The sequence below is a fragment of the Saccostrea echinata genome, unplaced genomic scaffold (assembly GCF_033153115.1).
Source record: "Saccostrea echinata isolate AGI-Se365-2 ecotype Australia unplaced genomic scaffold, CSIRO_AGI_Sech_v1 ptg000001l, whole genome shotgun sequence".
Lineage (NCBI taxonomy): Eukaryota > Metazoa > Mollusca > Bivalvia > Ostreida > Ostreidae > Saccostrea > Saccostrea echinata.
The window spans coordinates 11,802,356-11,927,500 of record NW_026889750.1 but is presented as its reverse complement, the minus strand read 5'-3'; the positions used below and the strand labels follow the sequence as shown (position 1 = coordinate 11,927,500).

At 34.0% G+C, this 125,145-nt stretch overlaps 1 protein-coding gene across 1 annotated transcript; it reads left to right on the top strand.

The window, feature by feature from the left end:
* Positions 1 to 4,340: 4,340 nt before the first annotated feature.
* LOC133185446 (methenyltetrahydrofolate synthase domain-containing protein-like) lies at positions 4,341 to 123,711 on the top strand. Its single transcript, XM_061320650.1, has 9 exons — positions 4,341 to 4,494; positions 6,464 to 6,567; positions 23,958 to 24,071; positions 24,192 to 24,305; positions 29,256 to 29,346; positions 61,602 to 61,855; positions 73,768 to 73,913; positions 94,426 to 94,572; positions 120,386 to 123,711. Exons 1-9 carry the CDS (start codon positions 4,431 to 4,433, stop codon positions 120,945 to 120,947), a joined length of 1,596 nt encoding a protein of 531 aa, XP_061176634.1. The 5' UTR covers positions 4,341 to 4,430; the 3' UTR covers positions 120,948 to 123,711.
* The last annotated feature ends 1,434 nt before the right edge of the window (positions 123,712 to 125,145 follow it).

Below are 125,145 nucleotides of genomic sequence, written 5' to 3'. Positions count from 1 at the left end.
GCTTCATTCTTGTTTAAATATATGTTTAATTATAATTATTAAATATGATATTTTTTTACTGCCTTATATAAATGCAAAGATACTATTGATTTCAAACAAAAAGTTGGATAATCTCATTTGTCATTTAGGAAGTATCTCCAAATTTTCAAATTCAGTTGCTGTTTCATATTATATTTTGAAATTTCCTTTTTAAATTTATTTCAAGTCAAATTCTTATCATTTAAGCAGCACCCTTAGACTTCTATCTCTCTGCTGGGCCCTTGCTCACTGGTTAGTTTTTAGCTCACCTGAGCTGAAAGCTCAAGTGAGCTTTTCTGATCACATTTTGTCTGTAGTCCGTCTGTCCGTCTGTCTGTAAACTTTTCACATTTTCGACTTCTTCTCCAGAACCACTGGGCCAATTTCAACCAAACTTGCCACAAAGCATCCTTGGGTGAAGGGGATTCAAGTTTGTTCAAATGAAGGGCCACACCCTCTTTCAAGGGGAGATAATTAAGAATTAGTGAAAAATGAATAGCATCTTTAAAAAATCTTCTTCTCAAGAACCACAGGGCCAGGAAAGATGAAACTCATATGGAAGCATCCCCAGGTAGTGTAGATTCAAATTTGTTCAAATCATGACCCCCGGGGGTAGGGCGGGGCCACAATGGAGGATCAAAGTTTTACATAGAAATATATAGGAAAAATCTTTAAAAATCTTCTTCTCAAGAACAGTAAAGCCATGAAGAGTCATATTTATATGGAAGCATCCCCAGGTAGTGTAGATTCAAATTTGTTCAAATCATGACCCCCGGGGGTAGGGCGGGGCCACAATGGAGGATCAAATTTTTACATAGAAATATATAGGAAAAATCTTTAAAAATCTTCTTCTCAAGAACAGTAAAGCCATGAAGAGTCATATTTATATGGAAGCATCCTCAGGAAGTGTAGATTCAAGTTTGTTCAAATCATGACCCCCGGGGGTAGGGCGGGGCCACAATGGAGGATCAAAGTTTTACATAGAAATATATAGGAAAAATCTTTAAAAATCTTCTTCTCAAGAGCAGTAAAGCCATGAAGAGTCATATTTATATGGAAGCATCCTCAGGAAGTGTAGATTCAATTTTGTTCAAATCATGGCTCCCGGGGGTAGGGCGGGGCCACAATGGAGGATCCAAATTTTACATAGAAATATATAGGAAAAATCTTTAAAAATCTTCTTCTCAAGAACAGTAAAGCCATGAAGAGTCATATTTATACAGAAGCATCCTCAGGTAGTGTAGATTCAATTTTGTTCAAATCATGGCTCCCGGGGGTAGGGCGGGGCCACAATAGAGGATCAAAGTTTTACTTAGAAATATATAGGAAAAATCTTCTTCTCAAGAACAGTAAAGCCATGAAGAGTCATATTTATATGGAAGCATCCCCAGGTAGTGTAGATTCAAGTTTGTTCAAATCATGACCCCCGGGGGTAGGGCGGGGCCACAATGGAGGATCAAAGTTTTACAAAGAAATATATAGGAAAAATCTTTAAAAATCTTCTTCTCAAGAGCAGTAAAGCCATGAAGAGCCATATTTATATGGAAGCATCCTCAGGAAGTGAAGATTCAAGTTTGTTCAAATCATGACCCCCGGGGGTAGGGCGGGGCCACAATGGAGGATCCAAATTTTACATAGAAATATATAGGAAAAATCTTTAAAAATCTTCTTTTCAAGAACAGTAAAGTCATGAAGAGTCATATTTATATGGAAGCATCCTCAGGAAGTGTAGATTCAATTTTGTTCAAATCATTGCTCCCGGGGGTAGGGCGGGGCCACAATGGAGGATCCAAATTTTACTTAGAAATATATATAGGAAAAATCTTTAAAAATCTTCTTTTCAAGAACAGTAAAGTCATGAAGAGTCATATTTATATGGAAGCATCCTCAGGAAGTGTAGATTCAATTTTGTTCAAATCATGGCTCCCGGGGGTAGGGCGGGGCCACAATAGAGGATCAAAGTTTTACATAGAAATATATAGGAAAAATCTTCTTCTCAAGAACAGGAAAGCCATGATGAGTCAAATTTATATGGAAGCATCCTCAGGTAGTGTAGATTCAATTTTGTTCAAATGATGACCCCCGGGGGTAGGGTGGGGCCCAATGGGGGATCGAAAGTTTTACATAAGAACATATAGAAAAAAAATTTCTTCTCAAGAACAGAAAAGCTATGTTAGTCTTATTGATTTTGAAGCATCCTCGGGTAATGTAGATTCAAGTTTGTTCAAATAATGACCTCTGAGATAGGGAGGAGCTACAATGGGGGATCAAATTTTTACTAAGGAATAAATGGGAAAATTCTTTTAAAATCTTCTCAAGTACAACAAATTCATTTGTTATATTGACATGAAAGCATCATCAGGTAGTTTAAAATTCAACCCCCCCCCCCCCCCCCTGTTCATTACTGAACTGATTTGTGCCTTAGTCTAGCCAGTGTGCTCAGGTGAGCGATGTGGCCCATGGGCCTCTTGTTTTATTTATTTATGTCATGTCTCAACTTAAATAACTGTAAATGAAATGGGGGATGTGCAAGTACCTTATTCATTTGGAACAAAATGATATTTCTTTTTCTACTTTTTCTATACATGTATATCCCAAACAGCAGTTTAACTAACCAATTATCACACTGTTCAGTGATAAACCAGTCAACGGGGTAGTACCGGTACATGTTGGCAACACTGAAAATAAGGATATCTTGACCTATTGACTATACTTATAAACAGTGATATATCGATCCTGAACTAAGTTTCATTTTTATACTCATTTTCTTCTTTCTTTATCTTATTTTTTTGTCTTCAGGTGTTCTGCAGGGAAGCTATTAATCTCATTGAGATGAAAATGTTTTAGAGTTAAATTAATATGCCTGAGACAGTGTAGATGTGCACACCTGATTTCATTTTGGACATACATGCACATTTGTGCAAATTAAGTGACAGATATATAAATATATATTTTTATAATACCTTGAGAATGACTATTTTATGGTAAAATATGACATTCAAGGTCACATTTTAAATTCTCTTATTGTCAAGGTCATAGAAGAAGTTTAAAATGTTTTTATTTTTTCTCAGTTTGTACATCAGCGGCCCATTTCATAAAAAAAAAAATCTTAATATGACTAAGATGAAAATTTTACAACTCCGTAATTCTTTGTTCAATAAAGATATTTATTTTTTTTCTAAATATCATTTACAATGTCATATAACGTAAAAGAAATGTAAGATTTTTTTGTGACACAGCTTAGATGCTTGTTGGTGAATTGGAAAAATTTTGTCTTAGTCGAAAGATCTTTTGTGAAAAAGGCCACTGCCCATATTCAACTATGTCTTATAATAGGATTTTATTAATTTAAAACTAAAGCCCCCCCCCCCCCCCTTCCACACCACCACCACCACCACACAGAAAAATACATAAGAGTAGGTCTATGAAGAAGTTCCAAATATATTGGTAATAAAGGATAAATTCTTAAAAAATCATCCTTTAACGTTTAACGAAGTTTGAATATCTCGAATTAATTTCTGAACCATCCCTATAGTGTAGATTCAGATTTGTGCATGTCATAGTCTCTGTGATCAGAATTGTGCCACACAGATATGTATAGGCTATCTCAAAACAAGAAGAAATTAATAGGTAAACAAGATATCAAGGGTCATTCTGTGCTAAAAATTTGAAGTGTGAAAACCATGTTTAATGTTTATATGTTTAATATCACAGTTAGAGGTCTCATCATTATGTATCTAGATTTATATTTGTCAAAAAGGAAGGGAATATTATTCAGGTGAGCATTTTACCCATGAACCTGTTGTTTGTTGTAAAACTGCCTATTGTTATACCTTTAAAAATTGACTCTTGTATTTCCATTTCCAATGTTTTACTGAGTGGTCGTAAAAAAAAAAATCAATGTTTGACCGCAGAATGTGATATTGGACCTGTCAATGAGATATGGACTGCTTATGTCACATTGTGGGTGGGATCAGCTAAATCTTATTTGCATTTGTTGGTGTTCGACAGTGACAGAATTGAATGTTTCACCAAAGTGCAAGTAAAGGCTTACAAAATGGAAGCCAGCACAAGATGCATGTATGTCAAAAAAAAATAAGTAAAAGGTATAACAAAACATTTATTGACTGTGTTCTCAGGCAACATGCATTCTGTTGACCCTCGAACCAGCCTGTTTGCCTTCAGCCTAACAGCCTCAGGCAAACATTTTGGTTCTTGGGTCTGACAAAATGCATATTGCCCTCAAACCCAGTTAATAAACGTATAACATGTACATGTACATTGCTTGAACAGTTGATATTTATTGTTGGTTTTTATTTTTTTCCAGTGTGATATGATCATTTAAAACTGACCTAAAAGATTCTTAAGGAGTGTAATAGAACAAGCCACAGATTCAGAAGTCTGCTTTGACAATGAGCACAATGCCCCCAAAGCAAACCAAAACCCCAAACGAATCTGTCCAAGAGATGGGGAAAGGTACACGTTTTTAAAAAATTATTTATAGGCTAATTTTACATTATAAGGTCATTGGTGTTGTAGTTTCACTTTATATTATTTAATGAAGGCACTACATAGCCGTTTCACGAATGCTTTTATTTACACTATGTACGTACAGTAAGACAAGCAAGCTCAGACTGAATTCTGATGGCTAAGGCATGGCATTATCAAATTACAAGTATGAATGAAATATCAGAACTTTCCCAGGATAAAACTGCAAGGTTAGCAAACACATGTGATCTATTATGGAAACATTTGTCAGATCCAATAAACAGTATATATCATTACTATTGGAATCACTAGGTAACCTTTTGGTATCCTTTCGTTACTGGCTTTATTAGGTCACCTAGCTGAGTTACTCAGGTGACCTGTTGCTATCTGCTTTTGTCCGTCTTTGTTCGTTGGTCGTAAACTTTTGAACATTTCCAGCTTCTCCTCTGGAACCACTGAACCAATTTTAACCAATGAAGGGGAACAAAAATTTTGATGTTACCCCCCCCCCCCCACACACACACACACGCACAGAGGAAACATTAGACCTAGAGATCTAGGAGTTAATTTGTAGTTGCAGGAAACTTTGAGGAAAGTCTAGCTACTTTCAACAATGCTTTCTTACACTAAGTAATGGGATGTTTCGCACCGGTGCATGGTTCGCCCTGAGATAGTTCGCGCCGAAGAAAAAAATGAGCAAAATTACAGAGAAAAATAGGCAAAAATACAAAGTAGTACCGGTTTAGAATGAAATATGAAGATAATGAACAGTATTCAATCTTGAAAGTCCAATGAGACGTCATACAAATCTTGAGCAGAGCAAACAAGGACCTCAAAATTTAGAGGTGGGATCAGGTGCCATGGAGGAGTGAGTCACACCGCTGTGTTCTCCTTGTCATGATCAGGGGGGAAAAATTTTCAAAAATGTTACAATATTCTACATGTGTATATAACAGTGTTTATATAAAATGTTTTGTTGTTGCTATAAATGTAGGTACAGCTTAATCAGAGAAGCATGGAGGATGCTTTTAGTATGTTTCATTGCACCAGTCAAGGTTTCAGATGCTGCAATTTCAGCTAAAGAAGTTTGACCAAGTTTTTGGAGCAGGTCTCATTTCCAAGTAGCTATAAGCCCTATACTGACCAACTTGCTTGGATGTTACATCTAAGGATGCACACTACCAGGCTTGCTTCGGATGCTGGATCTGACCTACATTTTCCGGATGCATGACCAGGTTAAAGTTTTTGGTGCAGATCTCATTTCCAAGTAACTATAAGCCCTATTTTGACCAAACTTGCATGGATGATACATCTAAGGATGCACACTACTGTACTTGCTTCGGATGCTGGATCTGACCTACCTTTTCCAGGTGAGTGATCAGGTTAAATTTTTTGGAGCAGGTCCATTATCAAGAAACTATAAGGGCTATCTGAACTAAACTTACATGGTTGATGCATCACAGGACGAACACTCGAATTTGCTTCAGATGCTGGATTTGACTTATATTTTCTGGATGAGTGACTAGTTTTAAATTTTTAGGTAAGTCCATTTCCAAGTAACCGCAAGCCCTATAAGACCAAAATTGCATAAATATTACATCTAGGAATGCACACTACTAGATTATTAGTTAGAATGGGGCTTTGCCTTACTTTAATAAAGACATCACTCATTGAGGTGAACTCTGTAATCTGTGATTACTGGGTACCTATGTTTGAAATTCTTGGGCAACGTAACTTCATCTTTCAGTTAATTTTGCTTTATGCTTCTATGGATCCTTTACAGTGTTGTATTATATGCAGGTGACCGTTAAGGCCCTTGGGCCTCTTGTTAATTAATAGATAGCTAAATATGATATGAATTTGGATATATCTGTCATTCTGTATGTCTATCACTTATGAATATTTTGCAAAGTAGAATATTAAAATGAATAATTGCATGTGATGATATCTTTAACAGAAGTGACAAAAGAAGCCATTCGTAAGTCGGTGTGGAATTATTTGGAGGACAATGATTTGGTTCAGTTTCCCCGCCCAGTACATCATAGGATCCCAAACTTTGTGGTTTGTTCTATTCTCTTTGTAAAATTTACAGATCGGATATTAAATCAGGGTTCTCCTCTAGGGCCAACAGCTGGTGATTTTTTTACCTTCAGTAGTCAGAGGTTAAGATTGCCACACTGTGAACATTCTAAGTCATATATGATGTATGAATTTCCAAAAGTTACAAAAAACTAGCTTTTGCAATGAGAAAAATTGTTTATTTAGGCCAAAAAAAATTAATCAATAGTTTCTCAGGCACCACCGCGTCAGGGCAAACACTGCAGCATTGATTAATTTTATTGACATATTGAAAAGGGAAATAACTCAATTTTCTATTTTTCCAAGTTGGAAAAGAAAATTGAGTTATTCCCTCTTTCAAGACGTTTTTATTAGCTCACCTGAGCTGAAGGCTCAATTGAGCTTTTCTGATCAAAGAGTGTCCAGCGTCCATCTGGCGTCTGTAAACTTTTCACATTTTCAACTTCTTCTCAAGAACCACAGGGCCAATTTCAACCAAATTCTTTGCCACAAAGCATCCTTGAGTGAAGGGGATTCAAGTTTGTTCAAAGGAAGTGCCATGCCCTCTTGTAAGGGGAGATAATTAAGAATTCGTGAAAATTTGGTGGCATCTTTTAAAAATCTTCTTCTCAAGAACCACTGGGCAAGAAAATATGAAACTTATGTGAAAGCTTCATTAAATACTCTAGATTCAAATTTGTTCATATCATAACCCCTGGGTGTAGGGCAGGGCCACAACAGGGGGGTCAAACTTTACAATAGGAATATATAAGATCTTCTCAAGAACAGCAAAGCCATGATTAGTCATATTATTACAGAAGTATCCTCAAATAATGTAGAATCAAGGTTGTTCCAACCATGACCCCCGGGAGTGGGGAAGGGCCACAACAGGGGAGTCAAATTTTACCATAGGAATATATAAGAAATTTCTTTAAAAATCTTCTCAAGAACAGCAAAGCCAGGATTAGTTATATTATTAGAGAAGTATTATCAGGTAGTGTAGATTCAAGTTTGTTCCCACCATGGCCCCTGGGGGTGGGACAGGGCTACAACAGGGGGTAAAAATTAACCATAGGAATATATAGGAAAAATCTTTTAAAATCTTCTTTTCAAGAACAGCTAAGCCAGTATTAGACATATTAATACAGAAATATCCTCAGGTAGTGTAGATTAAAGTTTGTTCCATTTATGACCCCTGGGGGTAGAGCAGGGCCACAACAGGGGGGGTCAAAGTTTACTATAGGAATATATAGGAAATGTCTTTAAAAATCTTCTTCTCAAGAACATCTAAGCCATTATTAGACATATGAATACAGAAGTATCCTCAGGTAGTGTAGATAAAAGTTCTAATCATGACCCCTGGGGGTAGGGCAGGGCCACAATAATGGGGGGTGTCAAAGTTTACTATTGGAATATATAGGAAATATCTTTAAAAATCTTCTCAAGAATAGCTATTATAAAGCCATTATTAGTCATATTAATACAGAAGTGTCCTCATGTAGTGTAGATTCAAGTTTGTTCAAATCACGACCCCTGGGGGTAGGGCGGAGCCACAACAGTGGGTCAAGGTTTATATATGAATATATAGGGGCATTGGAGTAAAACACATTGAAGACTTCAAATAGTGGAATGACCTGACAACCCTTGGAATGGACTAGCCTAAGAGTATATAAGGCAAAGCTTTGGGAAAGTCAGGCATTCAGAAGGTAGTTGAAGAAGATGGATAATGAATCAGCAATAAAGAAGTTAAGGTATTCCATCCTTATAACAAAAGATTCAATGAAATTGAATACATAACAGATGTGTAGGTGTTGAATACTCAGTATATTTAGACAGAATTCCCATTTATTCCTATCAGCATGTAAGGGTGGGATGTGTTCTAATTTATGACCTTGAATTTTGGTAAGAGTTTTCTCCCTCTGTTTTTAATTAATAAAAAAAAAAAACAATTTTAAGAATCTTACCGGTAAAAAAAAATCATTTTCAATTGTCATTCTATTTCTAATGTGTTTTAGAGCATTTTTTCACTACAGTATATATTGATATTCTTATTATTTGAATTTTTATTTTTAAAAAATTGCTCCATAGACCTCAATGCAATCTTTGTTAAGTAATCAAGTTCTGGGTGATCTGAAGAAGATTGAGACAACTGGTTCTTATCTATCAATGGGAACCTAGGGGAGAAACATGCTGTAAGTAGTACCTTACCCAGTCCCCATTTCTAGATAAGAGAAAATTTAAGTACTATGTGATATACCCTCAGACATAGCTGTCCAATGATTAACTCAGAGTAAAAGGAAAACCTACTGTATATATCCCTGGTAAGAACCTGATCATACACGTTACATAGGAAATATCTTTGAAATCTTCTCCTCAAGAACAACTAAGCCATTATTAGTCGTATATATACAGAAGCAACCTTAGGTACTGTAGAATCAAGTTTGTTCAAATCATGACCCCCCAGGGGCTGGGGCACAACAGAGGGTCATAAAAAAAAGGTATAATACCTGCTTCCAAAAAAAAAGAACCTGGTTGCCGCATTAAAATTTTTGGCCTGAGAAACTATTGATTGATTTTTTATGGCCTTTTCGTGATATTATTCTGTTTTTTCAAAGAGCTAGAGCCACAAACCATCGAAAAGAAAATGAATAAGGATTTCAATAAAGATAGTATAGATTTTTATCTTTTAATTTCTGGGTTTTTTTTTTTTTTTATGATATCAGATTTTTCAAAAAGAGATTTTACAGTATGGAATTGTCTTGTTTGAAATTTGCATAAGGAACATCATTATTTGTAATGTAACGTCGTAAACAAAAATCCATTGCAATTATATGAACACATTTAAAAACTTAAAATTGGAATAAAGAAGTATCTAATCAACATCATAATCATTTTACCAATATATTTAAAAAATAAAAAAGAGGTGTTGATTTCATATTGCAGTTTATGCAATAACTGTGCATGAGTGTAAACTGATTGCATTATATCCTATAGTACATGTAAGAATAGTCAGTGTCCCCAAGACTGGGTATCATTTAACAAAGGAGCGTTCTACAGTATATGCTATCTTTGTACACATGAGCGCTGCAATAGTCCTAGTTAAGTATTAAAGTATCTAATACTATAGACATATAACTTATAAATGCTATATTTAGGGCCCTGCAAGAATTTGCCGGTGCCCTATAGTAATCACTCTTCTGTCTGTCTGTCTGTCTGTCTGTCATTCTTCTCTCCACAAATTATCTGTTTTTTTTCTAATAACTTTTTTAGCTCACTTGAGCTGAAAGCTCAAGTGAGCTTTTCTGATCACTGTCCGTCTAAACTTTCCACATTTTCACCCTCTTCTCAAGAATCACTGGGCCAATTTTAACCAAATTTGGTACAAAGCATCCTCGGGTGAAGGGGAGTTTAAATTGTTAAAATGAAGGGCCAAACCCCCTTACAAGGGGAGATAATCAAGAAAAGACAAAAATAGGGGCCATTAAAAATCTTCTTCTCAAGAACCACTTGGCCAGAAAAGCTGAAACTTATGAGAAGCATCTTTGGGTAGTGTAGATTCTAAATTGATAAAATCATGACTCCCGGGGGTTGGGCGGGACCACAATAGGGAATCAAAGTTTTACATTGAAATATATAGATAAAATCTTTAAAAATCTTCTTCTCAAGAACCACTGGGCCAGAAAAGCTGAAACTAATGTGGAAGCATCTTGGGGTAGTGTAGATTCTAAATTGTCAAATTCATGACCCCCGGGGGTAGGGCGGGTCCACAATAGGGAATCCAAGTTTTACATTGAAATATATAGAAAAAAATCTTTAAAAATCCTCAAGAACCACTGGGCCAGGAAAGGTGAAATATGTGGAAGCATCCTTAGGTAGTGTAAATTTAAAATTGTTAAAATTATGACCCCCGGGGGTAGGGTGGAGCCACAATAGGGAATCCAAGTTTTACATTGAAATATATAGAAAAAATCTTTAAAAATCTTTTTCTCAAGAACCACTTGGCCAGAAAAGATGAAACTTATGTGAAATCATCCTTGGGTAATGTAGATTCTAAATTGTTAAAATCTTGACCCCGGGGGTGGGGCGGGGCCACAATAGGGAATCCAAGTTTTTCATTGAAATACATTAGGAAAAATCTTTTAAAATCTCCTCAAGAACCAATGGGCTAGAAATGCTGAAACTTATGTATCCTTGGGTAGTGTAGTTTCTAAATTGTTAAAATCATGACCCTGGGGTTAGGGTGGGGCCACAAAAGGTATTACAAGGGGGGCAAAGTCTGGTGAAAACTGCAGGGCCAAAGATACAGTACAGCTCACGAGTATCTTCCGGAAAACACCGGCCACGGTGGACCCTTGGTCCACGCTTTTGCGTGGACTTTGAAAAATGTTGGTGTCTTTGATGTTTCGTTTTCAGCGCTAAGCTGGCACACGGTGCGACACGGTGTGTACACGGTGGGACACGGTGCGTTTGCTCCGTGGAACTCCGTGCTGGTTAATCAACGTTAAGTGGTTTGAAATTACTTTAAAATAATTCATTGAAGATTTTAGAATAAAAATCATTGAAATGCATATCATCCGCAGCGTGCATATTCCTACTTTGGATATTGTACTGACGTGTCAATGAATTTAACAAAGACGGAATTTTACCATGCAGTCAGCAATCTTGTGTTATTTGGAAGATATCTTCTTAAAGATTATTTTGTTTGTAAAACAAAAGCTAAATCTAAATTTAAGGACATTGGCAAGTCAGGGCTTTCCGGAGAAAAAAGGTTTAATACATGGGTTTTTTCACTTGTAAAATAGTGATTGAGAGTGATCTCCCGTGTAGAATTCTCTAAGCGGTGAAAACCAGTAAAGCGTATGTTATAGAGGTAAACAAAAGCACGTGTACTTCCTTCAACGGGTAGAATCTTCTATACAGCAAGAAAGAAAAGTAGTAATGGCTTTGTTGTACATTGTATTCAGGGACAAAGAGAAAACAGGTCGTCATTTACCATAGTTATGCTCAGTATGCTGGGAAGGGCAAAGATGTGACATATGCTGAAAGGTAGGTCGACCATGCCGACTGAGAACAGTTCTTAGCTCGTGTGAAGGAATCAGCATTTAGTAATTACGAATAAAAGTTAAAAATAAATCCATGCCAATATTTTTACGACAATGTATTTCAATCAATTCAGTCAATTACATGATAAAAACAATCAACCAGTCACTTGACCAATTTTAGCTGTTAAGGGACGCAACTCAAAAATGATGATCGGTGCCGGTATGTCCATGTCTTTTTTCTATATATACATTTTCAACCAAAATATCTAGAAGTCATAGGAAATGAAGTTACAATAATGTATACAATACAAAAACTGTATGAAATAAATGGGTTTTGAAGAAATATTATGGTGAAAATTTATGTAGGTCCCTTTTATCAACATTTTACATAGGAAATGCATTAAGAATTGTAAAAACACTAATTTGACAAAATCTAAAAAAGAATGCTGGATTAGTAGGTAAAACGATCCAGAATATAGCCTTTTTAGTACATTTAAACCTACCCAAAAGTTCTTGAAAAATTCTATACAATAACCAGGAACCTTGCCAATGTCCTTAAAATAAAAAAGAAAGGAATATTCTGAATTTGTACTATGCTCAGGAAATCTATGTGGAATTGTCAATTGATTATCTTATCCGACGTACTGTTTTTTTAAATTATAAATTACTGTAGAAACTGGTGTATATGTAGTTACTACATCAAAATACGACACAGAAAATATAATGTTTAATTTAATTTGAATCGGATAAAAAAAAAAGCGATGAAAAGATTGACTTAAATTTCCGTCCCGAAATGGAACCCATATTGAGATGAGACCCAATGTTGTCTCTGCGTAATGAGTAAATCTCAGCCCAGCCCATCAGAAAATATGAAATGTTGATATTCAGGTATTGAAGATGCCCCACTTTTTCATCTGTGTGTGTTTGTAATTGTTCAGAATTATGTGTAAAATATAAACCTTAATATTTAACTTACATTTTGTGTACAGATCGAAGCGTTATGGGCACAACATTTTGCACAAAACTTGTCGCCAAGAATAATCACAATATGTAAACGATAAGATGTAAAACGTTATAATTATGCTCAACAATTGTTAATGACGTCGATAATGGAAAAAATTTCCAATGATACTATTCAATGAAAATGATATTTCTGCAATATGTTCTATGTTAAACAATGATGTAAAAAGCCAAACAGTTTTCTTCATGTATGAAAAAAAGTCTGCTATAATTGTTAATAGGTTCACTGCCTAACTAAGCATATGCATAGGAGATATGAAAAACTAGATTGAAGATTTTATATTTAACTAGTACCTAGCGGAGATTTTTCAAACCATTAAATAAAAGCAAGCATACTTTATATGTGCTCTACCTACATGTAATAACAGCCCCCCCCCTTTTCCATAATGAGTTTTATGGATAATTTCTACACGGACATGTTAAAAAAAGAACAATATTTACATATGCCTATTTATTGTATTACCTGTCCTTTTTAAGGATTTATTCTAATCCTTTCAAAAATAGCATTTTAATGATAAATAAAATCAATGAAAGAGAGACAATTTTACGACATGGAGAGTTATGATTTCTTTTTTCTTCATTTCACCAGTAAGTTATGTTACAGTATATAACGACTTTATATAATCTAGATACAGATGAATAATATTCGAATAATATTCGTTTGTAACTGTAACTTGTTTTTTAAAAATATGTTGCTGTACTAAAAATTCTATAAACAATTAAATAAATAGTTGTTTATTTTTCAAGTTCCAATTAACTTCCCGACACGTGTAAGTTTCGAAGCCAGTTGAGGTGTATAGTATATACTCGTCTAGAGTTTCAACATGTGATTAATGTCCCAAGGGCCACAGCAACTGAATGTCCCAATATATTTTTCTTCTGAACAGGTGTGAAATATATTAGCCACGGAGCAACTCCATACATACACGAGAAGTTTCTGCAATTCATCGATATCCGGTATTTGATTGACAGAGCACGTGGATTCCGTGTGTGATGCATTGAACTTGTACCTAAATTGCACCGATTCTATTTCGTTTTGATTAATAAAAACTGGAGGTGAACTATGATTTTTTAAAAAAAATTATGAGAGATACGTAATATACATGTATATGAGAAGAAAAAAAAAAAAAAAAAAAAAAAAAAAGACAGAAGGATGAACCTGAAAGTAAAATTTCTCTCTCTCTCTCTCTCTTGTATCTTAATATTCTAAAATATGGAATTCAAAATAATTTTTAATTATTATGAAAAAAGTGAATAGTATATAATTTGTAAAAGAATGTTTAGAATGCTGCATTGGCAGTTCAAGCGATTTTTTTACTTTTCGTACTGATCGTAGAAGATTAAGTAGTAATAAAAAAAAATACATGTACCCAGGTAGGAATTCAAAATAATTTTTAATTATTATGAAAAAAGTGAATAGTATATAATTTGTAAAAGAATGTTTAGAATGGTGCATTGGCAGTTCAAGCGATTTTTAGCTCACCTGAGCCGAAGGCTCAAGTGAGCTTTTCTGATCACATTTTGTCTGTAGTCCGTCTGTCCATCCGTCTGTCTGTAAACTTTTCACATTTTCGACTTCTTCTCAAGAACCACTTGGCCAATCTCAACCAAACTTGCCACAAAGTATCCTTGGGTGAAGGGGATTCAAGTTTGTTCAAATGAAGGGCCACGCCCTCTTTCAAGGGGAGATAATAAAGAATTAGTGAAAAATTAATAGCATCTTTTAAAAATCTTCTTCTCAAGAACCACAAAGCCAGGGAAGATGAAACTCATGTGGAAGCATCCTCAGGTAGTGTAGATTCAAGTTTGTTCAAATCATGACCCCCGGGGGTAGGGCGGGGCCACAATGGAGGATCAAAGTTTTACATAGAAATATATGGGAAAAACCTTTAAAAATCTTCTCCTCAAGAACAGCAAAGCCATGATGAGTCATATTTATATGGAAGCATCCTCAGGTAGTGTAAATTCAAGTTTGTTCAAATCATGACCCCCGGGGGTAGGGCGGGGCCACAATGGAGGATCAAAGTTTTACATAGAAATATATGGGAAAAACCTTTAAAAATCTTCTCCTCAAGAACAGCAAAGCCATGATGAGTCATATTTATATGGAAGCATCCTCAGGTAGTGTAAATTCAAGTTTGTTCAAATCATGACCCCCGGGGGTAGGGCGGGGCCACAATGGAGGATCAAAGTTTTACATAGAAATATATGGGAAAAACCTTTAAAAATCTTCTCCTCAAGAACAGCAAAGCCATGATGAGTCATATTTATATGGAAGCATCCTCAGGTAGTGTAAATTCAAGTTTGTTCAAATCATGACCCCCGGGGGTAGGGCGGGGCCACAATGGAGGATCAAAGTTTTACATAGAGATATATGGGAAAAATCTTTAAAAATCTTCTCAAGAACAGCAAAGCTATGATGAGTCATATTTATATGGAAGCATCCTCAGGTAGTGTAGATTCAAGTTTGTTCAAATCATGACCCCTGGGGGTAGGGCGGGGCCCCAAAGGAGGATCAAAGTTTTACATAAAAATATATGGGAAAAATCTTTAAAAATCTTCTTCTCAATAACAGCAAAGCCCTAATTGATCATATTGATATGGAAGCATCCTAAGGTAGTGTAGATTTAAGTATGTCCAAATGATGACCCCTGGGGGTAGGGTGGGGCCCCAAAGGAGGATAAAAGTTTTACATAGAGATATATAGGAAAAATCTTTAAAAATCTCCTTCTCAAGAACAGCAAAGCCCTGATTGATCATATTTATGTGGAAGTATACTCAGGTATTGTAGATTCAAGTTTGTTCAAATGTTGCCCCCTCCTGGGGTTGGGTGGGGCCACAATGGAGGATCAAAGTCCGAAATAGAAATATATAGGAAGATTTCTTCTGATGAAGAACTGCAAAGCCATGATTATGACGTCGAGCTCTTGGAGCTCGAACGTCATCTAGCAAGTGCCCAGTATGAAATCGCGACCGGATATGTACGCGACCGAATGTGTCAGTCGATGCATCCGCAATAGAAAATAGCAATAGCTATAAACCAATTTCTTTGAAAACGCTCACAATGAATAATAGCTTGAAAATAAAATTGCATCAATTATATCTGCAATTAATTCTATTGCAAAACAACAATATTATGTTTTATTCTCACTCAAGAAAAACGTGATGGTTGTTGCGGATGAATTTCTACAGAAAGGGTTCGTTAAATGACATGAATAACATTTCGGAACGATAACCGTGTAACATAAACAACACAACAGGAGGTAAAATAATTACAAAATTACATAAACACGAATACTACAAGACTAAAAAGATTGAATTTCTAAATCTTAGCTTTACTTATACAATCTTCTAACCAACTCTATCCTAAAAACCGATGATATTGACCAGTATTACTGTATTTCTCTATTTCCTCCATTTCCCAGTATACCGTATACCACGCCCGATCGTAACTCGATCGTAATTGAAACAGAACAGTCTTGGTTGTAGTTTAGATGCAATTACTAATACAACGCTTTGACATTGGCAATTAGAAAAAATATTATATAAATTCATGAAATCCTTCATAGTTCTTCAGCTGACTGAAAAGAATTTAGCATGAACATGTTCGACGGTGTCTGGTCAATTCGAACCCTGCTTCATTCGGACCATGACATAAGGCCCCAGACTGTAATTGTGATATTTTGTTTAAAACTATTTTTTTATTATTTCTCCTGAGTCACTCACTTGACTTATTGCTATCTTCAAATTCAAAATGATCTTTTGAAATTGTTTTTCTTCTTCGACGTCATTGAAGCCTTTCAGGCTTTTGATTAGTCATTTTGATATGGAAGCATCATCAGTAAATTCAATTTTGTTCAAATGATGACCCCCGAGGGTAGGGTGGGGCCCAATAGGGGGATAGAAAGTTTTACATAAGAACACATAGAAAAAATATTTCTTCTCAAGAACAGAAAAGCTATGTTTAGTCATATTGATATGGAAGCATCTTCAGGTAGTGTAGATTCAAGTTTGTTCAAATGATGACCCCCGAGAGTAGGACGGGGCCACAATGGAGGATCGAATGTTACATAAGAACATATAGAAAAAATATTTCTTCTCAAGAACAGAAAAGCTATGTTTAGTCATATTGATATGGAAGCATCTTCAGGTAGTGTAGATTCAAGTTTGTTCAAATGATGACCCCCGAGAGTAGGACGGGGCCACAATGGAGGATCGAATGTTACATAAGAACATATAGAAAAAATATTTCTTCTCAAGAACAGAAAAGCTATGTTTAGTCATATTGATATGGAAGCATCCTCAGGTAGTGTAGATTCCAGTTTGTTCAAATGATGACCCCTGGGATAGGGAGGAGCCACAAGGGGGGATCAAATTTTTACAAAGGAATATATCAGAAAATTTTTTAAAAATCTTCTCAAGTACAACAAAGCCATTTGTTATTTTGACATGGAAGCATCATCAGGTAGTTTAAAATTCAAGCCCCCCCCCCCCCCCCCCCCCCCCGAATCTTTTCAATACTGAACTGATTTGTGCTTTTGCCTATCCACTGTGCTCAGGTGAGCGATGTGGCCCATGGGCCTCTTGTTTTACTTTTCGTACTGATCGTAGAAGATTAAGTAGTAATAAAAAAAAATACATGTACCCAGGTAGAAATACTGACACTTACATATTCGACAGAAATAAACGTTCAAACATTGAATTTTCTACATCTGTGTCTCTTAATGTCAAGTTAAATCAATGGATGCATACAACTGCTTGATTTTCATGTGAATTTGCCGATTGTACGACTACCAAACTGCGTATAAGATTTTTTTTAGTGAATACTACGTGTTTTGCTTTTTTTCTTCTTGCATGTACATGTACTTTTTTTTCCTCACATGTAGCAACTTAGTATCTTCATTGATAAGTGGTCTACACTTTTTATTTTATTTCTGCAAAATAGGACTTTATTCATATACCATATGAATATCATAATATACTGACTCGACATTTTTTTTCAATATTATTATTTACGATGTAGTGATCAGATGATGCTAAACTAGTTATCTGATATCATAGGTATTATTTGTAAATGCCTTTACTGTCAATACCTTTAATGCCATATTATTTCACAGAAAATAACAACTAAAATTATCGATCCGTATCTATGTTTGGCATTGAATAATTATTAAGTTTAAAGACAATGTACTTGTACTTGGATTTGTACCTGTGCACTTATAGCATACGTCAGAAATATATTAATTTGCACAATCGACATATAGTTGTTTTTGTTTTCAAATGAATATGAAATATGAATTCAACAGAAATCAAAATAAATTTATTCAATTGATATATATATGTATACCGTCAACGGTGAACCAAAGTCTACACTGAACGCTGCTGTTATGTTACGACCTTACATGTATGATAGTGAGCTGTTTGAATTAAATAATTTTTCATTTACTATTTCTTTCTAGCAATTAAACCAACGTACCTATGATTTCAATTCTAAAATTATTTTTATAAACAAAACCATTTTCTTCCTTAATTTTCTTGCACGGTGGAACACGGAGGGTCACCCGATGAAACGGTAATGTCCATGGTGTCACACGGTGCGTCTTTGGTGTAATCGCAATATACGCACATGGTGGAACTCCGTGTACACGGTGTAACACGGGGTATTTTCCACCGTGTGTTTTCCACGGTGGGGTGGAAAAAACTCGTGAGCTGTACTGTACTCAGGTGAGTGTTGTGGCCCTTGGGCCTCTTGTTTATAGTTGACCAATTAATTTCCAATTTGGTATGTTGGTTGAATAGGCAGTAAGACATTTTTTTATGCTAAGTTTGGTTTTCTATGTCATACAGTTTGGAGCTGGGGTGGGTATATTTTGACCTTGACCCCATTCTTTCTTCAAGGTTCCTAAAGAATGTAAGGGCAAAGAGAGATAACTGCTGAGAATGTTCCTATTGTAAACTATGAAAGCTACAACTAGTCCCGTGGGATTAATTAACTTTTCTTTTGAAGGAAATCCAAAGCATTTATCTTTATTGATTGACACCTCTCTCTGCAAATGAAGTTTGTTTTGAAGTTAAGGTCAATTTTGAATGATGTTTACATTCTCTGAAATGTGGATTTAAATAATGTTCATACTTTATTTTGGTAAAATACACAATGAGTTATGATTTTATTGAATTCTAAAAACACGATATAAATAAAGATACAGTTAAACTTCGTTATCTTGAAGTTGACGGGACCGTTGATGAACTTCGAGATATCCAGGGGTTCGACATATCGAGGGTTATAATTCAAATAAACTTCAAATTGACTTAGTGCAGTGAACATGTACTTAACAGTAAAAACGTCAAATTCCTTCTTGTTTGAAATTCAGCATACGATTTCTTTAATATACATGTACATGTATTTAGCAATAAAAAGATTTTTACATCCTCTTTATAATTCACAAAATAAAAACTTTGTATAATATGCACAGAAGCATAATCTTTCTACCAATGCGGCAAGTCAACAGGTCAACCGCTAGCATCATTTCCCATGTATACATAACCGGATATCGTCTATGCATTGTAAATTTAAAACCGGTCATTGTCAGAATAACATAAACGAAATATACATTTTCTTTTATAAGAAAAACATGTTCATACATGTATAATCAGTTAAAAGAAAATTATTTTGCCATAATAAAATCAAATGCAAAAGAAGAATCACGCACTTTTGTCTAACAACAGAACAACACTGAATCACAGGGCACTACAGCACAAGTTTTCACTGCGACACACACTCACATGATGGTGTGTACGGACGACTGTAAATTCTGCACGCTCATATGAGAAAAATAAATTCTAATTGCATTAAATTACAGAATTTTGTTTTACTTCGATGTTTATAATTTTGACTTTCATATGCATAAACTATGTATGCGCGCATATTTCACATAGCATTAAATAGCGATTATCAAGATAAACGTACCCAAACCACAAAACAACGTGTCATCCACACGTATGCATTGGACTAATACACACTACCTTTGGCTTGCATAATTAAAATCAAGGTAAGCCATACATACACTTCGTATAATTATCGCGCTTTATTTGTTGATCACAGGAACACAGTTAACCCGAGCGTGACAGACAGGTGGGTGTTATCAATAGAGCATTCAGTCATATTGACATTGAGGCTGTTTCTGCTTTATCATATTTCTTTTAATTTTGACCCTGACTCGAAATAAAATTAAATTAGTGTTCCGTCTTTTAATCGACTACTTCTTTTCACTGACACTGCATCTCTAAATTATTGTAAGACAGCCGATGATAATTATTTTAATAGCAAATAGGCAAAATATGATAAATTATAAATCAAGATGAAGTTCTTCATTTCTTTGCATCATACGACACATCAGATTACATATATTAATAACTAAACATATATACAATCAATTATCACTTTGCATCATAAGTGTCACCTGAATAAACAGATAAACATCCTCGAGGCCCGCATCTTCTTCTTGGGGCCAATTAAATGTCCAGGTAAAGGTGCTAATTATATAACCTTGTATACAAATATCCACTTCGAGGTATCGTGGATAAATTCTAATAGAATATGCATAGCGGGACTGCATTTTGACTTCGAGGGATCAAGGGTTTCGAGAGATCAAGAGTTCGAGAAATCAAGAGTAAATTTGCTTAGTTATATAGGGGGAAATTTCAGGACTGGAGACTCACTTCGAGCCATCAAGAACTTCGAGAAATCAAAGTTTGAGCCATCAAGAGTTACCTTTAAAAAGATCAATTTTAAGAAACTTATTTGGTTAAAAAAATTGTTTTAAATTGTCATTCTATTTCTAATGTGTTTTAGTGCATTTTTCCACTACAGTATTTATTGATATTTTCATTATTGAATTTTTATTTTTAAAAAATTGCTCCATAGACTTCAATGCAATCATTGTTAAGTACTTACTGCTTAGTTAATTACATTTTTGAAACTTTCTCTTGGTAAATCCTTTTCTACTGTAAAATGCTTTAAATTAATATCAGAGTATTATGCGTGTGATGGACATTTAAGGATAGAGGATGGAAAACCTTAAGGGTAAGAGCGAAATAAACGAGGGTCAAAGTCAAAGAGGCACAACAGAGGGTCATAGTTTTGCATAAGAATATATAGGAATTATCTTGAAAAAATCTTTTGCTCAAGAACAGCAAAGCCATGATTAGTCATATTATTATAGAAGCATTCTCAGGTAGTGTAGATTTAAATTTGTTCAAATTTATGGTGGGTAGAGTGGGGCCACAATGAGCAATCAGAGTTTTACATAGGAATACATAGGGAAAAAATCTTTAAAATTCTTCTGTTTAAGAGCAGCAAAGCCATGATTAGTAATATTAACTGATAAAGAAGCATCCTGAGGTAGTGTAAATTTAAGTCCCCCCCCCCCCCCCCCCCTTTAAAACTTTTCAAGACTGAACCAATTTCTGCTTCTTCCTAACCAGTGTGCTCAGGTGAGCGATGTGGCCCATGGGCCTCTTGTTAAATTAGTGTTTAGCACAGTTTTAAATAAACCATTCTAGACATTTTTATCAAACTTCATATGCTGATAGGTATTAGCAACAGCTATTTAACTGCATCAAAAGTTTTTGATTTGCACTTTCCTGTGACCTTGACCTCACTTTTCTTTAAGTTGCATTTTAATTTTGCAAATTTACAGTTATTTACAATTTCAGAGATAATTTGTGGGCTTCGATCACAACCTTCTTTTACTCAGCAATATTTCTCTCTGCAAACTGTCTATTGTTAATGTATGTAGAATTTTTCTTAGCACTGTAGCAAAAATCAATAGTTGCACATGGATTTCAGACTACGAATAAACATTGTCAGTAATAATAGTTGATTTACAATATCTAAGATGAAAAAAAAATGCCTGCATGGCTTTAAAGTATTTCTGGAGAAGCATGCATCCAGACCATCTATTGGCAGTGTGCGAAACTAATCTGGAGAATGAAATGGCCCATTGGACTATCTCATTTTAAATTGGGATAGACCATAGACAAATGGGACTGTCCAAAGAAAGTAAACTTGAAAAAAATCTGCACTTGTTATTGTTAATATATATTTTTTTAATTTATTCATTTATATTCTTATTGAAGTATCTGCTAAATATTTTCATTATTATCTAGTGAAAATTAAATATAATCATGCAGTGTTCATGCATTTCACACCCAAAAATCTGTACAATTATTCAGACTCATCGTATATGAACTTCACTCTGCAGACTAGCTAATATTTGTGGAAGACACAAACTCTAATTTCATCTTTATAGCTTTCCCTTTTTTCGGATTCATTATTTTATTTTCAATTTTTTTTGGTTGTATTTTTGTTTATTCAGTTTGTGTTTTAATGCCATGCTTCCCACAGTCGGGATTTATAGCATGCCTGATATACACAAACAGCAAGCAATGGGTAAAACTAGTACACCGCTAATTCATCGAAAGATGCATAATGTTATAAATTAATAAGTAAAGAGATTTAACAACAGTTCTTTTACCATGTGTAAAATATAAAAGTACAGACCCTGAAACGTGCTACTACCCCACACGCACGTTGCATGAACAGTACACGATCGCTACACGGTTTACACGAAACGCTGCATGGTTTACACGAAACGCTACATGGTCTGCAGGAAACGCTACACGGTTTACACGAAACGCTTTGCACGAAAGGCTGCACGGTTTACACGAAAGCCTGCACGAAACGCTTTGTACACGTTTCTCACACGCTTTGTACACGATCTTTATTGTCGGGTGTTATCTTAGCCATGATTGACAAAAGATAATACATGTAGCAGAACAAGTTTTCAGTTCTCGGCACGCGGAGCCCGTGATCGCTGTTGGAAATGACCTTGATCACAGTCGTTAGAAGAGTGTCGGAAGTGTAAAGAAGATTCCAATATATTTTTAAGGGCTGCATTGGGCGCACCCCGAAAAAAAGCAATAATTTTTTTTTGTAAAAGACAATTATCTATAAAAATTTATTAACAACAAAAACTCAAAGTTTATGTTTTCATTTGAACCCCCCCCCCCCCCCCCCCCCCCGGAATATTTAACCCTGTATTTGCCGACGCATGTGAATTGTGTTTCATTTATAAGAAATTATCAATCAACCAATTTTATGCATAAAAAGACTATAAATGACTCATTGTTTCAAAATTATTTGTATCACAATCTTGTTATATAAGAAAATTATGTTCATGTATAAAGAAAAAAAATATTGTGCTCCTAGGCCTAGAATTCCCATATATATTTATAGCAGTGCACTAAACTTTGTATTTTATTTTTCACACCTGTCTTATCAATCTATTATTTTGCATTAATCACCCACATGTTCTTGTAATCTCTGTATACCTTGATTGTAAAATGGTGAAGAGATTCAAATGAATGAAAAGGACAAGACCGGATTCCTGATGAATTTTCTTTTTAAAAAATGTTCAATATTGCTCCCTTTAAAAGATTGTATTGAATCAAATACCTTAGAATTGATGTGCGTATAATTTATTACTTTGAACACATTTTCTTTCCATCTTTATATAAATAAAAGAAAGAAAGAAAATCAAACAAACATGTAATACATTACCGAGTAATTTTATTTTGTTGTTTCTGTATTTTTTTCTCTTAAAATACCAACGGTATGATATATCCGAATAATATTGGTTACAAACAATACAATGACATGTTGATCCATCAATAGCCATTAAAATAAAATGACTTCCGAATGACTCCTACACATTTCTCACACAATTCTTGCACGAAAGTCGCACGTTTCTCACACGGTTCTTACACGAAAGTTGCACGTTTCTCACACGCTTCTCACACGCTCACTACACAGTTTGCAGGAAACGCTTTGGAGCTTACACGAAACGCTGCACGGTTTACACGAAACGCTACACGGTTTGCACGAAACGAAAAGCGCACGAAAGTCACACGCTTTTTTGGGGTAGTAGCACGTTTCAGGGTCTGTATTAAATTATTTTTTCACAATTATTTTGTTTATAATTACATGTTAAAAATACGAAATGGTCATTCTTTTTCAATCTCATTTTACCCATGGCCAAAATTGGGATAGACAATTCGGTCTGTTTCAATTCGGATCGGGGTAGCCCAATTTAATTTGAGATAGATTCGGACCATCGGACAGGCGTTTATTTCGCACACTGTATTGTTCATTTTGCCTTTGGCATGTCACTCTGATGGTGGGAGAACTTTATTAAATTTATTGTAAGAGGCAAAGATTGCTATTAAGAACCCAAAAAATGAATGCAGTATAATTTTATTACCTGTTTGTAGGGAGCTGCCACAGCTGCTGAGAAGCTAACAGAACTTGATGCATTTAAGAGAGCACAGACTGTTAAGATTAACCCAGATAAACCACAGGAAAATGCTCGATTTCTTACAATGGAGGTATATGTATTGCTGCTATTCTGAAAGACAAAACTAACTAGATCCTCACATTTATAATGAATCTTTACAAATTTTCATTGTCTCTAAAAGTAGTTAGGTCACTTGATTTCTTATACAAAGGCTGAAAAGACCCTTTTGGTACCAACTCCTCGATTGCGCCATGGACTGTTCAACAAATTGTTGCCTCCGCAAGGATGTGGAAAAGAGATTCTACGTTACTGCTCCACTTCACAGGTAAAAAATTAGAGCTTACCACTACTCCCTATCAAACTTTGTATATAGTGTTAAATCTAAAGCAAACTAGCATGGAGCAGTGCCATGCCCCTTTTTAGAGGCGCCATGTCCTTTTTTCCTCACCAAAAATTATATATATATGCCCAGAAGTAGCAAGATTCACTAGCCGCTCTTTTTATTCGGTACATGCTGATTACCCCTTTTTTAAAGGTGTGAATTCAGGGTAGGAAATCACTTCTCGTTTGAACGTGCACAGCTGGCCAGGTAACATGCCTCGGTCACAGGTTGGTACCGCATGAAAAAAATAAATAGCTAGGTTTTGGCAATTCCCTGCAATTCAATATCATTCCCAAGTTTTCTCAAAAATAAAAGTAAAAATTATTATACCCCCGCAAACAAGGTTTAGGGGGGTATATTGGACCATGTCTGTCTGTCCCTCTGTCTGTAGACGAGATTTTGTCTGGACCTGCATTTTACGGGTGTTTTTTCATTTTTAGCTCACCTCAATGAAATTGGGGGAGCTTATGTAATACCCTCGGCGTTGGCGTCCCAGGTTAAGGTATTTGGAGCAGTTTTCTTTTCAAGTACTTCTATGGATATATTAGTCAGAGATGCATGAAGGATGCTTCTAGTGTATTTCATTGTACCAGTCAAGATTTCAGATGCTGCAATTTCAGCTAAAGAATGACCAGGTTAATGTTTTTGGAGCAGGTTAAAGTTTTTGGAGCAGGTCTCATTTCCAAGTAACTAAAAGCCCTATATTGACCAAACTTGCATGGATGATACATTTAAGGATGCACACTACTGGACTTGCTTAGGATGCTGAATTTGACCTATATTTTCCGGATGAGTGACCAGGTTAAAGTTTTTGGAGCAGATGTCATTTCCAAGTATTTATAAACCCTATATTGACCAAACTTGCATGGATGATACATCTAAGGATGTACACTACTGGACTTGCTTCGGATGCTGGATCTGACCTATATTTTCTGGATGAGTAACCAAGTTAAAGTTTTTGGAGCAGATGTCATTTCCAAGTAACTATAAACCCTATATTGACCAAACTTGCATGGATGATACATCTATAAGGATTCACACTACTGGACTTCCTTCAGATGCTGGATCTGACCTACATTTTCCGGATGAGTAACCAGATTAAAGTTTTTGGAGCAGGTCTCATTTCCAAGTAAACTATAAGGCCTATCTGAACCAAACTTGCATGGATGATGCATCAAGGGATGAACAATCTCAAAACTTGCTTCGGATGCTGGATTTGACTTACATTTTATGGATGAGTGACTAGTTTTAAGTTTTCAGATAAGTCTATTCCCAAGTAACTGCAAGCCCTATCAGACCAAAATTGCATAAATGTTGCATCTAGGCATGCACACTCCTAGATTATTAGTTTAGTGTGGGACTTTGCCTTACTTAAAGACAACATTCGTTGAGGTGAGCTCTGTAATCTCTGATTACCTATGTTTATTTGTTTATTACATGATTTTGTCCGGACCTTTTCTCAGAGACTATTGCATAGATTTGTCCGAAAATTTGTACACTCATTATTCCCATATGAAAGCGTGCATCTGCTATTTTCATTATTATTGGATAATTTTTCCGCATTTTACAGGTATGTTTTTTTATACCCCATGCAAACGAAGTTTAGGGGGGTATATTGGAATCGGCATGTCCATCTGTCTGTCCGTCTGTCCATCTGTCTGTAGACGAGATTTTGTCCGGACCATTTCTTGGAAACTGTTGCAAGGATTTGTCTGAAAATTTGTACACTTATTATTTGCCATATGAAGGTGTGCACCTGGTATTTTCATCATGATTGGATAATTGTTTTGCATTTTACAGGTGATTTTTTCATATTTATGTGGTTTTGTCCAGATCTGTTCCCAGAGACTATTGCATAGATTTGTATGAAAATTTGTACATTTATTATTTACCATATGAAGATGTGCACCTGGTATTTTCAACATTATTTGGTAATTTTTCTGCATTTTACAGGTGTTCTTTTTTTCATTTTTATTGACTAAGTCATTTCAGGTTCATGTCTAAGGTTTGAGACATAGAATCTAGAGAACATCTGTACAAAAATGTGAACTACAGCTTAAAACTATCATTAGAACTAAAAAAAAAAAAATCACAAAGTATTAAAAACAGTTTTTACATTACACAGCAGATAATGTAAATCCATTTGTCCCTTGGGAGTAATGAGTGGACATGCATCCAGTTAAAGAATTAATGAGTTCAGTGTGGGAAGCTGTTAGGGCATCTCTGATAAAGCAGGTCTTATCTATATCTCCTTGGAATTGGGCAGAAAGAAATAAAGATCTCTGTTGTCTAAGTCTCTTAATTGTAATTTATGTCTGTCAAAATACATAGTTACAGTTACTGGAACCAGCCTTTTATTTTTAAAGTGAGTTTCATATAAAGGTATTAAGATCAATTTGATTTTGTGTAATTAATTATGATATTTTTTTTTTCAACAATCAATTTGCAGAGTGTCATGTCTCACAAAGATGACAGATAGTTGCAAACTATTTTTTCAATGTAATAAAAAACACTGTAATTATTAGCATTGATGTTTTATTAGGCTGCACCTTAGTTTCATTCATTAAAAAAATATAATGAGTAAAATGTTTAAGCAAATTGTAAACATGCACCTTTCACATCAAGAAAACATTAGTGATTTGGTACCTTCTCGGAAAAACCCAGCGGGGGGTATTTGTCCCTTTTGGACAGTTCTGGTTTTTTTTTTCATTTTTGTTGACTTAGTCATTTTGGGTTTATGTAGGTTTGAGACATAGAATCTAGAACTGCCGGTTGGTATATCTGTACAAAAAAGTGAACTGCAGCTTTAAACTACTCATTAAAGCTGAAAATAAAATCACGAAGTTTTTTGATAGATAGTCCCTACAAATCCAAGAGTCATGCAGTAACCTTATTAAAAAATGTTGTATCAAGATTACACATTTCTTTTTTTTTTTTTTTCTTATATAAGGCTTTGAAACAAATTAAAAGAAAAAATTCTTCTTTTTCAACAGAATGACTTAGATATGACTTTTCTATTGTACACAGTGAATTACAAAACAGTTAGCATAAATCCATTTGTCCCTTGGAAGTAAATTGAGTGGACATGCATCTAGTTAAAGATTAATTAATGAGTTCAGTGTGGGAAGCTGTTAGGACGTCTCTGATCAAACAGGTGTTATCTGGGGAATTGGGCACACAGAAATAAAGATCTCTGTTTTTGTACATATATAGGTGTTTGTTCCTTGTTTTACTAGTGTTCTTAACAAAATCTTTTCATCATGGTGAGTGAAATATTTGTTGATGGCAACTGGAAATATTGAAATGGCGACCAGAAACATTTTTAGGAAGACTAGTGTGACTTGGAGCACTGTCTAAAGTAAAATTACAGCCTGAAAGTGAGATTAAGTAACAGAATTCTTTTTATGATGTAACACCCCCATTCACTGTTCACTGTTTCCAACAGCAGGGTTTTGAATTGAAAATCCTACATTATTCAAATATGTTTTGTCAAAACTTTATGAAACTTTGAAATAAAAGCCTCCGAACACTCAAAATGAGAAAATATGTCATACTATTTCATTCTTCTACATTGTCTGTCATACATTGAATGCCTTATAAGTGCTTAGACACAGATTTGAACTTAATATTTTCTCAAATTTTCTGTATAATATCATGACTTATTTATTGCAATAGCATTTCACACAAAAATATAATTAAAAACTTATTTTATTTGGAAATTATTGGAACTACAAATTCCAGGACGCGCTTGAATAACACATCTTTGCACTTACACAAATTTTAACTTAATCCTTAATATTTAAGAAAAGAAGCGATTTTGTTATGTATTAATGAAAAATTTTACATCTTTAATCCAGAAAATTCAGAGTAGAAATGTTTGAAAGCAAAACCAACTCACCAATATTTTCAGTCCTTGCTCTGTGATGTGTACAGAGTTTAACAAATTGAACACACCCATGAAACGTAAACTGTTTTTGTAAACAGGGCACGAGCTCTGTTATTGTTAATGTTTACGATTCTGTGGGTGTGTTCAATTGTTAAACTCTGCACACACCACTGAGCACGGACTTACAATACTGTGAGTGGGTTTTGCTTTAGAACATTTCTACTCTGAATTTTCTGGGTTATAGTTTTAATATTTTTCATTAATACACAACAAAATTGCCACTTAAGTATTAAGAATAAAATTAAAATATGTGAAAGCGCAAGGATGTGTCAATCCAACGCGTCCAGAAATTCGAAGTTTTAATAACTTCGAGTTGAAGTAAGATTTTTATTATATTTTAGTATGAAATGCTATAGCAACATACATGTATAAGTCATGAAATTATACAGAAAATTTGAGAAAATATTAACTTCAAATCGGTGTCCAAGCACCTTTAAAGTACAGCAGAAGTAAGTTGACTTATGTGAGCATGCTGGCCCTTGGGCCTTTTGTCCTTTTAATTTGTAATAAAATGAGGCCAAAGAGTTTTCTATGATACTCTTTAAATTTACAGGACTGAGCTTATAGTTATTATACATTTTCAAGAAAATGAATGCATTATTTCATGCTTGATTTTGCACATCACACGATATTCTGTACATTTTGCAATACTTCAAAAATATCCACTTCTTTAGCTCAAAATAATTGTACAAACCAAGATGCAAGTTTTAGCAAAGATATTTTGGTTCCAACAAATTGCAAATTATGTACCTTCATTTACCAAGTTATATAGAATTATTAGAAAGGGAAATGACTGTCAGTATAGTACTGTTAATGGTACATTGCCATAGAATTCTGTGTACAATACCATGCTGAAACCTATCTCCATCATTGTTACTATTGATATATACTAAAAGTTAGTTTGAACAAATTGTTTCAGAAACTGAAAAACAGTATCAACATTTCAGGGTTTGAAGGAATACAGCGTTCCTATTGGATTAGAGGCCAAGGTCAAGGTGGATTTGGTTGTTATTGGATCTGTAGCTGTGTCCAAAGAAGGTTAGAAAGGGGGATGTAAACAGTAAATAATCATGCACAAGTGATACCAGTTATTATACCCTATGCAACAAGTTGTGGAGGGTATAATGTTTTTGACCCTTTAGTCAATCTGTCAGTCCTCTTCTTGTTCTAAAACCGCTCCACAGAATTTTGTGAAATTTCATAGTTAATCATGTTAATAAGGACATAATGTTCAGTGTACATATTTGCAGTAAATTCTTATTCATTTCTGTCCCCCATTTTCACTTAAAGTGTGGGATATTAATTTGGGTCTGTCCATCCATCAGTCCATACGTCCTTACATCCATCCATCGGTCTGTCTAGCTGTCTGTATTTCTGTCTGTCTGTAAAACTTTGTTTCGGGATGATATCTTGAGAAGCCTTTGAGCTTTTGCAATGAAATTTTACATCACCACTACTCCTTATCACCTAAAGCTTACCACTACTCCCTATCACCTAAAGCTTTTGAGGTCAAAAAACAAAGGTTAAGGTCATAAAGTCATAATTCTGTCTGTTTTCAAAACTTTAATTTCTTTGTGATATCTTGAGAAGCCTTTGAGCTTTTGCAATGAAATTTTATACCACAACTCAATGTAGCCTAAAGAAGACCCATATCGAATTTGATTTCAAAAGTTCAAAGGTCAAGGTCATAAATTCATACATTCTCTCTGTTTGTAACACTTTCGTTGCCAGGCAATATCTAAATCTTTTGAGCTTTTGCAATGAAATTTTATACCATAATTCCCTATGTTCCTGCCTGCCCCTCTCAAAGTGTCCCACCCCATTGTTATATGCCCATCTTAAGATGGGACATATTATGTTGTGGCATTCATGTCCGTTCGTCTGTTAGCTTTTCTCGTGTCTGGCTCATAACTTGAATAATATTAGGCCTAGAATTATCAAACTTCGTCAGCTGATACTTCTTGGGTAGAAGGTGTGTCGCACATTAAAAGTAGGCCGCTCTGACCTTTAATTAAGATACTATGGCCAAATATGGAAAAATCCTGTCCAGCTCATAACTAGAAAACTGTTAGAAAACCAGAATCATTAAATTTGGCCAATTAATGCATCTTAGGTAGAAGGTGTGTCACACCCTACTTCAGGGTCTCTGTGACCTTTAATTAAAGTAAATTTTTTTTAAAAAAAACTGCATCTTTTAACTTTTAAATTTCATAATCCCAAAACATGTAAGAGTATTGCAGTATCCTTTTTAAAACAACCTTAAATCAAGAAAATACTTTTTTTTATGTACCCGTAATCGAAGATTCGGGGACATATAGTTTTTGCCCTGTCCGTCCGTCTGTCTGTCTGTCTGTTTGTCCGCAAAAACTTTAACCTTGCCCATAACTTTTGATTGGTTGGAGCTATGGCTTTCATATATCACATGTGCATTCCTTATGACAAGACCTTTCTTTGGAAACCATCATATTTGACCTTGACCTTGGAGTTTGACCCACTTTTGCAAAATTTTATGAGACTTTAACCTTGGCCATAACTTTTGAACACTTAAAGCTTGGGTTTTTAAACTTCACAAGTGTATTCCTCGTGAGAAGGCCTTTCTTTGGATACCAACATCTTTGACCCTTTGACCTTGACCTTGGAGTTTGACCTACTGTTGAAAAAACTTTAACCTTGGCTATAACTTTTGAACAGTTTGAGCTAGGTCTTTCATACTTTGCATGTGTTTTCCTTGTGACAAGACCTTTCTTTGTATACCAACATCTTTGACCTTTTGACCTTGACCTTGGAGTTTGACCTACTTCAATTTTGAGAAATTTTAAACTTGGCCATAACTTTTGAACAGTTAGTGTTAGGGTTTTCATACTTCACATATGCATTACTTGCGAGAAGACCTTCCTTTAGATACCAACAACTTTGACCCTTTGACCTTGACCTTTGAGTTTGATCTACATTTGAAAAACTTTAACCTAGGCCATAAATTTTTAGGTCACCTGAGTCACTCAGGTGACCTATTGCTATCCGTTTTTGTTGAGTGTCTTGCGATGTGCGTCAACATTTGAACATTTTTAGCTTCTTCTCTGAAACCGCTCAACCAATTTCAACCAAATTTGGCATATAGCATCTATGGGTGAAGGGGAACAAAAATTGTGAATTTCATGGTCCCTGCCCCCCCCCCCCCCCCTGGGGCCTGAGAGGTGGGGCTAAAACCACCAAAATTAATGCAATCTTTAAAAATCTTCTTCTTTACTCCTGGACATCAAGCAGTCAAACTGTTGGCATGATTGTAATAAGCATTGAGCCCTCTACCGAAATTGTGAAATTTATGGCCCCAGGGTCAGGGGTTCTGGTGCTAGGATGGGGCTATATAGATCATATAGTGAAAGTGCATTATATCTTTGAAAATCTTCTTCTCTGCTCCTGGGTATTAAATAAAGTAACTAAGTACATAGTTATAATGAGCAAGAGTGCCTCTTTCAAAATTGTGAAATTCATGGCCCCTGGGTCAGGAGTTCTGGTAAAAAAGGGGGGGGGGCTGTATTGATTATGTAGTGAAAATGCATTTATTCTTTGAAAATCTTTTTCTCTGCTCCTGAGTATTAAACTATGTAAGTACATAGTTATGATGAGCAAGAGTCTCTCTTCCAGAATTGTGAATTTCATGGCCCAAGGGTCAGGGGCTCTGGTGTTAGGGCGGGGCTCTGTTGATTATATAGTGAAAATACATAAATTCATTGAAAATCTTCTCTGCTCCTGGGTATTAAATAAACTACTTTAAAATAGGGATGGGTATCGGCAAAAATTTCGTATCGTGATATATCATGATTTTTTTCCCAAAAATATCACAATAAATCGTGATATTTTTACACACAATTTTTACTACAATTTAAAATGAATTTCCATCATATTTCTTAAAAATATGCTATAAAAACATAACTTTACTTTTTAAATTTTCATTTATTTAATATATAGCATATTTTGATGCCGTTGTTTAACTGTTTTCAACCTTTTTTTACACTTCCTATAATTGTCATTCAATAGTTTGAACAAATAAATGAATAATTTCCGGAATTTATAGTTATGTACCAAATACCGGTATTTTAGTCTCCGTATCACGATACGTATCACGCAATGAACAATCGCGATTTACCGGTAAACCGATAAAATTGTGCATCCCTACTTTAAAAGAACATAGTTATGGTGAACATGGCTCCCTTTTCAGAAATTATGAATTTCATGGCCCCTGGGTCAGGGGTTCTGGTAAAAAGGGGGGGGGGGGCTCTATTGATTATGTAGTGAAAATGCATTAATTCTTTGAAAATCTTTTTCTCTGGTCTTGGGTTTTAAATAAACTAACTTAGTGCATAGTTATGATGAGCATGGTTGCCTCTTCCAAAATTGTGAATTTCATGGCCCCTGGGTCAGGGGTTCTGGTGTTAGGGCGGGGCTCTATTGATTATATAGGGAAAATTCATAAAAGGAAGTCCATGGTTATGATAAGGAAGAATGCCTCTTCCAAATTTGTGAGATTCATGGCCCCAGGATCAGGAGTTCTGGTGAAGGGGGGGGGGGGGGGGCTGGGAGGGGTTCTCTATTGATTATATAGTGAAAATTTGTTAACAGAAAATTGCATGTCAAATTTTAGAGAAATTTAATGAGTTTAGTTTGAGAAAATAACTGGTAGAGTATCTCTGATCAAGTAGATGTTATCTTTATCTCTAGGGAATTGGGCAAAGGATTGCTTGTGTTGGATTAAACAGTTTTTGTTGGCTAGCTTAACTTTCGAAATAAATTTGATGTTAAGTAATTAAAACTAATTTGATATTGTATAATAAATGTATAATTAAAACTAATAAAACTAAATTGATATTGTGTCATATAATTAAAACTAATTACACATGGGGGGGGGGGGGGATTCGGAATCAGTGTGTCCATCTGTCTGTATGAAATGCAGCTCAAAACCAGTCATTAAATCTAAAAAAAAATCTCCAAGTATTAAAAAATGCCATATGGTAGATAGTCCCTACAGAGTCATGCAGTAACCTTATTAAAAATGTTGCATCAAGATTACACAATTTTTTTCTTATTTTATAAATCTTTGTAACAAATAAAAAAAAATCTTTGTTGTCAACAGAATAACATAAATACGAGGGGCATTTCAAAAGTTCTGGCAACTGGTATATAAAATTTTAACTACGTAACGGATTAAAATGACTCTGATACCACTGTAAAGCTTAGGCAAATATGCATTAGTAGTGACGTCATTTTACATTCAAAATGATGTATAGGTCTGCTAAAATGATGTCATAATTAGGTATACTCTGTATACTGGGCGTAAAAATGACTGATAAGGAGAACAATTTTTTTGTTGAGCAAAGAGCGTATTGGCAAAATTCGCTCATTGCTTGGCTTTACGGCAACAGAAATAAAAGCCGATTTAGATGTAGTATATAGAGAGCATGCTCTTTCATATCGAGCAATAGCAAGATGGGTAGTTCAAATCTAAAGAGGGTAAAAAATTAATTGAAGATGACCCCCGTTCGGGGTGTCCAGTTTGTGCATATGGAGAAAAAGAAATCGTCGCTGTTCAAAATATGGTAGCTGATGATGCTAGATATACAGTTGAGGAAATAGCAGACTTAACTAACATTAATTCGTCAGCAGTTTTTCGTATTTTAAAGGAAAACTTAAAGCTTAGGAAAGTCTGTGCTAGATGGGTGCCGCATCTTCCCTCGGAAGAGCAAAAGCGCATCCGGGTAGAAATGGCTTCACTGTTACTAACAATTTATGAAGATTGTGACCAAAGGCGAATAAATGAGATTGTAACTGGTGATGAAACATGGATATATTTTTTTGAACAGGAAACTAAGCTCAATAATAAAGTTTGGATCGGTGAAAATGATACAAGGCCTCAAATTGCAGGCAGAAACCGGTGAGTAATGTACGCCTTGTTTTTTGATTCTAAAGGCCCTGTTGCTCAAGTTCCAGTTCCAGAACACAGCAGTGTTACTGGTCAATTTTATGCAGAGAATGTCTTGTCTCAGGTCGTAGAGCACTATAAAACGACCCGACCAACAACCAGTAATAGAGGAATAAAGCTCCTCCATGACAACACACCTGCCCATAGATCAGCGGTAGTAACCAAATATTTAAAGAAAAATGGTATTGCCGTTTTACCACATCCACCCTACAGTCCTGACCTAGCTCCATGCGATTTTTGGTTGAATGCCGTTATCAAAGAACCCTCCGAGGACGGCGATTTAAAAGTCGTCATGCAGTCGGAAGTCCATGAAGCGTATACTGAAAGAGGACTATAGGGCAGCATTTTCCACGTGGATTTCAAGAGTGAAAAAGTGTGTCCAGGTCAATGGAGACTATTTTGAGGGATTGATATAATTTAATTTATGATAATGATGCTCAATAATTTACCCCACACCAGTTGCCAGAACTTTTGAAATGCCCCTCGTATGCATTTTTGAGTGGCTCGTGGAGCAAGCTACTCCTTGTTAACACAGCTGTAAAAATTGCCACAACTGTAAAAATTATCACTCATTCATCAAGGTGATTCATACGCCAAATATGATATTTCTAGCAAAAAATTCTTTTGTTTGAGTGATTGCATAAACTTAAGAGGTATAAATAGTGTAAAATTTCATATTGTTACATTATTTATGTCTTTTGTATTTTTTCTAGAAAAATTCAATTAAATGTCTGTACAATTTACAATTACTGCGTATGAATATATGTGCAATTAGTTAGGCGGATCTGATCTTCCCATCTGAAGTTTATTTATCATTGACCCATTTACTGCAGCTAGTGTGCTTGAAAAATCTATTTTTAGAATCCAGGTTTGCAGTGTGAACCATTGACCTAATTACTCCATAACACTGACCACTGCAGCTAGTGTGCTTAAATTTATTTTTAGAATCCAGGCATGCAGTGCTGCTTTACACAATAATGTCGATAAATAGGCCAACAATGTAAAATTTTCTAACATAATCATGGTGATGTTATATACAGGTACTTTGGTCTTGGTTTTTAAATATATGCATCTTTTTCAAATATAAGATTATTAGTTACTTAACATAAACATAATCATAATGCTTATTATAGTTTGTTTATTTGTTTGTATATTGTTTAACGTCCCTCTCAAGAATTTTTCACTCATATGGAGACGCCACCACTTGCCGGTGGAGAGCTGCAAATTTTGTCCTATACTCGGCACTTACGGCCATTGAGCAGTGAGGGATCTTTTTCATGCCAGCACCTACTGCGACACAGGACCTCGGTTTATACGGTCTCACACGAAGGACTGGTCTCCACATCCCACAGTGCTTATTATAGTAAAACTGTGTGAATACATGGATAAAGTCAGGCGGATCTTAAAAAAAAAAAAATTACCCCTAGATGTCTAATGTTTTTTTTTTCCATTACTGTTGGTTGTTTCTTAGAGATTGTAGCTTATATTTATTAGCTAAAAATTTTTTCACCGTTATTTTTTCTCCTTTTTTTGTTTAACATGATTTTCCCTCCCCCTTTTTTCACTTTATTGTATTTTTTTGTTTCTTAATGGAACACTGAGATCTATTTAGAGTCGGATAATTAGGGCCCCGCAAGGATTTGCGGGTGCCCTATAGTAATCTGTCTGTCTGTCCGTCTATCTGTCCGTCTGTCATTCTTCCGTCCACAAATTTTCTGTTTTTTTCTAATAACTTTTTTTGAAGTTGACCAATTAAGTTCAAATTTGGTATGTTGGTTGAAGAAGCAGTAATACATATTTTGATGCTAAGTTTGGTTCTCTATGTTATCTAGTTTGGAGCTGGGGTGGTGGGGTAGATTCCTTAACTTTACATTAGAATGAATGCCAGGGCAAAGAGAGATAACTGCTGAGAATGTTCCTATTGTAAAGTATGAAAGCTGCAACTAGTCCCATAGATTAATTAGCTTTCCTCTAGAAGAAAATCCAAAGTATTATCTGTTTCTGTCAAATTGAGATTAATTAACACCCCTGTCTGCAAATGAAGTTTGTTTTGAAGTTAAGGTCAATTCTGAATGATGTTTACATTCTCTGAAATGTGGATTTAAAAAATGTTCATACTTTATTTTGGTAAAATACACAATGAGTTATGATTTTATTGAATTCTAAAGACAAGATATACATCAAGATATGTTTTTTTTTTATTATTTATTGATTCATTTTTGTTTTTTTGCTGCCTTATGTAAATTCAAGAATACATGTACTATTAATTTTAACAGGTAGTCCGATAATAAACTCATTCTATCTTTACTGAAAAAGTTCTTATTGTAAACTTGGAAGAAAAGGATGAGAGAGCAGTACAATTAATCCCCTAGGATTAATTATCTTGTCTGGGGCAGAAAATTATCCAAGCTTATCTTTATTTGTCACTTTAAGATAAATTAACCTTTGTCTGCAACTGATGTTTATTTTGAAGTTAAGGTCAAGCCTGGGTGATATTTGCATTCACTGAAGGCTGGCATTTTATAAAACACATGCTTTATTCTTGTTTAAATATACATTTAATTGAGTTATTATAGATATGATGTTTTTTACTGCCTTATGTAAATACAGGTATACTCTTTACAGGTTGTTGGATATTTAGGAATTATCTTGAAATTTTATAAATACAGTTGTTATTGCATATTCTTCTTCATATATTTTTAATTTTTGTAATCAATTAAAATTCTCATTCTGTAAGCTGCACCCTTATATTTCTACCCCTCGGCGGGGCCCTTGCTGACTGGTCAGTTTTCTAGTTATAATTAAAAAATTCTGAAGTGAAGTGTTTTTAATAATTTAGTCGACTTAGAAAGGTGGGAGATAAACCCTTAACCTTTATTTACTTTTGGAGGTGTGGGATATATTGAGACCCTTTCAAATTTAAGCAGATGTATTCAGATCCCTATTCAAAATTTTTGTCACATTATGTAGTCTTATTTATGTATTTACAAACCAAGACTTTAAATAAATTACAAAAATCCCATGTGAGGTGGCATTGAAGCCCTTAATTTTTTAATTGAACATACATATTCAATCTCTTTAGGTGCAATATAAACTGAATATAAGGTAAGATGTCCAGTTATATGAAAAAGCTCATTAAACTCGAGCGAGTCGACTCTCAGGCCCTTCAGGCCTTTGATTTATTGTACTGCAGAGTACAAAGCAGATCATCCCTTTGGAGTAATGAGTGGACATACATCCAGTTAAAGATTAATTAATGAGGTCAATTTAGGAAGGTTAGCTGTCTCAATCATTTCTGTAGAGCATCTCTGATCAAGCAGGTCTTATCTATATCTCTTGAGAATTGGGTAAAGGAATCAGCCTCCTAATTGTGTTCTTGCATGTTGGCCAGCCTAACTTTCAAAATAAATCAAAATAAATTGGTGTGTTCCCATTTCGCCTTAACTTTGAAATATGGGTAAGAAAAAGTAAAAAAGTACTAAGGCGAACTGGTAATTAAAACTAATTTGTTATTGTATAATATAATTAAAACTAATTTGATATTGTATAATATATATATTTTTCAATTTTAATATCTTTACAATAAATTGCAGAGTGTCATGTCTCACTAAGATGACAGTTTTATAGTCTAAAGAATAAACATGTGTTTTGATGTTTTATTAGGCCGTAGCATTGTTAATCAGTCATAAAATATTCAATTATTTGTTATAATTAATGCCTACACCACAGGAGACGTATTTACATCAAACATTATAAGGAATAGAAAAATCATTGAAATCTTTGTACCAAGGCTGACTTGATTTTCTTGCACTCTAAACTGTTTGTGATAATTAACTCTTTCAACACTGAGTGACTTTTATCAACCAAGCCCTGGTACACTGAGTAACTTGGGCCATCACTGAACACTTCACCTTCCCTCACAAAAAATACAATAACTTCTTTATTTCTTTGAATATTTTAATAAATGACACATGATTAGAAAGGTGAGACATTTCTCTTTTAAATGATATCAAATTTATATATTTACATTTGCTGTATTTTTCTACTAAACCAACTGTGAAATTGATTTGAAAGTCATTTTTGTGTATACTCACGGGTAGAAATATACACGATGAAACTCGCACTAAAGTGACGTCACAATGAGGCTACAGAGACGTATAGGGCAGCAAGAAATTTAAATATTGAGTATATCACTGGTTCTTTTTAACTTGTAAAATGTAAATATAAGGAATGTTTTTAAGTTTTGTGTGATTTATTGGTGTGTAAATCACACAGACTTGCACGTAGGCATATTTTTCATGAAGCGCTATATATAGCGCGCTTCATGAAATATGTCTACGTGACAAGTCTGTGTGATTTACACACCAATAAATCACAAAAAACTTAAAAACATTCCTTAAATATATTCAAAGTTATTTAGCAAGTCAAAAGCACTAATAAAAATAAAAATTATGTTTTATAACTGATCTTATGTAATATTTTGATAAATTTGCTGCTATGAAGTTTCAAAATCGCTTATGTTCTTTCCAACGTTCAAAAGAGAAATTATTTCCGAGTAAAATGATATGCAATATGTCAGAATTTATTGAAAAATAAGTCCATAATAATAAATAGATAAAAAGTGGTGTTTCGGGACATCGGGAGAAGTCTGGGGCATTGAAAACATCCTCTGTTTCAGAGCCTTTAAAGTCTGATTCCGAGTCAAGTTTCTCCGACAAGATTTCTCAACATTGTTAAAAACTCATATTTTTGTTGTCTAGAAACATCTATAATGTCTAATTCCCCGATTTTATTAAAGTTTTCATCGCCAGAAAGATCGGACATTTTGTTGTTAACCGATATTTTGCTTTCTTCTTCGTTTTCTTTAAGGACAGACGATACATTCCTCAATAACATATAATTTTTTCTAAGATTTTGTCATTGAAGTATTGCTACTTTAACATGTTTACTCGCAAAATATTGAGGTACCTTACCAGGCATTTGTGCAAGATACCAGAGGATGTTTTTCCTATAAAATCCTTTTGGAAAAAACTTAATTAGCCAATAACACATTTTTTAGTGTTTCAATTTTCTTAAGACAATTAGAAACCAGTTTAGAAATCATCAGGTGATAAAAATTTTGAATATTTTCCACACAATACAAAGATATACAAAACAGATATTTGAGGAACGTATCGTCTGACCTTAAGATTCATCTAATTTTCCTAATTTTTCCGTGATTTTCGCCATGTGGTCTGCCATACTTGTAAGCGGATGTTTATATCCATCTACCAATAATTCATAGCAAAAGTTCTTGCTCAGAGAATACTTTCTATTTCTAAGAATAAACATTTACTTTCAGTTTTGAGTCTGGGACCAATGAATCGGTCTACCGTGTTCCAAGATGAAATTTTATCAGACCGATGTATCGGTCTACAGTGTTGAAAGGGTTAAACAATATTTGATGGGCGTATCATGCTGTGGCGGGGCACTTTTATTTTTTAACTCACCTGAGCTGAAGGCTCAATGATCTGAAGTTTTGTGTTTTGTTGTCTAACCTGTACATGAATGTACAAAAGGCAACAGTAGCTTAGGTCTTATAATGCCAAGACTGTAGAGATCAGTTATTTCTAAAATTATAATAAATACCACAGGCACCTGACTTTACTTATTTTTCTTGTAATAAAAAAAAATATACACCCTACCTCCCATCAACTTGTATTTTCTTTTGAAACTTCGTGAAATAAGTTCCCTGCAACCATATTCTCTATGTGGTCAGTCTTTCCAGGTCTCAACTTACGGACAGTGCAACCAGAAAGGGTGCATCATGCTTGCAAATATTAAAAATCTCTTGTCAAACTTGATTTACTGCTTCAACAATCCAAGAATGTCAAACTTGATTTACTGCTTCAACAATCCAAGAAATCGTTAAAGGGGGGCCGGAAGTTTCAGACGAAAATAAAAGTTGATGTGACCGACCTAGAAAATTTAAGATGGGGCCTGATGTGTACCTTGTGTATTATTAGGTAGGGGGTATATTTTTTTTATTAAAAGAAAAATAAGTAACGTCAGGTGCCTGTGATAAATACCTAGTTTTCGCTTTACTGGTCAGAGACCAGTAAAGCTTATGTGATAGTAAGGTGTGTGTCATTTGTCTGTCTGTCCATCTGTAAACAATTTTTCAAAATGCTACTCCTCCTACACATTTGGTCTGATTTCATTATAACTTGGCACACAAGTAGATTACACTAAGATACATAATTCTCTTTATCAGTTTTTGATTTCAATGAACAGTGTTGCCAGGGTTACTAAAAATAAGATTTCTGGGAAATACTTTCAAAACCTTACTCCTCCTACAGTTTTGGTCTGATTTCAATATAACTTGGCACACAAGTAGACTACACTAAGACTTCACTAAGATACATAACTTTTTGTATCGAATTTTGATTTCAATGAATGGTGTTGCCATGGTTACTAAAAATAGAAACTTCTGCGAAATCCTTTCAAAACCCTACTCCTCCTACACTTTTGGTCTGATTTCAATATAATTTGGCACACAAGTAGACTACACTAAGGTACATAATTCTATTAATCGGTTTTTGATTTTGATGAAACGGTGTTGCCATGGTTACTAAAAATAGAAATTTCTATGAAATACTTTCAAAACGCTACTCCCCCTACAGTTTTGGTCTGATTTCAATATTACTTGGCACACAAGTAGACTACAATATCTGTTTTTGATTTCAAATGAACCATGTTACCGTGGTTACTAGAAATAGAAATTTCCTTGAAATACTTTCAAAATGCTACTCTCCTCCTACAGTTTTGGTCTGATTTCAGTATAACTTGGCAAGTAGACTACTCTAAGATATATAATTCTTTTTATCTGTTTTTGATTTCAATGAATGTTGTCATGGTTACTAAAAATAGATTTTTTTGAAGTACTTTCAAAATGCCACTCTTCCTACAGTTTTGATTGGATTTCAATATTACTTGGCACACAAGTAGACTACACTAAGATGCATAATTCTGTGTATGGGTTTTTGATTTCAATGAACAGTGTTACTATGGTTACTGGAAATAGAAATTTCTGCAAAATACATTCAAAACGCTATTCCTCCTACAGTTTTGGTCTGATTTCAATATAACTTGGCACACAAGTAGACTACACTAAGATACATAAATCTATTTAGCAGTTTTTGATTTCAAGGAATGGTGTTGCTATGGTTACTAGAAATAGAAATTTCCTTGAAATACTTTCAAAATGCTACTCTCCTCCTACAGTTGTGGTCTGATTTCAGTATGACTTGGCACACAAGAAGACTACCCTAAGATAATATGTCATTAATTAACATGTTATTTGATTGACTGAGAATACAAGAAAGAATGTTTTATATATAGAAACAAAATAAAAATTCTTGCCTGTAAAGCAATATAAAAGATTGACATAGAGATTATGTATGTAGCAAAAGGGCCAATGTACTGTGGTGTCCTGTTTGACAATTAACTAGTTATTTACAGGTAAAGTGATAATTGGCAAGAGACTGCATAACATTGTTTTATATTTGATAAAAGTAAAACAAGTGAACACAGAGAGCCAGGGTGATTAGGGGACATGTTGTAGTTTGTGACAAGCAGAAATAGTCATGTTGTATTGCCAAGTCTCTCTTTGTGTACTTAATTGTAGCACTAGGCAAGTGACAAAAACATATATGCATATAATGAATACCTTACACACTTGGCAAGTGTTCATTGTATTTTGTATATTAAATGATGTTTAATTATTTATAAATTACTCCTGTAAACACCTCTCACATCTGTGCTTTCGCCCCCTGCTGGGTAAAACTCAGACCTGCAGTGCAGTTTTTTTGTTTTTACTGGCATTGGCTGCATGGCACTGTTGACAATACCCAGCTTTCTGCGGCTATCTACGGTACTGATACATTTGTATGATAATTAGGCTGTGGATAATTATAAGGACTTCCAAAAGTCCCCCACTTTATTCTGACCAATCACTGTTCTTCTATCTCTAGTACCTGGTATATTAGATCTGGAACACCATGCACTTGTCAATTTTGGAAAAAAAATTTTGCAAGGGCAAGGCCTTTTTGTACTTTCGTTTTTATACGTCGCTTTCCATACTAAGTTGTACAGCGCTAATTACTAGCTGTAGTTATTGGATTTTTAAAAACTTGAAACGAATATGATTGATGTTAATATTAACGTGTGATTCACACCTGACCCTCTCAGATGGTGAACAAATTCCCACATGTGTTTTCTAAGATGCTAACGATGTACATACTAGAAGACTGTTGAAATTTGAAATATGGCAACTTGACATCCGATAGAGAAGTGACTCGAGTGGGTTATTTCCAAGAAACTGCCCGCAGACATGTATCTCGATACATAGAACAAGATACAATACTTCTATCTGAATATGATAAATTAGAAAACTATAATAAACTTAGTATTTTATTTCAATATTTGTCTTTTTAACAATAAATCAACAAATTATTTTTTATCAAATCACATGTGCTTTGAAATTAATACTTGAAGTACTTGAATCAATTTCATTGACTAATAACAATATTACATTTATTTATTGCCAAATGTCTGTAAACAAGCTCAATTGAATAAGAGAAATGCTCAAGAATTTTGATTATTTATAATACAAGTTTTTAATGGGGAGATAGAGTTGTAAATATTAGATAAATAAAGAGACAACAATGACTTATCTTTGTATATCAAATGTTCTTCACAAAACAAGAGAGGACAGTGTGAGAAGGAATGAGATAGGGTTTCTTATAGTGCACACGCACTATTGATTTGTTTAGTCAGAATTGGTGATAGTGACAAATGGGGGCAAGTACAGTTTAGTGGGGTATATAGAAATCACCTTATATGTCTGTCTGTGCAATCTAATCTATTCTATATCTTTTTAGCTCACCTGAGCCGAAGGCTCAAGAGAGCTTTTCTGATCAAAGAGTGTCCAGCGTCCGTCTGTAGTCTGTCGTCTGTAAACTTTTCATATTTTTCGACTTCTTCTCAAGAACCACTGGGCCAATTTCAACCAAACTTGCCACAAAGCATCCTTGGGTGAAGGGGATTAAAGTTTGTTCACAAGAAGTGTCATGCCTTCTTTCAAGGAGAGATAATTAAGAATTCGTGAAAATTTGGTGGCATTTTTTAAAAATCCTCTCAAAAACCACTGGGCAAGAGAAGATGAAACTTATGTGAAAGCTTCATTACATACTCTAGATTCAATTTTGTTCATGTCATAACCTCAAGGGGTAGGGCAGGACCACAAGAAGGGGTCAAAGATTTATATAGGAATAAATAGGAAATGTCTTTAAAAATCTTCTTCTCAAGAACAGCAAAGCCATGATTAGGCATATTATAATAGAAGTATCCTCAGATAGTGTAGATTGAATTTTGTTCCAATCATGACCCCTGGGGGTAGGGCAGGGCCAGAACGGGGGGGGGGGGGGGTCAAAGTTTACCATAGGAATGTATAGGAAATATCTTTAAAAATCTTCTTCTCAAGAATAGCTAACCCATTATTAGTCAAATTAATACAGAAGTATCCTCAGGTAGTGTAGATTCAAGTTTGTTCAAATCATGACCCTTTGGGATAGGGTAGGGCCACAACAGTGGGTCAAGGTTTACATAGGAATATATAGGTGTAATGGTTAAGGGGCATTTGAGTAAAAAGCATGAAGACTTTTAATAGTGGAATGACCAGACAACCCCTGGAATGGACAAGCTAAAGGGTATATAAGGCAAAGCTTTGGGAAAGTCAGGCATTCAGAAACTACCAGGAGAAGTTGGACGTTGAATCAGCAGTAAAGAAGTTAAGGTATTCCATCCCTAATTGCAAAAAATTCAGTGAAATTGAATACATGATAACAGATGTGTATGTGTTGAATACTAATATCTAAACATAATTCCGATTTATTAGGTCACCTGAATCACTCAGGTGACCTATTGCTATCTGTTTTTGTCCGTCGTCGTGCATCATGTGTTAACATTTGAACATTTTCAGCTTCTTCTCTGAAACCGCTGAACCAATTTCAGTGTTTTATGTGTGAATTTCAACAAAATTTGTGAATTTCATGGTCCCTGCCCCCCTGGGGCCTGAAAGGTGGTGCTAAAACCACCAAAATTAATGCAATCTTTAAAAATCTTCTTCTTTACTCCTGGACATCAAGCAGTCAAACTGTTGGCATGATTGTATTAAGCATTGAGCCCTCTACCAAAATTGTGAAATTTATGGCCCCAGGGTCAAGGGTTCTGGTGCTAGGGTGGGGCTATATAGATCATATAATTAAAGTGCATTATTTCTTTGAAAATCTTCTTCTCTACTCCTGGGTATAATTGAAACAAATTAAATGATAGTTATGATAAGCAAGGGTGACTCTACCAAAATTGTGAAATTCATGGCCCTGGGGTCAGGAGTTCTGGTGCTAGGGCGGGGCTATATAGATCATATAGTGAAAGTGCATTATTTCTTTGAAAATCTTCTTCTCTACTCCTTGGTATTACTGAAATATATTGAATACATAATTATGATAAGCAAGGGTGACTCTACCAAAATTGTGAAATTCATTGCCCCAGGGTCAGGGGTTCTGGTGCTAGGGCGGGGCTATATAGATCATATAGTGAAAGTGCATTATTTCTTTGAAAATCTTCTTCTCTACTCCTGGGCATTATTGAAACAAATTGAATACATAGTTATGATAAGCAAGGGTGACTCTACCAAAATTGTGAAATTCATTCCCCCAGGGTCAAGGGTTCTGGTGAAAAGGTTGGGGGGGGGGGGACTCTATTGATTATATAGTGAAAAAGCAAAATTTCTTTGAAAATCTTCTTCTCTACTCCTGATTATTATTTAAACAAATTGAATACATAGTTATGATTAGCAAGGGTGACTGTGCCAAAATTGTGAAATTCATTGCCCCAGGGTAAGGGGTTCTGGTGCTGGGGGGGGGGGGGGGCTCTATTGATTATATAGTGAAAAAGCAAAATTTCTTTGAAAATCTACTTCTCTACTCCTGGTTATTATTTAAACAAATTGAATACATAGTTATGATTATCAAGGGTGACTGCACCAAAATTGTGAAATTCATTGCCCCAGGGTCAGGGGTTCTGGTGCTAGGGCAGGGCTATATAGATCATATAGTGAAAGTGTATTATTTCTTTGAAAATCTTCTTCTCTACCCCTGGGTATTATTTAAACAAATTAAATACATAGTTATGATACGCAAGGATGCCTCTTCCAAAATTGTGAAATTCATGGCCCCAGGATCAAGGGTTCTGGTGAAAAGGGGGGGGGGGGGACTTTTTGATTATATAGTGAGAAAGCAAAATTTCTTTGAAAATCTTCTTCTCTACTCCTGGGTATTATTTAAACAAATTAAATACATAGTTATTATAGGCTGACTCTACCAAAATTGTGAAATTCATGGCCCCAGGGTCAGGGGTTCTGGTGAAAAGGTAGAGAAGGAGGGGCTCTATTGATTATATAGTGAAAAAGTAAAATTTCTTTGAAAATATTCTTCTCTACTCCTGGTTATTATTTAAACAAATTGAATACATAGTTATGATTAGCAAGGGTGACTCTACCAAAATTTTGAAATTCATTGCCCCAGGATAAGGGGTTCTGATGCTAGGGTTGGGCTATATACTGTAAATCTGGAATTTTTTGCTGTATATAAATTTTTAGCAAATTTGCGCATGCATTGCATTTGCAAAAATATTTTTCTTAAAAATAGATCAACAACAAAGAATGTTTTTATCTAACGATTACATCGTTATATATATATTTTATGTACATGTGTGATTTATGAAAATGTTATGAAAACTTTCAACACTTTGGATGATTTATCTTTTCTAATATTTTTATCTGATTATTGAACGTTGGCGTAGTTTAATATTGTATGTTTATTCGTAATTTTATGTGTGTACATGCATAACTTACAAACGTTTAAGAAAATTTTAAGAGCTTTTTATATTTAAGTTCAAATGACGATTCGCAAAAATTTTAAACATAAAATTTAATCAACAGACTTTCGACCCAGATTCGCAAAAATAAATTGATGTAAAAATTTCCAGATTTACGGTAGGTCATATTGTGAAAGTGCATTATTTCTTTGAAAATCTTCTTCTCTGCCCCTGGGTATTATTTAAACTAATAAAATACATAGTTATGATATGCAAGGATGTCTCTTCCAAAATTGTGAATTTCATGGCCCCAGGATCAAGGGTTCTGATGAAAAGGTGGGTGGGGGGGGGGGGGGGCTCTATTGATTATATAGTTAGAAAGCAAAATTTCTTTGAAAATCTTCTTCTCTACTCCTGGGTATTATTTAAACAAATTAAATGCAAAGTTATGATTAGCGAGGGTGACTGTACCAAAATTGTGAAATTCATGGCCCCAGGGTCAGGGGTTCTGGTGCTAGGGTGGGGCTATATAGATCATTTAGTGAAAGTGCATTTTTTCTTTGAAAATCTTCTTCTCAACTCATGGGTTTTATTGAAACAAATTGAATAAATAGTTATGATAAGCAAGGGTGACTCTACCAAAATTGTGAAATTCATGGTCCCAGGGTCAGGGGTTCTGGTGCTAGGGCGGGGCTATATAGATCATATAGTGAAAGTGCATTATTTCTTTGAAATCTTCTTCTCTACTCCTGGGTATTATTGAAACAAATAAAATACATAGTTATGATAAGCAAGGGTGCCTCTTCCAAAATTGTGAATTTCATGGCCCCTGGATCAGGGGTTCTGATATTAGGGTCGGGCTCTATTTATTATATTGTGAAAATGCATTGATGCTTTAAAAATCTTCTTCTCTGCTCCTGGGTATTATTTAAACAAACTAAGTACATTGTTATGATAAGCAAGGATGCCTCTTTCAAAATTGTTAAATTCATGGCCCCAGGGTTCTGGTGCTAGGGTGGGGCTATATAGATCCTATAGTGAAGGTGAATTATTTCTTTGAGAATCTTCCTCTCTGCCCCTGGATATTATTTAGATAAACTAAGTACATTGTTATGATATATAAGGATGCCTCTTCTAAAATTGTGAATTTCAGGCTCACAGGGTCAAGGGTTCTGGTGAAAAGGAGGGGGGGGGGGGGGCTCTATTGATTATATAGTGAAAAAGGAAAATTTCTTTGAAAATATTCTAGTTAAAAAGCAAAGAAGCTAAGTGTATACATGTAGTTATGATGAGCAAGAGTGCCTCTTCCAGAGTAGTGAATTTTATGACCCCTGGGTCAGATGTGCTGGTGAAAGGGTGGGGCTCTTGATAATATAGTGAAATGCATTAATCCTATTAAATAATCCTGTCTGCTCCTTAGTGTTCAGCAACTTAACAAAGTGATTACTTATGCTGAGAAAACTTCTGGTCCCAAGGTGAGAGGCTCTGGTGTTTCTCAGGGGGATGGGGGGGGGGGGGCTCTATTGATAATATAGTGAATCTGTAGTAAAAATGCATTATTTCTTTAATAATCATCTCTGCACCTGGACATATCAGAGGCAAAAAGAGTAAAAGTTTTAATAAGGAAGGGTATTTTTACCAGATTTTTGAACATCTGGACCATTTGGTCAAGTGTTCTGGTCCTGGCCAGGGCTCTATTAATTTGTATTCTACTGAGAGGAGTCAGTGATTTTTTTTGGGTCAAAATGCCACTGATATTCAGCTGTTTCCCCTCATAAAAATTAGCTATTTTCCCCCAATTATTAGTATATTTTTCCCAATTTCTAACATATGGAAATTATGTTTTAATTTTGAAGAAAAGTTGCAAAATTTGCTGACAGAGTAAAAATGTTTTTATTCTTCAATTTTATTCTCCAAATCCATGCATATGCAGCCGATTTTTTAATGAATGTGTAAAACAATGCAGATATCCATATAAGCAGATAAGTAGCTAATAATACCCTAAATGAATTGGTAAATAGTTACCAGATACAAGTCATGTTGCATAATGATTTTGGTTTGACCGCCATTATTACATAGAGGGTCAGGCTAATATCAGGAAATGGACAATACATAGGGTTTCACTAAAATCAGGAAAAAACAAACAGTAAAGACTCTAAAATTGATTATCAATATAATACAGATTAATAGATTATGAGTCTAAATGCTGGTTATTATTTTTTTTATGAAATTAGACAAAGCAATTCCAAGAAAATAGAAGCTACAGGGTGTGACTAATATAAGCCATGTTCACATTCAATAAAATATTGATGTTAATTTTTTTAAATGATTATTTTATGAATTTAAATCAAATTCAAAGTTAAAATCAAACAAAAACTGCTGTTGTTACTTAGTTTGATTATTTTATGTATTTTTTAGCATTCTGATTTACTATAAATGATTTTTCCCAATATGAGGAAAATGTCGCTAATTTTTCCCAATTTAAAAGGAGGGGGTGGTGGTTTAAAAAACAAAAAAAAATCACTGGGAGTTATTCCCCTTTGCCATTTACTTTTGATAATTAATCACTGTAAATAATGTACTTGAAAGATTAATAGAATAGGAGAATTATGCAAGAATTTTTATTGTATAATACAAAAAGTACTTTCTTAGTTTTAATGATCAGGTAGACTTGTAAGTAGTAGATAAATCAAAATGAGACAAAAATAACTTGTCTTATTAAATGTTCATCAAAGACCAAGAGAGGCCAATGTAAGAGATTTCAACAAGGAATTAAAATATTACAGAAGCACTGATAGTTTGTTAATATACTGTATGGTGAGAGTGATAAATGGGGAAGAGATTAGAACCTAATTTATTAACTGTTAATGAATACTAGACTAATTATTTTGTTGATCCTGTTCACCCTATCCCTATTTTTAGGTCACCTGAGTCACTCAGGTGACCTATTGCTATCTGTTTTCGTCTGTCGTCGTCCGTCGTGCGTTAACTTTGGAACATTTTTAACTTCTTCTCTAAAACCGCTCAACCAATTTCAACCAAATTTGGTATATAGCATCTATGGGTGAAGGGAAACATAAATTGTGAATTTCATGATCCCTGCCCCCCTGGGGCCTGAGGGGTGGGGCTAAAACCACCAAAATTAATGCAATCTTTAAAAATCTTCTTCTTTACTCCTGGACATCAAGCAGTCAAACTGTTGGCATCATTGTAATAAGCATGGAGCCCTCTACCAAAATTGTGAAATTCATGGCCCCAGGGTCAGGGGTTCTGGTGTTAGGGTGGGGCTCTATAGATTATATAGTGAAAATGCATTAATTCTTTGAAAATCTTCTTCTCTGCTCCTGGGTATTAAATAAAGGAACTAAGTACATAGTTATGATGAGCAAGAGTACCTCTTCCAAAATTGTGAATTTCATGGCCCCAGGGTCAGGGGTTCTGGTGTTAGGGCGGGGCTCTATCGACTATACGGCTCTATAGATTATATAGTAAAAAAGCATTAATTCTTTGAAAATCTTCTTCTTTGCTCCTGGGTATTAAATAAAGTAACTAAGTACATAGTTATGATGAGCAAAAGTGCCTTTTCAAAAATTGTGAATTTCATGGCCCCAGGGTCAGGGGTTCTGGTGTTAGGGCGGGGCTCTATAGATTATATAGTGAAAATGCATTAATTCTTTGAAAATCTTCTTCTCTGCTTCTGGATATTAAATAAAGTAACTAAGTACATAGTTATGATGAGCAAGAGTACCTCTTCCAAAATTGTGAATTTCATGGCCCCAGGGTCAGGGGTTCTGGTGTTAGGGCGGGGCTCTATCGACTATATGGTGAAAATGCATTAATTCTTTGAAAATCTTCTTCTCTGCTTCTGGGCATTAAGGTGATAAACTAAGTACATAGTTAAGATGAGGAGGTGGGCCTCTTCCAGAATTGTGAAAGCCATGGCCCCTGGGACAGGGGTTCTGGTGTTAGGGCAGGGCTCTATTGATTATATAGTGAAAATGCTTTAATTCTTTGAAAATCTTCTTCTCTGCTCCTGGGTATTATTTAAACAAACTAAGTACATGGTTATGATGCATAAGGATGCCTTTTCAAAAATTGTGAATTTCTTGGCCCCAGGGTCAGGGGTTCTGGTGTTAGGGCGGGGCTCTATTGATTATATAGTGAAAATGCATTGATTCTTTGAGAATCTTCTTCTCTGCTACTGGAGATTATTTAAACAAACTAAGTGCATGGTTATGATGCATAAGGATGCCTTTTCAAAAATTGTGAATTTCATGGCCCCAGGGTCAGAGGTTCTGGTGTTAGGGCGGGGCTCTATTGATTATATAGTGAAAATGCATTGATTCTTTGAAAATCTTCTTCTTTGCTACTGGAGATTATATAAACAAACTAAGTGCATGATTATGATAGACAAGGATGCCTCTTCCAAAATTTTTAAATATATGGCCTCAGTTTTTGGGGTTCTTGAGGAGGGGGGGGGGGGGCTCTATTGATTATATAGTGAAAAAGCATTAATTCTATTAATCATTAATTAATCCTGTCTGCTCCTTAGTGTTGAGCTGATAAATAAATTGCTTAGCTATGATGAAAATGGGAGCTTCGAACAGAATTTTTAAATCTTGTGGTCCTAGGGTCAGTTTCTGGCATAACGAGGGGGGGGGGGGGCTTTTGATAATATAGTGGAAAAGTGTTAATTCTTTGAAGTCCATAGTTATGATGATGAGGGTAACTTTTCCAAATTTGTAAATTTCTTGACCCTTGGTCTTGGGTTCTGGTGTTAGGGTAAGGCTTTGTTGAATCTGTAGTGAAAATGCATTGTACCTGTGAAATTCTTCTCTGCTTCTGGGCATATCGAAAGCAAACTGAGTAAAAGTTTAAATGATATGAGTAAGCGTATTTCTACCAGATTTTTAAACATCTGCACCATTGGTCTAAGCATTCTGGTCCTGGGCAGGGCTCTATTAATTTGTATTCTACTGAGAGAAGTTATTCCCCTTTTCCATTCACCTTTGATAATTAATCACTGTAAATAATGTATTTGAAAGGTTAATAGAATAAGATAATTATGCAAGAATGTTTATCGTATAATTAAAAAAGTACTTTCTTAGTTTTAATAAACAGGTAGACCTGTAAGTAATAGATAAATAAAAATGAGACAAAAACAACTTATCTTATTAAAAGTTCTTCAAAGACCATAAGAGAGGTCAATGCTAGAGGTCTTAATATGGGTTTAAAAGTAGTACAGAAGCACTAATAGTTTGTTAATAGTCTGCATAGTGTTAAGTGGGGGACAGATTAGAACTTAATTTATGAGTTGATACTGAATACTAGACTAATTATTTTGTTAATCCTTATCTTCCTACTTCTCTTGCTTTAGGGCAACAAAGCTTCAACTATCAGTGTATTTAACTTCTAAATTGTTGTATTATACTCAGGTGACCGTTAAGGCCCTTGTTCTTGCTTTTGGGCAACAAAGGTTCACCTTTCAGTTCATTTTATACTCTATGGATTCTCTAAATTGTTGTATGATACTCAGGTGACCATTAAGGCCCTTGGGCCTCTTGTTACTATTAGCATGTAAGGGTGGGATGTGTCCTAATTTATGACCTTGAATTTGGTAACAGTTGTCTTCTTCTGTTTTTAATTAATAAAAAAATCAATTAAAAAAAAAACTTATCTGGTAATAAAAAAGTTTTCAATTGCCATTCTATTTCTAATGTGTTTTAATGCATATTTCCACCACATATTTATTGATATTCTTATTTTTATTTTTAAAAAATTGCTTATCCCCATAGACTTCAATGCAATCTTTGTTAATTAATTACTGCTTAGTTAATTACATTTTTGAAACTTTTTCTTGGAAAATCCTTTTCTACTGTAAAATGCTTAAAATTGATATCAGAGTATTATGTATGTGATGGACATTTAAAGGACTTGTCCCATGTTTCTCAGTTACTTGAAATTAAAAGCGTATTATGCTGCTCATGATCATAGTTTATAAATTTCCTGTTTTTACTGCAGAAATAGAGCGGTAATTAAAAATTATTGATTAAAATAAAAACCCCCTAATTTAAAAATCTAAGTTAATTAGATAGCGATCACGTGACCATGAAACATCATTGGCGACAATGGCTGATCAGCTGTACACGTTAATCTTACTAAAATGAACGCCATACAAAAAATGGTTTTTCTGCATTATGGATGACCAAATCACTGATTTTCTGTGCACGAAGTTAAATATTCAACCTTATATGTTTGAACCGTTAGCAAGAAAAAATCCGAAAAATCTGTAAACGTGGTAAATTAACATGTTAACAGTGATGATAGGAAGGGGGACGAGGTGAATACGAAGAAACTCGCCTGCACAATATAATTGTATATTTTGTCATCGCACATATTAACCAACTTTATTCACAAATTCGCAATTACAGAGCTTTGTTAATTTATTTTCTTTAATTATCTTAAATCAAATCATAATTTTATGTAAATACTGGTAAACATCATTGAAATCAGAAGGGGACCTGGACCGGGGCAATTGATGATAATACATATAGTTTGAAAAAGTGACAGGATCTTTACTAATTACCCTTTCTTCTGTGATGCTGTAATTAAAATTGACAAGCTCCGCTATAAATCAGCAGGTTTCCTAGAATTTCTATTTTTTTTAGCTCACCTCGACGAAGTCAAGATGAGCTTATGCTGTACCGTCGGCGTTAGCATCGGCGTCCCAGTTAAAGATTTAGGAGCAAGTCCCATTCCCAAGTAACTGTAAGCCCGATCTGGACCAAACTTGCATGGATGATGCATCTAGGGATGGACACTACCAGGCCTGCTTCGGATGCTGGATCTGACCTAGATGAGTGACCAGGTTAAAGTTTTTGGAGCAGGTCCATTCCCAAGTATCTGTAAGCCCTGCCTGGACCAAACTTGCATGGATGATGCATCTAGGGATGAACACTACCAAACTTGCTTTTGATGTTGGATCTGACGAAGGTTTTCCAGATGAGTGACCAGGTTAAAGTTTTTTGAGCAGGTCCATTCCCAAGTAACTGTAAGCCCTACCTGGACCAAACTTGCATGGATGATGCATCTAGGGATGGACACTACCAGGCCTGCTTCGGATGCTGGATCTGACCTAGATTTTTCAGATGAGTGACTAGGTTAAAGTTTTTGGAGCAGGTCCATTCCCAAGTAACTATAAGCCCTACCTGGACCAAACTTGCTTAGACGATGCATCTAGGGATGGACATTACCACACTTTCTTCCGATGCTGGATCTGACCTAGATTTTCCAGATGAGTGACTAGGTTTAGATTTTGGAGCAGTCCCATTCCCAAGTAACTATAAGTCCTACCTGGACCAAACGTGCATGGATGATGCATCTAGGGATATACACTAACCAACCTGCTTCAGATGCTGGATCTGACGTAGATTTTCCACATGAGTGAATTTTAGCCATATTTTAACCAAATTAGCATGGATGATGTATCTAGGGATGGACACTTCCAGACTCTCTTTGGATTCTGAATTACATTTTCCAAAACATTGTTTTTTGAGCAGGTCTATTTCCAAGTAACTATAAGTCCTGCTCAAACCAAACTTGCATGGATATTGATCTTGCGATGTACCCTAACTAGAAAAAAAATATGATTTGAAATTTGCCTTACTTATAGATAACATTCGTCGAGGTGAGCTTCGTAATCTTTGATTACCTATGTTCTTCTTAACATTATTACAACATATAAACCCACACCATAGTCAGTTTATCATACATGTATTTATAAATTATTTTTTAAATAAATTTTTATGCTTAAAACAAGTTCATACTTCTATGATAGTAATTGAAAAGTATGTAAGATTTTTTTTCTTCAGAATTTTCCTTATTATCCCGCATTTGTCATTGATAACTTCATTAAAAGTATGCAGTTTCTTATCTCTCTATCAATAAATTGTCGCATATGACGTCACAGAAGTATGGCGCTGAAATCCAATTGAAATATGCATATTGCCGTATTTGAACTTCAACTATAAATTTTTCTTAAAATATGCTTACAACAACCTTTATTTTATTCAGTATTTTAACAAGGTTCAACAAGGTTGTAGATAATATTTTTCATAAAATTACGGATTTTTTAAAAACATGGGACAAGTCCTTTAAGGATAGAGGATGGAAAACCTTAAAAGTAAGCGCAAAATAAAAGTAAATAAGTTATAAACGCCAGTGGCAAGTATCCTAGGAAATTGAGGTTAAGTTCTGGGTGTAGAAAATCTGAAGAAGATTGAGACACCTGGTTCTTATCTATCAATGGGAACCTAGGGGAGAAACACGGTGCAAGTATTACCTTACCCAGTCCCGATCTCTAGATAAGAGAAAATTTAAGTACTGTGTGATATACCCTTAGACAGAGCTGTCTTAATAATCATTCCAATCATTAACTCAGACAGAGTAGAAGGAAAACCTATATATCCCTTGTAAGAGCCTGATCATACATGTTACATAGGAAATATCTTTGAAATTTTCTTCTCAAGAACAACTAAGCCTTTATTAGTCATATTTATACAGAAGCAACCTGAGGTATTGTAGAATCGAGTTCGTTCAAATTATGACACCCCCCCCCCCAGGGATTGGGGGCACAACAGAGAGTCAAAGTTTTGCATAAGAAAATATAGGAACTGTCTTGAAAAAATCTTCTTCTCAAGAACAGCAAAGTCATGATTAGTCATATCCTCAGGTAGTGTAGATTCAAATTTGTTCAAATTTAGGGTGGGGCACAGTTAGCTATCAGAGTTTTGCATAGGAAATTCTTCTGTTTATGAAAAGCAAGGCCATGATTAGTAATATTGATGTGGAAGCATCCTGAGGTTGTGTAAATTTAGCCCCCCCTCCCCCCCCCCCCCCTTGTTCAATACTGAACTGATTTCTGCCTCTTCCTAACCAATGTGCTCAGGTAAGAGATGTGGCCCATGGGCCTCTTGTTAATGGAGAATCATTGGAAGGTCATACTTGGCACAGAGATTGTTTATGACCCCAGAGTATATATTGACCTCGCTGCAAGATCATTGCAAGTTCAAGGCTACTGAAAGAAAAAGTTTTGTATTCTTGTCTGGGATATAACTTTATAATAGAGAATCTTTGAAAGCTCATACTTGGTACAAAGATTGTTTATTATCTGAGTGTGTTTCATAACCTTGACCCAAGTTCACTGTGGCAAATTCAAGGTCACTGGTACAAAAAGTGTAAAATTTATGACAAGTTTTTGGCAAGTTCAAGGTCACATTTACAAAAGAACAAGATTCACTTAGGACCTTTTTTGGCCCTGTGAATTTCAGAAAAACTGAAACTTCTTGGTTTTAGTTGACAATGCATTAAATATCACTAAGACCTTTGATGACTGCGTATCTATCAAAAATGACGTAATTTTCTGGCTAGGGAATGCATTATGACGTCATGAAATGCGTCATTTTCCTCATATCCTGAAAAATTCTACAAAAACAGCCAATTTTTAAAGCTATTTTTCGATATTTAATATAGAGCGCAACCTTTGATCTAAAATATGCAACTATTAAATGATAGAACTATTTCTGAGGATTACAAAACATGTTTTATTTTTTAGATCAGAGGGTGCGCTCATATTATTTCTTTTCTGTGAAAGTACTCAAATATACTTGTTTTCCTTAAAATTCAAGAACATTGCAATTCCATGAAGCCTATTTTCCAAGGCCTTGGCTTTAAGGAGAAAATTTTTAATAGGAAATGAAAGCACTAAGTCTCTACTTTATCTTGATGTTTAAAATGGAACATAAAGTGTTAGTCAATAAATTGGTATATCTACAGGGCCATTTTATGCATAAAGTGAACCTAGCTCTTTGAAAATTTGGGCATTTTGAAAAATTGTAGCTGGGGGTATTATTTTGTGAGGTCACTCAAAGTACCTCCAGTTTTATACCTCTATGGATCCCTTACAATGTTTTATTATACTCAGGTGACCCTTAAGGCCCTTGGCCTCTTCTTATATTTCTTAATTTTCAGGGGCTGACAAATCCCATTGCAGGGCTAGTGAATGTTAGAGGCGGGCAAGTGAATTTTCAATAGGCACTTGTCCGTAGGCAAGTAACTTTAAATAATCCATGATTTTTTTTTTTAAAAAAAATGTCATAGTTTTACACGAAATCAAAACTATTTTGTCAGAAGAGTTATCGTCCTTTGCTTGTCAAACTTTGAAAGTGCTGAGTGAATTCATTACAGGTCTTACCGAAAGTTTAAGTGAATCAAAAGAGACAAATTTGCATTGGAGAAATGGAGAAAGTTTTAACAAAAATGAGGCAGAAAACGATCAGAAGCTGATGATAAGTACATTGTCAACACTGGTCATACAATACAACGATGTTAATGAAATAATAACAAAATTGTCTAAGCATACTAAGTATGAGAAAGAAAAAACAACAGAAACAATTTTTCCTACCAAATGGCAAAAAGCTTGTGAAGGGCTGAATTACAAAAGCAACTCGAATGGTATGGTACTTCATACTTTTTGGCGGTAGTTTTCAACAGTCACCAATATTCAGAACAACACATTCAAGGTTGCAAAATTACGGTGATTCATAGTACCAAAAATTTTCTGATTTGGTGACAAATTTATTCATTATGATGATAACCATAAAATGCTGGATAGTAGACAACAATGGAAGAATGAAAGGAAATGTTTTGTTGTTTTAGATGAAATTAAAACTATTTTGTCATAAGAATTATCTTTAATTTATAGTTTATGGTGGGGCAAGTAAAAATTGAAGTAGGGCAAGTGAATTTTGACCATGCACTTGCCCGTGGGCAAGTGCTTGAAAAATCTGTTTGTCAGCCCCTGATTTTGAGAATTCACATCATTGTTAAAAATAAAAATAAGGAAAACACAACTAAAAATTCAAAGTATTTTTGATAAATCATTCATGTATACATGCATGTACACTATTTTCAAAGGTAGCAAAAATAATTTTTTTCTCTTTTTATTGTTTGTAAAAACAGGATCTGTGCTTTTCCTTAGTCACCCATGCTTATTTGTTTACATGTATTCAGGACAAACTCTGTTATGTCAGTCTGAACATGTGCGATGGGAAATTCCATGTCACTTCAATGCACACATAGTTCAGGTAGACAAGATTAGACCATAGCTGCAAGCAGCAATTTTGGGCTGCAGAGAATCTATAATTAGTAAATTAGAGGACTGATGTATTCAATTGTGACAAAGTCTCACTTATTACTGATATCATCTCCAATTTAATGCCACTATACATAATGGTAGGTGTTGAGGGGTGATAAAAAGGTTCGCAAACTATCTCTATATTTACAAAACCACAATTCAGTTCAGAATGTCATAAACATGTTCTATGCAATATATGAAGATAACGAACAGTATTCAGGCTCAAAAGTCCATCAAACAATACAAAATAGGAGCAGAGCATACACGGACCTCCAAACATCAGAGGTGGGATCAGGTGCCATGGAGGAGTGAGCATCCCCTGCTGACTGGTCACACCCGCCGTGTGCTCATTGTCATGATCAGGAAATAACGGAAAAATCCGTCGACAATTCAGTGTGTAAATAATGGCCTAACAATTTGTATGAAAAACGTCAGTCAGCATTTGACTCAACGATAAATTGTATTTGCTGACAAGGTCATTGTATCGACCATAGAACTTACAAAATGATGACTTTAAATGAGACTGCTGATATTCTTGTTTCATCAACTTGTTTGTCAATAACTTACCACGTTTTAGAAATTGTACATATGTAGAGCATGCTCTTGCGTATCGAATCAACTAAGAGATATAAACCCCGTATGCAGGTGATGAAGGCATATTGCTGCATAAGTGAGGGAAGTTGACGATTGAAAAGTTAAAGTCATCACGTTTATCATAAAGCTTGGTTGTTAGATTACCATTAACGTCTTTTTCAAGTAAAATATCCAAATATGAAACAGATGAGTCAGACTCTGTAAATAGCAGATGTTATGTTATGTTTTGGTCCATGTTTATGATGTCACAATGTGAAAATGACATCAATAGGTAGATGACTTGTGACAAAAAATGGGTGACTCAATCTTACTCGAGCATGTGACAGCTGTAAAGTTTAATGTATATCTTGGAAATTCCCTTGCAGTGGCATATAATAATTTGGACAGAGTTTATGAAGACAAAGGACTTGCAAGAAGTTCAATCATTAAAGGACTTATCGCATGATCTTTCAAAAATCGTAATTTTATGAAAAATATTATCTACAACCTTGTTTATTAAAATACTGAATAGAATAAACGTTGTTGAAAGCATATTTTAAGAGATATTAGGAGTTGAAATTCAAATATGGCAATATGCATATTTCAGTCGGATTTCGGCGAAATACTGCTCTGACGTCATAGGCGACAATTCAGTGATAGAGAGATGAGAATATGCACACTAATTACGGAGTTATCAACAACAAATGCAGCTTAATTACGAAAAATGCTGAAAAAATTAATGCCTAACGTGCTTCTCAATTACTATAGAAACATTAACTAGTTCTATGGTATAAGGCTTCTGAGAAATTTTCGTTTTTTATTCCAAACATTTAGAAACTGTAGCTTTGAATACGGCAATGTTTCGTGATCGGGAAATTATTTTTCAAGATCGCCATCCTTTAAAAAAACATATGAAGACTTGCATAAATTAATATTATGTTAAAAATAAAGAACAACAAAGTTATATAGTGTTAAATTTGTGAATCAAATAAGTAAATACGTGTGATAAGATGACAAATCAAATCGTATTCTGATGGCGAGTTTCTTCGTCTTCGCCGCGTCTCCCTCGCTATCGTCGATGCTATTTAAATACAATGTAAACAGATTTTTCTTGCTGCAATTCTAACATATAAGGTTGGATATTCAATTTCATATCGATAAAATAAGCGATTTGGTCATCCACAACGCAGAAAATTCAGGTTGTATCGCGTATATTTTCGTAAGATTAACGTGGAGCTGATCAGCCATTGTCGCCTTTGACGTCACAGGGTCACGTGATCGCTATCTAATTAACTTGGATTTTTAAATCAGGGGTTTTCATTTGAGTTAATAATTGATTAACTACCGCGATTTATCTGCAGTAAAAACACAAAATTTTAAACTGTGGTCATAAGGAACGTTTTATGCTTTTAATTTCAAATAATTTAGAAACATGCAATAAGTCCTTTAATTGGATTGATTGTTTTAGTGAAGGAGGAGAGATGGTTAAAAAAAATATGTTTGTTCTGGTGCCCATTTAAAGGATGTTGTGAAAGAGATGTGCCCTTAGTTGAGCAATCTGTTATGAAAGATCACCAAGTTACAGTTAGAAAAATAGTTGAATATCTTAACAATAAAATAATTATTAAATCCCTAAAATATCATTTACTTTAGATTTTTCTCATATCAGATATGATAAAGAGAACGTGCTTATACTTGATTCACATTTTAAAAAAACCCACGCATTTAAGATAGAGGAGTTGGATTGTGATGGTCACCATGCTTATTCTGGTGAATGATATCCTTACCCATCCATCCTATGCTGAGATTTGGCCATTTGTGACAAATGGACTATTCTTGTTATAAAAAAAAAACCCTGCATGGTAATAATTAAAAGACTCGGAATAATCTTTTACCTGCTGTGAACAGAACGCTAAAAGAGCATGTCACGTGACCACCTGGACCACGTGTTTCGCACATGGGCAGAAGGGTGGCAGATGTGCATTAAAACTGGAAGGGACCACTTTACAAAATAATACACACTAAAACCTTATATTTTTTCTTTTGTGGAAGTAATTCAACTAGTTTGCGAACTTTTTGATCACCCCTTGTAGAGAGACAGAAGGATTAAATCAAAATTTGCACCAATCTGTTTCTGTTTCCTCTTACTGCAAACTAGGTATTTGTTTAGACAACAGAGATGCTGGTAAATTTTTTAAAGAAAGATCTATTTTAAAGAAAGATATTTTTGTGATTTGACTACAGGCACACAATTGCTAAAAATAACTTTACTTAAAAATTTTCCAGATTTACGGTATCAACATTAGGATACCAAGAGGCTTAGAATCATCAGATTTGTTAGTTGACTCATTTGGTTCCGTGGATTGCGTTAACCAATAATTAGTCCTACTTTTGGAATTTCATGGCTATATCTAAATACTTCAGAAAATTGAAATTTTATGTCGATTTTTATATAACTCGAGAACTGATTGGATTTGAATCATCAAAACTTTGTCAATTGATGCATCTTGGGTCCTTGGAGAATGTCAACCAGAAAGTAGGTCACCGTGACCTACTTTTGAAATTTTATGGCTATATTTAAATATCTCAGGTCCTTATTGGCTAAGAATCATCAAGCTTTTTCAGTTGATGCATCTTGGGACTTCGAAGAGCATCAACTGAAAAGTAGGTCACTGTGACCTACTTTTGAAAATTTATGGCAATACAATTGAACTTCGGTATCTCAAACATTGATATCTCGAATACTATGGATATGTTGAAGTGATTTGAAAGTCCCAGCTGCTTATTCCTGAAGTATTTTACCCTTGACATCTCGAACCCTCGGATATCTCGAAGTATTTTCTCGGTCCCATCGGGTTCGAGATGAGGTTTGAATGTATTTAAATATTTCGGATACTAATTGGCTAAGAATCATCAATCTTTGTCAGTAGATGCATTCTGGGGCCTCAGAATGTGTCAACTAAAAAGTAGGTAACGGTGACCTACTTTTGGAATTGCAAGGCAACAGCTAAATATTTCAAATAATAAGAGTCTTAAAATAATCAAACTTTGTCAGTTGAGGCATATTTGGGTCTAGGAGTATGTTTACCAAAAAGTTTGGAATCTCATAATCTCATGGCAATATCTGAATATTTAAGATAATAAGGGGCTTCGAATCATCACACTTTGTCAGTTGATTCATTTTGGGTTCTCAGAGTGTTTTAACCAAAATGTAGGTCATGACGACCTACTTTTGGAATTTCAAGGCTTTATCTTAATATAAAGGATACTTAGATGTATCACATAGAAGTGATAGGTTGAACAATTTATCAGAAGAGCGATTCAAGGCCCTAGGGCCTCTTGTTTCTTGGAGTTATGCCTTTCAGCATATGAAAGACTATTGACATTGATATCTTAAATGACAGTGATTTTCATAAACAGCTGTGGCATTCTGTAAAGGGAAAAAAAGAAAGATTAGTTATTTGTTGTATTTAATGCATAGCATTGCCATTCATTATGTGTAGCACTGTCAAGCAATGTGGGAGCATGGGGTATGTAAACTTGCTCACTTTTTCTATCATTGTATTTTGTGCAGAGCTACAAAATAAAGGTCGTATTTCTGTATGATGTAAAATTAATTATTGCTTGCAGGATATAGAATAGGTAAAGGTGAGGGTTTTGCTGACTTGGAGTATGCCATGATGTGTGCGATGGGAGCTGTATCTCCTGACACCATCATTGTGACAACTGTCCATGACACTCAGGTTGTAGATATTCCAGAGTCACTGATGGAGGAGCATGATATACTGGTAGATTACATCATAACTGAAACCCAAGTCATCAGGTGTGACCGCACCAAACCTAAACCAAATGGTATCATCTGGTCTCAGCTTACTCCAGAAAAGGTGACTATTATCATGTTTGTTTCCTGTATTCCATGCATTATATGGGACTTAGCAGTACAAGTGTTCACATTTACCGTATAGCAGGAATTTTTAGCGGGGTGCTAACTTTTGCTTATTTTAGCGATTTTGAAGTAGATCGCTGAAATTTTAATCGCTAAATTTGCAAACTTGCGTATAAGTTCTGTCTAAAAGAAAAATTATAAACTTTGATTAGTCTGTTGTTATACAATATACCTTTCATCTGGTATTGATTTTTACTCAAACTGGTATTGATTTTTACTCAAACTCTTGCCTAAATCTGTATTTAAACATATATTAAATGTACTGAAAATTCATCTAATAGATGAATTTCCTTTCTTTTGCGACGTCATGGTACTCTGTGTCTGCCAAAAAATTAGTTCAGCCAAAATTATTGGCATACCTTTGAGCAAGCAAAATGCTTAATTTTACACCCGCTAAAGAAACCCGCTATACAGTATTATGTGAAGTTAAAAAATTTAATTGTGATTCATTTTGAGCTCACCTGAGCCAAAGGCTGACCTGAGTCCGTGATGTGTTGACTGTCATGTGTAAAATTTTCACATTTTTAGCTCACTTCAACAAAGACATTATTTAAGTTGAGATGAGCTTATGCTCTACCCCCGGCATCGGTGTTAGACTTGGCATCCCAATTAAAGTTTTAGGAGCAAGTCCATTCTGAAGTAATTATAAGCCCTTTATGCAACAAACTTGCATGGCTTATGCATCTAGGGATGGAGACTAACAGACTTGCTTCAGATGCCTAATCTGACCTACATTTTTCAGGTGAGTGACCAGGTTCAAATCTTGGGAGCAGGTCCATTCCCGAAAAACTTTTAAGCCCTACCTGGACCAAACTTGCATGGATGATGCATCAAGGGATGGACACTACCAAACTAGCTTCGAATGCAGGGTCTGACGCTTCATTTTAAGCTCTACTGGTCAGAAACCAGAAGAGTTTATGTGATAATAAGGGTGACACGAAATGCCGAAATGTCGGGTTTCTGCCAAAATGTAAGTAGAATGCGCCAAAATGACTGATGAAATACTGCAATGACTGTGGATATCAATTGATACGGATACTAATACCTCACAAACATAAACTTTTTAAGGTCAATCCTTATCCCTAAGGTTTTAGAGCCCATTTTATCGTAAATATTGGAGGAAATCAGCCGCCATTGACGGGCTTCATAGTATACCGTATACCACATCCGATTGTTTTTTTTTAAATCCGCTTTGTAGTATGTCAGTCTCGTATTACGTTTTTATTTAAATTGTAAATGATACATTATATACCTTATTTAAAAAGAAAAATCAATGAGGATGTTGATCATCAGGATATTAGAATATTAGCTAGGAAAAAAAACATAATTAAGTATTAAAACTAATAATAATAGAAAAATTTATAACATAAGTTTCTTATTAAAAAATTTTGACTTAATATTAGAAAAAAATTGTACTTTTGGATTATCAAATACTTTTAGATTATCAAATATTGGGATAGTAAGCCGTTTTAAATAGACTTTAAAAAGAAAAGTCTGATTACGTTGCCCAGCCACCCCAAATACATGTAAGAGCCATAATTTTGAATTTGAAAAATAAATATTTAAAAAAAAAAGAAAGAAAGAAAATGGAAAATTAACCTCTAAAGAAAAGCCAAACAAACATATTTTGGATATCATATGGTGAAAAATAAAAATAATGTTATTTTCCACTTAAACATTTAATTTTTTTTTAGAAATGAATGAGAAAAATAAAGAAAATTTGTAAAAATGAGTTGGAAAAGTTGGAATTAGAGCTTTAAAAAATATGGAAACTATAAAGGAATACATACACAAAGAACACCAAAACTTTGTAAAGCTAGGTTATTTGGTCAATAGCATTTTATTTTAGGAATGACTCTAATTCTTGGCCAAATTATTCGAGTATAACCTGGTTTGGGTCAGTTAACGCTTTATAATCCGCGAAGCTGATTATTAAACAGCGTAAACTGACCCAAACCAGGTTATACTCGAATAATTTGGCCAAGAATTAGAGTCATTCCTTATAATTTAATTTTAAAATCATTAAATAACTATGGGTGTAAAATTTCATTGCTTTTTATTAGTTCAAATTTGCCGCTCAATAATACAACCATAGTAACGGAAGTGATGGGAAGCGAGGGGAGGTAAAAACTGATACACAGGCCCAGCAGCCTTGTTGTTTATTTACAAGTGGTAAGATCGAATTATTGTTTGAAGTTAAAGGTAGATTTATTAAATATGGAATTTTCCATGAATCCCGAGAGCTGGAAATGAGAGGATCGTATGGATACATATGTGTCAGTTGGTTGTCAGGGGGGTGTGTCCCCATACCAAACCAGGTTATACAGAAATATTTTGTGTTCCTTTTTGGATATTAACCAATCAGAGGCTAGAATACAAACAAAATTAAATTATAAAAGATTGAACTAAACAATAGCACATAATATGTACATTAAAACTTAATTAAAACCAAAGAAAACCATAGGAATTACTAATAATACTAAGGATGAGATTGTATTTGGAGAACTGTTCTAATTGTGTCAAACACAGCGCCCTGCCAGGGCCCAGACTCAGTTCCCCAATACACAATCTTTTTCAAAGATACTTAGTATACATGTCTTATAAGGAAGTGAAAATAATTAATGAGAATTTAGGAATTAGTTTATTTACTAGATGTAGAAATACTGGAAGTTAAACAATGTAAGATCAGTGAATTGGAATTCAGATTCAAATTACTAGGTCAGGTGTATTACATGTATACAAATTATACCATGTGTGAACCAAACAGGTGTTTAAACAATAGAAGTGAATTGTACCACCAGGCCCAGGTGTCAGAAAGTGTATATATACACAAGATGCTTCCCTGTGCGTAATAGAAGATGCCTGACTTGTATCAGGTAAACTAATGATTTTTAATGAAAGGGGCACAACATATACAATAAAGGCAAATGGCAGAAGATATATAAGATTAAACTAAATTCAATATGTAAACATATGCATTTATATAGTTAAAAGCATTTTTAAGAAACCAAAACGTGAAACAGATGACATTTACTATATTACAGTGTTTCCCTTTGTTTTGTTAAATTAACATTCACATCAGTTGGGTAATACTAAAATACGCCTGTCGACGCCTGCCAGGGGAAAATACGCCTGCCGAGAAAATCTATAGGCCTGTCGTGTTATTTATCGAATTAATTTGTATTTTGTTAGATATATTACTTTTACAGGCCATGTAGTTGATATTTTACCAAACCAAAATAATAAGAAAAGCACAGTTTGGAGTTTTAATTCGTTTTAAATTTTGCCCAAAGAATATTGTTTTGACTAGTATGTTTAGTATGAAAATTTTCATTCAAGCCCCTCCCCCGGCAAATGTTTTTACCAAAAGAATGAGGAACCTCAGTCCCAACCCCAAAGCACACACATACACAAAAACACACACACAAACGAATATACGCCTCTTCTTCTTCAGATTAGTATTATAGAGATTGTTGTAATGGTTACACAATCTGTATCGTGAATCAATTTACATAAATCTTCATAAATGGTTTCCGAAACTTTCCTTGATTATGATTCATTTCTTTTTTTGGTGGGGGGGGGGGGGGTGAAGACAGAAATGAGAATCAGAAACGAAAGAAATTCAACATGTATTTACAATGTCACATCACGATCTCATACATGTAACTAGATGTTTAGACTAATTTGATTCAACCAAACTTTAACAGTTCAATTGCTACCAGCATGAAACATGAATAATTTATTGCACAAGTTGTGTCTAACAAATTAATGTACACACCATATGAGAGACACTTTTATTTTATTACTAAAGGTGATTTCCAAATTCTCAAAAAATTCATTAAGTACTTGATCCATCTGCATGAAGTTGATAAACATGCAATCTTGTTCAAATTAATATATATTGCATGTATGATATAACTGTAAATTGTCTCTATTTATTTGTTATGAGTTTTGACAATAATATTTTATACACTGTTTGTATAATGAGGAAAGGATAAAATAAAAACGTAATACGAGACTGACATACTACAAAGCGGCCCCCATATCGAAAATGAATACAAAAATAATACAAGAAAAAAATACTAAAATAATACAAAAAAAGTATATTTTTAATGACCAAATTTGGAACCCTAGATCTTGGTTCCAATTTAGGTCAAAAATAATAGACTTTTTAAAAGCCAAACACAGAAAAATATATTTTTAATATACTTTATTTTTTCGAAATAATACAGAAATGATACACATGACCTGTAAAAATGTATTGTTTTTGTACTTTTGTATTATTTCTCTATTTTCCTCTCCATTATTTCTCTATTTTCCTCTCCAAAGTATAAAAATAATGCAGTCCATAGAAAAGTATAGAAAAAATACAGAATGTATTAATTTTGTATTAGCATATATTATTTTTGTATTTTTTCACCTTTAAGAATTAAAATACAAAAAAAATATAGAATATATTAATTTTGTATCACATATATTATTTTTGTATTTTTTCATCTGGAACAATTAAAAGTACAAAAAAAGATATACAGTGGCGCCTCGTTATCCGGACGCCTCTGTCCCCAACGAAATCGTCCGGATAAATGAATCGTCCGGATAATTGGATCACATCTCAAAAAGCACTCTCTAAGCATGTATATATGCACATTTTTGTTTCAAATGTGACAGCAAAGAAAAAAAATTAAATTATATTTTGGTTAATTGTTTTAAAAGCAGTAATTGATTAATGAAAAAATATATTAAAATGTAATTTACACAATTAAAAAAAATGGATGGGTAATTTTATGCCGAGACCTCCTTTTTTAATTCACCTTCTCTTTGGCATGTGACTTCATGGGTTGAGCAAATTTTGATCTACTGTTGTTTAATTTTGCCATATATTATAATTATTGAAGCTCATATGATATGACAGAACTGTTCAGCATCATCATTGAAAATGTTCAAATATAAACTAACCCTGTATATTCCCCGTATATTCATTACACAGAGTTACTATAAAATTAACTGAACACTGCAAGCTAACTCAAAGAAAGTATTAAAAACACAAGCCATCTTCAAGATTATCAATATTGATTTTTTACTACAGACGCTAAGTTTGAATTTCGATCATTAAAAAATACCTTGAAAAACGTAATCAACTTCTGTACGTAACACCATTTTTATATGTACTGGACGTTTGTAAACGGTAGTACATTAAATAGAGATATTTCTTCAATTATGTACCTTTCTATACTGTCTTGTGGGGAAAAAAGCGTTTCAAATACATTTACGTTTTTTAGAAATGGAACATCGTATTTTAAACTAACGCAATCGACATGATAAAGAGCATTACGAAATCGCTCGTTGTTTATTGTTCATGTTATTTACAACTCTCCAAAATTCTCCTGAATTTACCGATGTATATACAGTTAACAATATGATTTTGAACGTATTATTATTTAATTGATGCACAGTGTCAGCTAAATTCTTTGAGCTTTATAATAAAGATAAAAGTGTGATTGAATTGGGGTAAACACACGCTAATTATAGACGCTATTGTTTGTACAGCTGTTGTAGGTCACAGGTAACCGCCTTCAAACTGACTGCATGGCCAATGTTTTTACAACAATTAACACAAATGCCAGATAAGTGTGAAAATGTCGTTTCTTGAAAAATTACCGTCCAGATAAAAGAGTCATTTGTCAATGAACTGTTATGTTTTGTAGTAGAAATTGACCGTCCGGATACGGAACGCGAATTTCCAGATTAATGAGACAAAATAACGTGGAAAAAATCGGTTCCCAAAAAATATCGTCCGAATGGTGAAGCGTCCGGATAAACGCAGCGCCACTGTAAAATATGAAAATAATACAGTACACAAAAAAGTATGAAAAAAATATAGAATGTATTAATTTTGTATTAATATGTATTGTTTTTGTATTTTTATCAGCATGAAGGATTGTATTTCAAAAATATCAAAAAAGTACAAGAATGATAGACAAAAAATACATTTAAATGCTTAAAATAATACAAAACAGAGTTTTAAAAACTACAAAAATGATCATGGGCAAAAATTGTTATTTGAAGAAAAGGGGTTAGAGATTGAGGTTCTTAATAGCATCTATTGATTGTTATTCAAAAATCTTTTATTTATTTGAAATATTTGTTAAATAACAATTTTAGTAACTCAGTCAGATTACCTTAAATGTACAAATAGCTAATTAAAAAGTAATTAATGTGGCCAGGCTACTGATTCAGCTACCAATTGTAGTCTTGATCTTTCTTTTTACATATAATCTGCTCTTCAATAGTCTTGATATTTTTCACAAGTTTAACTAATCCTGTTTTCTTTGTACTTTTACCAAATGTTTCGGTCTCTCTGCTTTGCTGTTTCTTTTGTATGGAAAAGGTAGAGGAGTGTTTACTTTGTTGCAGAAGTCCATCTTCAAATCACACAACCTGTCATCTCATCTGAAATATAGAACAGAATGATATAATAATAAAATTTAATGAACCATTACCTCAACAAAACACGCATTTTCACATCCAAAATAATTCTATATAGATTTTGTTTAGCTCACACACCTGCAATACTTTCTTGAGAGGGATCATCTTCCTCCATGACTAATCAGCTTTTCTTCAATGTTCTGCTGACTAAAATTAACAATAATTATAAATTAAGATTCCAAAAGATCCAGCGGAGTTCACCAAATTCCATACAATTGTACCATTGAAATTACTTTTCTTTAATCTGGGGTTCTTAGGGGACAACCATTTGATTTGACAATCTAGAGAAGAAAAAGGGGGGGGGGGACTGATTTATAAAATATTTTTAAAAAAATATTTGTAATAAACAATCTGTCCTTGAAAATGTTGAAAGAGTAAACAAAATGTGTGCCCCAATGTTATTTGAATAAACTGCCCCCCCCCCCCCCCGAACCCAACCTACCCCCCCCCCCCCCTCGAAAAAATTTGAGTTTATACAAATTACAGAATTGTTTTTGAAGAGAAAAAAAATAATTCGTCTCTGGTAAACTTGAAAAAATTGGAATGAATAAGAACTAGGAAGCCAAAGGCTTGAAAATTACCCCCATCTTCCACCCCTCCCTCCCCAATCAGAATTTATCACAAAAACCCTTGTTCCCCACATGGCCAATAACCGTACTATTTTATCTTTCTACAATACTACAAAATGGGTAAAAAAGGCATTCTTTGTTCCTCTATCTTTGTACTAAGTTATTATTTAAAAAACTGAAACTTTAATGTGCTAAAATATACATTATCTTACCGCAACTGTCGTTGTTTACACCAGAAAAGTCCGGATATGATGCCTAAAAAACGTCAGTCTCCCTAATATGTATTTGCTTTCCTTGGTTCATATATATGATCCTGTGTACCATGATTATGCTGAACTTCTGATTTTCGATCCATTTTACTCGCGAGCAAATGAGAGTTTATTCAAAATCACTTCCAGCTTTCTCAATACATCCCGGGAAGAATTTTCAAAATGGCGTGGGTGAAATATTGTTGACCAATCAGAGAACAGTACCAAAGAGTTTTAAAATCTGACTAATCATATTGTGTCATATATACGAAAATTACCGATGTTGAGATCGGATTAGTTAATAGAGAAAACATATTTACATGGTTTTAAATATCTTGAATCAATTGAACAAACCTAAAATTATGTTAGAAAAAAACGATGTTCAATTTAATCATCAGAATCATTTTTTTATTCCTTACGGAATTAACCGATTACGAAACATTGTTATTTCCGGTTATCATTTCCGCTGAGAGCAGCCATTTTTATATTCAAGTTGACCTGTGAAGTAGACCATAAAGTTCAAATATAATGATCAAAACGAGCGGGAGATACATAATATATAGCCTTTTTGATGGACAACTTAACTCATACATACGGTACCAGAGATTGAAATAATGTTTAAACAACTATCCTTTACACCAATTTCACAACATTTTCTATATTATTTTATGATATTCTTTCGTAATAATTTCTTATTTAATTTTTTTTTTAAAAGCGGATAATTAAATAGTTCTATTCCATGTAATTGTAATGCGTACTGAATTAAATATAATGTATACTAAATTGAGTTGTATAGTCAAGAAAACATCGTAGGTACTGTAATTAGTGAACTCTCCATGTTGTTTGTTTTTGTTTTTTTGGTTGGGATGTGTTTTCAAGGGTAAATCATGTTATTTCTTTGAGTAGTATAACATGTACTGTCTATTGTTAGCCTGCAGGTGGCCACCTGTGCTGTTGGAGATAGTTGTAAACACTCGGTTGTAAACACACTGTAAAATTTTCAACACAAAAAGAAAGTCTGAAACTCTGAAACTTCAAAATTTACCGCGTGTTTACAAGTATCATGTACAGCACAAGTGTCCCCTTAGACGTATCTATATCTCTTTCCAAATGACAATTTCACACCTAGTAAAGACATGTTTTAAAAATGAAATTGTTTAGTCAACAAATTTAAACTACTGAAGTTTTCTGTTCTAAATAGCAATTAAATGTAAATAGTATAAAAGCAACCTTTATAACAGTGGTCTTAATTAATAAAATCTGAGAAAAAATATTAATTCCAACAGACTTATTGCAAGGACATTCTGTAAATTTTCCTAAGTTCAAAGAAACACAAATTCCAGTAAAAGAAAACACTAAGTCCAAAATAAATATATTTAAAAAATACATACTGACTGTATAGTATTTTTTGAAAAATTATTAAGTCCAAATTTAATACAAAAATAATACAGATTAACTGTATGTAATTTTCTGTAAAATTACTAAGTTCAATTTTAATACAAAAATAATACAGATTAACTGTATGTAATTTTCTGTAAAATTACTAAGTTCAATTTTAATACAGAAAAAATACACTTGAAAAAAACTAAGTCCACAAAAATACAAAAATGATATACTGAAAATAATCTAAGTCCCAAAAAATACAAAAATAATACCCTGTAAAAAATCAAAGTCAGATTTTAATACAAAAATAATCTACCTATTTGTTGGTGATACAAAAATAATATATTTTTTCTGTATTAATTTTAAACAATACGAAAATGATTGTATTAAAAATATATTAAAAATATACTTTTATGTATTATTTTTTGATATGGGGGATTTAAAAAAAAAACAATCAGGTGTGGTATACGGTATACTATGAAGCCCGTCAATGGCGGCTGACTTCCTCCACTATTTACGATAAAATGGGCTCTAAAACCTTAGGGGTAAGGATTGACCTTAAAAAGTTTACGTTTGTGAGGTATTAGTATCCGTATCAATTGATATCCATAATCATTGCAGAATTTCACAGTCATTTCGGCGCATTCTACTTACATTTCGGCAGAAACCCGACATTTCGGCGTTTCGATGCACCGGATAGTAAGGTGTCCGTCGTCTTACCAGAGGTACACTAGCTGTGAGGTTAAATGTGTGTATTTTCCAGTATTCTGGGGTTATTTTTATATTCTGGGGTTAACCCCTCAATAATAGGTTTTATTTATGCTTCATGTGACTGTGAGAGGTTAAAAAAATTAAATATAGACTTAACCCCATAAGGATTTTCAGACATGTTATGGACTTGTCTATAAGTAGGTAGAATTCAGTACTAAATTTCACAAATTTCTAAATTTTTACTGGAATGTAAAGTTTCTCTTAATGATATATTTGATGAATCCTTTTCCAATTTAATGGCATTTATTTCCAAATGTTCTGCTAAAAACTGTAAAACGTGATGTTTTGATTACAAACTCTTCTTTTACTAACAATTTGACAGGACATAGCTTTTATACCAAAACTTGGGAAAATCTGAACTGCAAATCTGCAAATGTTGTCTACAGAATAGAATGTAACCTTTGTGGACTTATTTATGTTGGTGAAACCAAGAGATCACTTCATAAAAGAATATCAGATTACAGATTTCAAATAAACAACGGGGGTCAGCAGCTTCTCTACAAGCACTTTTATTTACCTGCATGATCATTCTATTTTATCAATGAAAGTTAGAATTCTAGAAAAGATTTACCATCATACTAATAGTCCATCATTGAGTACACCTTTTTGTAGACAACGAGAAGAATACTGGATAAGGAAACTAGGCACAGCCTTTCCATATGAAAGCAATGACAATGTTGATAGTATTGGGAATTTGTCAAGTCCACAGTGTAGCCATGTGAATGTGAAGGGACTTTTTAACAATGCTCAGAGACGTAAGCGTAGTCATGGACATCGGTCATACAATAAACCTATTATACACAATGTTTCTTTTGATTCACTACTACCTTATGTAAATAAACAGTTAGGTCTCCATTACATTCACATCAAACTTTACTCTGTCCCTTTGAAAAATCTATATGATTTATTTGAAAAGGTCAAGGAAAGTCCATATTTGGATTCTTCGACACCAGAATACAGGCTTGGATCTGTGATAATGGATATCGCAAATCATAAACTTTTTAAACCGCCAAGTTTTATGGAAGATAACACTGCTCAAACAACCCGTTTGTTCCTTAAACTCCAATTTGTAAACAAAGGAATTGACACAGTTAATATTAGTATTATTCTTAATCACGAAAGGGTCCAGTCTTGTATTCCACCATATTTCAAGTTGAAGTCCACACCTTGTATTTCTTATAAATATACATGGACAATTGCTTCCAAACTTTTTAATTACAAAAAAACTCTACAATGCCTAGATATCGAACATCTGATACATAATCCTCCTACGTGTTCATGTTCTTCACCACCCTACAACTATAGTCCTGCTTGACACGTCATTACTGGTGATGTAAATATGGTTAAGAATGAGGACCTTAAATCCCTTATTTTAAAAGGGCCAAAATCTAGGGAACCCCATTCTTTCAACTGGCTTCATAATTTTATAAATATTATGAATTCTGTGGAAGATTATGAACACGAAAAAGAAGACCTTGACACTTTGTCAGAATGGATTAAGAGCATCAGATGGATGTTGAAATCGCACATTGAGCGATTGAATGAAAACTATTTATCCTTCTGTCTTTAATAATTCAGAAGTGAAAAGGGAATTAGATAGATTACAAAATCAGTATGTACTGGTTGCAGCTGACAAAGCTGGTAATAACATAGTCTTTGTTTTGTAAGGCTCATTATTTGAATTGTATTTTAGAGGAACTAGGATTTAATTCTACGGGTGGAAATCCAACTTACACCCATACCTCCCTTTCTAAGGAGGAAATTCTTCAATATCATATGGCCATTTTAGATAATTTTAATATTCCCAACAATCGAAATGAATTTGAATAACTATACCTTTGCTGGATTCCTAAACTTCATAAAAATCCTTACAAACAAAGGTACATAGCAGGTTCCAGTAAATGTTCTACCAAGCCTCTTTCTTTACTCCTCACTAAAATATTTAGTGTAATGAAGGAGAAACTTCAGGAGTACCGTTCAACAGTATATTCAAAGAGTGGTGTAAATCAGATGTGGAAATTTAAAAACTCCAAAGAACTTCTGGAAAATTACAAAATTTTACTAAAATCAATAGCATCAAAACGTATGATTTTTCAACACTTTATACAACCATTCCCCACGATAAACTGAAGTCCAGGCTTTATGACATCATAGACAGCTGCTTTTTCAAATAAAATGGAACTCGTAAATATACTTACCTTGTCATTGGTCATTTACAAAATTATTTTGTTAAAAAGCACTCTGATTGTACACACAAGTACTCTGAAGTTGATATTGAAAAGATGCTTGAGTTTCTGATTGACAATATCTTTGAAGAAGAAGAAAACACTTGATATTTGGAAACAAGAATTAGATTAAGAAGTGACGTTTAAATAAAAAAAATTTTCTAATAGGTTCGCCAGGTACCTATTTTGAAATTTCTAAGGGAAAGGGAAAAGGAGGCAGGAAGGGATGTGACCCTTAAAGATGGGCGTGAAGAAGATGATATCCCAGAGAGAGAAGACAGGAGACACATGGACTCGGACTATGGACGTCCAAGGTAAATGTTTGTCAACTCTGCCAATTTGACAGTTCTTTCTTTCGAAGAACATGGCCTTGAATGAGCTTTTCAGTAATGTGCCTTTCTCACAGTCTGGGACAGGAAGGATTTCTCTGTATAATCTTTATCTTTGTTGATTATGTCTAACCTATCAGAAGCAGTATTGGTGCATGTCATATCCATATTCAATGTGTTGTCTGTAATATGTTCTTTCTGTGTAAAACAAAAAATGACCTCTTAATATAGTACTAATGGAGAAGAAGGACAGCTGATCTTATGACTGAGTTTAACTACATCAGAGTCTTTGATAATGTAAGGGATAAAAAATTAAATTTAAATCACCATTATTTATGTAATTTTTTAACAATTTGTTTTGTTTCAACATCTTATATAAATTTTTTTATTAATTTCAACTTTCATATCAGCATTAACAATTTATGAAATATATTGATCCACTCCTCTGTTTCTCTACACTGCATGTCCCATACATGTGACAGAACTGAAAAATCACAACTGGAGATTTGAAAATTTTCAGCTGGAGTTTGGGTCTCAAAGCTGGAGATTTTTTATCGACATTTTTTCAAATTGCAAATTAAAGACCATCCAACCCCCAAAATTCAGGAAAAAAATACCTTCTCCCAGTTTATTACTTTACAAATTTTATTTTATAAAGTTGTTGTTTAGTTTTAAGAAAAATATGATAAAGTTTTTATTCAAATGAAGTGAAATTGAGTATTCAAAATGAAATCAACTCATTTCCTAGTAAATTAATTAAGAGTTTACAGCATCATTAAAACATTGGAAAAAATTTTATTTTTGATTTAGTATTGATATATCAACTAGTAAGTGAAGTAAAACATAGCTAGGTTTTATGTAACAAATTCTATGTCAGTAATTTGTTTTTTTTTTTTTAAAAAGTACCCTCTTAAAAAAATTAACAGAGTCAGGTATATTTTAGCAACACCCTGTAGTGTGATCTATTTTTAACTAGAGTGTGACCTACATTATAACTATTTTTTAATGACCAAAGCAGCATTAGAAGGTGGCAACTGGGTATTTTAGAAACTAATTACAATGTTTTGCATTCAGTAATAAAGTTAAACATCAATGGTCTTTTATCAAGTTGATATATCACTAATTTTTACAACATAATTATACAACCTCATGTTGATTCCTACGAAGCCTACCGCTGTGAAAATTTATTGCACTGGCGTTGTTATCTCAATTTCTTTTCATTCTGAGCAATTATATGAAACACGATCAAAAAAATATTGCAAATAATATTTAATTTGAAGAATTTTAAAACACGGAAGATTTAAAAATTAATCAGAAGGGGCGGAAGGGGGGTGAAATATCGGGAGATTTTGTCTCCCGCCGGAAGAATCATATGTATGATGTCCAACAAGTCAATGACACCATACACAATCTGTTAGTACAGTACCACATGATCATACTTGCATACCGAGCGACTTTCACAGTCAGCCTTGTTTTTAATAGCCTACAATTTATCGGTTAAATGTCTGTATTAATTTTTTGACTATAAAAAGATTTAAAATCCTCTTCAACATCTTTGGCATGACATCATGTCCATGTGTTTTACGTCTTGTTCATACATGAAAGGAGTTTCAATTGAGTATTTGATACAGTGGTCAATGTACCAGCAAAACAGGTGTAAATGTCTTGCTGTGATTAATCTCAATTCAGCAGTGATAACACCAAAAAGATCTGTTACTAGAGGTGATATTATCAAATGCTCTTGATAGATTTTTATGATTGAAAAAAAGGGGGAAAATTTAAGGCAACATAAAGTTCGCTTTGGTAATAACTTATGGCAAAGTTTGGTGTTCAGAAGCAACTTTTTCTCTTCAGTCGCCCCCTAGATTGGTCTCTGGATTAGATGTATTTTAAATTTGGTTCATCGGAACATTCAAGTAATATAAGCCTTAAAGAACATTGATGAATTAAATAAAATGATTATCGTAAATATTGATAAATTTAAAACTGTACTATATGTAACTTATTGAACCATATTGATACTGAATGACAGTAGTTTCGAGTTTCAACTGACTTGCCAGTTACAGCCATGGCTAAAATAACGATTGTGTTATGCTTGGATTTTTTGGCTTCGGAGAAAGAAGAAAATTTGATTATTTATTGAACATTGAAATAGGACTCTAACAGTTATTTTATAAACACGACCAGTCAGTCTAGTTCAAGTACATTTTACACAGCCGGACCACTCATTTACTAGACTGGGTCAGTCGGATGTGCCTTATAGTGTCAAACCCTGAATATTGTCACTATTTTATAAATCTGTTCGGTGTTATTACTGTTGAAATAGGTGAATAACAGCAGGGCGCTTGCACCTATGATATTATCTGCTATTTCGCTCCTGATGACCACATCATCGAATACTCGGTCGGAACTCCTCTAGAATTTACGCTTCTGCATATTAAAAGGTACATTGTTACAAGTTAAACACAACAAGATGCAAAACAGCTGGACCTCAATCGATGTCATACTAAAGATGTTGGAGATGAATTTCGACTATTTTTATTGTCAAGAGATTAATTCATGCTGTGAATACAGACATATATTTTAGAGCTAATAACTGTCTTTGGCGATCACAAGTGGAAAAAAGGCTGATTGCATGATAAAGTCGCTCAGTCGGCATGCAGTAGTAGATCTATTAGTTTTCATAATATAGTTGTTAATTTATTATTTTTTGTTTTCATTAATTAATAATACACATTCACAAAAATGAAATAATAATGAGGTATTTGAAAATGAACTTTGAAGAGAACACAACAAATTTGCGACTTTGATAAGGCTCTTAAAATATGGAGAGATGAGAAGAGAAAAATGTTTTAACTCTGAAGTGTAAATATTATGTAAATAAACTATGCAAGAAATGAAATATCTTTGATAAATCTAAGTCTATCAGTTGAAAACTAGATTTACAATGTACATATTAATTTTGTTTTCCAGGTAGCCATTTATATGCCTTGCAATTGGAAAATATCAAATAATCAATTTTTAGCTCTACTGGTCAGAGACCAGAAGAGCTTATGCGATAGTAAGTTGTCCGTCCTCCGTCCGTCTAGCTGTCTGTCCGTCTGTCTGTCTGTAAACAATTTTTCAAAATGCTACTCCTCCTACAGTTTTGGACTGATTTCAGTATACTTGGCACACAAGTAGACTATACTAAGATACATAATTCTGTGTATCGGTTTTTGATTTCGATGAACGGTGTTGCCATGGTTACTAAAAATAGAAATTTCTGTGAAATACATTCAAAATGCTACTCCTCCTACAGTTTTGGTCTGATTTCAATATAACTTGGCACACAAGTAAACTACACTAAGATACATAATTCTGGGAATTGGTTTTTGATTTCGGTGAATGGTGTTGCCGTGGTTACTAAAAATAGAAATTTTTGTGAAATACTTTCAAAATGCTACTCTTCCTACAGTTTTGGTCTGATTTCAATATAACTTGGCACACAAGTAGACTACACTGAGAAACATTATTCTTTATATCAATTTTTTTTATTTTGATGAAGTGTTGCCATGGTTTCAAAAAGAATGAATTTCTTTGATATACTTTCAAAATATTAATAGCCATTCTCTGTAAGCATTTAAACTCTTATATAGGGAGTGTGGCACGCTAGGTCTTAGATTTTTATGAAACTTGGCACACATTCCTATATTGATGTATGAAACTAAAATTCATGAAAAAAATGGTTGCTATGGTCAATGGTTACCATGGCAACCAACATACATTTTTCATGGCTTAAAAAATGCTAAATTTTGATGAAAAAATTACGATTTTTGACTAATTAAAAGTCTTTAATACAACAAGATATTTACATGACTTTATCTTTTAGCCAAAATACATCATTTTTATAGTTCTTTAGATATTTTCTAGTATTTGAGTATCTTAACCTCATAGAAAAAATATCCCCCCTTTTTAAGTATGATTTTTCCAAGGAAAAATTGTAGATTTTAGGCTTTTTTGAAAAGCCTGGTATAAATTTTTGCGGACATATTAGAAAAAATAAATACATTGGTTTGAGAGTCCATATATAGTTGTAATATAAACTGCAAAGAAACACTTGGTATTCATATCTTGTTTTCATGTTACCATGGTTACAAACTTATGCTTTTTTTAAGAATTGCAGACATGGGCAATAGGTATCTACTATCAGTTTCCATATAAATACCTGAGTATTTTAAAATGGATTAAAACCAAATTTGTACATGTAGTACACAATAGCAAAAACAAAGAAAATAATCAATTTTCATAAGAAAAGGTCAAAGGTCAAGGTCAAAATGGCTCGATTTAGATGGAACATTAAGGAAACTAAGCACATTTTTTCAATGTCATAACTAATACTTGTGTTTTACACAACATATGAATAAACAAAATTACAGTTCTGGTAGACAATACATGTAACTAGCATCATATGAATTGGTAAATACAGACAGAAGGTTAAAGTTCAAGGACACAATGGGATATAAAATTTGCCTTTTTGTCCCCCGCTTTCACTTAAAGTGGGGGATATTAATTTAGGTTTGTCTGATGTCCATCCGTCCGTCAGTCTGTCTTTCTGTAACACTTTCGTTTCTGTGCGATGTCTTGTGAAGCCTTTCAGCCTTTGCAATGAAAGTTTATATAACAACTCCCTGTGGCCTAAGGAAGACCCCAATTGATTTTATGGTCAAGGTCATGAATTCATAAATTCTGTCTGTTTTAACACTTTATTTTCGCACAATATCTCAAGAAGACTTTGAGCTTTTGCAATGAAATTTTATACTGAAACTCTCTATGGCCTAAAGAAGACCCCTATTGATTTCGAGATCAAAAGGTCAAAGTTCAAGGTCAAAGATTTATACATTCTGTTTGTGTGTAAAATTTTCATTTCTGAGCGATATCTCAAGAAGCTTTTAAGCTTTTGCAATGAAATATTATATCATAACTCCCTATGGTCCCGCCCGCAACTCTTAAAGTATCCCGTCCCCCCAACCCCACCAACCTCCGACCCTACCCCTCTTGCTCTTTTTTCCTTAAGCAGGGGACACGGATTCTCTGAATTAGCTTGTTAGTATAGCATTTATACTCGGATATTGTGAATGTTGTATCCTGTTTTATTTACAATGTATTTTACTGAAACTGGTATTACATTCTCACCTTTAGCTTGATGCATAATGTTAAAATGCTATGAGAATGGATTTTTAAGGTCATTTATTGAAAAAAGTAGTCAACTCAAAATATTGAAAGCCCTTACACGTACATGTACCATATTGAGTGACTTGTACGTAGAGAATTGAGCTACATGTATGTAAAAACACTCTTTTGTTGTTTTTGTAGACTAGGTCCTTGTTCTAAAATGTGCATTTTTAGACCCTATTCAACACTCCGCACTTTTCCATGACAGTCAAAATGTGTTTTCCTGTAACTTTTTTCCAGAGAAGTTAACAGAAAAAGCCTAAATCGATTTTACTTTGCAATACAGTAAACATCTATCATGTATTATTCTTAAAAACCTGAAAATTAAGAGACATTGATGATAAATATTTTAACCCAAATATGCCTGGATTTACGTAATAGATCTGCTATTTCCAAAATTTAATCAATGATAATCTGTTGTAAAAATCTGCTGGACCTGCTCGGATAATCTGTTTTTGTGTATTTTCTCGAATTTATGTCGATTGCTTAGTTTGAGTTGGTTGGTAAGCTTGATGGAATCGTACACCTTATGGTTTGTATTGTAAACATAATTTCTAATCTTGAGTCCTTGAAAATATTGAAAATAATCTGTCCCTGCCTTCTTCCTACGGTTTTCATTTTTTAAAATGAACATAATAAAGTAACCAATGACCAGGACTTACTATATCCCTTCCAGGAACCATGTAAAAGCACTTACCCCACATAAATTGGTAAGAGTCATTTGTAAGAAAAACACGGATCCCTCGTAAAACATTAAGGAGCATTATATATAAATATGAAAGAAAGTGGTTCATTCATAAGTGATTAACCCCAACCCGCCCCCATTCCCGAGGTATAGATTTTTTTGTGTTTAATTTATGATTTTTTTTCTTTTGGTAGAAAGGGGTGGGGTGGGGATGGGGGGCTTGTCAGAAATTTATTTATGTTTTCATTATTAATAAAATACAGTTACACAGATTTACTATTAATTTTACTGCTACAAGGTTGAATCTACATTTATCGTAGTCTAGGGAAATGATAAACCGTTAACTTTAAATACGATTCAAAATGATAAACCGTTAACTTTAAATATGATTCAGACAATTTGTATTTCTATGCAACACCCCCCCCCCCCCCCCCCCCCCCAAAAAAAATTGAAAGTATAATTTTCACTGTACTGGTCGAAAGGAATCAAACAAAACATTTTTATTACTGACCTTCACGATTTTTTTTTTTTTTTTTTTTTTTTTTTGAGGATAAAGATCTTTCCCTTAAAGAAAATACTTGGATCAGCAACATAATCAATTTCTTTGTAAATATTTTCAAAATCATTGAATAAAAAGTTCAGATCTGAAATATACACAGATAACTTTTCTCTCTTTTCTTCTGATACAGATAAAGGCAAACAGTAGTATTAAAAAGATTGAGTTTTCTGTTACATCCCTCACTAAAACAGGGCTTTTAGGTGTGGATTTTTTTCTACATGTAGCCTTTAAATAGAGATAAAATATACTTTTACTTTCTTTAATTTTAGGACGGGGGTGTAAAGAGTATCAGTTTATATTTGAAATATAGCAAATCCTATCAAGTGAAAACATTCATCGCATAAAAATTTGTAAATTATGAATGACATAAATCCTGTTTAAAACTGCGTAATATGACTATGCGTTGACTATGGAATAAGGGACGAACATTTGATTCAGAAGGGGGAGGGGCAAATTTTTCCGAGTCAGATTATTTATTTTCATGGAAGTGAAGGACATATTATTTATTTCCAATATGATCCAGGACAGATTATTTATTTTTTGCTTAACTGAAAAAAGTCTGAAAATAAAATAATCCATCCCGCCCCAAAGGAAAACCCCCAAACTTTATTTCGTGGGGGTGGGGGGTGGAGGGGGTAAGAATTTGTTTCGGGAATAATTTTTTTAACCCATAGTACATGTCTAATAATAATTATACTTACTATACTATATGGGTTAAAAAATTATTACCAAAACAAGTGCCTTTGGGTGGGGTGGAGGTTGTAGCACTTACTTTATCAAAGATGGATTATTTATTTTCCTGCCAGTTGAGGACAGATTATTTATTTTCAACATTTTCAAGAATGGATTATTAGTTTTTCAAATCTGTAACCCCCCCCCCCCCTTCTGCATCAAATGGTCGTCCCTATTTTAAATGACACACATCAACTTACATACATCATTCAATATAAACTTCACCTTCTAGTTTTGTACAAACATGTAAATGTAGCTTGACTTTGATTATTTATGTAAAATCAATAGCCTAGTTCTCTCACATTATAATTCAGTTTTGTTTTTGTTTTTTTTTCACGTTTGTTCTAAAAAGGCACTGGCTTTCCAAGGCTGTATTCATTATAATATATCACTCTGACTGAGACATTGTACCTCTTCTTACGCACTCAATTCAATATAATTCTGATATCTCAAGTTTATCTTTTAACCCCATTTTAAAACTCCTAAGACCTTGAGGCTTAGGCTTCAATATCATAAATGTGCACAGAGCTGATATCCTGTACCATGTCAGGTCTTTTACATTTCGCCATTGTTCACACATCAAAATTACTCTTTTGCATGCAGGAAATAAACAAAGAGGTTAAAATTTGTATGCACATTAAATAAACAGAAAAAACCACTTGATTTTACTTGAAATCCAGGATACATGTTCCCATACCAAAAAAAAGTACAGATTAGGCATGCCTATCTTGGGTAAAAATAGGTACAAAAAAAGCATGCCTAAGGTATGCAAGTTTGGAACCACTTGTTCAAGTATAGGTAGCAAATTGGTACAAAATAGGCATACCTAAAGTATACCTATATTTATTAATAGGCACACTTTAGGTATCAAAAATGCACAATATTGGCACACGATCAGATAGGTACCTTCTAGGCATACCTACAATGTGCCTATAAATATACCTAAAAGGTACCTTCAAGAATGTGCCAAAAGTATACCTAAAGTATGCCTACAGTTTAGGTACCAAAAAAGCACAATATTGGCACACATCTCAAACATTCAAGAATGTGCCAAAAGTACACCTAAAGTATACCTACAGTTTAGGTACCAAAAAAGCACAATATTGGTACACACCTCAAACATTCAGATGAGTACCCTTTAGGTATACCTAAAATGTACCTACAAGTCTACCTAAAGTATGCCTACCAATTTGGTACTCAAGAGTCTGTGCCAAAAGTATACTTAAGGTATGCCTATAATGTACCTATCAAATAGGCACGCTTGAGGCAGGCCTATGTAAAAGAAAAATTGATTTAAACAATAATAATTATGGAAAAAATAAAAATTTATTGCATGATAGTACATCAAAATATATGAAAAACACTTCTTTAAAAAGTCATCTCTATAAATACAATCTATACCTTAAATCCCAAATATTTAATTAATCAAATCCCTAACATTTAATTAATTTAGATTAATATGGTTAATGATATCAAGATAATGATATTTTAAACTTTCTTAATAAGAAAAAATAAAAGAAATAAATAGACATACCTTTTTAGGCATATACATAAGTTAATTTAAATACACAAAGTCAAAAGTATACTCCATTTCATGTCAATTTTTTCCCCCATGAATTGTTCACTTGTAATTCATGTAATCTTCATTATCTTTATAGAGTTCCTATCCATCACAGAATTTTCTACCAGCACACCTTGTTAGTCTTCATTGCTTTACAGTTGCGGTTTCCATCTGGACTCTAAAAACACTGATCCTCCTTTTGAATATGCTACGCAATTTCGGCTTTCAGTTTCATGTCATTTTCTTTCAATTCTGAAAAAGTTCAATTATTATTATGTTGCTCTTCACCAGGGACCTAGTATATAGGTCCCTATCTTCACTTACTTAGTTACATTTTATGCTGAAATATTTTTAAGCATATTTAGTAGATGAAATCCCTATAGTTTGCATTGGAGTTTGATGAGCAGTGCCTTGTTATATTCTTATACATTTACTCATTTTTTACAAAAATCAGATTAGATCTTATACTTACTGATAAAGTTATAGTTTTAATGCATTTCCCTCCAGCTTGGAATTTAAATGACCACAGGAGACAAGTATTCTGTTGAAAAAAAAGAATATGTTTGTTCATGAAATTATCTGGCATTAATATTGACCAACACACATGCACACACTATGTTTGAATTATTGAAACATTACACTCTGAATTAAATGATGTGTCTCATATTACCCCCCCCCCCCCCCCCCCCCCCAGGTATGGAAGTGGAGAGCTTGGGGATTAGATGATCAGAAATTTATGCACAACTTATATAAATATAAAATTTATTATGTTTTATTATGCTGGATAAAGGTTGTAAATTTTGCTTGATTCATTAAAATTTTTTTACCCCCCCCCCTTTTAAAACAAAGATCTTTATCTTATATTTCAAAGACCCTATTACAATAATTTTATCTCACACAGTTCATTTGGATTTCATTTGTTATTATCGTCATGCTCATGCAGAGGCTACTGTAAGTAACTGTTCCCAGATATTGACACATTTCATATCTTTATATTTTAAGAAAAGACTCTAAATTACATTTTTTTTTTTTACAAAAGTCTTGTGATACATAATGTTAAAGAAAGAGATTATGCTTAAGTACATTTACTTCATGTGTAGCACTGCCATCTTGAATCAAAACAAACCAGAAATCTACGATACAAATACCTAGAATATCGCGAAATCTACACTTGATATTCATATTCTAATGCATTCTCTAAGTGGATAAATGCATTTACAACAAGCAGCATCAAAATTTAAACTGAAATAAAGACTCACCGACTAATAAGTCTCTGATTTCTTCTTGAAATTTTCATCACAGCAAATTTTCAAATCGTCTCTGAAATATCCGCGCTGTCGCTGACCAATCGTAGACTTCGCAGGAGTCACGTGATTTTAAAAACGTTTGTTAAATTATTCATGAAATAGTTCGTGTAAACAATAAAAAATTATAACAATGCATATTTAACAACTGTTACATGGCGTCAACTTTATTAAAAAGCCGATTAGTATGAATTCCTTGAAATATAGTGTCCCTAATTGGGTAAATAATCGGGACCGCCATTTTGGACGCCATTTTGTGTTATAATTGGGGTTGCCATTCTAATTTCACATAACTTCTTTTTTTTTAAATTACATGTGAAATTGATTAAATTTATTGATTTACAACAAATTCTTTATGTACTAGACCTCAGCTAAAATCTTAATGTAACTGGCACTCTAAGTAGAAATGAATTGTCACTACATGAACCCTGTAAAATATACACATCATGTTTACATACTATGTGTATGGTAATTTAAACAATAAGGACAGGTCTTTTGAAGACCTTGAAGGCTATTATTTATATTAAATTTCAAGCCTGATTTGTAAATGTGACACTATTCTTTACTGCTACTACTTTACTATCAGTTATAGTTTAAAACAAATTTCATAAATATCTTGTTTTTATTTCATTTTTATTATTTTTTCTTTTGTTTATTTACCTATTATGATTGAGCTGTAGACTTCAAATCAGCCCTTTGTGATTGAAGAACTGCACGTGATACACGAGCCAAAATTTCTGCAGTGTAAGCTATAAAGGTCACCAAGTACAAACACCTGTGTTACTGAAGAACACTGGAAATCAACATCGTTTTGCATACAAAGAAAAATGAAGTCTATTTTAAAATATCACTGGAATGCTGGATATAAATAAATTCCCACTCTCTATATAAGTAAATTTAAACATCCCTAACATTTCTGTATTTCACCAGAGAGAGAGAGAAAGAGAGAGAGATGTCCTAATTTGGATATCATTTAATAGACTGTAACACAAGGTATTATTGATTTTAATACACTTTTTTCTGTTAAACTGGGCAATTCAGATGGTCAAAATATTGGTATTTATAATTATACTGTGTTTATAAGACACCCCCCTCCTTTGTTTCATAACATGTAAAACAAAATTACTAAGAACCCTGTAGGGTAGAGGGGGTTTTTAAAGAACAAAAATGGATCTTTTATTTGCCATAAAAAACTGAATTGAATTGATAATTATATATATATTTTTGGCATTTGATTAACAAAATTACCCCCCTTTTTTTCTTCCCCCAACACAGTAGACATTATGCTTGCATTAATGAACTGAAAATCTTAAGTATAATATAATTAATAATCAAATGAACAAAAATTGTTGAATAATAATTTAAAAAAAAAAGAAATAATGGATAAAAAGTGGCTTTTATTCTAACCCCCCCCCCCCCCACACACACACACACAAATCACACATCCTAAATGTCATGATATAATTGTATTACTATAAAAGTATAATTTCAATTGTTATTAATTATTGATTCACTTGTTTGAGTTTTCATTTTTCTCTGATTGAAAAACATGATTCTATTTAAATATTATCACAAATAGGTGCCCATGTTGAAAAAATCAGTTTTAAGTTACAAAGATGCAATAAATGTGACAGTCCAATTTAGTGTAGAAATAACATTGAAAAATGACAAAGTCTTGAATTAAGTTTTACTTAAATTCAAACATGACTGTCAATTTTAGGTACAAAAAGTTGTATATTCTAAAAGTTTACTCATCCTCAAGGTACAAAATTTAAAGAAAAGATATATGGAAATGTTAATATTTTTGGTATGGGTAAGTAGACGAAAATACTGTGAAATGACTAAGTCTTTTATAGGTACTAATCAGGCACATTGAAAAATGACAAAGTCCAATGTAGGTACATTTCAGGCACACTAGAAAATGACTAAGTCCAATGTAGGTATATTTTAGGTACACTGGAAAATATTTAAGTCCAATATAGGTACATTTCAGGCACACTGAAAAATGACAAAGTTCAATATAGGTACATTTCAGGCACATTGAAAAATGACAAAGTCCAAAGTAGGTACATTTTAGGTACATTGGAAAAAAATTAAGTTCATTATTGGCACAGAATAGGTATGCCTTTTCTGTACCTATATTAGTAGGCACACTTTAGGTACTGAATAAGCACAAAAAAGGCATGCCTATATGTACCTTTTTTTTGTATGGGTTGATAAAATAAACAACTTCCAGTCAGTTTTGTCAAATGATTTTTTTTATCTCTCACACTAAAGAGCTCACAATTATCAAAGGGAGATAATTCAATTTTTAAATGAATGTCTGCTATTTCAATCATAGATTTCTTATATTTATAGACTGAATACCAACAATGTTTTTAAATGCCTTTTAAAATCAGATGTCATACTTTTTATTTCTGTGAGTAACATGAATTGAAGTAGCCGCATTTCATTGATTAACATTCCCAAAAATTGCATTTTTTCAGAAAAAATCAACTTTAGACACTGTTTCCATGGTAACTACTTGACATTCATATGATCTAACAATATTTTTTGATGTAGTTTATGAGGTGGTAAATTCTAGCCAAATTTGAAAAAAATCTGTGACTATGCGTGCCACAAAAGTTTAAGTGGTTACAGAGAATGGCTATTAATTTGCATACAGTTTGGACTGATTTTAATATAACATGGCATGCAAGTAGACTACACTGAGATACATAATTGTCTTAATTGTTTTTTTGATTTTGATGAATATTGTTGCCATGGTACCTAAAATCGAAAATTCTCTAAATTCTTTTAAATGGCTACTCCTTCTACAGTTTTAGTCTGATTGCAATTCATCTTGCCACAAAAAGCAAGTAAAACAAGAATTACTATTTTTTCATTGCTGTTGCAAAGTTTCAAGTCCAAGTGCTACTTTTCTCTTCCTTAATTGTTATAAGTACAAACCAGTAGAGCTACAGTCTCAACAGAGACTTCTGGTTTTTTAAATATACCTTTTGTCTCTCTAAGTATTCTTAAGGATATAAATTTATTTCAGGTATATACATTAACATGTATTTATTTTTTTTAAGTTTAAATAATGATCAATGTGCACTAAAAGTCTCTGTAGAAATTAAAACTTAAACCTAAATTTCTCTGAAGGAGAAGTGATGTCTCCTTAAATTTTAGGTCTAGGCTAGTAGGTTGGTCCCTGAGTTTACAAATTTGTTTTTCTGAATTTACCGTTTAAGAAACTTGTTAAGGCCAAAAAAATTAATAACTTGGTTCTCTGGCCAGTTTTCTCCAAAAAATAAATGCGGGAGGGAGGCTTTTTTTTTTTATTTCTTTTTATCTCATAAAAACATGCAGGATTTTTAATTTTTTTTATGGCGTCGAGCTCTTGGAACTCGAACGTCATCTAGCAAGCGCCCAGTTAAAATCGTGGTTGGATGTTGCGACCGAATGTGTCAGTCGATGCATCCGCAATAGAAAATAGCAATAGCTATAAACCAATTTCTTTGAAAACACACTCACAATAAATAATAGCTTGAAAATAAAATTGAATCAATTATATCTACAATTAATTCTATTGCAAAACAACGATATTATGTTTTATTTTCACACAAGAAAAACATGATGGTTGTTGCAGATGAATTTCTACAGAAAGGGTGCGTTAAATGACATGAATAACATTTCGGAACAATAACCGTGCAGGGATTTTTTTAGGGTCTCTCCGGGGCCGAAATTCGGCCCCATTCCCAATGCTGAAAAGTGCATGTTTTTCCCAAAATCATACCTAAAAATTCCCAATATGAAAAAAAGTATTAAGTTGTAAATTATTAAAATAAAATAATGACAAAGAGGTGTTTATGTTCTCTAAGTGCGATGTACGAGCCATCCGAGGACTTCCGAGAAGTTACTCGGAATACTATGGATGTTTGCATGCATACTTTTTAAAGCGGGATCGATGTTTAAAAATTAAAGTCGGGATCATTATCTAAAAAATAAACGTGCATCATGTCAGTCTCTCCAGTTTGCCTTGGACGGTAATTTTCAGGCTGGGTTGAATCGCTCTTATTCTTATAAATTGGTCGAACAATACCGATTAACCACTCATCTGGAACAAACCCACTATCAAATGTTATTTTAAAGAACTTCTTACATAAAGGTAAAAAAGATGACAACGTATAAATATGTTCATTTACAATGTTATCATCCCCTGCGGCTTTGCCAATTTTAAGCTTCTGAACTTCAACAGCCGCTATTTCTTCATATCACTAAAGCTGGTTTAAGCCAGCTTCATACTATAAAAAATAAGAAAAATTATTAAATATTTGACTTTTGCTTGTTTTTTCCTATTTATTTGTATGAAGATATTTTTCCCAATTTCAACCAAATATTGCTATTTTTCCCAATCTTGACGGCCCCGGCCCCTGGAATCAAGGGGTAAAAAAATCCCTGCTGTGTAACACAAACAACACAACAGGCGGTAAAATAATTACAAAATTACATAGACAAGAATACTACAAGACTAAAAAGATTGAATTTCTTTATCTTAGGTTTACTTATACAATTTTCTAACCAACTTTATCCTAAAAACCGATGATATTGACCAGTATCACTGTATTTCTCCATTTCCCAGTATACCGTATACCGCGCCCTATCATAACTCAACTTGTAACAGAGCAGAGTCATGGTTGTAGTTTAGATGCAATCACTAATGCAACGCTTTGGCATTGGCAATTAGAAAGAATATTATATAAATTCATGAAATTCCTCATAGTTCTTCAATTGACTGAAAAGAATTTAGCATGGACATGTTTGACGGTGTTTGGTCAATTCGAACCCTGCTCCATTCGGACCATGACATAAGGCCCCAGACTGTAATTGTGATATTTTGTTTAAAACTTTTTTTTTTATTATGTCTCATGAGTCACTCACTTCACTTATTGCTATCTTCAAATTCAAAAAGATCTTTTGAAATTGTTTTTCTTGTTCGCCGTTCAGGCTTTTTATTTTTAATTTCAAAACTAGCAACTTTTAATCAACAGTGCTTCAACATCGAGTGTAGAAATCAAGATAATTTATTTCCTGCTTCTTTCTCTTTTCACTTTTCATGGTAGCTCAGTCGGTAGAGTGCTAGCTTCATGATCGGGAGGTCATGAGTTCGAATCTCGGCCACATCTGACCTAAGTTGATAAAAAATGGGTAGCAACTGTTCCTTTGCCATGAAGAGAAAGTTGTGGGTCCTTCGGATGAGACCTTAAAAACCAAGGCCCCGTGTCACGGTAGGCGTTGGCACGATAAAGATCCGTCACTGCTCAATGGCTCTGAGTGCCGAGTAAAGGTCAAAATTTGAAGCCCTTCACCGGTATATGGTGACGTCTCTATATGAGTGAAAAATTCTCAAATGGGACGTAAAACAACATACAATCAATCAATCAATCAATCTTTCTCTTTTCTCTTGCATCTTGTACATTCTGATGATTCATGTAATGAAACGATGACATCCTAAAAAAAAGGAAGTTTTAAACTTACAGAACCCAACACTTTTAGTGATGTTACTGGTTAATTGCTTACGTAACACAATTAATCTAAGTGTTTCAGCACTATAAGTAGCGCTTATGATTTTATTAAATATTGTCAAATTTATCAGTATGGTTTACCCACACTTAATGAAATCTTTGAATCTTGCTGATGTCCAAGTTCCGGGCTTGAGGGAGCCGTCTTTAGTAGCATCATTGATCAAGTTCTAGCTTTGAAAAACCTTCAGAAACCCCCACTTTGTACCGTTGAAGTGTTACAGTCATTCCATTATAAATTTGCACTGAAATCAATGCCACCATGACTAAACTTAATCTTGACGCCTTATCCTGTTAACTCGACGACCATATTTGCGATTTTTATCTAGGCCAATAGTCTGGATCACCTTGATGTTTGTCAAACGTTTTACTGATTTCTAAAATGCAGTCAAAATCCAGCCGGGAATTCCAGATTTTTTTTGGCACCTCAAAAGCACATGAGAGAAATTTTATTTTATTCATTTGATGATAAAAATGGGTAATGCGCATTGTTGAATGAGATGCGGGCAGGCCTGAGAACCAAGTTATTAATATTCTTAGACCTATCCAATTTTTTTAATTTTTAAAATACATGTATATTATTCTTAAGTCATGGATTGGCTTGTGGCGGAAGCATTTATTTCCATAAAGGTGTTGTAAGTGAAATCTTCCTAAAAAGAGGATTAACAGCAATTGAAACAGAATGCTGCGTTTCAAGTGCAGTCAGTGGCATTTCCATAATTTTTAAAATTGTTATTACATGTATTATGTTTTTTTTTCTTATTCCTTAGTTACATTTATGCAAACTATTTTGATGGTTGTATCCATAATTTCCCTTTGATCTTGAAACCTTACAGCTATAGATTTTGAATTGCTCGACTTACATATCACTAAAATCATGGATCCCCTAATCCAGTGTCTATTTGATTAGTCAGATTTTAGAATGCGGTATAATTGCCTTCTCTAAATATGACATTTTCCTACATGGCTACTTCGGGCAGGTGTTAACTGACGGACTTGTAAAGTGGTGATTGAAGTGGTTAAGATGTACTTGGATTTCGGGTAATTTAAAGTGAAAGAATTAAAATCAGTTTGGAAATTCAATTTTTAATAATATGAATGAAAACAAAGGTTTGAATTCCATTTTTGCACTTCATTGGCATTACACATTTCTACAAGCACAATTAATGTATTTGGAGAAAATGACATTGGAAATAGTTTCAAGCAAATGCACAAAAGGGCTGTTTACGATTATCGTGGGATTGATCTGGTTTTGAAAGCATATACGTGTAGTAAAGCAATATTTTAGGAAAAAGGGCTAGTAACATTTTGATATGACTGTCTTGAAATATGGAGAATTAGCTCTAAAATTTTGTACATTAAGATTAAGATTTCAAACAAACAACTGCTCTCTGATTCGCACACTCTTCCACACTATTTAACAAACAAAGAAAAAAATTGGTAACCAATTAAATACCGGTAATCAAACAATTACACAATTAACCCCAGGTTTACAATTCACTCAGCATCAATGCTAAATATGTTCCCAGATCAATGATTATCATCGTCATCATCATCAACATCATCCTCATCCTTGATGCAGGAATGAAATCATATCAGGTTTGCCAACGAGCTAACAAAAATGTTTCTTGGATAGACTTATCTTTTATCCATCCACCATCAGTTATCTTGATCCTTCAGGGCCTTAGTCCTGCACCTTTCACCGTGTCACAATGACCCCCTCAGCTTAGTCTATGTATCCAGCACAGGTCATACCAGTATCCTTGATGGTACAATGACAAATATTTTTCACAAATATAAGTCACAAGGTTCACTAATGTTTAGAAACACCGCTCTGTTTGGCAATTCATTCTCATAAATAAAGAAAACAAAAGGTATAAAGTATAATGGTAACCAGTTAACCAAAGTCATAACAAATCATTTTCAATATGGCACACCTTACTAAATATTTAAACCAAAAATTCAATGGACAAAATATTCCACATAATGTAACAATACTGAATACAAGAAAATTGTGAACAATAACAACTTAAACTCTATCAGTATAATACAATAGCCATTTGGTCGCCTGTGTGGCACAGTGGTTAGAGCGTCTGCTCTAGAGTCGTGAAGTAAGGAGGTGATCCTTACAGCGCGGGTTCGAATCCACTGCAGGACGTGGAGACCGATCCTTCGGATGAAACTGTATAAACAGAGGTCCCGCAATGCTCTAAGTTGCGACTAAAATGGTTGCATTTATGACCAAAAAATTCATTTTGTGACTAGAAATTAAAACTAACTCGCGTTTTAGCGACTGAGATGTATGAATTTGTTTTGAACGGAGTAATTAATTATTTCTATTGGAATTTTTATTTAACAATAATTTGTTCTTTTCATTGTGCAGGTGATAATGGGGGTTTGACCCTTATATTGTTTTGGAATAACACCTTTATGTCTGATTATCATCCCTTGGGGTAATATCAATGATTGGTATACGCACTGCATTGACATATCTATGAGTTGTTTGTTTATCTCTCTGCAGAACATTAAAACATTTTTACACAAAAAGTCAAGATAATTATGAAAAGGTATTTCTTCCTCTTTTTTTAAATATTCTTAAAATGATAAAATTCGTTTATAAAGTCAATCTGATGGGAAAAGGGGGGGGGGGGGATAATGATGAAACCACAATATGTAGTAATAAGTAAACATGACAAACAGCTGTTATCTTTGAATTTTTCTTGTGTTCCTCTGTGTACTTTACAACCATAAGGTTGGTTGTATTTAATAGAAATATTTCCTTCAACCTAACAAATTGTTTCTAGTCTTAGTAATAAGTAATCTTTGATTTAATAAAGACATAATACATATATGGATGTTTATTCCTTGTTTTACTAGTGTTATTCACAAAATATTTTTGTCATGGCGAATGAAATATTTGTTGTTGGCGACCAGAAATTCTGAAATGGTGACCAGAAAAATTTTTTAGGTTGCCATTTAGCAACCAGAAAGCAAGTGTGACTTGGAGCACTGCCCATGTCACAGTAGGTGTTGGCAAGAAAAAGATCCCTCATTGCTCAATAGCCCTGAGTACCGCGTATAGGTATAAATTTGCAGCCCTCCACCAGCAAGTGGTGGCATCTCCATATGAGTAAAAAAATTCTCAAGAGGGAGGTTAAACAACAAACAAATAAAAAAACATTCGAACACTTGCCAACCATCATACCTGAGTGAACAACAGGTAAAAATGGTGAGAGCTGGCCAAGTTCAGAAATAAGAACGAATATGTATTCGAAAATAAATTTGCCTTAAAACTGAACTATTTACATAACAAAAATTAATAACATCATAAGTAAATACTGACCACAGACCTGTCTCCGTGCTAAAGTCAAAATATTGCTTGTATGGCTCTACTTACATATGTACCAGCTGCTTCAACTATAGAACTGCATTTGCAGCTACGCTTATCTGCCAGGTCTCAATTGTTCTGCTCGGCTAAGCTATGTTGCAAGGGATTTTGGATAGATGGGGGAAAAAACAGGAAATTCAAATTAGAGGTACGAGTGTAATAGTGATTATTACAAACTGCATCAACATTTTTTTACTTTAACCTCGCTTTTTATTCCCCCGCCAAAAAATGGCCGGGGGCATATAGTGTTACCCTGTTCCATCATTCCGTCATCATTGACTTTTCTGTTCATTATCTCGGCAACAATTGCACACAGTTTCCACTCTCTAACTTTTGTAGGTGCATGTGCAGGTATTTTACCAGAAAATACAGGTCAAGTTTAAATTTGGTCATGATCCAATGATTTTTGACAGAGTTAACCCTCTAGAACTTAGAAAAAAAAAGAATTTTTCAGTTTCTGCTCTCTAACTTTTTTAGGGATGTATGTATTAGGTTGAAAATGCATATGCAGGTATTTTACCAGAAAACACAGGTCAGGTTTGAATTTGGTTGTGGTCTGATGATTTTTGACAGAGTTATCCCTCTTGAACTTAGAAAAAATAAGAAATTTTCAGTTTCCGCTCTCTTACTTTTGTAGGGATATTGGTATAATGGTGTATAATATTGGTTGCATATATTGATATTAAGTTTGAAATTGCATATGCAGGTATTTTACCAGAAAATACAGGTCAAGTTTGAATTTAGTTGGGGTTGAATGATTTTTGACAGAGTTATCAATCTTGAACTTCAAAACAAAATAAGAAATTTTCAGTTCCTGCTCTCTAACTTTTGTAGGGATTGCTTTCTTTTGTAAGATTGAAATTGCATATGCAGGTATTTTACCAGAAAATACAGTCAAATTTGAATTTGATTTTTTATAGTTATCCTCCTTGAACTTGGAAAAGATTTAAAAATGGCTATCTCTGGGGGCATTCGTGGTGTTAAGACACATTTAGTCTATAATTAGTTTTTAGCTCAGTTTCAAAGAAACTATTCAAGATATTTTTAGTAACCTTATAATATGCTTATACATACTGATGAGAAGTATTCAACTTCATGAAGATATTTTGAATTTGACCTTTCCTTTGACCTTGATATCACTTTTCTTAAATTTGTGTTTAGCTAATTTTCACAAAAGATATATTTACCAAACTTCATATGCTGATAAATATTGATGAGAGCTATTCAACTACATCAACTTTTTTATGCCCTACCATGATTTTGGCCAGGGCATATAGTGTTTGTCATGTCTGTCTTCTGTCCCTCTGTCCTTCTGTCCTTTAGACACTGTGTTTTTAGGTCAATTTTGAGCAAACTACTCAAGGTACTTTTATCAAACTTCATATGCTGATACATACTGATGAGAGCTATTCAACTGCATCAAGATTTTTTTTTTACATTTCCTTTGACCTTGACCTTGCTTTAATTAAATTGTTGATTACTTTCTATAGGTACCGTGGAAGAGGAGGTAGATTTAGGAGGTACCGTGGCAGCCGTAGAGGAGGTGGACCATACAGGGAGAGGAGAGAAACTGAGGAAGATCGAGAAGAGTATATGCAAAATGGGGAGGAAGCTGGGGATGAAAAGCCACGTCAAAGGTATTCTTTAATCAACATTATGCCCCTTATCACAGTCTCCACAACATATTTTTAGCTCACCTGAGCTGAGAGCTCAAGTGAGCTTTTCTGATCACTAAATGTCCACAGTCCGTTTGTCTTGTCCTTCTCTAAACTTTTTACATTTTCAACTTCTTCTTAAGAACACTGGTTCAATTTAAACCAAAGTTGGTACAAAAAAAACCCACTGCACTGGAAAAAGTGAAATTTATGTGAGAACTTCTGGAGGTAGTGTAGATTGTAAATTGTTCAAATCATGTCTCCCAGGGGTAGGATGGGGCCACAATAGGGAATCAAAGTTTTACATTGAATTATATTAGAAAAATGTTTAATAATCTTCTTAAGAACCACTGCAGCAGAAAAAGTGAAACTTGTGTTGAAGCTTTCTGAGGTATTGTAAATTGTATATTGTTCAAATCATCCCCCCCCCCCCCAGGGGTAGGGTGGGGTCACAATGTGGAATCAAATTTTTTCATTGAAACATATAGGAAAATAGTTTTAAAATCTTCTTTTCAAGATCTACTACATCAGAAAAGGTGAAATTTATGTGGAATCTTCCTGAGGTAGTTTAAATTGTTCAAATCATGTCTCCCGGGGGAAGGGTGGGGCAAGAATAGGGAATCAAGTTTTATATAGGAATATATATGAAAACATTTTTTTAAATCTCAAGAACAGGGAAGCCATGAAGAGTCATATTTACATGGAAGCATCCTCAAGTAGTGTAGATTGAAGTTTGTTCAAATCATGGCCCCCAGGAGTAAGATGGGGCAACAAAAGGCAATCCAATTTTTACATAGGATTATACAGGAAAAAATCTTTTTAAAAACCCCTTCTTAAAAACAGCAAAACCATGATGAATTGCATTAATGTGGAAGCATCCTCAGGTGGTATATATTCAAATTTGTTAAAATATTGAACCCCAGAAGTAGAGTGGGGCCCAGTAGATGATCATAGTTTTACATAGGTATTTATAAGAAAAGATCTTCAAAACCTTTTTCTCAAGAACAGCAAAGACATTATTTATATATATATATGTATATATATATATATATATATATATATATATATATATATATATATATATATATATATATATATATATATATATATATATATATATATATATATATACACACACACACACACACACAAAAAGCTTTAAAATTTTACATAAGATTACATGTATGTATTGGTGGGGGGTCTGATGAAGAGCAGCAGGGCCAAAGTGTTCAGGTGAGCATTGTGGCCCATGGGCTTCTTATTTCAACAATTGCCTTTATTTGCAAACTAATTTTACCAAGCCTACATGAATTTTGATGCACCATATCACAGGGTCTTGAGACAATCTGAGCAAAAACTGGTATATAGTATAGTAAGGGAGAAGGAACCTAATAAGCTGATATCAATTCCATGGTGCCTTGATTAACTCTCAAATTTTTATTTTTAAAAAATGTTGAAAACATTTTGTCAGTTGAAAGGCAGAATATTATAGGGTTTTTGAACTTGTATTGGTTATTATTTGCATTAGTTGGCTGTACAGATGCATGAGCTTGCTTGTGTGAACACCTGAACATTTTCTGCTTCTTCTCTGGAACAGCTGACCCAATTTCAAGCAATTTTTGCATATGGTATCTATTTTTCAAAAAAACTACATCTTTTTAATATTAAATTACACAATCCAAAAAAATGTAAGAGTATTGCAGTATCCTTATTAAAACAATGTTAAATCAAGAAAATACTTATTTTTTCAATATATATTTTACAGCAATCTATAACAAACATTAATGTTATAAGAAAAATTCCACCTCTCACATGGGTGTAATTATCAAGCTCTGGTGTAGGAGAATTTTGATAACAGAAAATTGCATGTCCAATTAGAGAGAAATTAATGAGTATAGTGTGAGGAGATAACTGGTAGAGCATCTCTGATCAAGCAGATGTTATCTTTATCTCTTGGGAATTGGGCATTAAATTTAAAACTAATTTAATATTGTATAATTTAAATAAAGCTAATAAAACTAATCATTGATATTGTGTAATATAATTAAAGCTAATTATACAAAGTGCATAGTTATAATAAGCAAGGGTGCTTCCTCCAAATTTTGTGAAATCTGTGGCCCCAGGGTCAGGGGTTCTGATGTTAGGGAGAGGGCTTTATTTGCTATATAGTGAAAATGCATTATTTCTTTGAAAATCTTCTTCTCTGTCCCTGGGTATTAAACAAAGAAAGTCCATAGTTATATTGAGCAAGGGTGCCTCTTCCAAAATTGAGAATTTCATGGCCCCTGGGTATTTTAATTAGTTCTGGTGTTAGGGCATGGCTCTATTGATTATATATAGTGAAAATGCATTTTTTTTGTTTGAAAATCTTTTTCTCTGCTCCTGGGTATTATGTAAACAAACTAAGAGCATGGTTGTGATAAACAAGGATGTCTCTTCCAGAATTATGAAATTCATGGCCCAAGAGGTAAGGGTTCTGGTGAAGGGGGGGGGGGGGGGCTTAGTTATATAGTAAAAAAGCATACTTTCTTTGTCAATATTCTTATCTTCTCGTTGTTATAAAACAATGAAGCTAAATGTATAGTTGTGACGAGCAAGGCTACTTCTTCCAGTATTTCAGGAGTTTCATGCCCCCTGGGTTAGAGGTTTTGGTGTTAGGGTGGGGCTCTATTGATTGTATAGTAAAAATGCTTTTTTTCTCTTTTTAAAAAAATCTTCTCTGCGCCTGGGTATTAAGCAGATAAAAAGTGCATGGTTATAATGAGTAAGGGTGCTTCTTCCAAAATTTGTGAAATATGTGGGCTCAGGGTCAGGCTTTCTGGAATTTGGAGAGGGGGGCTCTATTGACTATATAGTGAAAATACATTATTTCTTGGAAAATCTTCTCTTCTAGGTATTAAACAAACGAAGTGCATAGTTATGGTAAACATGGGTGATTTTCCGAAATTGTGAATTTAATGGACCCTGGGTAAGGGGTTCTGGTGTTGGGGGTCTACTGATTATTTTGTGAAAATGCATCAATTCTTTGAAGATCTTCTTCAACTAAGTGCATAGTTGTGATGAGTAAGGGTGGCTCTTACAAAATTGAGAATTTCATGGCCCCTGAGGTGTTAGGGTGTGACGCTTTTGATTATATACTGGAAATGCATTCATTCTGTTAGAATCCTCTCTTCTACTCCTGGGTAATAAGTAGATAAACAAAGTGCATTAATATGATGAGCAATTGTGCTTCTTCAAAAAAAAATTTCAAATTTTTGATCCCAGGGTCAGAGATTCTGGTGTTTTGGTGGGGGGGGGAGGGGGGGGGAGATCTATTGATACTTAAGTGAAAATTTATTGATTTGTTGAAAATCTTAAACTATGTCCATAGTTATGATGAGCAAGGGTACCTCTTTCAAATTTGTGAATTTCATGACAGTTGGGTGCAAGTAGATCCACTTTATGAGTTGTTACTGAGTACTAGACTAATTATTTCGTTGATCCCTGATCATCCTATTTTCTCCTGCTAATGGGCAACATAGCTTTATCCATCAGTTTATTATGTCTAATTTTATACTTCTATGGATCCTTTAAAATATTGTACAGTGGTGCCTCATTTATCCGGATGCTGTGGTTCCCAGTCAAAATCGTCCAGATAGGTGAAGCATCCAGATACTGGAATTGCCTCGATTTTAGTTATATAGCCTTTCATACCACTGGCAATAGTGAATAATGCTGCTTTATATCAATGTGTTTCATTATTTAGATACTTTAATATACATTAGCACTAAATAACACTTGTTTAAATAAAATAAAAAAGTACATTGGATGTAACATTGTTCATATGGCCATATTTCTGCTACCCAGTTTCTAATGAATGAACTTCCCCTGGTCAACTGTCTGTAGAGCTGGTAGAGAAAAGAAAGATACTGAAGCAAACTGTCAACAGAGTCTTATTTGTGTCGCCTGCAGAGCAGAGCAGCACTTAGGGATCACTTTACCCGGTGTCTTTCTGTCTGTCTGTCTGTCTGTCACACCTTGTATCTCAAGAACTGTAATAGATAAGGATTGATATTTTGCAACATAGTGTAGAAACACAAATTTTCGTGGGGATAAAATTGAATTGTCATCTAAAAGGGTTTCATGGGCATTAAATTTCGTTGTTTCAAAAGAAACTCTATTCAATATATAGTCATAAAAAAAATGTCTGGGATTTAATTTCGTTGATGATTGTTTACAATGAAATAAACGAAATTTAATCCCCAACGAATATTTCTGCTTTTACAGTATATTCCTTGCTTTTGTGCATTGCCATGATTACCGGCCTTGTGACCCTTGACCTTTGACCTACTTTATAGAATAATTAATAGTACCAATATACAGCATATTTTTGACATTTAAGAAATAACTATATGCTATTAAGCATGTGCAGTGATTGTCATAAAACATTGTGAAAAATACAAGCATTACAATCCACTTGGCCTTGACCTATGACCTACTTTGCAAAAAATACTGCGGACAGTTTAATTTAACTTATGTCTTTTGAATTCTAAGAGGCGGGGTGTTGATAATTAGCATTTATACATTTATGAGCTCATGATACTGTACTTTGAAACTGTATGATATTCAGTTACCACACAATCTGATATTTAAAGACTATGAAAATACATCGGGATCGCTATCCCACAATTGATCTTGTAGACTGAACAATTGGAGTAAAGACTTTGAAACAAGTATTTATACATGTAAAATGATAAATAATTAATAATTAATTTAATTTCAATTTATTTATTTAACTGAGGGTTGGGAATCATATTTTATTTGATTGTCAGATTCTAATGCAATTTTATACTATCCATGGATGCTTTTTAGCTCACCTGAGCCGAAGGCTCAAGTGAGCTTTTCTGATCACATTTTGTCCGTCGTCCGTCTGTAAACTTTTCACATTTTCGACTTCTTCTCAAGAAGCACTGGGCCAAATTCAACCAAACTTGCCACAAAGTATCCTTGGGTGAAGGGGATTCAAGTTCGTTCAAATGAAGGACCACGCCTCTTTCAAGGGGAGATCATTTGGAATTAGTGAAAAAATAATGGCATCATTTAAAAATCTTCTTCTCAAGAACCACTGGGCCAGGAAAGATGAAACTTATGTGCAAACATCCTCAGGTAGTGTAGATCAAAGTTTGTTCAAATCATGACCCCTGGGGGTAGGTTGGGGCCACAATGGGAGATCAAAGTTTTACATAGAAATATATAGGAAAATATAAAAAAAAATCTTCTTAAGAACAACAGGTTTTTATGTACAGCTTCCTTCTTGAAACTACCGATTAACTTTCAACAGTCATTCTTTTTATTATTTAGAGACTCCTTTACATTAAAATGCACTTGTCCAATCGGACAAGTGCCCAGCAATATTCACTTGTCCGTAATTTTTTTTCACTGGTACCGAACATGAGGACAAGCGTTAATGTCGAGCCCTGATGGGGGATCAAAGTTTTACATAGAAATAATAGGAAAATATCTTTAAAAATCTTCTTAAGAACAGTAAAGCCATGATTGGTCATATTTATATGGAAGCATCCTCAGGAAGTGTAGATTCAAGTTTGTTCAAATTATGACACACACCCCACCCCCACCCCCAGAAGATAGGATAGGACCACAATGGGGGATCAACTTTTTTCATAAGAGTATATAGAAAAAACTTTAAAAATCTTCTTCTCAAGATCAGCAGAGCCATGATTGGTCATATTTATATGAAAGCATCTTCAGGTAGTGTAGATTCAAGTTTGTTCAAATCATGACCCCCGAAGGTAGGGTGGGGCCACAATGGGGATTAAAGTTTACAGAGGAATATATAGGAAAAAATCTTTTTCTCAAGAATAGAAAAGCCATGATTAGTCAAATTCATATGGAGGCATCCTTGGGTAGTGTAGAATGAAATTTGTTCAAATGAGGGCCCTTGGGGGTAGGGTGGGGCCACAATGGGGGATCAAATTTTTACAAATGAATATATGGAAAAAAATCTTCTGCTGAAGAACAGCAAAGCCATTTGTTAAATTGAAAAGAAAGCATCATCAGGTAGTTTAAAATTCAAACCCACCCCCTACCCCCGTAAACTTTTCAATACTGAACTGATTTTTGCTTTTTTTTTTCCTAGCTAATATGCTCAGGTGAGTGATGTGGCCCTTGGGCCTCTTGTTTCTGTATGAAGTATCATGCTAGTAGTAAATAAATAGCTTACTACACTTAGAGTAAATTACACCTTTAACGAAGCTACAAAGCAGGCGACACGTGCATTCCTTGGAACACTCTAGTTTCATGCTTAATGTGACATTAACTACATATGTCATCCACGTGGCGCAGTGGTTAGAGTGTTCGCTCTAGAGTCGCGGTGTAAGGAGTTGATCCTTACGTCACGGGTTCGAATCCCACTGTGGGACTTGGAGACCGGTCCTTCCGATGAGACCGTATAAACAGAGGTCTCAAGTTGCAGTAGGTGCTGGCACGAAAAAGATACCTCACTGCTCAATGGCCCTGAGTGCTGAGTATAGGTCAAAATTTGTAGCTCTCCACCAGCAAGTGGTGGTGTCTCCATATGAGTGAAAAATTCTCAAGAGGGACTTTAAACAATAAACAAACAAACAAACAAAACATGTGTATACATACATTAACTGTACATGTATACGTACGTGAGTCATCCCAAGTGAGATTGCATTAATTAGCGATTGTGTAATTTTAAATCTGATTTAAGGATACACCAAAGGTTTCAAAATGCAAGAATTTAACTTGCATGTATTTTTTTCATTATCAATGATAACATAACAAAAGTATATATCATTTGAAAGCTTGTTAAATTTACTATTTAATAATTCTAATTTAACCTTTAATCTGTTTGATTATTGTTTAACTTTCCTCTCAAGAATTTTTTTACTCATATGGAGATGCCACTACTTGCCGGTGGAGAGCTGCAAATTTTGACCTATACTAGGCACTCAGGGCCATTGAGCAGTGAGGAATCTTTTTCTTGCCTGCACCTACTGCAACACTGGACCTCAGTTAATACAGTCTCATCCAAAGGACCAGTCTCCATGTCCCACAGTGGGATTCGAATCCCACGACGTAAGAATCAACTCCTTACTCCACGACTCTAGAGCGAACTCTTTAACCACTGCCCCACAATCGACAACTAACTTTTAAATAATAATTAATAGTTTATTTAAAAATTATTTAAATATTAATGTAAATTTTAGTGCATAGATATTTTATAAATCAACTTTTTAGTTCACCTGAGCTGAAAGCTCAAATGAGCTTTTCTGATCACCCGTCATCTGTCTGTCTGTCTGTCTGTCCAGCCGTCTGTCCGTCCGTCCGTCTGTAAACTTTTCACATTTTCAACTTCTCAAGAACCACCAGGCCAATTTTAACCAAACTTGGTACAAAGTATCCTTGGGTAAAGGGTAGTTTAAATTGTTAAAATAAAGGGCCATTTCCCATTACAAGGAGATATAATCAAGAAAAGACAAAATTTGGGTGGGGTCATTAAAAAATCTTCTTCTCAAGAACCACTGGGCCAGAAAAGCTGAAACTTAAGTGGAAGCATTCTGGGATAGTGTAGATTTTAAATTGTTAAAATCATGACCCCCGGGGGTATGGTGGGGCCACAATAGGGAATCTAAGTTTTACATTGAAATATACAGGAAAAAATCTTTTTCTCAAGAACAGAAAAGCCATGATTAGTCAAATTGATATGGAGGCATTTTGGGTAGTGTAGAATGAAATTTGTTCAAATGTGGGCCCCTGGAGTTAGGGTGGGGCCACAATGGGGGATCCAATTTTTACAAATGAATATATGGAAAAAAATTTCTGCTGAAGAACAGCAAAGCCATTTGTTATATTGAAAAGAAAGCATCATCAGGTAGTTTAAAATTCGAACCCACCCCCCACCCCCGAAAAACTGATTTTTGCTTTTTTTACATTGAAATATACAGGAAAAGTCTTTAAAAATCTTCTTCTCAAGAACCACTGGACCAGAAAAGCTGAAATTTATGTGGAAGCATCCTGGGGTAGTAAAGTTTTTAAATTGTTCAAATCATGATCCCCGGGGGTAAGGGGGGGGGGGGCACAATAGGGAATCCAAGTTTTACATTGAAATATATAGGAAAAATCTTTAAAAATCTTCTTCTCAAGAACCACAGAGCCAGAAAAGCTGAAACTTATGTGGAAGCATTTTCAAGTAGTGCAGGGGCCACAATAGGTATTACAAGGTGGGAAATCTGGTACAGAACAGCATGGCCAAAGTTGCTCAGGTGAGTGATGTGGCCCATGGGCCTCTTGTTTGTATTTAACCCCTCAAAGTGGTCATTTTGCCTCAAGGTAGATTAAAGATTGAATTTAAAAACTGTATCTCAGATTTTTGATAAATCCTCTAATTCAAAAGTTACAGCCATTTGCACTTCAATGTTACCAATTTACTAGCCTAATTTTATGTTACAGAATCCATTTTGTGTATAAAAGAAACTCTGGAGTCATGACTATAAATAAGATATAAATACAAAAAAAAACAATGTTACTTCTGTATTCTAATAGTAAACAAAATATATTTGCCGACTCTGGAAAAATCATTGATTATAGTAGAATTATTTTCCTTAACCAGTACCTATCAAGTTCAGGTTCATGTCAGAGAAGCAAGAGTCTTGTGCGTACTTATCAACCTATAATTAATATTGCAGCGAGTCTTTGATAACAGGTCACTGGTGATCCTCATTTAACCCATATCCTGCTAATCCCGACTCTAAGTTGCACTGGCTTATCAGATTCTCTCTCTGAAACCCTGAACCAATTTCAGCCAATTTTAGCATATGGCATCTATGGGTGAAGGGGAACAAAATTTGTGAATTTCATGGTCCCTGCCCCCCTGGGGCCTGAGGGGTGGGGCTAAAACCATCAAAATTAATGCAATCTTTAAAAATCTTCTTCTTTATTCCTGGACATCAAGCAGTCAAACTTTTGGCATGATTGTAATAAGCATTTAGCCCTCTACCAAAATTGTGAAATTCATGACCCCAGGGTCAGGGGTTCTGGTGCGGGGGGGGGGGGGGGGGGGGCTCTAATGATTATATAGTGGAAATCCATTAATTCTTTGAAAATCTTCTCCTCTGCTCCTGGGTATTTAGCAAATGAACTAAGTACAAAGTTATGATGAGGAAGAGTGCCTCTTCCAAAATTGTGAATTTCATAGCCCCTGAGTTAGGGGTTCTGGTGTTAAGGTGGGGCTCTAATGATTATATAGTGAAAATGCATTAAATTTTCAAAAATCTTCTCCTCTGCTCCTGGGTACAGTGCCCACTGTTCAATCCGACAACTGTACAATCCGGCACACTGGACTTTCCGACCTCATATTATTCCTAAAAATTTCTTTAAAATAAATATAGAATAAAACACTGTATATTCCAACCACTGTACATTCCAAATTCCGGCGCTTTCTTCGTCATCAAACTAGATAATAACATTATGATTACACCTGGGTAATCTGACATAATTACACAGGTGTACCATAATTAGCCGATGGCTAGGTAACATTAAAGTCGCATTTGGTCACAAGATTTATCTTCTTAGAAAGTAGTTAATTACGAGTTTGAAAGTGATTATGGAAGCAATAATGGACAGTTTTTGAAAATTAGACAATAAATTCCTTTTGTTGTTATCAAATTTATGATTTCACTGAAATAACTGAGGCTGTGCACATAAAAGATTTGCCAGAAGCAAAAATTACTGCTTTAAAATGCCCATTAAATTTTACATTTAAAATATTACACCTGTTTGATCAAAATTCAATCGCAATCACAATGTTTTAGAGTTACGTCCCGTTTGTATGAAAAGTTGCATGACAGTATTAATAGCACACTCTATGTTGAGAAGTAAACAATGGAGAAAAATCAGAGAGAAATGTACTGTAGAAATAAATAATAATGCCACCGTGAAGAGAAGGTAGAAAAAAATTACTTAAATATCTTCTTTCAGAAAGTAAAATGCTAAAAATTAAATTGCTACATCTCGAAGCGATCGGCAGTTCCATCTGTTTTTGTCCATAAAAAAAATCATCATATAACTAGAGTTTACTAATGCTATCACAAACGCTGTTTCTCAAAGAATTCCTAATCAACCGAAGGTATGTTCTTATACAACAAAGAAACACACAACGCAACCATTTTGACAGTTAAAATCACATTTACTCTAAACCTAATGAAATTTTTTTTTTGTATGAATTCAACTGACACTAATCATAATGCTCAGAAATATTCAACACTGGGTAATCCACACACTGTCTAATACGACATTGATTTTATTTCCTGCAGCATGTTGGATAAGACAGGTTTCACTGTATTAAGCAAATGATCTAAGAACATAGTTATGAGGAGGAAGAGTGCCACTTCCAAAATTGTGAATTCCATGGCCCCTGGGTCAGAGGTTCTGGTGTAGGGCAGGGCTCTATTGATTATATAGTGAAAATGCATTAATTCTTTGAAAATCTTCTCCTCCTATCCTGGGTATTTAGCAAATGAATTAAGTACATAGTTATGATGAGGAAGAGTGCCTCTTCCAAATGATTTTCATGGCCCCTGAGTCAGGGGTTTAGGGGGGGGGGGAGGGGGGCTTATTTATTATATACTGAAAATAAATTAATGCTTTGAAAATCTCCTCCTCTGCCCCTTGGTATTAAGCAAACAAACTAAATACATAGTTCTGATGAGAAAGGATGCCTCTTCCAAAATTGTGAATTTCATGGCCCCAGGGTCAGAGAGTTACTCCCCTCTGGAAGAAAAACTGCATGAAAATTAGCAGTTTTATACAAAATATGCTAAAATGGCGGGAAAAGGTGAACTTTATGATGTCATATTTCTAAATTAATGGCAATTTGATCAAATTGAAAATTATGAGTAAAGGTCACGTGTATAGCTTTGCAAAGTGAAGCTATATATAAGGTGAAATTAAGATAATCATTTTAAGGGGCCATTTGAGACACCTATCTTTAATATCTTGGAACTTTAATCCCACATATTTTTACTTCCGAGAATATTTTCTGTTATGATATGTGAGGAATATTAAATATAGGTCTCAATTTGTATTTTTAGAACAAATTTTACACATTCACTCAACAGACTTTGCTAAGAAATGAAGATATATTTTAGAAGTCAAGATAAAATTTACACATTTTTTTGCCTGAAAATCTCATATTTTGACCAACATCTCAAAATTTACATCACTGACCCCAACTTTTTCTTTCATTATTTTGAACTAAATGATACTTACTACCGATCAGCACTTAAGTCACAAAAAGTTAGATACAAGAAAATATTTTATTGCCTATTTAGAATTTTAATACACCAAAGATGATACTTTTTTACTGCAAAAAGGTCACACAATAATTTATGTGCATTAATTTGCATGATTTTTATTCAATCTATTTTACGTAAAATAAGGTTATGTTTATTGCCATGATTACATTTGAAAAAATAAGTTAAAGTGATTAACCAAGGGGTTACAATTTAAGTGCAGAAGGGTGACGTCATGTAATTGTACTGTAGCTCAGTAAGATGCACACTGACCTACAATTTTCTTTGTGATTTTGAGTCACGCTATATGAGTACTTATCTGAAATATAACTCAAGAAATCCTTGATATAACTGATTTCATGAGTGACATACCTTAAGAATCTCTGGGTCAGAAAATATGAAACTTATTTTGAAGCATCTTCAAGTAGTGTAGATTCAAGTCTCTTCAAATTATTACCCCGGGGGGGGGGGGGGGGGGGGGGGGCATAATGGGTGATCAAATTTTAAAATTGGAATATATAGGAAAAAATCTTTAAAAATCTTCTCAACAACAAAGCCATGATTATTCATATTTATATGGAAGCATCCCTAGGTAATGTAGATTCAAGTTTGTACAAAACATGACCCTCAGGAGGTAGGGCTGTGCCACAATAGGTGATCAAAGTTTAACAGTGGAATATTTAGGAAAAAATCTTAAGAACAGCAAAGCCATGACTAGTCATATTGATATAGAAGCAACCTCAAGTAGTGTAGATTCAGGTTTGTTAAAATCATGACTTCAAGGGGTAAGATGAGGCCACATCTTTAAAATCAAGTTTGTTCAAATCATGACACCTGGGGGTAGGGTGGGGCTACAACAGGGGGGATCAAAGTCTTACAAGGGAATATACAGGAGAAAAAAATCTGCTCCATTTCTGGAATTTTTTGAAGGTACCTTTCTGGCAATTTAATGTTAGCCAAGTAGGTGGATATAGAATTTTAACGGAAGATAAATACTCCTGTATTACATTTATTTCAAATGAAATCCATTTTTCTGATTAAAAACATAACAATACATGCAGCACTCAGTCTATAAGTAAAAAGTTTTACATGAAATAAATAAGCATTGCAATTTTTTTTCACTAAATTTAATGTCCATTAAATTATATGTCTGTGACTGCACCGAAAAACAGAATTCCCCTCAACTTTGATTACTTTATTCCCTCAAATATAGTTTCTGTATGTCTTATAAATTCCATCTTATCTAAGCCTCATAATGTTTGTTTCTTCTGCTAACCTTTTTGGTCATAGCACCCTTGTTTGCAATTGAGTTTTGTTTGTTAAATATAATTACATGCTTATCCAATAATTAAATTGGTTTTATTGAGGCCATTTTTTTATTTATTTTTTTTTTTAATAATCTCGCTACACTAGATCAATTATTAACATTAGTAACAAAAAATTGGGAATCGCATGACTCTAGATTTGGTCACGTGATTGGAGAAAATGGCCCCTACAGATGAGGAAATATGGAGATTTCGCATGAAATTTGATGACCGCTAACCGTGTTACACAGATGACCACTTGATAGAGTTACATTGTATAGAATTTTTCAATTGGAATAAGTCAAATGATTGCATAGGACAGGCGATCCCTGGATAGAAGTGACAGCTATATATTTATATACCCCGGTATATGAAAATAAAATAATATAAAAGAAAATTGTATATATATATATATATATATAAATTAGGGATGTCAAAATATTTTTTCCTTAGTCGATTATTCGATTGCATTATTCGAACGATAGTCGAATATTCGGAACATTTTCTGAAAAAAAAATATTTCAAACTTCACTGCTACATGACGTATTTATAACTCAAAAACCCTTTTACTTAAATATATTTAAAAAGTACCATCAAAAGTAATACAACGTAACTCGTGGATAGCATGATTATATGAAATAAATTTAGAAACCTAATTCTCCAAAATGTATGATTTCAGCAGAAATCAGTAATCGGTCTGTACAGTCATGCAGTCAGTTTTTATTTTAGTAAGCATTAAAAAATTGACAGCCGATATTTTTTAAAGGTTATTTTGAAATAAATTGGGGGGGGGGGGTGTTAACTCTTTCCCCCCCAGAGCTTTGAAGATAAGGCGTTACTGTATACTCCCGTAGCAAGCCACTGCTGCAGCCTTATCTCCACAGCAGTCTAGCATCAGTGATAACCCCATTTACTCAGGCATTTTCAGAAATAAAGAAAAAAATCACAGTGCTTTATATTTATTCTTATTACTCTCAAATTATTGGGTAAAAGTATATAAAACCAAGTATTTTTATTTTCAGCACAATCTCATCTTTACAATGATGATAATTTAAAGCCAATCCTTTATTTTTAAACTAAGAAAAAGTTTGGTAAATGTCATGAGTCAGTGTATATACACACATTTTTCATGACAAAATATTTAGAATTTAATCATTTTACAGTCAATAAAAAGGTTTCAATGTCTATTTTGGTATGTGAAAAGATCCACATTTTGCATAGATGCACACTGCGAAGTTTACACAAACGGATAATCTTTTTAATTTCTTTTTTTGGCCAAGTAAGCCTTCTTTTCTGCTTCAGTGATTTTGTACCAGACACTGTCTTCCTTTCTCTTCTGTGCATTTATTCGCCGTGCACTTTTATTTTTGTGATGCACATAGTCTATAATAATGTTGGATAAAACATATCACCCAAGAAATCTTTTGTTGTAGTTGTTTTTACACAAAAATCGGCTCCGGAATACTGGCCATGTGACTTTCAACTTGCACGCCATGAAATGTCGAAGGTTTTCTGGCCAATTACAATGTTCCAAATTAATTTTTTTCTGCACAAATGAATTCTTTATGAATATATGTATTCGATTCAGCATCCTAAAACCCATAAAGTTTATCTAAATCGTCGCGTGAATAGAAATAATCTCACCGTACATTGTTCGTAATCCGCCATTTTGAATTAACAACTTTTGTTTTTCCTTACCATACAAGGTAAAAACCATCTTTATTTATAGGTACACGTGAATTGATGACAGTGCACATACTTTATTTTTGTAGGCCAATAATAACGCTTCAATTTGATACCTGCCCCAAAGTTGCCGACGTCATAGTCTCGTTTTCACATAGTCTTAAAATAACAAGACGTCGAAAGGCGCTTGTGCGGAAATTCTGTATAGGCGTCGAGAGACGCTAGTGCGGTAATCATGGATGGGCGTCGAGAGACGCTTGTGCGGAAATCCTGGCTAGGCGTCAAGAGGCGCTGGTGAGGGGGAAAGAGTTAACCTCACACTTTTTACACGTCAGGTGCCTATGAAATTGTTAAACAGTTAGATACTGCTTATTCAATTATTCATTGCTCTGGCTATCAAAATGTCCTTAAACAGTTTAAAATGTAAGCGAATTGTTTTAATAATAATTGTAATAATTATCGAAGTGTCAAAACATGTCACAGCTATGGTTTGTTCCTTGCATTTGAGCAATCTTAAGATAACAAAAGATAATTGGTACATGGTATACGTCCATTTAATATTCTTACAAACAAAGCCCAGTATATTAGTAATTTATTACAAAAACAACACAGGCCGTTACTGGCAAATACTTCTCGAATTAGTGAAGCACTTATAAGTACATAACAGTATTTCTATACGTACAGGGAAAATCAACCGCTTTTTTGTTTAGAAAAATTATCTTATCGGCTGTCTCTGAGGAAAGACATTTTCTCAGTTTTGTGATGAGAATTCCATCTTGTTATTACTCATTTATTGCATTTATTGCTAGCGCTCGAGAGCGCTAGCAACTACTTTATTTCTGAAATATGCATGCTCGACTTCACGGGCATTCTGAGAAAACTACTGTAGATAGACTGTATGATAACAGTTTCGTTTTGTCATACAAAAATAGAAATGATCCGAATTACACTGGCCTTTCCGGTCTGATATGCGCGATATACATTTCGTAGGTTAGAGACAGTCAATACCAGTCTAGTTCCGGATTCTCAAATTTTTTTTAAATTTATTGTCTAACCTACACATAAAAGTACAAGAAAAAATTTGGCCATATAATGCCAAATTCTAGACATCTAGCTTTCCTTACAGTTTTACCATCTTAGTGGATAATTCCGGCAAGCTCGGAAAAAACAACAACAAAAACAAAAATCTTTTTCAGAGTATGTCGGAAAGACATGGCAATTTAGTGTTTATCATCTGAAAATACATATGATCTGAAGTTTCGTGTTCTGTTGTCTAACCTGCACGTAAATGAACAAAAAGTAACAATAACTCGGGTCTTATAAAACCAAGACTGTTATTTCTAAAGTTGTAATGAATACATAGCTTTTCTAATCTACCTTCATAGATCTTTCCGGCAAGCTCGAAAAACCGGGGCAACCTCGGATATGTTTTCCGAGCTTGCCGGAAAGGCCAGAAGGTGCTCATTGGTTCTACTGACCTTTTATTTTTCACCTCGAAATTGAAATTACAGTAAAATACAGAATGCTTAAAGCACAGTTAGGAGTTATGCCATTGCCGACGTGAAGCACACTCTTAGATCCACCATTCTGAATTGTGACCCCCCCCCCCAACTCAACCCCCAGTGCACCAATCTGCCTTCCTATTAATAATTAATCGATTCAGCAAATTTAACAAATGGTTGGAATATCTTCTTCTGTATTTTATTATGCTACAGCGCTAGCTCACCAATTTTTTTTAAAAGATAAGCTTGTTTAATTATAATAATATTCGAATGTCGTTTCATTATTCGATCGTCGGTCCATTCGACTGATGGTCGAATAGTTGACTATTCGTTGACATCCCTAATATATATATATATATATATATATATATATATATATATATATATATATATATATATATATATATATATATATATAAAGGCAACATTCTACATCGATCCCGGCAAAATTATTACCTCACTTCTGTTACGCACACAAGGACAAACTCACCCAAACATTCACAAGTACATTACTATATTCCCGCCAGCTCTATTGCTAGGGGATAAAAAAAATTTTCTCAAGAACTTCAAAGCCATAATGAATCATATTTATATGGAAGCATCCTCAGGAAATGTAAATTCAAGTCATTCAAATCATGACCCCGGGAATAGGGTTAGGCCACTTTGAACAATCAAAGTGTTACATGGGAATACACTGTACAAGAAAAAATCTTTTCAAATCATCTTTAGAACAGGAAAGCCATGGTTAGTCACATTTAAATTGAAGCAACCCTGAGGTGGTGTAGATTCAGATTTGTTTAAATCATGACCCATGGAGGGATAGGAAGAGGCAACAATGTGTCATCTTAATTTTACATAGGAATATATTGGGGGAAAAAAATCTGCTGATGAAGGACAGAATGGCCATGGTGGCTCATGTGAGCATTTTGCCCCAGCCACTTGTTAATTTGTAGCTTGTTTATCATTATAAAAAATACAATGAACAAATCTACAGATTGGGCATGTACGTAAAACTGTTAATCAAACATAGCCAGTTGAGAGATACATAATATATATTTGTTCTAATTAATAATTACATTAAAGCAGATGCATATCAAGCATTGCAAATGGAAAAATCATTGAGATCTTAGTGCGAAGGTTGTCATGATTTTCTTCCTTGCATGTTCATCTGTTTGTGATGAATCTTTTACAGGCATGTCATTTGCTATGGCAGTGCACTTTATTTGATTGGGGGGTCAGCAAATTGCATTTATAAGCTTATAAGCCAGAGGAGTTTTCAATAACTCTAATAACAGTAATAAGATTACTGAAAGTGTGTCAGTGGATAAAACTATCCAGGGAAGGATAGCTAGGATGTAGAGCTGTATTGACTGGCACATGCATGGAGACATGATAAACACAAGATATATTTCATTTCAGTTTTCACCTCTAATCAGTAAACCTCTCTCTACAATATTCATTCAATCTTCTTCAATCAATAGCTATTTTTTTTTAGTTTTATTTATTATATCTTTTCATGAATTTATAGTATATAAAACTTTCCTTATTGACAAACATACATGATTAGTTTTTTAAGTTACTGTAAAAAACTATATACATTTTCCCCATTGTATTTAAAACAATGCACTGTGTACTGTCATATTTCTTTGTTGAAGCTGATTCTAACCTTCAACATTTGAATGGATCAAGAGGGACCATTAGTTTTAAATTTAAATCTCCAAAACATTTTCAGTGCTTTCTACCAAGTACTGTTTTTATACCCACTGCAAACAAAGCTTTTTTTTTGGGGGGGGGGGGGGATATATAGGAATCACTTTGTCTGTTCATCCATCCATCTCTCTGTCCATGCAATCTTGACTGATCTATAACTTTGTAATGGAGAATCACTGGAAGCTCTTACTTGGTAAAGAGATTGCTTAATAAGTGAGGAAACCTTACGAGAAGACCTTGTCAGCTTGGCCAAGAACAGGTACCCATGTTGGTTGCAGATTAACAAAAAAATGAAGTCAAATGAAATGTATTACAAGTATGTTCTATGTAACACTACATCCTTCTGGCAGATTGTCTGAAATTTCCATCCATTTCTGTCAAGCAATTAAAAAGATTTCACTCTTACTATAGCAGAGACCCAAGTGGGCTACGGACTATACATATTCAGTCATAACATTTATCTTTATCATATTCAACTGAACAAAAAAAGTTTAATTCAAATACAAACTCTTCACAAAATATTGTCTGAGCAAAAAAAAAATCGCATAACTCATTTCCATTTAAATGTTACTGTATATAAAGGACATGGGTAAATTTGTTAATCTTTGAGAGTTTTTCTACTCTTAATACATGTACAACATGTATTTGGACATTTGAAATAAAAATACATTAAAGTTCTCTCAATTTTCTAAAGATACTGTATATGGGGATGAAAATTTCAAACGTATGAAAATTTCAAACGTATTTGGTAATACTCAGAGAAAAACTGTGTCAGATATTTTTTGATTGACTATTATGAGACCCTGGACTACGGACTATACATACAGTTTTTTTTCATTTAATGAGAGACCATAGAAAAATGGTTGCTTGTATCAGTAAATAATCGTTAAAATTATCATCTTGGAGTTCACACGTGTTTAATAAATCCTTTCATTTGGATATTTAATTTATACAAAATCCTATGAAATTTAACAAAATAAAACAAACACTTCATATAAATTTACAATACGAGTAAAATATAAATTGTCAGAACAAAATAATACATGTCAGAATTACATGTAATTTGTGTTTTGATAAAACAAAATATAGTTTAAAACCATCTAAAGACCAAGAATGAGCTTTAATTTAGCATTTAAGAAAGTTGAATTTCATGTGAGCACTGGGGCTACTAGGGCTCTTACGGTTCCAAAATTTTTTGGGTCGGGTCAGTTCTGTAAATTTTCGGTTCGGTTTCGGGTTTTTATACGCCCGTCTTTAGACGGGACTTTTATGTTATGGCGTTCATGTCCGTCCGTCTGTCTGTCTGTCTGTCGAGTCCGGCTCATGACTTTAATACTATTAGGCCTAGGATTATCAAACTTTGTCAGCTGATACTTCTTGGGTAGAAAGTGTGTCGCGCACTAAAAGGAGGTCGTTCTGACCTTTAATTAAGATGCTATGACCTAATATGGAAAAATCCTGTCCGGCTCTTAACTAGAAAACTATTAGACTTAGAATCATCAAACTTGGCCAATTTATGCATCTTAGGTAGAAGGTGTGTCGCAACCTATTTCAAGGTCACTGTGACCTTTAATTTAAGTGAAATTTTAAGAAAAAAACTGTCTTTTTACTATTAAATTACACAATCCCAAAAAATATAAAAGTGTTGCAGTATCCTTATTAAAAAAATGTTAAAATCAATACTTATTTTTTTCATTATATACTTTACAGCAATCTATAACAAATGTAATGTTACAAGAGAAATTCCACCTCTCCCATGGGTGTAATTATCAAGAATTGGTCAAGGAGAATTTTGATAACAGAAAATTGCATGTCAAGTTAGAGAGAAATTAATGAGTTTAGTGTGAGGAGCTAACTGGTAGAGCATTGTTGCAACCACTATTGAAATAACGACCACTATTGAAATAATTATTTCAATAGTGGTTGAGAGTGCATTTCAAAACTAAACACTGGTTGTAACCACTATTGAAATAACGTTCACTATTGAAATAATTATTTCAATAGTGGTTGAGAGTGCATTTCAAATCCAAACACATGATCTAACCACTATTGAAATAACGTTCACTATTGAAATAATTATTTCAATAGTGGTTGAAGGTGCATTTCAGAACCAAATACAGGTTGCAATCACTTATGAAATAACGTTCACTATTGAAACAATGATTTCAATAGAGGTTTTGAATGCTTTTCAGAACTGAAACCAGGTTGCAACCACTATTGAAATAATGTTCACCTCTATCAGTAATTATGATCCTTTCCTTTCCAAATCAATGGCAAAATGAACCTTAAATATAACAAAATCACCTAAAACTTGCATATATTGATTGATTGTCTGTTGGTTTTCGCCAAGTCTGCCAGATTCAGCAGAAGCTTGCTTATAAACATTTGCATTTGTATGAATTTTAGGTACATCAGTTAAATCATAGATGTCCGTATGTTAATGGTACTTTTTAGAAAGGAAAGGAAAACATTAATTTACACATCATAATTTAAACTCAATAAATTAATTTATTATGTTGGAAAACGTAATGAACAAGTCATCCTTATATTTTTCTTTCATTAGAGAGGACATTTCAGTAAGGCTTGCAATATGGTTTTGGTATTGAAATCATTGTCAGCAGCCATAAAATAATTATTTCAATCACTGTTGAAATCATTATTTCAATCACTATTGAAATCATTACTTCATCACTATTCAAGTCTTTATTTTAAAAGTGAAAATTATTTCTATAGTGGTTGCAACCTGGTTAAAGCTTTAAAAAGCATTCAAAACCTCTGTTGAAATCATTGTTTCAATAGTGAACGTTACATTGTATTTCAAAAGTGGTTGCAACCTGTGTTCGGTTTTGAGAGGCATTTTGTAACCACTATTGAAATAACGTCCACTACTGAAATAATTATTTTCAATATTGAACGTTATTTCAATAGTGGTTTCAACCAGTTTTTGGTTTGAAATGCACTTTCAACCACTATTGAAATAATTATTTCAATATTGAACATTATTTCAATAGTGGTTACAACCAGTGTTTAGTTTTGAAATGCACTTGCAACCACTATTGAAATAATTATTTCAATAGTGGTCGTTATTTCAATAGTGGTTGCAACAGAGCATCTCTGATCAAGCAGGTGTTATCTATATCTCTTGGGAATTGGGCAGAGGAATCAGCCATGTTGGATTAAATAGTTTTTGTGGGCTAGCCTAACTTTTAAAATGAATTTAGTGAAAAGTAATTAAAACTAATTTGATATTGTATAATAAACTCATTTGATATCGTATCATAAACTAATTAATTAAAACTAATTATACTCGGGGGGGGGGGGTATGATATTGGAATTGGAATTAGCATGCCCGTTGTCCATATGAATTGCAGCTTAAAACCACTCTGACATTGAATCTAAAATAAAAAAAAATAAAAAAAAAACCAAGTATTTTAAAAAAAGTTTTAATTATGGTAGATAGTCCCTACAAATCTAAGAGTCAAGCAGAAACCTTATTAAAAATGTTGCATCAAGATAACAATTTTTTTTTCTTTTTATAAATCTTTGTAACAAATTGAAAAAAAAATCTTTGTTTTCAAATTTAATTTCAGAATGACATAAATATGCATTTTAATTGCACGACAAAGCAGATAGCGCAGATCCATTCATCCCTTGGGAGTAATGAGTGGACATGCATCCAGTTAAAGATTAATTAATGAGTTCAGTGTAGGAAGGCTAGCTGTCTCAATCATTTCTGTTAGAGCATCTCTGATCAAAAAGTTCTTATCTGTATCCTTTGGGAATTAGACAGAAGAACTGCTGGTCAGTTTATAGCATATGTCATTTGATGGCCATGTAGTCTTTTATTTTAAAATTAAATTGGTATAGCATAAGTTGTTAAGACTAAATTGATATTGTTTAATATGATATGACATTCTTATTTAATTTTTTGAAAATATCAACTAGCAAATTTCAGAGCATCATGTCTCACAAATATGAAAGATGTGTGTGTGTGTGTGTCACTGGGGGGGGCTGCAGATGGGCATTTGTAAAGCTCTAACACTACCAGTTCCAGTTGAGGATCTATATTGTAATATTTGTTATAATGCCTTCACCACAGGAAATGTATAAACAAAAATTATAAGAAATGGAAAAATCTTGGAAATCCTTGTATCAAGGTTCACTTGATTTTCTTGCACTCTAAACTGTTCGTGATAATTGAACAATATTTGACGGGTGTATCATGCTGTGGCAGTGCACTTTATTTTGGGGGGGGGGGGGGTTACGGACTATATTACTTCATTTTTTTTTTATACGCCGGTCTTTAGACGGGACGTATTATGTTATGGCGTTCATGTCCGTCCGTCTGTCTGCCTGTTAGCTTTTCTCGTGTCCGGCTCATAACTTTAATACTGTGAGGCCTAGGATTATCAAACTTTGTCAGCTGATACTTCTTGGGTAGAAGGTGTGACGCACACTAAAAGTAGGTCGCTCTGACCTTTAATTAAGATTCTATGGCCAAATATGGAAAAATCCTGTCAGGCTCATAACTAGAAAACTATTAGATTTAGAATCATCAAACTTGGCCAATTTATGCATCTTAGGTAGAAGGTGTGTCGCAACCTATTTCAAGGTCACTGTGACCTTTAATTTAAGTGAAATTAAAAAAAAACTGTCTTTTTACTATTAGATTACACAATCCCAAAAAATGCAAGAGTGTTGCAGTATCCTTATTAAAAAAAAAAAGTTTAATCAAGAAAATACTTATTTTTTTCATTATATACTTTACAGCAATCTATAACAAATATAATGTTTCAAGAGAAATTCCACCTCTCCCAGGGGTGTAATTATCAAGCACTGGACAAGGAAAATTGCAGGTCAAATTAGAGAGAAATTAATGGGTTTAGTGTGAGGAGCTGACTGGTAGAGCATCTCTGATCAAGCAGGTGTTATCTATATCTCTTGGGAACTGGGCAAAAAGAATCAGCCATGTTGGATTAAATAGTTGGCTAGCCTAACTTTTAAAATGAATTTGGGGAAAAGTAATTAAACCTTATTTGATATTGTATAATAAATTAATTCGATATTGTATAACAAACTAATTTGATATTGTATAATATAATTAAAACTAATTATACTTGGGGGGGGGGGGGGGGGGGGTGCAGATACATTTTTATTGTACTACAAAGCAGATAAAGATTAATTAATGAGTTCAGTGTAGGAAGGCTAGCTGTCTCAATCATTTCTTTTAAAGAGGATCTCTGATCAAGCAGGCCTTATCTGTATCCTTTGGGAATTAGACAGAAGAACTGCTTGTCAAATCTGAAAGGGGGGGGGGGGGTGCAGATGGGCATTTGTCAAGCTCTAACACAACCAGCTGAGGATCTATAATGTAATAGATATAATAATAATCTATGCCTACACCACAGGAGATGTATAAACAAATATTATAAGGGATGGAAAAATCATTGAAATCCTTGTATCAAGGTCGACAACAGTAAGCAATGTGAAAGTAATAGTGACAGAGAGTTAATTAAACAACTAAATGACTTAATTGAAGCGAACGACAGTGTCGCCTTGGAGAATAATTCTTGATATAGCCGACCGAAGTTGCGGCTGAATTCCCAGACATGAATTATGAAGGACTGACCCGAGATTCAGTGGGCATCAGACCAAATATCTAGCCCAGCCAAATCTCCACCGAGATTACTCAATAATATATAATTTCCCCTAAGAATTTGTCATTGAAGTATTATTACTTTAACAAGTTTCCTCACAAAAAATTGAGGTACCTTACCAAGCATTTGTTCAAGATACCAGAGGGTGGTGTTCCTATATAATCCATTGTGAAATGACTTGAATTCTCAAAATGACAACTTTTATTGCATTTATTTTCTAAGACAAATTGAAAACATTTAAGAAATCATATGATAATGTTCATTATGAATATCTTTTATATATTAGGAAGAGAAACAAAATAGATATTTGAGGAACATATTGTTAGACCTTAAATTATATAACAAGGGTCTGCACACATTTATTCGTAATTTCCCCAATTTTTTCCTTTTCTGTATAAAATAAACTTAACCAGAATGATTTCTCTATAATAAAGTATATTTATTTTGGAATGTTTCATTCAAAATAATTAAAATTAACCATTATTTAAAATGTAAAAAAATCAAGTGACACAGCATAAAGCTTCAAAAATTATGAATCTTTGACGTTATTCTGTTGTTTTTTCAAATATGCAGATACTATGTATATGATATTATATACTAATGGAAAGCTCTCATTCTTATCTTTGCAATGCAATAAAAGACATTTAGATTAGATGTAACTATAAAGAGTTACATCTATATAACATCATTTAGTTGGAAATGGGCATCTGATTTTGGCCAATCCGTTATGAGAAAATGTAAAATTCTTCTGGAAGCTTATACTTGGCACAGAGATTTCTTATATCTGGAGGATGTGACATGATTGTTAACTCAAGGTCATTCGTACAAGTTCAAGGTCACTAAGAAAAAGTATAAAATTCTTGTCCATGCTATAACTTTGATTTGAAATGGGGAATCACTGGAAGCTCATACTTGGTACAGAGATTGCTTATGAACCAAGGGTGTCTTATGACCTTCACCCAAGGTTATTCTGGCAAGTTCAAGATCACTGGCAGAAAAAGTATTCAATTCTTTTCAGGAATATAACTTTGTAGTGGAGAATCACTAGAAGTTCATACTTGATACAGATAGCTTATGATCTGAGGGTGTGATGTGACCTTAACCTAAGGTCACTCTGACAAGTTCAAAGTCACTGGCAGAAAAGTATAAAATTCTTGTCTGGGCTATAACTTAGCAATGGAGAATCATTGGAAGCTCATATTTAGTACATACAGTTGAACTTTGGTATCTCGAACTCTGATATCTCGAATACCATGGATATGTTGAAGTGATTTGAAAATCCCAACCACATATACCTTTAGTATTTTACCCTTAATATCTTGAGTCCTCAGATTTCTCCAAGTTTTTTCTTGAGATAATAGGTTTGACTGTAGATTGATTTTGACCTGAGGGTTTATCATGATCTTGACCCAGGGTCATTCTGGTAAGGTCAAGGTCACTGGCATAAAAAAGTGTAAAATTTGTAACAGGTCTATAATTTTCTAATGAAGAAACATTGCATGTTCATATTTCATTGAATATTACTGATGTCCAGAGGATGTGTCATTTTTTTTAACCAAGGTCTTTTTGGCAAGTTCAAGGTCACATTAACAAAATTTGAATGGACACTTAAACAAAATTGCAGCAGGGGTTTTACTCTGAGTTTTAGTACCTCTAGTTGAAACTTGATACACAGGTAAACTAAACCAAGGATCATAATTTTGTTTATTGACAGTGCCATAGCTTCTAAGTAGGGTTCGACACTAAAGGTAGCCTGCTAGCTAGTCCAGTACAACTAAAACTTGATGCTATAAAGGTCATCGCCCTACTGGGCTACTGAAATTCTAAATACAACACACTCACTTAAAGCAATTACAGAGCTTTATAAATGAAAAAAGTATGTACAAATTCCAGATTTGTTAGCAAGTTTTGAGGAATAAAGTTTCAATCATCGCTGTCAGAAAAGTTAAACTATCAATTTTATTGTTGCCCAACATTATTTTGGTTGGACCTATGAATAATCTCTATCACCTTAGTGTTTAAAACTCTGATGTAAATTGACATAATTTTGTCCTAAAATACAGCCAGAATGGAATTGTGCATCTTTATTTTCAAAATTTTCCTGGTGAGCCTCCCCAGTACCCCCACCAGCAAGAGGGGTAAACCCTCCTCATCACTTTGTGACTCAGCCAGAAGTTTCAGGACAAATAATTCATGAACAGGGCTAATAGAAATTAGAAATTGCTGGCCCTGTCGGTTACTTTGGCTTTAAAGTTAGTGTCAAACCCTGATAAGTCTCAAGTCCAGGCCCTAAGACCTTAATAAAGTGAGAAAAGATTTAAGTCAAAATTTAATTTTGATTTTCTTGATCTTTCTTTAACAAAATTTTTTTAAAAGAAGCAGGTTTGTATATTGTTAAAGTACTTGTAAAAGCATTTCGAACTTTTTTTTCCAAAATATAAATTCAAAAGTTACACAAGTTTCAAATTTTAAGTCTGTTTTCAGTTTATGGTTCTGGTATAAGTACAAATCAGTAGAGCTACAATCTCAATAGAGACTTCTGTTTTCATTTTATGAAATGTATGCTGTTAGTCGGAATTTTTTATTACCACTGATAAAATTTCATGACTGATGTTTCTTTAAATTAGATTCAGGAGAAATCGTCGATACCGTAGACGTAGAGGAGGATCCCGCCGCCACGATGATGGAGACAATAATGAAGAGTCCCATGATGATGAACATGAGCAAGAGCATGAAGAAGGTGAAAGTGAGGGTGAGGGTCGTCGTGGCCCACCCAGGCGACGCAATATGAGAAGACGCCGTCCAAGGAGAAGAGAAGAGTCTGATAATACTGGAGATGATGAAGAGCATGATGATTATCGTCCAAGACGTCGTAGAGGACCAAGAACCCGAGCTCCAATCCCCACATTGTTTGTAGGAAGTATTCAGAGATCGGTCAGAGTAAGTGAATTGAAGGGAGAAATCCGTGGGAAGGATGTCAACCCTATCCGTGTAATCTGGAATGGAGCTAAAGGCTACTCTTTACTCCAGTTCCAGGAAATGCAGGAAATGGAGGCAGCACTAGATGCCCTGCAGAATCTGGAAATTCGTGGCCGCAAGCTAAGAGTGGAAAAGTCAAATCGCCTAAAACAAGGAGAAGACTCCGATATCATACAGGATGGAGTTGGTGATGAAAAATCTGAAGATTAGTATGTCACTGCAAAATGGAGAAATGGTTATTGATGCTGTTTTGTTGCTTCTTTCAGGTTGAGAACAATTAAGGATTGTTTTTTTTTGTCTTTTTTTCTGATAGGATTCTCTTTACAATTCTAAATTCTTCATCCAGAAAATTTTTATACAATATTCTAAGATGAAAAGTAACAGTTTAGCCATTGACTTTTATTCCAACTCCTGCTTCAGGTTATGACATTTCGTTACAGAAGAGAACCATACTAAAAAATAACCTTATATTCAATGAAATTAAATTCCCTCCAGGGCTCAACATTACCTAAAAATATAATTGTCCATAGGACAAGTTGCCAACTAATGATACTTATCCGAATTCATTTTTTACTTGTGTGGAACTTTATTTTCAAGAAAAATAAAAACTTTACCGATATAAAGTACAGAAACGCTGTCCGATCACAAAATGAACTGCACAGGGACATTGGACAAATTAATTAGTTAATGTTGAGCCTTGCCTTTATGTTTTGTTAAAAATCTCCTTAATTTCAACATTTTTAGCTGTGAATCATACATTATCTGAAATTGTAATGTATTCTTAGTAGAGCAATAATTCAGTATTCTGGTTACTATGAAAAGCTCTCATTTTCTGCATTACCAGTACATGTATCTTAGTTCAGATTTTACTTATCAACTTTTTAGGTGACTTGAGTCATTCAGGTGACCTATTGCTATCTGTTTATGTCTGTTGTCATTCATTGTCCGTTAATATTTGAATATTTTCAGCTTCTTTAGAAAGGCTGAACCAATTTAACCAATTTTGGCATATAGCATCTGTGGGTGAAGGGGAACAAATTTGTGAAATCCATGTTCCCTGCTACCTGGGACTTGAGGCTAGAAACATCAAAATTAATGCAATCTTTAAAATCTTCTTTGCTCCTGGACATCAAGCAGTCAAACTGTTGGCATGGTTATAATAAACATTGAGTCCTGTACCAAAATTGTTAAATTCATGGTTCCAGGGTTAGGGGTTCTTGTTTCCATTTTACAAAAGATCTTACAACTAAGATTAAAAACTTAAGTTGATAGTAAAGTTTATGATTCAGTTCAAAATTACTATCATAATAAAAATGTCTTTCTAAATTCTTTTAAAAAAGATAAAACCATATTAAAATAATGTAAGATAGGAAGTTATATTCACAAATTTTCATTTTGGTCTTAGTCATAAGTTCTTTTGTAAAACGGAGCCCTGGTGATAAAATGGGGTTCTGTAGATCATATAGTAATTTTTGAGAAAAAAAAATCCTCTCTTCCCCCCCCCCCCCTCCTGTATATTTAACAGACAAACTAAGTCATAGTTATAAGGAGCAAGGATGCCTCTTTCAAAATTGTGAAATCTGTGGCCCTGGGTTAGGGCTTCTGGAGTTAGGGAGGAGCTCTGTTGGTCATATAAAATGGTAATGCATTATTTCTTTAAAAGTCTTCTTTGCTCCTTGGTATTAAGAATTCAAACTTTGTGCATGGTAATGATAAGCAAGGGTGTTTATTCCAAAATTGTGAAATTCATAACCCCTGAGTGAGGAGTTCTGGGGTTAGGACTGGGCTTTATTGATCATATAGTAAAAATGCATTAATTCTTTGAAAATTTTCTCTGTTCCTGGGTATTTAGCAGAAAAATTAAGTGCATGGATATAATGAGCAAGAGTGCTTCTTTCAAAGTTTTAAAATCATGGTCTCTGGTTTAGTGCTTCTTGGGTTAGGTTGGGCTCTATTCATTATATGGTGAAAATGCATTAACTGTTTGAAAATCTTCTCTGCTGTTGAGTATTTAGCAGAAAAAAAAACTTAGTGCATGGTTATGATAATTAATAAAGAATGTTTCTTTCAGAAATTGTGAAAATCATGGCCCCTGGGTGATGGTTTCTGGAGTTAAGATGGGGCTGTATTATGATCATGTATGGGATTATTTGATCTGCTTTCAGAAAAATCATTCTCTTGTTATTCACGTATAATAATTAATCAGCGTAAATAGAGTGTAAATAGCTTGGCTTATAAAGGCCAGTTTCTGAGTTGTTGCTGATTACCTGACTAACTATTTGTTGCTCCTAGAGCCTTTTCCTCTTGTTTTTAAGTTTAACTTTTATTTTATGTTATTATATAATTATTGTTTTCCATTCCATGGATCCTTTACAGGGTTGTATTATACTCGGGTGACCATTAAGACCCTAGGGCTTCTTGTGTATTTCTTTCCCTTTTTTGTATCATTTCCAAATCCTAAAAATAGCTTTGAATTACTTATATGCTCACTGAATTTATTTCTTTTTATGTAGAGTTGTGTAAAGTAACATGTTTTATGAATTGTTGTAAAGTTTGGCATTTTCTTCTTGTTATCTCCTTATGTTAGTACTTGCATACCAGTTGAACATATTCCCTACAAAACTTTTTTGTATTTAAATGTGATTATTTCATTTACCTTTTTTGTGCATTTAATGTTGAATATTCCATCATCAAATTCTGTATTCATTTTTTGTATAGGTGAAAGACATAAAGCAATAAATATTAATTTAATATTCTATACATCATTAAAAGAAATAGTAGGGATGCCTGCTTTTTTTTCAATAAGAATCAAGAGATCAGTTTTTTTTAATATGAACTTGTGTTCATAAAATGTTTGAGCTTTTAATGCATTGTAATTGTCATAAAGATGGCTTTATGGATGATATTTATTTCAGTTGTCACAATCAGATAGATACCAATATTCTGAAAATAAAAAAAAAATTGTAAAAATAGATTTAAAATGGTTTTTGTTCTTCAACTGGAAATAAAAAGGTGAAGATAACGAACAGTGATCATTCTCAAAAACTTTTTCTCCCAAACTTGCATTTATATAATTCAATACAATTGCCATATTTCTTTGGGTACCTGAACTCACTATATAAACCCTGATGCATTTGTTACACTGGAGTGATTTTCTGGCCTGGCTGTCGACATGTACACATCTCCGATAGTATAGTTTTGGGGCACAGCATGAACTGACCAAATACACGTTTTAAACATTAAAATCCAAATAGAACTACTTGAAAGTAAATAAAATTGTACCATAGGACTGGCCGTATTTAGATTTTACTTTGATGTTGCCGTGGTGTATTAGCCAGAAGAACCATTTTTTTAACTCACGCCCACTTTAGCATCAAGCCATACTGTGTCAAGACCTTGACGGATGAATGAATGACCTTGGCAATGGCTGATAAATGAATTAAGTCAATATTTTTAATTTCAAGAATAGTACACTGTAACATATCTGCTTGTCGATATTCACTCCTTATCCCCCCCCCCCCCCCTCCCCGTATTTTTACTCCGCGTATCCTTATTTAGTTAATGATACGTTTTATCTCAAATTTTAGTCATTCTCTTTTTTATCTCCAAATAGCACTTTCACATCAAAGTCCCCGTTTTTTCTGTGTATGTGTTTTTTTTACTTGCAAATATCATTCAAACGGTCAGAAAAAAGTCAGATTCTTTACCTCGATCACCGTATTTAACCCCCCCCCCCCCCCCCAAAAAAAAATCTCGAAAGATGAATTTTCTTTCAAAGTTGACGGTCTCTATATAATAGTCTACGATCGCTACCTCTGTACCTGACAAAAAAATAATGTCCTCTGTGCCTTCAACATTCCGAAGATACAACATCATTAATCAGGTATGGGCGGCCTCCGTTTTTGGAGGATAGCTAGATTCAATATGGCGACGAAATTTTTAAACATATATGGAAACCGCATTGCATTGTGGGATACTTTATCCTCCGATTTCAGAGGATAACACAGGTAATTTTCAAACGCCTCGTGTCTACCTTTAATCAAAAGGTGCATGTAAACAAAAGTTCAGACATTAAACTATCGATTGTATGTGGCGATTTGAGAGTCTGCTGTACGCTTTCAAAGTTGGCACTCCTTACACTCTTTTTACTTAATATTTCTTGACATTTTGTTATATTTTTATGTTTTTCCCTATCAAGACAAAAAATAGGGACTTAAATAATATTACTTTCATATTTTCTCTTGATTTAAAAATAGAGAAAAAAGGAAACACAGAAGGAAACGTATTTTAAACGCAAAATATACTCTGTCTTATAATTTAAGCAAATGAAACAATTAAAGGATTTAATGATTAATTATATAATAAATAAATATTATCAGTGACCTATATACTAAGTAATAGGTCCCTG

Bases quoted from the DNA above. Each gene is read 5' to 3' on its own strand.
- LOC133185446 (XM_061320650.1), top strand. From the start codon at position 4,431: ATGAGCACAATGCCCCCAAAGCAAACCAAAACCCCAAACGAATCTGTC. The intron at 24,072-24,191 runs GTATATGTATTG...TCTTATACAAAG, and splicing joins CTCGATTTCTTACAATGGAG to GCTGAAAAGACCCTTTTGGT. The intron at 29,347-61,601 runs GTTAGAAAGGGG...TATTGCTTGCAG, and splicing joins TGTAGCTGTGTCCAAAGAAG to GATATAGAATAGGTAAAGGT.